This window comes from Arvicola amphibius, chromosome 4 (genome assembly GCF_903992535.2).
Source record: "Arvicola amphibius chromosome 4, mArvAmp1.2, whole genome shotgun sequence".
Lineage (NCBI taxonomy): Eukaryota > Metazoa > Chordata > Mammalia > Rodentia > Cricetidae > Arvicola > Arvicola amphibius.
Genome location: NC_052050.1, coordinates 47,157,041 through 47,301,219, shown reverse-complemented (window position 1 = coordinate 47,301,219; position 144,179 = coordinate 47,157,041). Strand labels below are relative to the sequence as shown.

Here is a 144,179-nt window from a genome sequence, read left to right as displayed (position 1 = left end):
ACAAAACACAACCCCCAAAACAAAACTAAAACCAAAAGGAGTTAGTTCTTGAGAGAATCAGCAATGAACTAATATAGTTTCCTAAATTATAGAATGCATATGCCAAAATCATACTTCATAATCAAAACCATAAATAATCCCAAAGTATAACTCATTCATCATTATTTCAGTAATAGTTCTATTTTTTGCAAAAATTCAAGTAATCTGGATATATTTTAATTCTTTTAAAGTATTCATATCCCCCCCTTTCCCTCACATCACGCAGACACAAAGACAAACTAAACAAATAAGCCATATGTCAAAACTGACGTCTCTAGTGTTCAATGGCTGGTTAAAGGAATAAATGTTTCCTGCTCTGGTTTAAAGACACACACACACACACACACACACATATCAAGAAGAGACTGATCTTCCATAAAAGTAAAGCCTGCAATGGAGAAGCAAAGACATAAATGAAAAACCTCATCTCACACTGAGAAAACCTGGGTACTTATTTCAATTCTTATGCTCAGATATTTGAGCACGAAGCTTTTGCTGTGCTGTATTTTTCCACATTTGTTGCAGCATGTTGAGGCTTACATGTCCTGCACAAGTTTTCTGAGGGATGTCTTTACACTGAGCACTGGTTGTACACTTGTCACTATACTAAGTGATTTGTTTGCTGTATTTCACCTGTTTCTCTCAATAGTGTCAAAATTTTAGATGCCTTTAAATTTGAATTTTAAAGAAAAGAAGACTTACCTAAAGTACCAGTGGTAAAATGTAAAGCCTGTATCCAAACACAGGATGTCTGTCTCTAGCTTTTTATCATTTACTCAGTGCCTGTGTCTCTAATGCATACCAGTTTACTTTGAGGACCAGCATTACCAGAGTTCAAATAATTGAGCTAGTGCCTTAAAGTCACCAGCTGTAGTCATAGGAAATCCTCCACAGTCCTCTGATAAGCTGCAAAAAAAAAAAAAAAAAGCCAGAGTGTAATGAGTTCAGGTCTGCAGCCTGCAAATCTGTAGAGTCGCTCTAAATAAGAATACCTAGTTAACTTGTGCTTTACATGCTTACATATTGTCAAGTTGAGGAGCCAAGGGCCATAGCATGTGAATTTCAATGACAGAGGACAAGAATATCCTAGGTATGCTAAATTCTAAAACTGATGTTTTCTGCCTCTGCAACTCACCTTTCTTAGGATGATACAATATAAATACATACAGGGAAGCAATAGCCCTAAAGGAGAGAGTTTAACTTCCACTTTGTACTTATCAATAACTGCCTTGATTCTTTAAAAAAGCTATATCACATCTTAAGAATATTAAATCCTGTAGTATAGCTAGGACTTTATTCACTGTATCAGAAACATGTCATCCTGGTTAGTTTCACATACAAAGACATTCTATAAGATCAAAATTAAAGGTGTCCTTGATCCTGAGTTTTAGTACAGATATCCATTCATGATTGAAAATATACCCTTCTCTTTCCAAGACAGAATTTTTAATGCATTAACCTTTGAATATTAGCTTCAGTGTTGAAAGTGTTCTTTTGAAAAGAGAGTTTAAAAGAATTCTTCCTCCCATTCTAACCTAGCTTCATGACTGTGAAGGCCATACATCTGTCACAGCTTTACTTTCAAATGAGCATTTTTAAATTCTTAGCTGTATCCAATGTCTATTTGTACTGATATAAGGTGAGATAGATTAATTTTTTGTTGACTCCCATCGTAGTCCTTCCCCTTTCTAAATGGAGATGGAGGAGGAATGGATGGGGGAGTGTAAAAGGGAAATGAGGGGGGGAACAGGAGGAAAGGAGGGAAGGGGAATTGTGGTTGGTATATAAAATAAATGGAAAATTTATTAAGAAAAAAAGAAAAGTACCATTAAAAAGAAAATATGTATGACAAATCACACAAACTTCCATGTACAGATCGCATGTCACATACAGGAAGAAATGTTTGGTGACCCACCCTACTGCTTCATTCTCTTTGTACCATATGTACACAACCTAGATTCCATAAATTGTATTTTCATATATATCTGTATCTATAGTTAGGAGATCAAATATTTGTGTATGATCTCCTGAAATATCTAAAGGTGTCCAAATGTAATGCTTCAGTTCTTTTAGTTGCAAACTCCTTCCAGGGAGAGAAGGAAAATAAGATAAACTAGCTTAAAAATCAGAATTCTAGGTAGCTTACCTTGGCTTCTGGTGCAGTTGAGAGTGTCCAGTGTGTTCAGAAACACAGAGAAATCATCGCATACAGCTGCTTAGACAGCATTTCAGGTAATGTATGCATCTCCAATTATTATTGATTAAATGATACTTTAGCAAGCAGACTGTCAAACAACACAAGCTTCTTCAGATGGATTTAACACATACTTTTGAAGCTCTGATGCCTTTGCAATTCTTTTAAAAATTAAAAGAAAAGATGAAAGAAGGACAAATTCTATGTTGAACTTGAAACTGAAAGTTCTGGAGAAAATATAGAGTATCTTTTGATTTTCTTTTACAAAAACAATTAAAGAACAAGAGACACAAATATTTCTAATCCCTAATTTTGTCAATGACATAAAAAAAACCCCAGCTTATTCTGGTATCATTGTGTATGGAAAGTCTACTGAGGACATTATTATTGAATGAATCTGTCTCACCTTTGCCCTCACAGGAATTAATTATGTATGATTTTTGAAGATTTTATTTTAGGGACAGATATCTTGATGTATTTATTTATAAACAAATCACTGATTAGTTCTTTTCCCTGAAGTTGAAACTAATTTATCAACAGTCTGTATGTCTGGTCCTGGCTAACAGGTGATGAAGTGTGCATCTTAACCCCTTGAGGACCATGAGCTAAGACATGAAGGACTCTCATTACTGTGTGTTTAAGAATCTGGGGTTTTGTTCAGGCTGTGTCCCTGGGGAAGTTTTCTCAGTCTGAGGTCATGTAGAAGAAAGAAATATTTGCTCTTTCAACTGTACTAGAATGTATCTTATTCTGTCCATAGGAATGAATTTTGGAAACTGACACACTTTCAATTGATATGGTTGCTCTCTAGAAAAAGATGCTAAACAAAAGGTAAGAAAGATACTAGTATCAACTTTCCTAGTGTAGAAACCAAAAATCTTTCCTGTTTCTTTGCCTCCCCACTGACACTTTGTTTAGAAGTTTATAGATCTAAGTGACTTTCTTTTCTTTTCTTTTTTTATTTTATTGAGCTATACATTTTTCTCTGTTTCCATCCGTTCCTCTCCCCTCCCCTTCAACCCTCTCTCATGGTTCCCATGCTCCCAGTTTAATCAGGAGATCTTGTCTTTTTCTACTTCCCATGTAGATTAGATCCATGTATGTCTCTCTTAGTGCCCCATTGTTATCTAGGTTCTCTGGGATTGTGATTTGTAGTCTGGTTTTCTTTGCTTTATGTTTAAAAACCACTTATGAGTGAGTATATATGATATTTGTCTTTCTGGTCTGGGTTACCTCACTCAATATGATGTTTTCTAGATCCATGCATTTGCCTGCAAATTTCAAGATGTCATATTTTTTCTGCTATGTAGTACTCCACTGTGTAAATGTACACACACACACACACACACACACAAACACATGATTCCAAATTTCTTCATATATTCTTCACATATTCACCAATTTCTTCCTCAGGACTGTGAAGATTTTCATGACCAAAATTCCCTAACACCTTGAAGACATTTAAGTTTGCAGTTATTCTGCATCCTCAATGACAGGTTCTTGTTTTAGTCATCTATCATAAAAATTTAAATAGCTGGGGCTGGAGAGATGGCTCAGCGGTTAAGAGCATTGTCTGCTCTTCCAAAGGTCCTGAGTTCAATTCCCAGTAACCACATGGTGGCTCACAACCATCTGTAATGAGGTCTGGTGCCCTCTTCTGGCCTTCAGGCATACATCAGAGAGAATATTGTATACATAATAAATAAAAAAATAAATATTTAAAAAAATTTAAATAGCTGTTGTCATTACACATATAGCTGTAGACCGAGAAATACTATTAAGAGCAAAACAAGAACTTTCATGTTTTTATTATAGTTACTAATTTCTGTGTCCTATATTCTTTTTTTTTTTTTTTTTTTTTTTTTTTTTTTTTTTTTTTTTTGGTTTTTCGAGACAGGGTTTCCCTGTAGTTTCTAGAGTCTATCCTGGAACTAGCTCTTGTAGACCAGGCTGGCCTCGAACTCAGAGATCCGCCTGCTTCTGCCTCCCCAGTGCTGGGATTAAAGGTGTGTGCCACCACCGCCGGCTTGTGTCCTTTATTCTATAAATAAGGATTTACATTGACTAATTTTTATATGTCAAAACAACCTTTATTGCTGGAATAAATTCTGCTTATTCATGGCACACAACTTTTATAAACTGCTGAATCTTTTATTATTTTGGGGGGGTCTATTTTCCTAGGCTATTGTAGTTTTCTTTTAGTATCTTTGTTTATTTTGTTCAGATTACTATACTAATCTCCAGAAATGTTCTTTTCATATATTTTTAGAAAGTTGAAGGATAAGAACTTCCTTAGTTATTTCAGTACCATTTCCATTACATTTAATCTGATGTATATCTCATTGCCCTAAGTCACTATTCGCTCCAGAGACAAGACAGAACCTGATATTTCTTGTTCACATCTCTAGCAGAACAGTGGATTTCATTATACTTTTGGCTGATTATTCAGGGTTAAATAGACAAGTGTGTTTTTGAGGAACAATGACCTTTATCATTTAAATTCTTGAACTTATTTAATAATCATAGTCCTTGTGTGCCTCTTTGTAAAGTCCATTTCTGGGGAGACCAAAGCCTTCAAACTTTACTTTCTACTAACCCAGGACTTTGGCAATGAACAGGCTGATCTCAGTATTAATAAATTTAGAGCCTTAGTAAGAGTGGGGTTTTTTAGAATAAACTGTGCCTTGGTTTTTTCTGTTTAGCCTCCTTTGGAATTGGTCTGTTCAATAACCATTTAGGGGCATGTACCCTTGGAGGGTTAAGAATGATCCACCTAGTATAGGCAACCATGTTGGCCTTCCAATATACATCGCTGATTTTTCTAATGGTACCAATAGTTACTTCTTTTCCAATGGTAGTTCCACCTCTAGTTCACCTCCAGAATCAAAAAGAAAGCAAAACTGTGTGGTTTGTTTTAAGAATGACATTATTGCTGCCCTAGTTCCATATGGCCACAACCTCTTCTGCATGGAATGTGCCAACAAGAGCTGTGAACAAAGAATACCATCATGTCCAGTTGCCAGACAGCTGTTGTTACTCAGACAATCCAAATTTTATATATATATATACATATATATATATGTATATATATATACATATATATATATACATATAGACTTGTAAAGGCATGGGTAACATGATACACCCAGTAAACTTATTGGTTTGTATTGGAGGTCCTTCTGTCTTTGTGTTGCTTTTCTTGGTTAATAAATAAAGAAACTACCTTGGCCTGTTGATAGGGCAGAACTTAGGTAGGCAGGGAAGATGGATCTGAATGCAAGGAGAAAGAAGGCAGAGTCAGAGAGATGCCATGTAGCTGCCAGAGTCAGACATGCTGAATCTTTGCCGGTAAGCCACTGCCATGTGACAATATACAGATTAATAGAAATGGGTTAAATTAATTGAGTTAGTCAATAAGAAGCTAGAGCTAATGGGCTAAGCAGTGTTTTAATTAAGACAATTTCTGTGTGATTATTTTAGTTCTGGGTGGCTGGGATGAACAAGTGGCCTCCTCCTACAACTGGGATTAGGCTAAAGTTGTTAGTACACTTATAAAAGGCTGCTATGTTAATACTAAACCTAAGTGGTCTCTTGTCTATTGGTTTGGTTTGAATTATTAATGCTATCTTGTAGACTCAAAGACATAGCTTGTGTAAGAGTTGTTAAAGCCATTTGACTGTGTAACTTATTAGCAAAATGGTGGATACCTGAGACTATAGCAGTGGGTCCAAAGCCTAGCCACATTAAGAGTTTATGGAGGGTGTCTGGCATTACAGATGACTGACACTTCCAGTGCTGCCTTCTTTACACTGCCAGTTTTCACAAAGCAGGTTTGTTTTTTTTTTATTTTACAACAACTTCTGCCTAATTCTGCAGGATTGCAAGTAAGTTCTTAAAGCCTTGTGATTACTTATTTGTAATAATAGGGCTGATAGCAGTTTACTAGGTCACTGGTTATAATTTGGGACAAAAACTGCTACATTGACTTTCATCTCATCCAGAGTACTCAAGGCTGGTGTGTTCAGTGAATCAGGAATACAATTGTCTTGGATTGTAAATTCTTACCCATTGCCTACCTTGGTGAATGTGGAAATAGTCACCTGCATTTTCCCATTTCAGAATGGGCTTTGGGATACACCCATATTGGCTGAAAAATTTGAGAATGAGAACATTGCATTCATTAGTCTGATCAAGCTATTAATATTTAGACTGCAGATCAAAATGTGCCTCATTCTTGGCTCTGTTATCAAACCATTTTTAAAGGATATAATATGAAGAAAAAAACGAGTCCCAACATCCAATAAATGGATGTATCACAGTAACCATATAAGCCTTGCAAAATACTATCCGTAGTATCAGCAAAAAGGTTACTAAAATTTTCCATGGTGATGTTGTCTGCCATATAACTTTCAAGTTTATTATTGTCTTATTAATTAATAAAATATTTACCAGTGTTATGAGGTCTGGTAAACTGTTTCAGGTGTAATAATCTTTATTGTCCAGCAGGTGTCATGGTTGTAGAGGCACAACCAGAGGTAACACAACCAGTTGCACCATGAATAGTCCTGTGCCACTTTGTTTTTCTGCCTTGTTATTAGTTAAATGTTGACAAATATGCTTTGCTTGACAAATTAAAAGCAATTAAATTAATTCTTTACATGGAACAAGGAGCCTGGAACTCAGGATCAGGGAGCACAAACCAGAAGCAGTGCAAGTCATTGTATAGCAAGGAACCAGGTAGTGGAGAATGGGCGCAAGCTTGGGAAATTTCCAAGTCGCCATGCGTACTTAGCTCTGCTGTGGTGGGGTTTTTCCCCCAAAAAAATGCTTAGTAGGTGAAAGCAAGCCAAGCAGGCAGGGATGGGAGATCTGGGCTGTGGATTGTTTGGGTCTTTTAGACTGATCCTCCTGGAAGATGTGAAGTTCAGATCCATGTGGGGTGCCAAATGAAGATGGATGCTAAAAGAAATCCCATACTAGATCAGAATTGAGTATAATAAAGGGTCATTTGTTTAGGGGTAGACTCACAGATCACAGTCCTCTTCTCGAACGGGGAAGCAACCGAATACCACAGCCAGAAGAGAGAGAGAATGTATGCTTTACATTGACATTTATAGTATAAGAGGCCATGCCCAAGTGGGCAGGTAACTTAAAGGCTACTGGCTGTAGGATTTCCTACATCAGACAGCAAAGTTTCTTTGCTGAAGACAATACCTATATTGAATATGGAGATACTGAGATAGTATCTACATAGAGCCTTTACCCCTATGTTTCCAAGAATTAGAACATAAAGTGCTATCTCTAAGAGACTCTTTACTTCCCAATTTTGCACATAATGATTCTTGGGCAGACTGTCTATCATACTCAGTGGAAACTATGAATTTTGAATGTATGGATGGGTACCTGAGCCAAGACTGATTCCTGTTCTGGCTTGTCCAAATCTTATTTTCTCTACTTAAATATTTCATGATGTGTAATTCAGAGTTTTCAAGAATTCTTTTCAAATTACAGGATTTTAAATTCAACTTGTGGTTAGCTACCCATTATTGGCATGATTCAAATCTACTACCTCTAGAGATTAGTGAAGGGAAGCAATATGTTCAAGAGACATTACTTCATTTGAATTTGTTCCAAGTATTATAACAAGCTTAGTTATTAAAATAGCAATGGTAAAAGTCATAGATATATGTCATAAATATAAATTGAAGAGTTAAATCCTGAAAGAGTCTGAAAACTAAATTCTACTCAATCTAGGTATGCCTTTATTTGGTATTTAGTTATTGAGGTACATATTTTTGTCACATTCATTTTTGCTTATAAACATTCATGCGAAGTCTCAGTTTTTGGAAACTTCAATGTACAGGGTTATATTTTGCTAGGAAGAAAAGGGCCTTAGGAAGATTCTACTCAAATTTTTTAAAAACTGAAGGCAACTTCTTCACTTGAGGAAATGTCTTTATCAGTTTCCAAGACCTGAAATCATAGCTTTTGCTTCTTGTTTACCTGACATGTTTATGAGGCACATCGATGCTCTTGTACCTTCTTAAATAGAAGTTCCTTTGAAGAGCTTTACTGATTGAAAAGAGAAAAGGGTTGATAAAATTTTATTAATATGTGTCATTATTAACAATGGGGCAAGGCATGTTAATTTCTACTTAATCAGCTTCTTACATATGCATAAAAATGTAGTATTGTTTTCAAATGAAGACATTTTCCCTGAAAGTAGGAATTTACAATGACACCCTTCACAATAACCACAAATAGCATAAAATATCTTGGAGTAACTCTAACCAAACAAGTGGAAGACTATTATGACAAGAACTTTAAATCTTTGAAGAAAGAAATTGAAGAAGACACAAGAAGGTGGAAAGATTTCCCATGCTCTTGGGTAGGCAGATTTAACATAGAAAAAAGGCAATCTTACCAAAAGCAATCTACAGATTCAATGCAATGCCCATTAAAATTCCAGCAAAATTCTTCACAGACCTTGAAAGAATGGTACTCAACTTCATATGGAAAAGCAAAACACCAACGATAGCCCAAAAAATCCTGTACAATAAAAGAATTTCTGGAAGCATCACAATCCCTGACTTCAAACTCTACTACAGAGCTACAGTACTGAAAATAGCCTGGTATTGGCATAACAACAGACAGGAGGACCAATGGTACTGAATAGAAGACCTGGATATTAATCCACACACCTTCGAATACCTGATTTTTGACAAAGAAGCAAAAAATATCAAATGGAAAAGTGACAGCATATTTAACAAATGGTTCTGGCATAACTGAATATCAACATGTAGAAGAGTGAAAATAGATATATATCTATCGCCATGCACAAAACTCAATTCTAAGTGGATCAAAGACCTCAACATAAAGCCAGCCACACTGAACCTCATAGAAGACAAAGTGGGAAGTACAGTTGAATCCATTGACATGGGAGACCACTTCCTAAATATAACCACAGTAGCACATACACTGAGAGAAGCAACTAATAAATAAGACCTCCTGAAGCCGAAAAGCTCTGTAAAGCAAAGGACACAGTCAACAATACAAAACAACAGCCTACAGCATGGGAAAAGACCTTCATCAACCCCACATCAGTCAGAGGTCTGATCTACAAAATGTACAAAGAACTCAAGAAATTTTGTCATCAAAAGAACAAATAATCCAGTAAAAAAATGAAATACAGATCTAAACAGAGAACTCTCAACATAAGGAATCTAAAATGGCTGATAGACACTTAAGGAAATGTTCAACATCCTTAGTCATCGGAGAAATGCAAATCAAAACAACTCTGAGATTACATCTTACACCTGTAAGAATGGCCAAGATCAAAAACACTGATGACAACTTATGCTGAAGAGGTTGTGAGGAAAAAGTAACACTTCTGCATTGCTGCTGGGAATTCAACCTGGTACAGCCCCTTTTGATGTCAGTGTTACGATTTCTCAGAAAATTAGGAAACAACCTTCCTCAAGATCCAGCAATGCCACTTTTGAGTCTATATCCAAAGGATGCTCAATCGTGCCACAAGAACATGTGCTCAGCTATGTTCATAGCAGTATTGTTTGTCATAGCCAGAACTTGGAAATAACCTAAGTGACACTCGACTGAAGAATGGATAAGATGGCCTTAGTACTGACAGAGCCCCACATTGGAGCACTGAACTGAGCTCCCAAGGTCCTGATGAGGAGCAGAAGGAGAGAGAACATGAGAAAGAAAGTCAGGACCGTGAGGGAACCTCCACCTGGCGATAGATGAAAAAAAATGACTGAGCCCAACATTGGAGCACTGGACTGAGCTCCCAAGGTCCTGATGAGGAGCAGAAGGAGAGAGAACATGAGAAAGAAAGTCAGGAACGTGAGGGGTGCGTTCACTCATGGAGACAGTGGGACAGAACTAATGGGAGATCACCAACTCCAGTTGGAATGGGACTGATGGATCATGCGACCAAACCCGTCTCTCTGAATGTGGCCAACAGTGGGGGCTGACTGAGAAGCAAAGGACAATGGCGCTGGGCTCTGACTCTTCTGCATGGACGGGCTCTGTGGGAGCCTTCTCAGCTTGGATGATCACCTTCCTAGACCTGGGGGGAGTTGGGAGGACCTTGGTCTTAACATAGAGTAGGGAACCCAGATGGCTCCTTGGCCTGGAGAGGGAGGGAGGGGAGGTATGGGTGGAGGGGAGGGGAGGGAAGGGGGAGGAGGAGGGGAGGAAAGGGGGAGAAGGAGGGGAGGAGATGGAAATTTTTAAATATAAAAAAATAAACCATGAAAAAAAAAGAATGGATAAGGAAAATGTGGTACATTTACACAACAGAGTACTACACAGAAGAAAAAAATAACGACATCTTTTTGGATCTGGGTTACCTCACTCAGAATAGTGTTTTCTATTTACATCCATTTGCATGCAAAATTCAAGATGTCATTTTTTTTTACCGCTGAGTAGTATTCTAGCATGTATATATTCCACAGTTTCTTCATCCATTCTTCCACTGAGGGGCATCTAGGTTGTTTCCAGGATCTGGCTATTACAAATAATGCTGCTATGAACATAGTTGAGCAAATGCTTTTGTAGTATGATTGGGCATCTCTTGGGTAGATTCCCAATAGTGGAATTGCTGGGTCCTGGGGTAGGTTGATCCCGAATTTCCTGAGAAACCGCCACACTGCTTTCCAAAGTGGTTGCACAAGTATGCATTCCCACCAGCAATGGATGAGTGTACCCCTTACCCCACAACCTCTCCAGCAAAGGTTATTATTGGTGTTTTGGATTTTAGCCAATCTGACAGGTGTAAGATGATATCTCAAAGTTGTTTTGATTTGCATTTCCCTGATAGCTAGGGAAGTTGAGCATGACCTTAAGTGTCTTTTGGCCGCTTGAACTTCTTCTGTTGAGAATTCTCTGTTCAGTTCAGCGCCCCATTTTTTAATTGGGTTAATTAGCATTTTAAAGTCTAGTCTCTTGAGTTCCTTATATATTTTAGAGATCAAACCTTTGTCAGTTGCAGGGTTGGTGAAGATCTTTTCCCAGTCAGTAGGCTGCCTTTGTGTCTTAGTGACAATGTCCTTTGCTTTACAGAAGCTGCTCAACTTCAGGAGGTCCCATTTATTCAATGTTGCCCTTAATGTCTGTGCAGCTGGGGTAACGCGTAGGAAACGGTCTCCTGTGCCCATTTGTTGTAGAGTACTTCCCACTTTCTCCTCCATCAAGCTCAGTGTGGTCAGATTAATATTGAGGTCTTTAATCCATTTGGACTTGAGTTTTGTGCATGGTGATAGATATGGATCTACTTTCATTCTTCTACAGGTTGACATCCAGTTATGCCAGCACCATTTGTTGAAAATGCCCTCCTTCTTCCACTGTATACTTTTGGCTCCTTTATCAAAAATCAGGTGTTCATAGGTTTGTGGTTTTAGATCTGGGTCTTCTATGCAATTCCATTGGTCAACTTCTCTGTTTTTATGCCAATACCAAGCTGTTTTCAATACTGTAGCTCTGTAATAGAGCCTGAAGTCAGGGATGGTAATGCCTCCAGAAGTACCTTTATTGTATAAGATTTTTTTGGCTATCCTGGGTTTCTTGTTCTTCCATATAAAGTTGATTATTGTCCTCTCAATATCTGTGAAGAACATAGGATGTACTCACTCATAATCGCTTTCTAGCCATAATTAAAGGACATCGAGCCTATAATTTGGATCCTTGAGAAGATAATAAGAAGGTGAACCCCCCCAAAAAGATATAGTAATCCTCCTGGATATTGGAAGTAGACACGATCACCAGGCAAAAATTGGGATCTTGAGGGTTGGGCGAGACGCGGCCAAGGGAAGATGGGGAGAGAAAAGCGTGAAGGGGAGAATGGGGGGAGCTCGGAGGAATGGGATGCTTGGGATACAGGAAGGATGGCTATGGGAGCAGGGAAGCATATATCTTAATTTAGGGAGCCATCTGAGGGTTGTCAAGAGACTTGACCCTAGAGGGGTTCCCAGGTTTCCAGGGAGACTCACCCAGTTAGTTCCTTGGGCAGCTGAGGAGAGGGAGCCTGAAAAGGCCAGTTCCTATAGCCATACTGATGAATTTCTTGCATATCACCATAGAACCTCCACCTGGCGATAGATGAAGAAAATGACTGAGCCCCACATTGGAGCACCGGACTGAGCTCCCAAGGTCCTGATGAGGAGCAGAAGGAGAGAGAACATGAGAAAGAAAGTCAGGACCGTGAGGGAAGCGTTCACCCATGGAGACAGTGGGACAGAACTAAGGGGAGATCACCAACTCCAGTTGGAATGGGAATGATGGAACATGCGACCTAACCGGACTCTCTGAATGTGGCCGATGGTGGAGGCTGACTGAGAAGCCAGGGACAATGGCGATGGGCTTGGATTCTACGGTGTGGATGGGCTCTGTGTGGGCCTTGTCAGCTGGGTTGATCACCTTCCTGGACCTGAGGGGAGTTGGGAGGACCTTGGACTTAACATAGAGTAAGGAACCCTGAAGGCTCCTTGGCCTGGAGAGGGAGGGAGGGGGGATATGGGAGGAGGGGAGGGGAGGGAAGGGGGAGGAGGAGGGGGAGAGATGGAAATTTTTAAATAAAAAAAATAAACCATGGGAAAAAAATCAAAAAAAAATAACAACATCTTGAAATCTGCAGAAAAATGGATAGAGCTAGAAAACATTATTTTGAGTGAGGTAATCCAGACACAGAAAGACAATTATCACATGAACTGACTCATAGATTCTTTTTAAACACAATTCAAAGAAAACCAGAGAGAAATGTAGAATTCAATAAAAATCAATAAAAAAGAATGGGAACTTAAAAAAAGAATTTTCAATTACTTTTTATATTAATATTTGAAATGATTTTAAGTGCTTTTTATATTCATTTGATTGCTCTTACATTTTCCTGAAAGACTGAGACAATGGGAACTCTTGTTAAAAATGTTTGCTACAAATATGGTGAGTTTGGCAACTTTTCTGTGTGCTAAACAACCACACATTATTAGACATTCTACAAAAATACAGCAGTAAATGAAATATTTGTCATAAAAATATTAAACATACTTTTTTCTTAAAGAAAATAAGATCCAGAGTGTGAATTTTGTGATCCTACCACCAAGATAAATTAGATAAATATCCATGGGGTGTACTGAAATACAGAGGATATTTTAATATATATATTCTGAACATTTCCAAACTCAAAAAATTAAGGGAGAAACTCTTAGTGATTAATCAGATTATCACCTTGTATTTAGTCTTTGTTGCAGATTGATTTGGTTAATTTTCCATCTTGCTAAAACAGAAGTGGAACATGTTTTATACATCAAAACCCACTATCCTATTACTATATTTTATGGAGTAATATATTTTATATGCTATAGTAACAAACATCATGATTTTACATATATATGTACACACATACACATAAGAAATTTTAAATTACAGATCCTCTTTCCTGCTTACAGTATAGTAGAACAGATATTTATTATGCTCTAATAGCTCCTTGTGGCCTTTTATATGTATATCTTAAAATAATTGCAGGAATTACAGCAGTGCTTTGTGTACTATCACCCAGAATTGCTATACAACGCAGTTAAAGTATTTTATTGTGCTATATTTTGTAAGACCATTTTTATGTGGTATATCATGTAATTGGAGTTGATTCTCCACACTTCCTCAACTTTCTCACTCATTTCTCTTCCCATAGCTCCTGTTGATTTTCTGTTTTTCACTTGAAGAGAAATTATTTATTTTGTTAAAGTCAAGCAAGAGGGTCTGTTGATAAGTGGTAAGCATCAAGCACAGATGTGCATTTTTTTCCAGGGCAGAGTTCAGGGTAAAGCCACAAAAAACTGACCACAAGCAAGGTCAGTGTGTATACAGAGAGTTCCACAAATGTACCCATGCCTATGCATGCCAAGGACAAACCATTAGCACCAGATTGTTTCTTATGCAATAGTATCAATAGTCACAGACATATGTACATGGACTCTCTGGAATTCTTGGATCCCTGCTAATCAGACATGGAACAGGCAATCAGGGAATGGACAATGTTTCAGTACAAGCATGCTAGAGCACTACATATTGTTTTCCATAACAGACAATCTTGGAACAACACGAAACTCAGATTTGCTTTTACATTTATATCATTAAGGGACATATAAATGAAAGAAATTATTATTTTGAGACTGATTTAATGAGCTTATCATGATTATCTCCAAACTATACAGTTTCTTTCGAATGGCATAACTTCACTCTTTTTATGGCTGGAAAATTCTATTATTTTAACAGATGCATATTTTCTATTCTCTAAAATATTATTAAAATCATAATATAATTGTATAACTACCCCTCTCTTTTCTCCCTCCAATCCTTCCCTTGTCCATCTCACTTACTCTCAAACTGAACAGTTATTTTTCTTTATTATTGTTACATATCTGTCTTAAAAATGTTCTTAACAACTATATTAAATTATTTTTGTTTTGAAACTATTAACAATAGTTTAAAACAAAACCATTCATATTATTTAAGTTTTTAATAGAATAATATATTTTGATAATTTCCAGTATAGTTTACATGTATTTAAATATGATATAGTTTAAATACCTGATTTTTATTCTCTTATGTAAATAATTACAGTAGTTACTAAATTTCCCCTGGTGGTTAAGTACAGTTAATGAAGACAATGTGGAAAATAAGATATTTTAAAAAAAGTTCTGACTTTGTGTAAACCCTTCTTCACCTAATGTAAATGTGAATGGAATTTGCTTGCTTTTTTTAAGTCAACATAATGTTCTTCTGTGTAATTGCCATTGGTACCTGTGCATTCTTGCAGTATCTTTGTGTACTTAGAGGATTTCTAACACATATTTTAAATCTATATCCTGAAGTGGTTCCTACATTATATTTTTTGTATCTTGGGATATGTCTACAATTCTTTTTGACCAAGAATAGTATGATTAGTAATAAGCTGATGCTTCCAGGGAAACAGTAAGAACATCAACAAGAGTTATCATCCATTTAGGTTATTCCAGAGCTACAGAAATTTTGCATGAAAAAAATTATAGCTTTTATCTGTGGGGTCCTGGGACTACCTCTGGTGTGGATACTAATGTTTCTATGCTTAAATGAATCATGGAAATAAAAGGATTATGAGGTTGCACAGTGTCATATAGTAAGTAAATCAATCTGACACTTCCACACACGTATGGCACCACAGTCCAGAGTGCTCTCTATTAGAATTCATTTCATCTCTGCAAGTGTGCCTTGGTTCCTAATTCACATGACTAAGAAATTTAAAGTCATCATTTGGTCACAGTAGCTGCCAAATTCCATTTTTCTTTATTAACATTATTCAGGAAAGAGTAATAAGCTTGCAAATCTTATTTGATTATATAAATATAAAAAACAATAAAAATTGCCAGAAGAATACATAAAGATAGATCTGAACTCAACCATGGTTAATTCAAGGCTGTGCTAGAGCCAAGTCCTTATGAACCAGAATGCACATCAAAGGGATTGAGGCCAATTGGTAAGAAGCAAAAAAATCAGTAAAGACAGAGTGTGGCTTCGGGAAGATCCCGTGTTCCATCCCCAGAAAATGTAGTCATTTATAGTGAAAAGTCTTTAAATATTTTCTAGTAGAGAAGTGTAACAATAATATTTCAGTTTTCTCTTCTTGCTGACCAGAGTAGGGTCCAGATAGTTCTGCATGGCATTCAATGAACAATAAAGCAAACCAAGTGATAAAAGGCAGGCAATGGAATTCTCTTCTCTCTTTTTGGTTTCTTATGTTCTTTGAGGCAGAATAATTGATGTATTTCTATTTTCATTTAAGAAATTAATGTTAAATATTTGCCCACAATTGCATGGAGGAACTGAAATGAGGCTACCTGTTGGGGCAGCTGGCCCAATCCCTGCGTTCAGGGGCGTGGCTGCTCCAGCGGGGTAGCATTCCCCCGTTTTTGATTCTTCCCTTCCTGCGTACCTTCTGCTCCACTGGACCCTTGGATCTGTAAGTTCCCTTATTCTCCCCTTGTATTAAAACTAATTGGTTATAAAAGGACTATCTTGGTTATTTCCTAACCCTTCCGACCGTTGGCAGCCGGTACAGCTACCTCCTCTAGATCTGTGACTAGATTTCCCACTACAGGATGTCAGTCAGCATTATTAATCAAATCAGGTACTGCCTTTAAATTATAGGATTCCTTTTGAGTCTCACACATAAATCACTTATATAAGCATCTTTGACTTATTGAAATGTGTATGCAATGTTAAAGGTATGTGAACATTTATAATGCAAACTTCTAACAAAATTCTATCATTAAAGAACAATATGGAACTTTTAGGAATGATGCAGTCTTTACAGATTAATAATGTATAGCTAGTTGACAGAATTAATACCATTGAAATCAAAAGTTACCTGAAAAAATTAATACTATTAAAAAGGATAAAATTAATTTTACAGGCAAAATTGAATCCATTTCTAAGGGCACAAAATGGAACATGAGACCAAACCAGACTCTCTGAATGTGGCCGACAGTGGAGGCTGACTGAGAAGCCAAGGACAAAGGCACTGAGCTTTGACTCTTCTGCATGGACAGGCTCTGTGGGAGCCTTCTCAGCTTGGTTGAATACCTTCCTGGACCTGGGGGGAGTTGGGAGGACCTTGGTCTTAACATAGAGTAGGGATGGCTCCTTGGCCTGAAGAGGGAGGGAGGGGGTATGGATAGAGGGGAGGGGAGGGAAGAGGGAGGAAGAGGGAAGGAGATGGAAATTTTTAAATATAAAAAAATAAACCAAAAAATAAAAATAAAAAATAAAAGCAACACATCTCTACATCATTAAACAAATGTTCCACAACATAAACAAAAGTAACACACTTTAAGGTAATATTTACCAACACTTATGTCTTCAGGAGTGTGTGTGTGTGTGTGTATGTGTGTGTGTGTGTGTGTATGTCAAAACAGCAGCCATGAATTCTAATTTAAAAGATTTCAAGGGGTGGTATAGGTGGAAAAAGGAAAGAGAAGGGGGGATATGATGTAATTATATTATAATCTCAAAATTAAAAATAAATAATTTCAGAAGAAGAAAAGGTGGTTCCAGGCCTCAGAGAACGGTAGTTACTAAAAGCACGAGCTGTCTGAACATGAGGCAAGGATAGGCAAACACACTTACAAAGAGTTGATCAAAGCTGGCAGAAGCAAGCTGTGGGAAAACTGACACCCATTTGCTTTGCTGGAACGACGCCCTCAGGGTCAAACAACTGAGAGCATCTTCACATCACTGCCACTCTTCTCCCGTCCCCTGATGTCACCGTACTGCTCATGCTTAGCACAGTGGGCAGGAATTCGTGGGTAGACTCTTTCTTTTGCCTGGCCCATCCATGCTGAAAACTAGGACCTAGTTTGCAAATTTAAGAACTATTTGCAAAGTCTTGGCCCTGCAAAGTCATGAAGGTGTAGAAAGGAACCTGAAAGTTTGAGGATTTGAAATCCAAGATAGACCCTCAAATTCACATACATTGTTATTTTCAGATTCGAGATTCTTGTCATGAGCACTTACTGCTGACTAGTCATTCAAGAAGCGGGCCTCCCATCAGCTACCACCTTAGAGTCTATCACAAAAATTATGACCAAGATGGACGGCTCCATCTGTCAGTGATGATCACAATGGGACAAGTGAATAAACAATCAATTATCAAAGAGTGTGACAGACACAATGGAGAAGCTCAAGTTGTGAGGAGTGCTCTCAGGCAGGATGTATGCTATCACCCAGAGCACCTAGGGGAGCTTTCTGGGAAGACAGATTTCCTTGTTGAGTTTTAAGTAGGCAGGAGATAGTGAGCCGCAGTGAGTCTGTAGTTGGGAAAAGGAAGTCTGGGGATCAGCAGTGGGAAGTGAGCCAGGGGCACTAGACTGCAGAAAACTGAGTCCTCTTCAGAGATAAGGCTGTGACATATATGGAAGGCAGGAAAGCCCAGGAAAACAGCTTCCTCCTACAAACACTTGTAGCCAGGCAGTGGTCTATGCAAAAAGGAGACAAGGCCAGGTGTGTACTTTCTTTTATTTTAGGCAAAAATTGGGATCTTGGGGGTGGGGAGGGGTGGCAGTAAGGGGTGATGGAGAGATGTGGATAGAAAAGTGAGGAGGGAAGGATGGGGAGACCCTGGGGGAATAGGATGGTTGGGATGGAGGAAGGGTGGATAGGGGTGCAGGGAAGAAGATACCTTAATTTAAAAAGCCATTTTAGGGTTAGCAAGAGACTTCACTCTAGAGGGGGTCCCAGGTATCCATGGATATGTCCACAGCTAGTTCCTTGGGCAGCTGAGGAGAGGGAGCCTGAAATGGCCCTTTCCTATAGCCATACTGATGAATATCTTGCATATCACCATAGAAGCTTCATCTGGCGATGGAGGGAGATAGAGACAGAAACCCACAATGGAGTGCAGGACTGAGCTCCCAAGGCCCAAATGAGGAGCTGAAGGAGGGAGAACATGAGCAAGGAAGACAGGACGCAAGGAGTGCGCCTACCCACTGAGACTGCAGGGCTGGTCTAATGGGAGCTCACCAAGGCCAGCTTGACCTGGACTGAAAAACATGGGATCAAACCGGATTCTCCGAATATGTTGGACAATGAAGACTGACTGAGAAGCCAAGAACAATGGCACTGGGTTTTGATCCTACCGCATGTACTGGCTTTTGGGGAGCCTAGTCTGTTTAGATGCGCACCTTCCTAGAACCAGATGGAGTGGGTTGGACCTTGGACTTCCCGCAGGGCAGGGAACCCTGACTGCTCCTTGGACTGGCAAGGGAGGGGGAGGGGAGTTAAGGGGGAGGAAGGAAATGGGAGGTGGGGAGGAGGTGGAAATTTTTAATAATAAAAATAAACAAAACCCAAAAAACTAAAAAAACTAAAAAAAGAATTTATACTGTTGAAATTGATATCAAAATTTGTTAAATATTTATGATAAGTGAGAAGATAGAGTATCTCTCCAGGATGGCAATCTACATGCTATTCAAGTAATGTTGAAGGATGAGATGTTAACCTTAAAGAGAAACTTAAGACCTTGTGATCACATTGTGCATAATGAGTACCAGAGACTAGGTGCCTAAATGAAATCACTAGAAATATATAGGCCAGGAGATTCAGGATTTACAACAGTAAAAAATAAAGACAATAGTAAAAATATTTGAAATAATTGAGGAAATTATTGGATCTGATGCACAGGGAAAGAAGACACAAGGACAGGATTCAGCATCGCTAGTAGCTGTCAGAGACGACTTACCCAGGGTTATAGCTTTCTACCTTGTAATCTACTCTGACAAAGCATCAAGTTCTAAAGACCCAAAAGGATCCAGAGAAGGTAGATGGATACCTATAGGAAAGCAAGCTGTTGTAACTTATGGATTGCATTTTGTATTTGATAGGGAGATGATAAAGACATGAACTCTAGCATCAAAGCAATGCCATAGGATTGGATTCAGTTAGTTTCATCAGTCCTGGATGATGGGCCTCAATTAATGTTTAGAATTTATTTCAGAAAAGAAGCAAAAATTTTGAAACAACAGGGAAAAGCAAAAGGCCTTGAAACTTCCTCCAACCCACTTGCCCTACCCACTCCTCATAAATGATAAGACTTCCCATGGGGAGTCAACAAAGTCTGGCACATCACTTTGAGGCAGGACCAAGGTCCTCCCCATTACATCTAGGTTGAGCAAGATATCTTTCCAAAGAGAATGTGCTCCAAGATGCCAGTTTAAGCAATAGGGATAAATCCTAGACCACTGCTAGTGACCCCAAAGATTACCCAAACCTCATAACTGTTCTGCACGTTCAGTGGGCCTAGTTTGATCTGATGTAGATTTCCCTGCTATCAGTCTAGAGTCAGTGAGTTCTCACTAGCTCAACTTAGTTGTTCCTGTGGGTATCACCATCATGGTCTTGACCCTTTTGCTCATATTATCACTCTTCCCTCACTTTGACTGGTCTCCAGAAGCTTGGCCCAGTGTTTATCGGTCAATCACTGTATCTGCTTCCTTCAGTTGCTGGATGAAGGTTCTATGATGATAATTAAGTAGTCATCAATCTTATTACAATGGATGGCCAGTTTAAGCATCCTCTCCACTGTTGCTTAGAATCTTAGCTGGGTCATCTTTGTGGATTCCTAGTGCCATGTTTCTTGCTAGCCCTTTAATGGCTTCCTCAATCAAGATATCTCTTTCATTTCTCTCCCTCTTTATCCTTCCCCCTTCTTGAGCATACTGTTCCCTCATCTCCTCCTCCTCCCTGGTGTGGGACAAATGTCTATATTCTGTCAATTATATTTTAAATAAATGCTGATTGACCAGTAACCAGGTAGGAAGTACAGGCAGGACACCCAGAGAGGAAGTAGAGGCAGGTCAATGAGAACAAGAGAATTCTGGGAGGCAGGAAGCCCATTCCTCTGCAGTCCCGGCCCAGCCAGATATAGAAGAAGCAAGATGTGACTACCCCGCTGAAAAAGTACTGAGCCATGCAGCTAACATATACTAGAATAAAGGGCTAATACAAGTTGTAAGAGTTAATAAGAAGCCTGAGCTAATGGGCCAATCAGTTTATAGTTAATGTAGACCTCTAGATGATCTCTTTGGGACTTAACAATTGCAGGAACACGGCCAGGACAGAAACCCCGACAACACCTCCCCTTCTCCCACTTCTCCCATTTCACCCTCTCTTCTCCACCCCCTCCCCAAACACTCCCAAGTTTCTTAGGAAATCTTGTTTGTTTCCCCTTCCCAGGGTGATCCATGTATGTCTCTCTTAAACTTTTCCTTGTTACCTAGCTCCTCTTGGATTATGTACTATGGGCTGTTTATCTTTTGCTTTACATTTAATATCCACTTATGAGTACATGCCATGTTTGTATATCTGGGTCTAGGTTATCTCACTTAGGATTTTTTTCTAGTTCCATCCATTTGCATGCAAATTTCAAGATGCCCTTGTTTTTTTCCAACCGACTAACATTCCATTTTGTAAATGTACCACAACATTAAATTAAATGGAGAGAAACGTAAAGATATTCCACTAAAATTGGGAATAAGACAAGGCTGTCCACAATCTCCTTATCTATTTAACATAGTACTTGAAGTACTAGCTAGAGCAATGAGACAACAAAAGAAGATCAAAAAGATACATTTGGAAGGAAGAAAGCAAAACTTTGGTGTTTGCAATGGTATGATGGTATATATAAGAAATTCCAGAAATTCTATGAGGAAACTCGTACAGCTGATAAACAGCTTCAGTAATGTGTCAGTATTTAAGATCAACTCAAAAAAATTAGTAGACCTCTCCTATATACAAACATTAAAGGGGCTGAGAAAGAAATCAGAAACATCACCATTTACAACAGCCATAAATAATGCAAATATCCTGGGATAACACTAACCAAAGAAGTGAAAGATCTGTACACCAAGAACTTTATGTTTTTGAAGAAAGAAATTGAGAATATATCCAAAAAATGAAGAGATCTTCTATATTCTTGGATAGGTAGAATCAGCACAGTAAAAATGGCAATCCTACCAAAAGCAATCTAGAGATTTAATGTAATCCCCATCGAAATCCAAGAACAATTCTTCACAGATATCGAAAGAACAATACTCAACTTCATATGGAAAAACAAACTACCCATAAAAGCCTAAATAATCCTTTACAATAAAGGAACTTCCAGGGGTATCACCATCCCTGACATCAGGCTGTATTATAGAACTTCAGTAATGAAAACAACTTGGTATTGGCACAAAAGCAGACAGGATGGGCAATGGAATTGAATTGAAGACCCTGATATTAAACCACACACTTACGGATGCCTGATGTCTGATAAAGAAGCTAAAATTATACAGTAGAAAAAAGAAAGCATCATCAGCAAAGGGTGCTGGCATAACAACTGGCTGTCATCATGTAGAAGAATGCAAATATCTATCCCCCATGCACAAAACTCAAGTCCAAATTAATCAAAAAACTCAATATAAATCTAGTCACACTGAACTTCATTGAAGAGAAAGTGGGAAGTAGCCTTCAACCCATAGACACAGGAGACTACTTCCTAAATATAACACCAGTAGCACAGACACTGAGAGCAACAATTAATAAATGGTTCCTCCTGAAGCTAAGCAGCTTTTGTAAAGCAAAGGACACAGTCACTAAGACAGTTCCTGGATTTCCAGGGAGACGCCCCCAGCTAGTTCCTTGGGCAGGTGAGGAGAGGGAGCCTGAAAAGGCCAGTTCCTATAGCCATACTGATGAATTTCTTGCATATCACCATAGAACCTCCACCTGGTGATAGATGAAGAAAATGAGCCCCACATTGGAGCACCGGACTGAGCTCCCAAGGTCCTGATTAGGAGCAGAAGGAAAGAGAACATGAGAAAGAAAGTCAGGACCGTGAGGGGTGCGTTCACCCATGGAGACTGTGGGACAGAACTAACGGGAGATCACCAACTCCAGTTGGAATGGGACTGATGGAACAGGCAATCAAACCGGACTCTCTGAATGTGACTGACTGTGGAGGAGGACTGAGAAACCAAGGACAACGGCAATAGGCTTGGACTCTACAGCATGGACGGGCTCACTGTGAGCCTTGTCAATTTGGTTGCTTACCTTCCTGGACTTAAGGGGAGTTGGGAGGACCTTGGATTTAACATAGTGAAGGAAACCCTGATGGCTCTTTGTCCTGGAGAGGGAGCGAATGGGAGGAAGGGTGGAAAGGAGAGGGTGGGAAGGGGGAGGAGGAGGGGAGAAGATGGAAATTTTTAATAAAAATGAGGAAAAAAAGAATGGTGTACAGATCTAAACAAAATTCTCAACTGAAGAATTACAAATGACCAACAGACACTTATGGAAGTGCTCAACATCCTAAGCCATCACGGAAATGCAATGAAAACAACTCTGAGATGCTATCTTAAGTCAGTCAGAATGGGTAAGATCAAAAACACTAATGATAGCTTATGCTGGAGAGGATGAGGAGTAAGGGGAATACTCCTTCATTGCTGGTAGAAGTGCACACCTGTACAGCCACTTTGGAAATCACTGACTGTTTCTCAGAAAATTGGGAATCAATCTACCACAAGACCCAATAATACCATTCTTGGTCATATAACCAAAGCATGCACACTCATATCATAAGGACATTTGCTCAACTGTGTTTATAGCAGTATTATTTGTAGTAGCCAGAATCTGGAAACAATCTAGGTGCTCCTCAAAATGAAAAGAATACAGATCATTATGGTTCCATCTCATACAGATCCAACCCTTAATCCAACACTTTGTTTCTCCAAAATCTCTGATTTTTAGCTCTAAGAGACGCAAAAGGCTCAGTTATCAGACGTGACAATTCAAGGCTTTCTAAACTTATTGAGACCATGCTTTGCAGTAGTGTTCTTATCTACAGGGACCAAGGCTGATAACATTTCATGCTGGTTTAATTGTTGCTTTATTATGTACATGCATCATATGTGTAACTTATAGTTCTTATACATTGCACTTTGGAAATTTTCTTCTCACATCGTAGGTTTTCCAAAGCTTTTTGAAAGTTAGCTACTCATTTTTGGCAAGATCTGAGGCCCTTACCTCTGGGGACTATGAAAGGGAATAAGCCTGTCCACGAGACATTACTTCTTTTGAATTTGTTCCAAATATTTTAATTAGCTTATCTACTAAAACAGAGATGCCCACACAGCTAATATAAATTAAAGAAATATTTTCTACTTAAATGATCTAGCAGCTTGTAAAAACTCAAAGACTGCCAACCTGGATCATGTTTTCATTTGATATGTAGTCCTTGAGATATTAAGTTTTTCTTGTAGTGATTATCTTTGATAATGAAAACTTGTGGAAAGTTTTGATTTTCCTGAACCTTCAATATATAAGGATATGTTTCTAAGCAAGAAAGAAGGAGCCTTAGTGAGATTCTACTTCAAGCTCTTTGAAGATAGAAGATTTCTTTTGCTCATCAAAATTCTTCATCAGTGTTTCAAAAATTTAAATTATTAACTTTGCATTATTAGGTACTAATATACTTGTGAGGTATGTCAATTCTATCATATCTTCTTAAAGCAAGAACGTTTTTGAGTGTTTCTCTTCAGTGGACTGAAAATAGAAAAAGACACATAATTAATTTAGAGATTTTTTGTGTCAGAAAATAATGAAGTTGGACAAATTAATTTTCATTTATTCTATTAACTTTTGCATACTTGTATAAATGCAGATTTTTTTCTGTAGATATTTTCTCAGAAGATGAAACTATCCAATTGTCTTTTACAGTAAGTATTGATTTCATATTTAAAGGTTTTTTATTTTAGTTATTCACTTGGATACACTTACACCTCTAAAAAAGACTGAGATAAAGGGAAGTATTAAGGAAATGTGCTGGGTTCTGTCACTTGATAATCTTTCTTTGTTTACTTAACAACTCTAAGTTAGCATGTGTTGTCAAAGGTACACAAGCACATAAAGAATTTGTAATCAGTACATTAAAAAAACCCTTTATTTTCCAGAACAAAAGTTAGGCCTAAGATGTATGTTTATGATGCCAATAAAAAAACACATAAATTAAGTATTCCTCTGCTAATGTCTTAAAGGTCATGCATTCCCATTAGAAATATATAAATTGGGGAATATTAAACAAAATTACACAAAACCACATGGACAAAAACAGGATATACAAAGTATTTTCATAGACTGATTTGATTTCTTTTCTGTTTTACAAAATAAGAAGTGAAATACATTTTATGTTTTATAAAACAGAAATGGATTTATTCCTTTATTTTATTCCATCAGTTATGTGGAATGTATTAACAAAGATGTGTAATTATTTTTAGATACATTTAAATTAAGATATTTAGATTAACATATTATTCCTTGTGGTTAGTATGTGGGGAAACAAATGTCAATCAAGTAGATATTCTCTAATCTTTCTCTTTTAAAACACATCAGTCATTTGGATGTGTGCTTCTGAATGTAACTAAAATTATTCAGTATGGTAGCATCTATGTAAAAAATGATCCATAGGAAAATACCTCATTCACTTAGATTTATTATGTTGGTTTTGTAAAGTATTTTACTTAAAAAATTAAAAATGTTAAATTTTATTGTGCTGACTTTCATAAGTTCATTTTCTCGTAAGTATATAATGCACGTTGAGCCTATTTCCTTCATAAACATCTACTTGTGTTACTTTCACCCCGCTGCCTCTCTATGCCTTAAGTGGCATAGAGTCATTCTTCTTTATGGTTGAAAAGAATAATAAAACTATCTTTCATAAAAGCAATTAATGCCTGGATTAATTTTTTCTGAAAGTAATTAAGAGGAATTTGAATTAAAAACATTCATAGTCTCCAATTTTTATGGAATCAGATATTTAGTAATCTGTAGTCTAGTTTACACGGTTTAAGTATGATATGGCTGAAGGATTCTGTTCTCACTTTGTTTTTGTAATAACTACATTGGTTTCTAGAAAATTTGTTCTGGTGGAGCCCAATGCTGGTTGAAGTTTTAAAGGTGCTAAAACACATAGAAAATAAGGTGTGAAAGTGGCAGAACAGGATGCTTTCCTACACTTGTGCTCGATTGCGTGTGCCTTCATCAGTCTGAAGCTTCATGACTGGCAGCTGTAGATCTTCTATATCAGGTAACAGCAGAAATGTGCTTGAATTACATAGAAGGTTCATCAAAGCTGACATCTGAAGGAAGTGAAGATACTGCATGTATCCTTAACCACTATTATACCATGTAGATGAACTTCCCCTTGCTTGTTTCCAGTTGAAACATAATTCTTTACAGGCAATGATTGTGAGCACTAAAATGTAATAGAATAAAAAATTCCTAAAATACTTTTTACCTATACACTAAAAGTGACACAAATGACAGCTCTACCAACAGCTGAAATTCATTTAGAGGTCACAAGTAGTGAGAAGAGCTTGAAGAAAGCTCAGAAGTAAACAAAGCACCCTAGGATAGAGACATGGCAGATCCCTGTAGTGAGATAATATGGATCATAAGTAGATGATCCTGACACTGTAACACAAGCACATGGCCCAGAATCCACGGAACGCTCCACTGTGTTACTCTCTTTTGAAGTATGTTTGAGATTATTTGATTATACACTATTAATAAAAGCCAGAATCATTATATAGGTTTGTGTTCACATCCTATTTATTCCTGATTATCATCGTTAAAGAAGTAAATATAAGCTTAAAGATTGATTATGCAATTAAACTTGGATAGCATCAGGTTAAACCATATTGTGAGCATAAGAGAGCGCAAACAAGGAATGCAAGCAAAAGATTCCTGTGATACACTGAAATGCAGCTGATATTTTAAGTCCTATGATCTCACAGGAAGTATCTAAACTGGAAAATTATAATGCTAATCAAACATTGATCATAAAATGCAAGCATATTTGCTATCTGTGTATCAGACTACTTTTTTGTAGGGATATTGTACCACTATTCTTCATCTGGTCAAATAACAAGTGAAATATGTACATACTATTAATGACAGTGCTTTATTATTTTTATTTATGGATGCTGTGTTTTGTGTGCTGTTTTTTAAAAGGATGCATAATCAGTTAAGATATATAAAACAAGAAATTAAAAATTCTGTATCCTCACAAGTGCTTAAGCTCTACAAGATCAAAATCTGTTATATTTCAGTTTGCTGATGTTGTATTTCATGTGTGCATCTTAAAATTGTCAAGGAATATGTTGCTATATAAATATATATATATATGTACATAGGAATGGCTCACATTTTAACACTGACTTTTGTTAGTTTTGAATTTATTAGGTATTCTGTACTACTGTACATAGTATTTAAAAACTGAATAGTTTCCCTGAATATTTACCTTCTGATTCTGATTTAAACAGTCTAATATTTTTTTCACTTGTATCTGTGTTTTGTCAAGTGATATATTTCACTCCTCTTTGTTGGTGATAAAATTTCAGTTCTATGCAAAGCATTTTTAAAATATAAGGCTGTATTTCAAAAAAGACATATTCTTAATAATGTATAATACTATTATTTTTCAAGACGTGTCTAAACAGCCAGGTGGTGGCAATGCACACCTTTAAACCCAGCACTCAGGAGTCAGAAGCAGACGGATCTCTGTGAGTTCAAGGCTGGCCTGGACTACAAGAGATTGTTCCAGGGCAGGCTCTAAAGCTACAGAGAAACCCTGTCTTGAACGACCTCCCCCTGGCGCCAAATAAAACAGAAAAACAAAATGAAAGCAGTCATACAATTCTCCAGGGTTTATAGAATCGACTCGCTGATAATGTACATTATGCGTAAGTCTAGCATTATGTAGCCTATGTACTCTGTTTTTCTCTATTACATAAAAATTATATATGACTAGAAGGTTTGGTTTGGTGAAAACCAATGCTAATCAATACTGAAACAACTGAATGTGTAGAAGTACAATGTAGAAGACAGAATTGTACATAAGTTATGTGATAACCCTGTGTTCTCTGACAGGCATGCCTATGGCAGTTGGGAAGTTCAAGATGGACAAGGACAGATGTTCAGATTCAGGTGGCAACATAAATGTGAAGGAGACATGTAGAAGTTGTATCACAACTGCTCTTACATCTGCTCTGGCTTTACACATGTCCTCTGGTACCAAGTCCTTGGACATGAAATTTTCTTGATTGCTATTAGTTCAATTATATTTCTTCACAGGTAAATATTGATAATATTAGTACATATAACAAAACAAATTATTCCTAAAATGTATGATTTTAATCCAAGTCCAGAAAATGGTTCATGAGACACACATATGCTGTTTTTTTTCTAACCCAGACTATGTCTACATTCCTGTAGAGCAGACAGAAATCCTCATGACTTACTCTCAGCTGATGCTAACAGTGAATCATCCAAGAATAGTGATCACAGCCACCACTGAGACTTCTGATATGCTGGGCAGTGTTTAGGCATTTCATAAGAACACGAACAGACACTCTAGGAGATGGATATTATGGAAGTCCCTGTGGTACAAATGTTGAAACAGAGGCAGAGGGAGGTTTACTAAGATGGTCAAGATCAGGATGATACAAGCTGAGTGAACCTCATGCTGTAACCAGGTGTGGCTTCAGGGTCCACGGCTTTCCTCACTGCTCTGTTTCTGTCCAAGTCTTTCTCAGATTCTTTCTTGATGGACAATGTATAATAAAAGGAAAGATATTATTCTGTCGTGGAAGTTATTAAATTTCATTCTCCACTTAATATCATTCAGGAAGCAGTGGTAAACTTGGAGATATTGTGCAAATGTAAAAGGGGGGAGAATGCCAGCAGCAGAGAAAAAGAAGAGGTCAGAAGCAACAGTGCATAGAGACTGGGAGATCTGACATGTTGTCCAAGCTCCTTGTTTCTCAGGATGCAAACAGAGACATGCTGGTAATTATGTTTAGAAAATGAACCCAACCAACACCTTTACATTCTGTCTTCACATTTTCTTTGAGTGTTCTGCTTTTGAAGATCCAGGCATTGATTTTCTATGTGAGGACCCTCAGTACCTAGGATGTATTAAGATAAACACTATGCTCCATTTAGTATTCACTCTCTCTTTTCTGTTTCTATTTCCCTCTATATTTCTGCCTAGTTTTCCTGAGAGTTCTGGAAAAAGTAAACGGTCTGCTGTTGCAGGACCTGGTAAGAGCAATGGTTAATTGAGGTAAAGTAAAAATACTTGTGAAAAACCTGATGATTGATGTAATTGTGTTACTGGTTATTAAAAAAATCATCACACGAACTGTAACTACTAAAATATGTCAGAGTCCAATGAATTAATTGCTACTCGTAATGATATGCTCAATAATATTTGAGGTGTTTGGTGTAGTTCAAAATCTACTTAATTTCTAGATTGAATGAGTTGTGTATGATGACCAAAATTGTCTTGTGAGGTGTAGATTCTATGCCTCCTGGCATGAATCTTTGAAGACCAATGTTACTGTGGGCATTACACAAATTCATATTTTAAAATATCCTCCACAGATATCACCAGCTCAACCTTGCTCTTTATTACTAGTAGATATGTTTTAGTTTAATGACACAATCATTTCTCAAGTTTCTTAAAGGAGAGAGCTTTACTGTTTGCTGCTATCAATGCCAAGATGTAATGTGCTTTAACTAACTACATTTAAAAGTATGGGGACAGAGATACCTCTGTATGCATTTGAGAACAGAGATTCACTAATATTGAGACAAACCTAGGACTTAGAGATTTATTGAGAGGAAGTGATGGAACTTGTTTCAAGGGGAAGCTCAATAGATATTTGATAAATCCTACTACCAGTTCACTACTGGATTATAACAATGCATTCATAGTCTTGTTCACAGTTTCTGGTAGACCCTGTTCTCATGAGCTCCTTCTCTGGAACAAACCCAATAAGAGGATAAATGGGCCAGAACAACAGTGTCACCGAATTCGTCCTGCTGGGCTTCACTCAGGATCCTGCAGGGCAAAAAGCATTATTTGTTATGTTTTTACTCATCTACATTGTGACGATGGTGGGAAACCTGCTCATTATGGTGACAGTGATTGTCAGTCCCTACTTGTACTCCCCAATGTACTTCTTCCTTGCCTCTCTGTCATTCATGGATGCTGTTTATTCCACTGCCATCACACCCAAGTTGATTGTAGACTTGCTCCGTGATAAGAAGACCATCTCCTTCACAGCATGCATAAGCCAGCTCTTTATAGAGCATTTATTTGGTGGTGTTGATATTGTCATTCTAGTGGCAATGGCTTATGATCGCTATGTGGCTATCTGTAAGCCCCTGCATTATTTGAATGACATGAATCGACGGGTATGTATCCTTTTCTTAGTGATGGCCTGGGCAGGAGGGTTTGTACATGCTCTGATTCAAGTACTCACTGTGTATAAACTTCCTTTCTGTGGTCCCAATATCATTGACCACTTTGGCTGTGATATATACCCACTATTGCTACTTGCATGTACTGACACCTACTTCATTGGCCTCTCTGTCATTGGCAATAATGGGGCTATGTGTATAGTGATTTTCATCCTCCTCCTACTCTCCTATGGAATCATCCTAAGATCTCTCAAGACTCACAGTCAGGAAGGGAGGCGTAAAGCCCTGTTCACCTGCAGCTCCCATATCACTGTGGTTTTCCTCTATTTTGTTCCCTGCATTTTCATGTATGTTAGACCTGTTTCCAGCTTTCCTGTTGACAAGGCCATCACTGTCTTTTGTACAGTTGTCACTCCCATGTTGAATCCTTTAATATATACTTTGAGAAACTCAGAGATGAAAAATTCTATGAAAAAACTCCTGCACAATTTATTAAGTCCCAATAGAATAAGACTTTCTTCTTGATGCTTGTATATCTAAACACTAGGCAGCAATCATGAATGAATTCTAGTAGTATGTGTTTACATCTTGAACATTCACACTAGCCCTTGGTATTGTGAAACTACTGGAATTGTGACTGTACTTTGTAAATACTGTTCATTGTTGTGATTTTAAAAAATAAATACTGTAGCTGCTTATTGTATCATTCATTTTCTAAGCTATCTATTTTAACATTTTTGATGAACTGATTATTGTAGCTTGTGTCAAATTTTCAATAAATAATTTGCTTTAAAATTTTCCTACAAAATATTTTAACCACTTTTTCTTCTCCCCTGTCTTTCCCAGAATCTTCTCCCTTCCTGTCTCAACCAACTTCATGTTTTCATATTCTCTTTCTCTTTCTCTGTACTTTTCCATCTCAAACCTCCCAAAAGTAAACATAAAAAATTAAAAACAAAAACAAAGAAACAAAAACCAACAAGATAAAAATGGCAAATGGAACAATATGAAAGAACCCACACACAAAAAACACATATTTGCTCAATTATGTTCATAGCAGAATTATTCATAATTATACAGAAACTGGAAACAACCTAGGTGCTCCTCAACTTATAAATGGGTAAAGAAAATATGGTATATTTGCACAATGGAGTATTACTCAGCTATAAAAAATGACATCTTGAAATTTGCATGCAAATGGATGGAACTAGAAAAAAACCATCCTGCGGGAGACAACCCAGAAAAAGAAAGATGAGCACAATATTTATTCACTAAGGTGATAGTAGATGTAAAGCAAATGATAATAAGCCTATAGTCCACAACCCCAGAGAAGCTAGGTAACAAGGAAAACCCTAAGAGAAACATATATGGATCCTCATGTGAACGTGAAATAGGCAAGATCTCCTGAGAAAATTTGGAGCATGGGTGTAGGGAAAGAAGGGAGAGGGGAAGGTGAGGAGGAAGAAAGAAGGGGATGGGGAAGGAGAACTTAAGGGAATAGGATAGTTGTATGGAGGAAGGACAGAAAGAGAGAGCAAGGAAAGAGATATCTTGATTGAGGGAGCTATTAAGGGGCTAGCAAGAAACCTGGCACTAAAGAAATTTCCAAAAGATGACACCAGCTAAAACCCTAAACAACAATGGAGAAGGAGCCTGAAATGGTCTTTCCCTGTAGACAGACTGATGACTGTCTTAAAGGTTACCACAGAACATTCCTCCAGCAGCTAATGAAAGCAGATGTAGACATCCACAACAGAGCACTGGACTAAGCTCCTGAAGTCCAGTCAAAGAGAAGAAGGGGTGATAATATAACCAAAGGAGTTAAGATCATGATGGGGATACCTACTAAAACAGCTTACCTGAGCTAATGGAAACTTACTGACTCTAGCATGATAGCAGGGAACCAGTATAGTACCAAACTAGGCCCTCTGAATGTGGGAAACAATGATATGACTGAAGGAGACTGTGGGGATACTAGTAATGAGATCAAGATTTATACCTACTAGTTGAACTGGCTTTTTGGAACCCATTACCTTTGGAGAGATACCTCACTCAGCCTAGATATAGTGAGGAAGTCCTTGGTCCTGTCTAGAAGCAATGTGTTGAATTTTGTTGACTCCCATGGAAAGCCTTAACCTCTCTGAAGAGCAAATGGGTGGTATTGTGGACTAGTGGAAGGAGGGAAGGGAGTGAGAACAGGGATTGGTATGTAAAATGAGCAAACATAGTTTTTATTAAAAACTAATTAAAATAAAGAAATTTAAGAGGATGATAGGAGAAGGGTATATCTCCCTTGCTCATGGATTGGTAGGATTAATGAAGTAAAAAATGGCAATGCTACCAAAAGTGACTTACAGATGCAATGCAATCCCCCATCAACATGCCAGTACAATTCTTTACAGGTCTCAAAATGACAATACTCAAGTTCATATATGGAAAACCAAAAACCTAGGATAGCTAAAAAAAATCTTGCACAGTAAAAGGTTATCTAGAGGTATTAGCATCCTTGATTTCAAGCTGTACTACTGAACTACAGTAATAAAAAGTGCATGGTACTTACATAAAATCAGACAGGTTGGGCAATACAATCCAATTGAGAACCCAAACATAAATCCACACACAAATGGACACCTGATTTTTGATGCAGAACCCAGAAATATACAATGGAAAACAGAAAGCATCTTTAACAAATGGTGCTGGTCTTTCTATATGTCAGGATATAGATGAATGCAAAGAGATTCATATCTATCACCCTGCACAAAACTCAAGTCCAAGTGGTTAAAAACCTCAACTTGAAACAAGATACACTGAGCCTAATAGAAGAGAAAGTGAGAAACAACCTTTCATGTTAACTAACATTACCACAAGAGACAGCTTTCTGGACAGAGCACCAATAGCACAGGCACTAAGAACCACAGTCAATAATGGGACCTCATATAACTGAAAAGTTTTTGCACAGCCTAAGATACCATCAAAAGGATAAAACAGTAACATACAGAAGGAAAAAAGATTTTTGCCAACTCTGCACCCAATGTGGGCTATTATCCAAAATATAAAGAACTCAAGAATTTAGATATTCACATAATCCAATATTGAAAGGGGTACAGATCTAAACAATAAATTCTCAACAGAGGATTCAGAAATGGATGAGAAACTCTTAGGGAAATGTTTAGCATCCTTAGCCATTGGGGAAATGCAGATTAAAACTACTTCAAGATTCCACCTTACACTTTTCAGAATGACTATGTCGTAAAACACAATTGACAACTCATGCTAGTGAGGATATGCAGCAAGGGAAACACTCCTCCACTGCTAGCAGCAGTGAAAGCTTTTTTTTAAAATTTATGTATTTATTTTTTAAAAAGCAATCTTTTCTCATTTTACATACGAATCCCAGTCCCCACTCCCTTCCCTCCTCCCACTCCCTTCACCTTGTCTACCACCCAATACCACATCCCTCCTCAGAAATGGTAAGGCTTCCCATATGGAGTAAACAAAGGCTAGCACATTACTTTGAGGCAGGACCAAGGCCCTTCACATTTTATCTAGGTTGAGCAAAGAGAATGAGCTCCAAAAAGCCAGTTCAAGAAGTAGGGATAAATCCTGGTTCCACTGCCAGTTGTCCCACAGTCTGCTCCAGTTATACAATTGTCATCCACATTCAGAGGGGCTTGTTTGGTCCTATGTGCATTCCTCTGCTGTCAAGCCAGAGTCAGTGACTTCCCATTAGCTCCAGTAAGCTTTGTCAGTGGGTATTTCCACCATGGTCTTGACCCCTTTGCTCATGTTATTGCTCCTCTTTCTCTTTGACTGGATTTTGTGAGCTTAGCCTGGTGCTCTGTTGTAGATCTCTGCATGTCTCTCCACCAGTTCCTGGATGAAGGTTCTATAATGATAAATAAGGTAGTCATCAATGAGATTACAAGAGCAAGCCAGTTCATGCACCCTCTCCACAATTGTTTAGGGTCTTATCTGAGGTCATCCTTGTGGATTCCTGAGAATTTCTCTAGAGCCAGTTTCTTGCTAGCCCCATAATGGTGCCCTCAATCAAGATATCTTTTTTCTTGCTCTCCATCTCTGTCCTTCCCCATCTTGACCATCAGTGAAAACTTTTAAAGCTTCTATGGACATCAGTATGGTGGTTCCTCATAAGCTTGGGAATCATTCTTCCTCAAGACCTAGCTATAACACTCTTGAGCCTCTTGGGCATATACACAAAGGATGTTCCATCCTACCATAAGGACAGTTGCTCAGCTATGTTAGTAGCAGATTTATTAACAATAGTGAGAAACTGTAAATAACCTAGATATCCCTTAACCAAAGAACGGAATGTGGTATATCTATCAATGGAGTATTACTCAGCTGTTAAAAAACATGATATCATGAAGTTTGCAGGCAAATAGAAGGAACTAGAAAAAGTCATGCTTAATAAGGCACTACAGATCCAGAAAGACAAACATGGTATGTACTCACTTATAATTGGATATTAGTTAAGTAAAGTATAATCATGTGAAATCTAAAGACCCAGAGAGGCTGAGTAACAAGGAGGTCTCATGGAAGTATCCATAGATCTCATTGGGAAGGGAAAATAGGATATTTTCAAGTGTACTTGGGGCCTATAGGGATGGAAACAGGAGGGATAAGACAGAATGTGGAAGGGCCAGAAGGAGACACACACTGGGAAAGATGACTGGAATTGGGGGCTTCTGGGGGATTATGTAGAAACCTGGTGCAGTGGAAATTCCTAGAATCACAAGAGTGATCCTAGTGAAGTCTCCTAGTAATGGGAGATAGAGAGCTCAAACTGGCCATCTTCTATAACCAAGCAAGGATCGTCAAACCTCCCAGAAAGGTCAATGAAATGACATCTAATGATATTCTGTTATAGTCATAGATTGGTGCCTACCCCAATTGTCATCAAAGACGGATCATCCAGCTAATGATGGAAGCAAATGCAGTGACACAGCCAAACACTAGACAGATCCAGTGGATCCCAGAAGAAGATTGAGAGAAAGGATTTAAATAGCCAGTGGTCTTGAGGACACTTCAAGAACATGATCCACTGAATCAACTAAGCAGGGCTCATAGGGACTCATAAAAACTGAAGCAGCAATCACAGATCCCAGACTGCTCTGAACTAGATCTTCTGTTTATACATTATGGTGTGCAGCTTGGTGTTCTTATGGGACTCCTAACAGTGGGAGAGTGGGTGTCTCTGATTCTTGCCTGTACTTGGAACCCTTTTCCTCTTATTGGGTTGTCTCATCTAACCTTGATGAGGATTTGGGACTAGTCTTACTGTAACTTATGCCATGTTCATATTCCTGGGGGACCTGCTCATTTTAGGGAAACAGAGGAGGAGTGGATCTGGAGGAGAGAGGAGTAGGGGAGGGTTTGAGGAGATGAGGGAGGGAAATTGTGGTTGGAATGTAATGTACAAAAGAATAAAAATAAATAAATAAAATGTACTTGCATGAGTAGTATAGTCATACCATTTGATGGAATCCCACAACTGTTATAGCTATGTGCTCAGGTGTACAATTTCCCTTTCATATTGTAACTCTATGTTCAACTCTTGAGGTGTTGTCCAATATCTTTTTACTAGAGCAGCTACAATAATTCAAAGGCCCATCACTGATATGTGGGAGTTCCATTTCCTCTCTGTGGTCTCATTTTGCAGCCAGGCTGACCTCCAGGGTCATACTGTTCAGCAAGGCTGACCCCACAGGTCCCACTGTGCAGCAAGGCTGATCTCACAGGGTCTCACTGTGTAGCATGTGCTGACCTCACAGGATTGCACTGTGCATGGGCTGACCTCACAGGGTCACACTGTGTAGCCCAAGCTGACCTCACAGGGTCTTACCATGCAGCTAACCTGACCTCACAATTTACATTAATGCTTTTTTTCTGAGCCTCAGAAGTACTGGGATCACTGGCATAATCCATCACACAAGTGTAGAAGGCAACTTCTTCGTTTTCCAGCTGCCCAAACTCCTAAAATAATCACACAGAAACTATATTATTTAAATCCTTGCTTATGCCATTAGCTCTAGTTTCTTACTGGATAACTCTTACATCTTAATTTAATCCCTCTCCATTAATCTGTGCATCACCATGCACAGATTTGGTGGTAGGTCATGGCCTACCACCAAAGTTTCAGCACATATATCTCCAGCAGCGGCTCCCTGGCTTCTCTCTTGACTCTGTCTTCTTTCAGTTTAGTTTTCCCCACCTAGTTCTACTCTGCCCTATCAGACCAGGTCAGTTTCTTTGTTCTTTAACCAATAAAAACAACACATAGACAGAAGGACTTCCCACACCACACAAGCATTGATTTCTATTTTGTGTGTGTGTGTGTGTGTGTGTGTGTGTGTGTGTGTGTGTTCTGTTATTCAGTTAACCTCTCTTGTTATGCAATGCTTCTCTTCTCTTTAGACCACTTGCACTCTGACACAAGCCATCTTCTGCATTAGATATGGTATTCAACACATAGTATTATGGTAAAACAATTATATAATTTTATGTAACATTAAAAAATTAAATACGTTTAACTAGATATGCATTCTAGGCTGTGTCTTTTATTCTTTTACATCACTCAGCAGAGCATTTGTTTCCTTCCTACAACTTTTACACCTAATGTAATTGCTATTGAATATAGAATCTACTTCCGTATTTTAAACTCTGTTTATCACATGTGGAGGAAATGGAGTTAATTTATATATTGTCTGTCTTTTCCTGGTTAACTTTGTGATGCAATAACAATGGGATTTCAGAGTTTAGCTACAACAGCTGGGTGATACCTTGATTATATGGAAAAACACTAATAAATATCTTTAATCAATATTCAAGAAAAAGGCACAATTCAAAATTTTATGAGCAATTATGTACTTTTGTAAATAAATGTTAATACAAAGAAGTGGTTATGGAGATCACTGGGTAGGAGATGACATCATAAGGCAAGGAACAAGCTAGAGGAGGAGAGAGAAGGGAGAAAGGAAAGATTGGAGAGAGGTTGGGGGAGTGAGAGGGTGGAGATGGAGGAAGGGCAGATATAGGAGCACGGAAGAAGATATCTACATTAAGGGAGCCATTTTAGGGTTGGCAAGAGACTTGGCTCTAGAGGGGATCCCAGGTGTCCACGGGGATGTCCACAGCTAGGGCAGCAGAACAGAGGGTACCTGAGTTGGCCTTGCCCCATTATCACACTGATATTTATCTCAAATATCACCATAGAATCTTTATCCAGTGACAGATGGAGATAGAGACAGAGACCCTCATCAGAGCAATGGACTGAGCTCCCAAGGTCCAGTTGAAGAGCAGAAGGAGGGAGAAGGACTGTGAGGGGTTGGTCCACCCACTGAGATAGTGTGCCTTTTCTAATGGGAGCTCACCAAATCCAGCTGGAACAGGACTGAACAAGCATGTGATCAAACTGGACTCTCTGAATGTGGCTGACAATGGGGGTCTGACTGAGAAGCCATTGATAAAGGCACTGGGACTTGTTTCTACTGCATGTACTGGCTTTTTGGAACCCTAGTCTATTTGGAAGCAAAGCTTCCTAGGTCTGGATGTAGAGGGGAGGGTCTTGGACTTCCCACAGGGCAGGGTTCCCTGTCCTCTCTTAAAGAGGGAGGGGGAAGAAGAAAGAGGAGTGGGAGAGCAGGATGGGGAATGGGAGGAGGGGAGGAAGTGTAAATTTTTGAATGGAAAAAAGAAAAACAATAAAAAAGAAGAAATAGAACACAAATAACTCAAATAATACTCAAATAACTATAGGCATAGCTAGAAAAGAAAAACCATCATTTATAGCTGTAAATATTTATTAAAAAGTCTTTGAGATTCAAAAAAAGAACAAAGAGAAGCCTATGTGGGAACAAAAGACTTCAAAGTGTGCATGTTCTTATTGAAGTTTATACAGAGGGTCAAGTGGAGATGTTCACCAGGCAGTGAGAAGCCCTAACAGCAGGATATGTTTCACCTGGAGTTGGATGTCAGGGAGGTCAGCAGAGTGTGAAGAACTGGGTTTGTATGTTATCACCTAACAAGGACAAATGAGGAAATAAATGAACCAAGGTTATTCCATGCCATAGTGTATAAAAAATAAAGTTCTTTCTAAAATAAATAAATGAGACAAAAGAGTTGAATTGGTCTGTGATTTAACACATGCTCAACCATTGCTCCTCCATGTGAGATGGGAAGTCACTGAGACTCATATACTTCAGTCTGTGAACAGAACTTTCTGTATCTCCTTGAGACTGTCACATGGGTAAAATATCCATCCAGTATAAACAGGAGATTGACAAAGTAAAATATGAAACATAGAAGAGACTCTACCAGCTTCTAGATTTCTTTCTTCTTTCTTTCATCTTTGAGAAGTAAATTTAAAGGTTCATGGTTATTAGTTTATTTTAAATTAAGGGAAAAATTACATAACTGACATGGTTGTACAAAATGGTTATCCCAAATTGCTTCAGAATCAAGAACAGACAGGAAACACAGGTATGAAAATAAAAGATGAAGTTAAGAGAAAAAGTATTTCAAAATCAGTGTGGTAGAACCTATAGGAAATGTTAAGAGGAACATGGGTGGTAGAGAGATTTCATTGTCATTGAGTGTCTTAAATCTATTACTTTCACTATTTTGACTGATGTATCAGTGAATGCAGAACCCAAGGTAAATGAACAGAGAACATATTAGACAGAACCTCCTCCACTACACATTTCTAGTAATATTTATGCAAAGTAGGGAGGCAAATGTAGCCAGCTCTGAAAGACAATCTTTCCAACTTTGACTATACCTTTTTAATTTTCATGTAGGTCCTGTGATGAGGGTCAACATCTGATATGAACTATTAATGTCAATACATTTATTACATAAAATTAGGTAAAAAAAAAAAACCTCAAGTGCTACCATTACAAGATTTTCTTATTGCAGATAACTCTTTTTAGGGCAATCTTCATATCTCTGTTCCTCAGGCTGTAGATAAAAGGATTTAGCATGGGAGTCACCACAGTGTACATCATTGCCATGGTGGTTTCTTTCACAGGAGAGTAATTAGTTGATGGACACAAATAGAGACCAAAAAGTGTCCCATAGAACAGAGACACCACAGACAGATGGGAACCACAGGTGGAGAAGACCTTGTAGATACCATGAGTAGATGAAATCTTGAATATGGAGGAGACAATCTTTGCATAGGATATCACAATGATTAGGAATGGTACAATAATGGTGAGACCTCCTGTGATAAATATCATCAACTCGTTAATATAGGTGTCTGAGCAGGCCAGCTTCAGAAGAGCAGATAGCTCACAGAAAAAGTGGAGAATCACATTGTTCTCACAAAAAAGCAATCTCGCTGTGAGCAGGGTGTGCATCATGGAATGAAATGTAGTCACCATCCACAGAGGCAGCAATAGACAAACACAGATCTTGGGGCTCATGATGCTGGTGTAATGAAGGGGGAAGCAGATGGCCACATAGCGGTCATAGGCCATGACCACAAGGAGGAAGATCTCCATGTCTCCAAAAAACATATAGAAGTACAGCTGTGTCAGGCAGCCTCCAAAGGTGATGGATGGTATTTGACTCTGCATGTTCTGCAACAATTTGGGAGTTGTGACAGAGGAAAAGCAGAGGTCAGTAAGGGACAAGTTGCTGAGAAACAAGTACATGGGTGTGTGAAGATGGGAGTCCAGTAGAACAAGGACAATGATTAGCAGGTTCCCCAGGACAGTGGTGAGGTACATGGCCAGGAACAGAGAATAGAACAGGTGCTGGTGCGCTGGGGGGATGGACAGGCCCAGTAGTAGGAACTCTGAGAAGAAAGTTTCGTTGTTTCTAGTCATGATAAGCCTACAATGACTTTAAGAAAAAAAATAAATACTTTCTCTTTATTATTATTTTATTACTTTAAAAAAATACCAACCCAAATTCCCACTCTCCTCTTCCCACTCCCTCCACACACCCTTGCAACACTCTGCCCTCCAATCCTAAGAGAGGACAAGGCACCCTGTACTGTGGCAAGTCCAAGGCCCTCCCTACTACATCTAGGCCAAGAAATTTAAACTCCCAATGGTTGATCCTGTATGAGAACATAGATCAATTGGACTATTTTGTCTCATTTGGTTACATTAGAAAAAAGAACTTTATTTTTCATATTCTTTAATTTTTATATTCTTTGACATGGGATAATCTCAGTCCATTTTTTCCCTCAGATGTCCTTGGTAAGTTACAGGATCCCAGCCCAGTCCCGTCACTCTGTCAACACCTATTCCCACACATCCATCTCCATGTCCCAATGTAAAACAGACATGGTTTGTGACACACATGGCATGTTGCATGCTCTACAGTAATTAATCAAACTCTAATCAAAGTAATTGTATTTCTACATTCAAATGTGTTCAGTTATTATAGTCAATGAATGAGTTTTCTTAATGTTGCTTTACCATGTACTAGGACTGCCTAATCACACTTAATTGCTTCTGGTATGCAAAATGTATCTCTTTCTGTCTGCCTACTTATTCTAGGCAACTGTAGTTCACCCCATTCTACAGTTTATATCTGTGAGCTCTAAGTATTTTTGCAACCAGATATTCATAATTGTTATATAAGCCCCAAGAAAAACATGTACACTTTGGTGTATTAGAACACCACTTAAAAGTCAGATGTAGGCCGGGACCGGGAATTGAGTGCACCCAGGCAGGTGCGAGGTCCTCTGTTTCAATAGCCTGCCTACAGCAAGGTAGGCCCTTTGTCAGCAAGCAGTTTGACCAGCAAGGAGACCTGACTGTCTACCAGAAGATCCAACATTCATTGGGTTGAATGAATGGTTGAGTGAGTGCCTGAACCGAAGCAGCCGCCCAGAGAGGGACCACGGACATTCCCCAACACCCCCACACACACATACACTTCCTGCTCTTCCTGCAGGGGTTATTCTCCCAGGATACTGCCTCTCTCTTCCTGTCCCTTCCCAGCTTGCACCCAGAACCCCCCCCCCCCTTCATCCTCCCGTCTTTGGGGCCACAAAATCCCACAGCTCAGCCTATTTAGGCGCCGGGACCCAGAATTGAGTGCACCCAGGCGGGTGCGAGGTCCTCTGTTTCAAAAGCCTGCCTACAGCAAGGTAGGCCCTTTGTCAGCGAGCAGTTTGGCCAGCAAGGAGACCTGACTGTCTACCAGAAGATCCATCATTCATTGGGGTGAGTGAATTGAATTCATTGGGGTGAATTGAACTTCTAAAAGAAGACCCATAGGGGATTATTCAGAGGAAGAAATGGGCAGCCGCCAATGCAAGAATTCCTCCAACAATTTGAAAAACAACATGAAAGCACCAGAACCCAGCAAACTTACAACATGAGGACTTGAACACACTAATCAAGAAGAAGTAGAAAAAACTGACTTTATGAAAGTAATAGAGTCCCTTAAACAGGAGGTGAAAAACTCACTTAAAGAAATGGATGAGAAGATCTTGTCTACTTCCAGTATCCAGGAGGATAACTATATGTTTTTCTTTGGGTTCACCTTCTTATATAGCTTCTCTAGGATTTTTTTATGAATTATAGGCTCGATGTCCTTTATTTATGGCTAGAAACCAATTATGAGTGAGTACATCCCATGTTCATCTTTTTGGGCCTGGGTTACCTCACTCAGGATGGTGTTTTCTATTTGCATCCATTTGCATGCAAAATTCAAGATGTCATTGTTTTTTACCGCTGAGTAGTACTCTAATATGTATATATTCCACACTTTCTTCATCCATTTTTCCACTGAAGGGCATCTAGGTTGTTTCCAGGTTCTGGCTATTACAAATAATGCTGCTATAAATATAGTTGAACAAATGCTTTTGTAATATGATTGGGCATCTCTTGGGTAGATTCCCAAGAGTGGGATTGCTGGGTCCTGGGGTAGGTGGATCCCGAATTTCCTGAGAAACCGCCACACTGCTTTCCAAAGCGGTTGCACAAGTTTGCATTCCCACCAGCAATGGATGAGTGTACCCCCTACTCCACATCCTCTCCAGCAAAGGCTATCATTGATGTTTTTGATTTTAGCCATTCTGACAGGTGTAAGATCATGAGCAAGGGAGTCAGGACCATGAGGAGTGCGTTTACTCATTGAGATGGTGGGATAGATCTAACGGGAGACCACCAAGTCCAGTTGGAATGGGACTGATGGAACAGGGGACCAAACCTGACTCTCTGAATGTGGCTGACGGTGGAGGAGGACTGAGAAACCAAGGACAACGGCAATGAGCATGACTTCTACAGCATGGACTGGCTCACTGTGACGCTTGTCAGTTTGGTTGCTCACCTTCCTGGACTTAGGAGGAGCTGGGAGGACCTTGGACTTTACATAGTGAAGGGAACCCTGATGGCTCTTTGTCTTGGAGAGGGGTGGAGTGGGGGTAGGGCTGGAAGGGAGGGGAGGGAAGGGGGAGGAGGAGGGGAGGAGATAGAAATTTTTAATAAAAATATGGAAAAAAAAGAAATGGATGAGAAGAATAACAAAAAGTTTGAAGAATTGAGTAAATCCATAAACGATATCCTAGGAAACCAAGAAAAAATGATCAAACAGATAATGGAAACAGTGCAAGACTTGAAAACTGAAATGGAGGCAAGGAAGAAAACACAACCCGAGGGCCAGCTGGATATGGAAAAATCTATGTAAATGAACAGAGACTACAGAAACAAGAATTACCAACAGAATATAAGAGATAGAAGAAAGAATCTCAGATTCTGAAGATACCATAGAGAAAATAAATGCACTGATCAAAGAAAACAGCAAATCCAACAAATTCTCATCACAAAACATTCAGGAAATCTGGGACACAATAAAAAGACCAAACCTAAGAATAATAGGCGTAGAAGAAGGAGAATTACAGCTCAATGATCCAGAAAATATATTTAATAAAATTATAGAAGAAAACTTCCCAAACCTAAAGAAAGATATTCCTATTAAGGTTCAAGAAGCTTACAGAACACCAAATAGACTGGATCAAAAAAATCCCCTCGCCATATTATAATCAAAACACAAAACATACAGAATAAAGAAAGAATATTAAGAGCTGGAAAGGAAAAAGGTCAAGTAACATATACAGGTAAACCTATCAGACTTACACCTGACTTCTCTATGGAAACCATGAAAGCCAGAAGGTCCTGGATAGATGTTTTGCAGAAACTAAGAGACCATGGATGCAAGCCCAGATTACTATACCCAGCCAAGCTTTTGTTCACTATAAATGGAGAAAACAAAATATTCCAAGATAAAAACAAATTTAAACAATATGTAGCCACAAATCCAGCCTTACAGAAAGTAATAGAAGGAAAATCACAAACCAAGGAGTCCAGCATTGCCGAAAATAACTCAGACATCTAGCGACTGTTCACCAGCACATCTCAAAGAAATAACCACACAGTCTCTACTACCAAAAAAAAAAAATGACAGCCGGAGTTAACAACCACTGGTCATTAATATCACTTAATATCAATGGTCTCAATTCACCTATAAAAAGGCACAGGCTAAGAGATTGGATACGAAAACAGGATCCAACATTCTGCTGTTTACAAGAAACACAGCTCAGCCACAAAGACAGACATATACTCAGAGGAAAGGGTTGGGAAAAGGTTTATCAAGCAAATGGACCTAAGAACCAAGCGGGTGTGGCCATACTAATTTCTAACAAAGTTGACTTCAAACTAAAATCAATCACAAGAGATGGAAAGGGACACTTTATACTCATTACAGGAAAAATCCATCAGAATGAAGTCTCAATCCTAAATATCTATGCCCCTAATATAAAAGCACCCACTTATGTAAAAGAAACATTACTAGAACTCAAGGCAGCAATCAAACCACACACACTGATAGTGGGAAACTTCAACACTCCTCTCTCATCAATCAGACAGAAACCTAACAGAGAATTAAGAGAATTAATGGAGGTAAAGAACCAAATGGACTTAACAGACATCTATAGAACATTCCACCCAAATAAGAAAGAATATACCTTCTTCTCTGTGGCTCATGGAACCTTTTCAAAAATTGACCACATACTCGGTAACAAAGCAAACTTCCACAGTTACAAAAACATATTAGTAACCACCTGCATGTTATCGGATCACCATGGATTAAAATTAGAATTCAACAACAATGCTACCCCCAGAAAGCTTACAAACTCATGGAAACTGAACAGTCAACTACTGAACCACACCTGGGTCAAGGAAGAAATAAAGAAAGAAATTAAAGTCTTCCTTGAATTTAATGAAAAAAAAGACACAACACACTCAAACCTATGGGACACAATGAAAGCAGTGCTAAGAGGAAAGTTCATAGCACTAAGTGCCCACTTAAAAATGGAGAAAGCACACATTGGAGACTTAACAGCACACCTGAAAGCTCTAGAAAAGAAAGAAGCAGACTCACCTAGGAGAAGTAGAAGACTGGAAATTATCAAACTGAGGGCAGAAATCAACAAAATAGAAACACAGAAAACAATCCAAAGAATTAATGAAACAAAAATCTGGTTCTTGGAGAAAATCAACAAGATTGACAAACCCCTAGCCAAACTAATCAAACGGCAGAGAGAGAACAAACAAATTAATAAGATTAGAAATGAAAAGTGGAACATAACCACAGACACAGAAGAAATTCAGAGAATCATTAGATCTTTCTACAAAAGCCTGTATGCAACAAAATTGGAAAATGTAAAAGAAATGGACACTTTTTTAGATAAGTACCATATACCAAAGTTAAACCAGGACCAGGTGAACAATCTAAATAGTCTGTTAGTCGTGAAGAATTAGAAACTGTTATCAGAAACCTGCCTATCAAAAAAAGCCCAGGACCAGATGGTTTCAATGCAGAATTCTACCAGAACTTCCAAGAAGACCTAATACCTATATTCCTTGATGTATTTCATAATATAGAAACAGAACAGTCATTGCCAAATTCCTTTTATGAAGCTACAATTACCCTGATACCTAAACCAAACAAAGACTCAACCAAGAAAGAGAAATACAGGCCAATCTCACTCATGAACATGATGCAAAAATTCTCAATAAAATACTGGCAAACTGAATCCAAGAACACATTAGAAAAATTATCCACTACGATCAAGTAGGCTCATCCCAGAGATGCAGGGCTGGTTCAACATACGAAAATCTATCAATGTAATCCATCATATAAATAAACTGAAGGATAAAAACCATATGATCATCTCATTAGATGCTGAAAAGCATTTGACAAAATTCAACACCCCTTTATGATAAAGGTCTTGGAAAGATTAGGGATACAGGAGTCATTCCTAAATATAATAAAGGCTATTTACAGCAAGCCAACAGCTAACATCAAATTAAACGGAGAGAAACTCAAGGCTATCCCACTAAATTCAGGAACACGACAAGGCTGTCCACTCTCTCCTTATCTCTTCAATATAGTGCTTGAAGTTCTAGCAATAGCAATAAGACAACACAAGAGGATCAAGGGGATTCGAATTGGAAAGAAAGAAGTTAAGCTTTCGTTATTTGCAGATGATATGATAGTGTACATAAGTGACCCAAAAAACTCCACCAAAGAACTCCTACAGCTGATAAACTCCTTTAGTAGCGTGGCCAGATACAAGATCACCTCCAAAAAAATCAGTTGCCCTCCTGTATTCAAAGGATAAGGAAGCAGAGAAAGAAATCAGAGAAGCGTCACCTTTCACGATAGCCACAAATAGCATAAAATATCTTGTGGTAACTCTAACCAAGGAAGTGAAGAATTTATTTGACAAGAACTTTAAGTCTTTGAAGAAAGAAATTGAAGAGGATACCAGAAAATGGAAAGATCTCCCTTGCTCTTGGATTGGGAGGATCAACATAGTAAAAATGGCAATTCTACCAAAGGCAATCTATAGATTTAATGCAATCTCCTTAAAGGTCCCATCAAAATTCTTCACAGATCTTGAGAGGACAATAATCAACTTTATATGGAAGAACAAGAAACCCAGGATAGTCAAAACAATCTTATACAATAAAGGAACTTCTGGAGGCATTACCATCCCTGACTTCAAACTCTATTACAGAGCTACAGTATTGAAAACAGCTTGGTACTGGCATAAAAACAGAGAAGTCAACCAATGGAATCGAATAGAAGACCCGGATCTTAACCCACAAACCTATGAACATCTGATTTTTGATAAAGGTGCTAAAAGTACACAATGGAAGAAAGAAAGCATCTTCAACAAATGGTGCTGGCATAACTGGACGTCAACCTGTAGAAGAATGAAAGTAGATCCATATTTATCACCATGCATAAAACTCAAGTCCAAATGGATTAAAGACCTCAATATCAATCTGAACACACTGAAGCTGTTAGAGGAGAAAGTGGAGAGTACTCTACAACATTTGGGCACAGGAGACCACTTCCTACATACAGCCCCAGTAGCACAGACATTAAGGGCAACATTGAATAAATGGGAACTCTTGAAGCTGAGCAGCTTCTGTAAAGCAAAGGACACTGTCACTAAGACAAAAGGGCAGCCTACTGACTGGGAAAAGATCTTCACCAACCCAGCAACAGACAAAGGTCTGATCTCCAAAATATATAAGGAACTCAAGAGACTAGGCTTTAAAATGCTAATTAACCCAATTAAAAAATGGGGCGCTGAACTGAACAGAGAATTCTCAACAGAAGAAGTTCGAATGGCCAAAAGACACTTAAGGGCATGCTCAACCTCCTTAGCAATCAGGGAAATGCAAATCAAAACAACTTTGAGATACCATCTTACACCTGTCAGATTGGCTAAAATCAAAAACACCAATGTAGCCTTTGCTGGAGAGGTTGTGGTGTAAGGGGTACACTCATCCATTGCTGGTGGGAATGCAAACTTGTGCAGCCGCTTTGGAAAGCAGTGTGGCGGTTTCTCAGGAAATTCGGGATCCACCTACCCCAGGACCCAGCAATCCCACTCTTGGGAATCTACCCAAGAGATGCCCAATCATATTACAAAAGCATTTATTCAACTATGTTTATAGCAGCATTATTTGTAATAGCCAGAACCTGGAAACAACCTAGATGCCCTTCAGTGGAAGAATGGATGAAGAAAGTGTGGAATATATACATATTAGAGTACTACTCAGCGGTAAAAAACAATGACATCTTGAATTTTGCATGCAAATGGATGCAAATAGAAAACACCATCCTGAGTGATGTAACCCTGGCCCAAAAAGATGAACATGGGATGTACTCACTCATAATTGGTTTCTAGCCATAAATAAAGGCCATCGAGCCTATAATTGGTGATCCTAGAGAAGCTAAATAAGAAGGTGAATCCAAAGAAAAACATATAGTTATCCTTCTGGATTTTGGAAGTAGACAAGATTGCCAGGCAAAAAATGGGAACTTGGGGGTGGGGTGGGATGGGAGGATGGGGGAATGGCTAGAGAAAAGTGTGAAGTGGAGGATGGGAAGAGCTTGGGGGAATAGGATGGTTGGGATATAAGAAGGGTGGATGTGGGAACAGGGAATTATATATCTTAATTAAGGGAACCATTCTAGGGTTGGCAGAGACTTGACTCTAGAGGGGTTCCCAGGTATCCAGGAAGATGCCCCCAGCTAGTTCCTTGGGTAGCTGAGGAGAGGGATCCAGAAATGTCCAGATTCTATTGCCATACTCATGAATATTGTATATCACCATAGAACCTTCACCTGGCGATAGACGGAAAAAATGACAGAGCCCCACATTGGAGCACCGGACTGAGCTCCCAAGGTCCTGATGAGGAGCAAAAGGAGGGAGATCATGAGCAAGGAAGTCAGGACCGTGAGGGGTGCATTCACCCATTGAGACGGTCGGACAGAACTAATGGGAGATCACCAAGTCCAGTTGGAATGGGACTGATGGAACAGGGGACCAAACTGGACTCTCTGAATGTGGCTGACGGTGGAGGAGGACTGAGAAACCAAGGACAACGGCGGTGGACTTGGACTCTACAGCATGGATGGGCTCACTGTGACCCTTGTCAGTTTGGTTGCTCACCTTCCTGGACTTAGGGGGAGTTGGGAGGACCTTGGACTTAACATAGTGAAGGGAATCCTGATGACTCTTTGGCCTGGAGAGGGAGGGAATGGGGGTATGGGTGAAAGGAAGGGGAGGGAAGGGGGAGGAGGAGGGGAGGAGATGGAAATTTTTAATAAAAAATGAGCAAAAAAAGTCAGATGTAGTTGTCTCTATTACCTAGAGTATTCAGTACTTCACTGCTATCTTCTTTATCCCCCGCACCCCTGCCTCTGCAGGCATAAGAGGCTCAATGGATCCCAAGAGAAATTCGGTTCTCTCTCCAAACTTCTTTTTTCTTAAATCTTTGCTTTCTCATAACATGAAAAATAGAATTTAAAACCCTATATATGAGTTTTATTGCATTTTTGCATTTCTTTTCTTCCCTTAAACTTGAACCAAGCACGTTATATAGAGTCCCATTTTCATCTTACTTTCTCCAGGCTTTAAAAACATGCAATCACGTTCTTGAAATGGATACCATCATTCCTTATCTGAAATACTAGTGAATATTCAATTCCAATCCATGTCTTATATCTCAATGCTATTTTCTTCAGTATCTTATGTTTAAGACACACTGGCATTCAGAGATGAAATTACAGTCCTCTCCTTCCTGATTCATTCTTCAGATGACCATCTAGTTCAAAAGAACAAAATTCCTAACGTGCACAATCAATACCTGCTTATCTGACATGCCAAATTTACAGTCCAATGTGGCCTCACATTGTGCCTATATTCTCTCTCAACATTTCTGTACTACAAATTGAGTTTGTGCCTCTATCATTTCTGAGTATCATTTGATACTCTCCTTGCCTGTCACATACTCTCCTCTGTGGTGTGGATTGCCCCACTTATTTTTCCACAATAAGGCATGCCATATACTAAGTTAAACCTTCCTTGTGTTCCTACATACATTAAGACCTTCTCCCATGATCACCCAGCACCCTGTACTCATCTCACAGCTAGCAATGGCCCTGATCACTGGTTTACAACTACTTTAGAAAGAATGTAACTTCATGCAAGAAAGGCCATGCCTTCATACATACTACAACTAGGTCAGCCTGCCTGGATGTAATCCAGTGTCCATGAAGATTTCCAGAATGTGCAGTAGCATGGGACAAAGATAAAATTCTTTCAAATTTAAGGCAAAAAGTCACACTAAATTAAAATAATTGCTCTTCTTCAATCCACCTTGTGTGAATATTAATGTATACTAAATGACTAAACTAGACATTTTACCATAAAAATTTGGTAGTCTGACATTAGCCTCAGGGGTGTGATTGTATTCATGGAAAGTATTAGGGTGGGGAATATGTTTGACTTTTCTAAATAATATTAATGACTCAAAACTTTAATTATTCAATATATATAATTCCACTGTTAGTGATGTAGGGAAACTATTATGATGAATATTTCATGAATCTCCAGAGAAACAAATAAAAAGCTGTAGGTATATTTAATCTTTCACATAAATTCAGCTTCAGATATCCATACCTAACATGATAATTATTGTAAGAAGTGGTATATATCTTGGTAGTAATTGTGGTCATAATATAGTTCTAGATATTTCTATGAAGGTGTTTTACAATTTTACTAACACTTAAATTAGTAACTAACATTATTAGAACAAAGTAATTATAACTTCATAATGTGATGAGCCTCACAAGAGCAGCTGGCAGAAGAAAGAGAAAAACTACAGGCTCTTGAGAAACTGCATCCAGACTGCCTTAGAGTTGAGACTGTAACCTCCACTCCTCCCAGGGACTCCAGTCTGCACCTATTGCCCTCATCAATTCTCAATTGTGTGGACTGTATCATAAAACACTTCTTTTTCCTGTTAGGTTTTTTCCAGATAACTCTGTCTAATGAACACTAGTCTATATCAATGCTGGCAAAAAAAAGTCCTGAGAAGCACAAAGACATGTGGAGACAGGGCCTGGGCATTTGTCCTAGTAGTACTGCTGCTATCTAGCATGACCATATCCTAGAGTTCCACCTGGAACTAAAAAGAAAAAATAATAAAAGAAAATGAAAGACACACAGAGAGGTATGAAATCCTCCCACTGACACTATCTGCTTGAGCACAGCTATTGGGATCTCCATCCTGCTAATGGTTATTGGTGCCACTGCACTAGCCATTTAAAACTTGGATATTGTTCGTTTACACATGGAAGAGTTATATAGGTGAAATCACGCACCTAGTTTCTCAGAATTACTCATAATCTGTTAATGAGTGGAGCCCATGTCTTATTGAGATTTACATGCAGAGACTGTGGAGCAGAGGTTACTTGTGAAGCTTGCTGATGATGACCTAATTAACTTCACTTCTTCAATTTTAAAACTCACAATTCCTGACCTGAATAACAGATAAGAATCTCCCAGGAAAATGGTTCAACCAATTAATATATATGCAACTCACGTGAAATTTTCTGAAAACACTGGTTCTTCTTTGGGATGTAAGTTGATATTAAGTTGATATTCAACTTAATAAATGGATGCTCAGATTATGTCAATTCTCTGGTATATGGGTTACAGTAAGGAGCAAGTTGTTTTGGGATAGAAGATATGGTCAACATGTATTAATGTTTAAAATCTAAAGATGTACAAAATAAGGCTTAAAAACACCAGCATTTCCCTTCATCTAAAGAGCTGCTATTAGGTTGAAATAAAAATAGACTTGCCTAGTATGCAATTATAATAAACCCCATCATTACCAAAATGATTATCAATGCAACTATGGGACAAGGTAATTCTACAGTATGGCAAAGTATGGAAATGACAAAGAATGTTATCATACCTGAAAACTGCCACAAATACTTTCATAAAACTGAAAATGCAAGATCCATAAGTTGGAAGAGAACAAGGCACCTCCTGACAATTTATCTAGGATGACTTAAAGTATATTAAGGGCTCTGTTTCAGAATCTGGTCACATTTATTCTGTAAAAGAACAGGAAAGAACAGTTTCTGTAATGAACACTTCTTACAGGTCCCCTTCTAACCATCTCTGGACCCAAGGGGCTCAGCATCCCAGAGGAGGTCAGATCCTGCTTCACTAATTAGTGATACAGTTAATTTCCCAGGATCAGTCTAGGACCAATTCTTTCAAAGCCCTGAGATGGGGGTTCATCATAGTCATTGATCACTCCTGAATACACTCAAGGGGAAGGTGGAAACGAAGAGAAAGTCTGAAGGATACCTGCCTTTTGCCTCTTTGTGGGATGTCCAGGATTTATATGTAACCCCAGCTTAGAATATTTTGAGTCAGCTGAGGGTGGACTATGAAAAAAAAATTGAAGTAATTGTAAATTATTTGTGTTTAAAGAAACTTGCTGCTTTGATCAAGACTATCAATGTGTGAGGATGGAGTTGTGCTTCTGTTACTCTCTAAATTTTATTGGAATATAAAGCATGTCTCTCTTTCATTTCTCATCCTTGTGATTTATGCTCCCTTTCTTCATTTTTGAGCTTGGATAATACCATTTTTAAAAAAAAAATCACTCTCTTAAAAAGACCAGTGTTGACTTCATTGACTCCTGTTGACATTTAGTTTTCAATTTCAATTGAGTGTGGTGTGTGTGAGTGTGGTGTGTGTGAGTGATTTCTTGTTCTCCATTTCCTTTGAGTTCCTAATACAATTAACAGTAGTTTTTTTCCTTTTCCAATGTTTGTGTTCTCTATCATAAATCTCCCACTAAATGTATGTTTACTGTTTTCCCAACAATTTTGATAGTTGTATTTTTTTCTGTACCAAGTTCAAAGTATACGTAAGTCTTGGAAATGTAACACTTTTATCATGATGTAACAAGGAAGAGCAAGAAAAAAACCTACACTACTTATCTATTGGGGAATACCATTCAACAACATAGTAGTTCATAAATAATTCCAGAGAACCTGAAAAGGGTTCTAGAACTATCAATTGCACATCATAGAATAGAAATCTGAAAGCACATATTAAAATATTGCCCAATTACTAAATAGTTTGTTACTAACTTTTAAAAGTTTTAAATCAGCTTCTTTGTCTCACAGGGGATTGAATACATTCCAATACCTCAAAAGATGACTGAAAACCACTAAAGTACAGAAATTCTATGCTGTGAGGTTTTCTTCCACAAATGTTTATGTATGGTAAAGTTTCACCTACACATCAGACACAAAAAGGCTAACAGTAACTATAAAAATAACTTAGTTACAATAAAAATCTGTGTGATGGTTCTATATTTCTCTCTCAAAAGTATTCCATGGTGGTACATACTACACTAACCTTCTCCTTTTGGTTATGAGAACTATTACAGTGCCTGTGTAACAGCGAGGAAGTTAAATGACACAGGCAATGAGATTTAGCTTTAGGCTGCTCTGTAAATCTCACTGGAAGATTTACCTGAACCCCCCTATATTAGGCAATATAGCATGAGAGCTGAATCAGTAATAAAGATGGCTGAAGAGCCCGTCACAAGGAGGGCAGCAGACACAATATGGAAATGCTAGATGAAGGGAATATTCAGATCTCTTACTGGATGGAAACTGAATGTATTCAGTTTTTATCATACTATATAGGGCAGCATATCTTTAAAACTGCAATTTGTTAATTTCTGGCATTTTCCATTTAACACAGTCAGACTGCTACTGAGTGGAAGGAGCTGAAACCATAAGTCATTATTAAGGAAGAATCAGATGTGGAACTCTGTTAAATGCACTAAATACATATCTGAAAATATCAAGGAAACAGTTTACTTTGGCATATGATTAGAGGGTGTAGGTTCACCAAGGCATAAAGGCATGACAGCAGGAATATCAGACAATGGTCACATTGCATCCACAGGGAAGAAACACAGTGGTGAATGTTGGTGTTCCATTATCTAGTACTGTATGTGTAAAAATCAATATTTTCAAAACTGTAAAATACAAATTAAAGACATAAAATACTTAAGACATATTTTGATATACCATTTTCCTGGGTTTAAAATCTGTCAAGACTTCATCTCTTCAAACACTAATTTCAATAGTCAATTAAATTAGCTTCATAAATGAAACAAGAATTATTGTGTACAAATTAATCCTGTGATTCTAAAATTCACACGTAAAGCAACTAAAAATGTAACTTTTCATGTTGTTGTTATTCTTTTATTGAAAATAGGGTCTTTCATACAATATATTCTTATTATGATTTCTTCTCCATCTCCTTTGGATCCTCCTCATATATTCAACTCCATGTTTCTTTCTCCATTTCTTTAGAAAACAAACAGGAAAGTTTTAAAAAGAAAACCAAAGAAAAAGTACAAGAATCATATACCCGAGCACATAACACCCAAACAGTAGCCATAATTTATAAATCAAAAGACAAATAAGGTTTTAAAAAAGTTGGGCAAAACATATGAGGCAAAAAAAATCTGCAATAACTATTAGAATTTGAGTTGACTGTCTACTGCTGGGAATGGGTACTGCTCTTAAGTGTGGTTTGTATACTCAGTAAGACTCTATTGAACAAAATGATTATTTTTTGTGAGTGGTCAAGGTCTAGGTTGTGAATGGGATTTTATGTCCACTTCCCCTACTCAGTGCTTGGAACCAAGTATGAACTTATATAGGGCCTGTGCAAGCAGCCACAGTATCTGGGAATTCATATGTGCATATATTCATAACAGCCCTGTTGTGTCTAGAACGCATTGCTTCCTTGGTGTCTTCCATCCTCACCGACTCTTACAATCTTTCCTCCCCTTCTTCCACAAATTTCCCTTAGCCATGAGAAGAAGGGTTTGATGAAATCATCCCATTTAGGACTGGGTGATTCACGATCTCTTGACCCCTGTACATTGCCCAGGTGTGGGCCTCTGTGTTTGTTTCCATTGACTGCAGGAGGAAGCTTCTATGATGATGGCTGAGAAAGACACTCATCTATGGATATAACATAATAGAATGAAGAGCCATTATATTGCTACATTTCACTAGCAAAACAATAATATCTGATTTTCCCATGGGCCTATGGCCTATCTATTCCCAGGTTCTTGGTCATCCAAAGAGTTTTGGGCATAGGAGCTATCCCACCAAGTGGACCTTAAAACCAATCAGATAACGGTTTCTTATTTTCAAATTTTTACACCTCTCTTGCACCAGAGTATCATGTAGGCAGGTCACCATTGTGGAAAAGGGGTTTAGAGTTGAGAGGATGTTTGCTCATATTAGACATTAATTAGGTACCAGCTCAATTCTTTGTATTCAATGAGATATGTGCATGTCAACTTTGGCAATATGGTCTTCCCAGTTTGTAGAGAAACTTCAGTGCCTGAAATGGGTTACATCTAACAGAGTATAGGCCAAAGGCACAAAATACAAGAAAACACACAAACAACCCAGGCCATTTTCAAGACAAGGCTATTGCTTTCTAAAAACATATTTTACAAATGCACAGTCTTCTATTAAAGTGTTCAAAAAATCTCCACATGTAGAAAAAGAACTGCAGTCCACCTAGCCCAAGTGAGATGATACCCATGATACCCATTAGGGTATTAATAGTTGTGATTTGTACAGATTAAAGGAAAAATGAAGTTTAAGGTACATAGGAATTAATAAATTGGGTATAGATAGAAATTGGGTGTTGCGAGACAGGAGAATGAGAGAAAAACAAAACCTTAAATTTTTGCTTTGATCATGGATTTCCTTTCTGATATGAGAGACCAAGGGAGATTGGAAAAGAAGAAAAGAGGCTGGAGGTGGGAGATTCGCTTGTTATCTTCTGTGCATGGAAGAACAGCAAGGGAATAGCTCATTCCGATAATTGGTCTTGGATGGGCAAGGGTGACTCCTAAATCCTGATAAGAGATCCTATTTTTCTTATTCACTATGGGCACTGGATGTCACCAGATCTGCAGTGCTCTCCAGTGTCTACACTACATTTCACACACCTCCCTTGCTATGCATCCATACATAAGAGACTCTGTGTCCCAGAGGAGTCCAGGTGCTGCAGTAACTCATTTCAGGAGGTAATTACCCAGGACCTCTGCAAAAAAGGTGACTGATAGTAGTCACTGATAACTTGTGACTACACTTTGGGGGTAGGTGAGTTAGAGGTAATCTCATGGGTGGGTACCTTGTTTGCTTCATGTTGCCTGTTCATTGTGGGGCAAAGAGAAGAGTTTGAACAGAAACCAGAAAATACATGCCAAAAAATAATATTTTTTAGAACATAAAATTTTTAGTAAGTAGTTTTTAAATGCACACCATTTGGAAAGAATGTCACCTGACAGTCTGTGGATACTTTGCAATTGCCTGTAAACAAGCCTGTGAGGAATGGGTGTGTTACTGGCATAGATCAGACTTCTATGACCCAACTTTCTACATCTACTAATATATGTTAAGGATAGGAATGTGTAAAAATCACACTTTTCCATGTCATGTTTAATTGTTAAGAAAGAAAATGAAGCACACATTTCCATTCATTAGATTACTTTTGGCTCATTAGCTTTAATAAAAATCTTAATGTCACCCATCACCACAATCTTTCCAGCCATTCTCCCTATTTGTTATATTACAGCCTAATGCCAGCATCTATGTCCCTGTTGTTTGAGGAAATAGCTGGGATCCATAATTACATTTTACATTTTTCACTAATGCTTTATTGTATATGGCAATCATTAGTTGGATGAAATTCATGATGTTGTATTTTAATAAATTTTTTTATTCTGTGAGAATCTACATCTCCATTATCTTTATGTTAAGTGGGCCAATATAGACAAAAATCACATTTACTTTTGGACATGAAAATGCTATTTCTTAAAGAATAGGAAAAAATACAATGTTATATGTTTGCATGGCAACCATGTCTTCCCTTGGCCATAAGCATCAAGAACCTTAGGCACAATGACACCTCTGTATACTTGTTTAGGGAAAAACCCTAAATGACTGGTAGTTGTTTCAACTTCCAATTTAGTAAAACATTGTATTATGTCTCATGATGAAACCACCCCGTGAGAATTCTATTATTCACTGCTATGAAATGTATAATTGCAGTTTTGTGTGTTCGGGTATACAGTTACCACAAAAAAATTTTCTTTGAACAAGTAGACAGAAGTTTCTGTCCCACCCAAGCTCACAGCCATTCAGTCCCAAATAAGCACACAGAGACTAATATTAATTATATACTGTTTAGCCTATTTTTTGTGCTTATTGCTAACTAGCTTTTACAACTTAATAATTCTTATCTATGCTTAGCCATATGACTTTTCTCATTAAGGACATTGAGCCTATAATTCATGATCCTAGAGAAGCTAAATAGGAAGTTGAACCCAAAGAAAAACGTGTAGTTATCCTCCTGGATATTGGAAGTAGACAAGATTGCCAGGCAAAAATTGAGAGCTTTGGGTGGGGGTAGGATGGGGGTAAAGGGAGATGGGGAGAGAGAAGTTAGAAGGGGAGGATGGGGAGAGTTTGGGGAAATGGGACAGTTGGGATGGGGGAAGAGTAGATATGGGAGCAGGGAAGTATATATCTTAATTAAGGAAGCCATTTGAGGGTTGGCAAGAGACTGGATTCTAGAGGGGTTCCCATGTGTCCAAGGAGATGTCCCCAGCTTGCTCCTTGAGCAGCTGAGGAGAGGGAACCTAAACTGCCCCTATACTATAGCCACACTGATGAATATCTTGTATATCACCATAGAACCTTCATCTGGTGTTGGATGGAGATAGAGACAGAGACCCACATTGGATCACTGGACTGAGTTCCCATGGTCCAAATGAGGAGCAGAAAGAGAGAGAACATGAACAAGGAATTCAGGGCCTTGAGGGGTACACCCACCCACTGTGATAGTGGGGCTGATCTAATGGGAACTCACCAAGGCCAGCTGGATGTGGACTGATGCATCATGTGATCAAACTGGACTTTCTCAATGTGGCTGACAAGGAGGACTGACCGAGAAGCTGAGGACAATGGCACTTGGTTTTGATTCTACTGCATGTACTGGCTTTGTGGGAATGTAGTCTGTTTGGATGTTCACCTTCCTAGACCTGGATGGAGGGAGAAGGACCTTGGACTTCCCACAGGGCAGGGAACCCTGACTGCTCTTTGGACTGGAGAGAGAGAGGGAGGGGAAATGGGGGGAGGGGGAAGTAAAAGGGAGGAGGTGAAAATTTGTAATAATAATAACAATAATAAATAATAATAATAACAATAATAAAAAAGAAAAAATAAAATAAAATTGCAAAAATAAAATTTCATCTTACTTCTTTTTTAATATTTATTCATTTATTATGTATACAATATTCTGTCTATGTACATGTCTGCAGGCCAGAAGAGGGCACCAGACCTCTTTACAGATGGTTGTGAGCCACCATGTGGTTGCCGGGAATTGAACTCAGGACCTTTGGAAGAACAGGCAATGCTCTTAACCACTGAGCCATCTCTCCAGCCCTCATCTTACTTCTTTTGCTTCTGGTGGGTAACTCTGCCTTTTCTCTTCCCAGAATTCTCCTAATCTGATTGCCCCATCTCTACTTCCTGCACAGTAGTAGAGAAGAAGGTATTCAAGAATTTGAGGTATTCCCAGTAAGAGAACAGCAGGATACTCAAGAAAATGTAGCCAGAGTTCATATAACTATGCCTTTTGAACAACTTAAAGAATTAAAATATGCCTATTCTCAATAAGAACCAATGGTTTGTCACTCAAGCAGTTTTAGAAACAATGGAAATTGACGCTTTACCTTCTGGAGATTGGAAATAACTGGCTAGAGCTTGTTTATCTGGGTGAGGTAATTTATTATGAAAAACAGAATTCCATGAGCAATGTAAAATTACAGCTAGTACTAATAGATCTCAACATATTCCTATTACTTTTGACATTATCAGAAGAGGGTGATTATAGAGATACAGAAAATCATTAAAATTTAATGTGGTAGTGTATACTTAACTTAGTTTTGCATCAAAGAAGACCTGGATTAAATTGCCTGTCCCTGGAAGGCAAATAGAAGAATTATACAAAATAAGACAGGAACCTGATAAGTTATTCCAAGATTTTGTTTTCCAGCTAATGACAACAGCAGGAAGGCATTAGGGAACTCTGAAGATGGACCTTTACTTGTACATCAGTTGGCGTATGAGAATGTTAACTCTGCTTGTCAAGCTGCAGTAAAGTCATTTAGGAAGAAGGGTAACATTTCTGATTATATTTGACTGTGTTCTGATACCAGTCCTTTTTATAATGAAGGGCTGGATATAGCTGCTTCTTTTCAGGGTAGAATGTCAGAAATAATTTGGCAAAGAACCCTGTACTATTAGTGTACCTTTTACTAACAAGCAAGTCAACAGCTTATTTCAAAAAGCTTATTTCTTGGGCAATTGCTTGCATGTAGTTTACAGGACTGATTAATCATCATTTTCCTACTGATATATACTATAATATGTACAAATGTATTTCTTTACTTTTCCTAAAATTATTATGAAAAATCCTGTAGAAAATGCTATGTTAGTTTTTATTGATAGTTTTTCTAATGGAAAAGCATCTTATGTTATTAATGATAAAGGATATGTAACTCAAACAACTACAGCTTTGGCTCAAATAGTTGAGTTACAAACTGTTGCTATAGTTTTTCAGCTTTTTGTAAATAATTCATTCAATTTGTATACTAATGGTCATTATATTTTTAGATTCCTTCAAGTTTTAGGAACTGTCCCCTTTGTTGGAACTAGCAATGATCAAGTTAGAATTTTGTTTCACAAAATTCAAGATGCAATTCTTTAAAGAAAATTGTCATGCTTTGTGGGTCACATTAGAGCACATTTAAATCTTCCTTGTCCATTGTTGAAGAGCAGTGCCTTAGCTGATAAACTTGCTCAGTTGTTTGCTTTATCTTAAGTTCAGCTTGATTAATAATCACATGCTTTACATCATCAAAACAGTAAAAGTTTAATCAAACGATTTGGATTAACAAGAGAAACTGCTCATCAAATTGTCAAACATTGTCCTATATGTCCACAATATTTGCCCATACCTCATTTTGGAATAAATCCCCAAGGCCTTTTTCCTAATAATTTACAACAAATGGTTGTTATTCATACTGTACAATTTGAAAAATTAAAGTATGTGCACATAACAACTGATACTTATTCAGCCTTCTTAATGGCTAGTGTGCAACCTGGAGAAGCTACCAAACATGTGGCTTCTCATTGCCAAACTCACTGCCTAAAATGTTTTTCCTATATGGGATACCATAGATATTAAAAAATAATAATAGCTCCATATATATTAAAATTCATTTCAACAATTTCTATTCAATGGAAGAATGAACATAAAACAGGTATTCCTTATAATCCTCAAGGACAAGGCATTATTGAATGAGTTCATGGCAGTCTAAGTTAAAAATTGGGAGCTTATACCTTCAGTCACCACATAATACCTTAAAGCAGTCCTTATTTGTTTTAAATTTTTTTAAAGTGTATGCTGATGAAAAATCTGCAACTTATCAATTTTGGCATGAAGGTACTTCTATGAAATTTGCTTAAGTTAAATGGAAAGATCCATCTACTGATATATGGTAGGATCCCTACCCTGATTTAGTATGGGGACAAGAGCATGTTTGTATTTTTCCACATGATGAAAATGAAGGTCTTTGGTTGCCTGAATAATTGGTACAATATGTGGAGCAGAAATATGCTGACCCTGATGTTGCTGATGATAATCCAAAAACGCCAGAGTGAGACCTATTGGGCCTATATTCCTGATCCACCAACTTAACATCCTACTGTTTGAGAAGGAAAAGAAATTGTGGTCTCAGTCAATGATACACAACTTTTAGATTTACCTGTCACTCAATGGTTCCTAATTGCTTGAAAATTTTCTTATATTGGGTATGGCAAAGCAATTCCTGTATGTTTTGCAAAGAACACTGGTTTGGAAGGATGTCTTAGAGTGTTTCCAAAACAAATACTGGGACTTGATAAACAGTGTACAACTCATACCAAGTTGTTGCTTCCTCAAGGTAATTGGGTAAATGATACTTCACCCCCTCAACGATTTCCTCCATGCATGAAAGAATTGTGAGAGTCTAACAGAATTTTGTTATGGAGATGATGTACTGGCATTGTCTCATTAAAGTACAACATCTTAGGGACATCACAGGGCATTCTTGACTGGTCTGAAGATCAAGATCATTTGTGACTCTTATCTTTTGTCTACTACAAAATCTTGGGACCAAGGACTGTCATCTGGAATTTGGTACTCCAGTATGAGATTTTGATAGACATGTTTGGAAATTTACTGCTGCCGTGGGAACATTGGCAGAACAATCCAGTTTTTCAAAACCTGTCTGCTCTCTAAAAGGAACTATCTTAACTTGTATAAAAGTGCCTTATGGTTTTTTTGGTGGGAAATATAAAAATTTCTATAAATGAATGTGGGATTCCTCTCTGTATGCTGTGAATACCATTGGTGAATAAAGAAACTGCCTTGGCCTGTTGATAGGGTAGAGGAGAGCTAGGTGGGGAAAACTAAACTGAATGCTGGGAGAAAGGAAGTGGAGTCAAAGTGAGAAGCCATGAAGCTCCCACTGGAGACAGACGTGCTGAAACTTTGTTGATAGACCAAGACCTTGTGGTAATGCACAGATTAATGGAGAGGTGACACACAGATTAATGGAGATGAATTAGATTAAGGTGTAAGAGCCAATAAGAAGCTAGAGCTAATGGGCCAAGCCGTGATATAAAATATGATTTCTGTGAGATTATTTCAGGGCTGAGCAGCCGGGAACCAACAAGTGGTCTCCTTACAACAATAAATGGTTTTGTTTTTAATGTATCATGTCCTAATTGCCTTATGACTATTTTATTACTCAAGTGGATGATCATACCATGTATTAAAACAACCTTCTTTTGTAATGTTTCTAGTACATGTAAATGACCCATGGTTTGATGGAAAAGGGTTGCAAGTAATTGAAGAAATTAGTAAAGCTTTAAGTATACAGAAATGTATTGTTGGATTAGTTATAGCAGAAATTTCAGCTCTTCTTTTTATGCTTACTACTACTGTGGTTGTTTCAGTAGCTTTGTCTCAATCTATTCAAAATATAGGGTTTGTTAATCAATTGTCTAAGAATGTTTCTATGTCATTAAAGACACAAGAAGATATATATGTAAAAATGAAACATAATTGAATGCCCTGTTTGATGTAGTACAATCTTTGGGAAATGAATTCCAGAACCTAAAAACAGAAGTACAATTGAAATGTCATGCTAACTCTAAATTGATTTGTGCAGTTACATCTTTTGTGTATAATGAAAGCAGTATTGGATGGAAAAAAGTTAAAGCACATATTAAAGGAATTTGGTATGATTCTAATAAAGCCTTAGATTTGGCTAAATTATATGAAGGAATTATGAAAATAAAAAAGCTAAATTCTATTTTAATGTAGCAAAAGCAGCTAAAGTTATTTCAAAACAATTTTAATAGGCTGTCCCATCATAGTAAGCATTTACTTCACTTCTTAGTAGCATTGCAGTTATTGAGCTTTTGTTCTATTGGCATAATTTGTTTACTTATAGTTTTCACATTGACTATGAAATTGCAGTAGAAAGTGAGCTTGGAACAACATGGAGCAAAACTTTGCACAGTTCCATAAACTTATAATACCAGAGACTGGTAGTCAAAGATGAGTAAGTTTTCTTTACCACCTTTCAATCTAAGAGAGAGCATGAATGATGCAATTCATGTTTCCATGACAGGTAAGTCTGGAGTGTGATAAAGAAGAACTTCAGTCAGGCACAGTCATCTGAGGGACTCTTTGAAGTCTTAAAAACCTAAAATGAAAAAAGGGAAATGTGGAAGCCCACAGGAAGACCTCTGTTTCTATCTGGAGTTCATTCTGACTTATAATCCATTTGAGTTCAACCTTGCTTGCTTCAGTCTCCTTGAGGGCTGTGAGAATGTTCTGATAAAGTTCATAGGAAAGAGCACTTTGCCCATGAGAAAGAACACATTACCTAGGAGACTACAAACTGCTGACACCAAGCCTAAGGCATATTAAGATGAAAATTGAAACTGCATGAGAGCAACAGGAACGTGATAGATAGAAAACTGCTAGATCAAGAACAGGAATAGCCTTGTAGTTTTAGATACTGTCTGACTGCCTATGTTCTGCTTTGTTCTACTTTTGTATATACGTAGTCTTTGAAATAAACTCTGGGTTGTTTGGCATTAACCAACAGACCTCCTGAATCTTTCCTGTGTCTCTGTCTCAGTTTCTTTCCTCTGAACTTTCCTCAGTTCTCAAGGCCCCCTCCAAGTACCCTAGTTGACTCAGAAGCAGCAGTAGAAAGAACAGAAGGAGATATTAAACAAAGGTTTTGTCTGAGATATTTGAATCCTATGGAGCATCTGCCTTGGATCATGATATATCATTTGTTCATATTTATATTTGTTCATATTATACTGCTGTCAATATCTAAATTCAATAAAATAATAAAATCTTGGGAAAGGGGGGAATCAATAAACCTCAAGACCCAGGTATACCACTCTGGGGCATATACCCAAAGAATGTTCCATTCTACCACAAGGACACTTGCTCAACTATGTTTATTATGGTTTTATTCAACAGGAAGTAGAAACAACATAGATGTCCCTAAACTAAAGAATGTAAAAAGAAAATAAGGTACCTTTACACAATAGAGTATTACTCAGCTGTTAAAAAAATTACATGAAATTTGCATGTAAATGGATGCAACTAGAAAATGTCATCCTAGGTGAGGTAATCCAGAACCAGAAAGACAAATATAGCATGTATTCACCTATAACTGGATATTAGCTGTTATGTAAGTGGTAATCAAGCTACAATACAAAAACCCAGATGAGGTAAAGAGTAGTGTTCTGAGGGTGGGGGCATAGATATCCCTGGGAAGAGGAAATAAAATAAATTCTGCAGGTATACTGTGTTGGGGGAGATGGGAGCAGGGGAGTGCAGGGAAGAATGGAGGAAAAGAGTACTGGAATAGACAGTTGTAAATTGGGTGCAGTGTAGGAACCTAGTAGAGTGGAGACATTCTGTAATCTATGAGGGTGACCCTAATGATGACTCCCAGTACTGCAGGATGCAGAGTCTTAACAGGTCATCATTTGTAGCCAGGTAAGGCTTTCAGTGGTGAAACTGGGTTATATTTGGTTGAGCATTTGGCCAAGAACATCTTGGCAATCCCTAAACAATACAGGCTGATACTGGGACAGAGTAAGCTCTCTGACAACTGACAGTGGGATACCATTGCTGAGGACAACATTCATACCTCTCATTGAAATTACAGAAGTCAAGCTGCCATATGCTTAGAACCTTCACCCCTGCATTCTGGGTTCTTTGGCATGGGAAGGTAGTCTGCCAGCTTGCAAACAGAGAAACCTGGACATCAACCCATTCACAAAAACTTCCACCTACCATCTGTCCTGCCTGCAAGATATGTTGGGGCAATGGTGGTGTAGAACTTGTGGGAGTAACCAATCATAATTTGGCTTAACTTGAGGCTCACTCCATGAAAGGGAGCCCATACCCTACACTGCCTGGGTGGCCATGAATGGGAGACAGCATATCCCAGAGACCTAGGGTAGAACCAAACATAACTGGTCAAAAAAATCAATGACTCCTGTTGATATTCTGCTATATTCATAGATGAGTGTCTTGTCTAGTTGACATCAGATAGGGTTACTCAAGCAGCTGATACAAACAGGTACAAAGGTTCTTGCCAGATATTATACAGAGAGAGAAAGAGAGAATCTAAATTGAAGGTCTCTATCGGGTCCCTTCTTTTGGAGATCTGGGAACCCTAAGGAAGAACAGGAGGGAAGATTATAAGCATCAGAGGGGATGGAGGACTCCCAGAAAACAAGGCCTACTGAATCAGCTAAGCAGGGCTCATATGGGATCATAGGGATTAAAATAGCAAGTACAGTGGCCTCTTTGGTCTGTACCAAGTCCTCTGATTATACATTAGGGTTGTTGGCTTGAGAACAAGCGTATCTCTAACCATTTATCCTGCTCTTGAGACTCCATTGCTCTTATTGGATTGTCTTGATATGAGAGGTTTTTACTTGTATTATTGTATCTTGTTTTGTAATGTTTCACTATTTTCTCTCAGAGGCCTGCTCTTTTCTGAAGAAGAATGGAGGGGGAATGGATCAGGGAAAGAGGGAGCTATAAGCTATGAGAAGTGGGGGGAGGGGAATGATGATTAGGATTTATTGTATGAGAGAAGAATCTATTTTCAATTTTAGAAATGAATGTAGGAGTGGAGATCTGACTTTTAAAAAGTGGCTTTTACCTAATGCTTTTCTACAATCACACATACAAGGCAGTGGATGGCAAACTGAGTCCATAAGTTCCTTTTCTGTAACTGAACTACTTTGCAAAACTGCACTTTGCAAAAGGAAATATCATGTAGTATGTTCATGAATGTGTGTTCAATTGTAGGGATGCATTTTTAATATTATTATCAATATATTTACCAGATAAATTTTAGTAAAAGTCCCAACGTTGCCTTATAAAGAGGTTTTCTTCTCACAAAGAACCCTCCTCAGAGCATCTTTCATGTCTCTGTTTCTCAGGCTGTAAATGAAGGGATTCAGCATGGGAGTCACCACTGTGTACATCATGGCCATGGCTGTCTCCTTCACAGTGGAGTTATTGCCTGATGGACATATGTATAGACCAATAATTGTCCCATAAAACAGTGAGACCACAGACAGGTGGGAGCCACAGGTAGAGAAGACCTTGTGGATAACCCGAGCAGATGAAATCTTGAGGATGGAACAGACAATTTGCACATAGGACACAATGATAAGTGAGAATGGAATGCCAATAATGAGCCCTCCCAAGATAATTATCAATAGTTCATTAATATAAGTGTCAGAGCAGGCCAACTTGAACAGGGCAGATATGTCACAGAAAAACTGAGGGATCATGTTATCCCCACAGAATGACAATCTAGCAAAGAGTACAGTGTGCAACATGGAATACAGCATAGTAAATACCCAGGACAGCACTACCAGATACACACAGAGCTTAGTGCTCATGATGCTGGTGTAATGAAGGGGGAAGCAGATGGCTACATAGCGGTCATAGGCCATGACCAGAAGAAGGAAGTTCTCCATGTCTGCAAAAACCATTAAAAAGTACATTTGTGCCAGACAACCTGCATAGGTGATGGATGGGTCCTGGCCCTGCATGTTTTGTAGCAATTTGGGCATTGTGACAGAGGAATAGCAGAGGTCAGAGAAGGACAAGTTGCTAAGAAAAAAGTACATGGGAGTGTGGAGATGGGAGTCCAGTAGAATGAGGATGATGATGAGGAGGTTCCCCAGGACGGTGGTGAGGTACATGGCCAGGAACAGGGCATAGAACAGATGCTGGTGCTCTGGGGGGATGGGCAGGCCCAGGAGGAAGAACTTGGAGACAACAGTTTGGTTGCTCGTTATCATTTTCTTCTCCAGTATCCTAGTGAGAAAATATAAGGATCCTGTAGAATTAAAGATACATATGACCTACCACAATGGATCTTACAGTCATCATGGTAGTTTTAATCTCAAACTCCAAGTGTCTGTAATCATTATAGAAACTTAGGATTTTTCTCAACTTCTCCTTAACTGCTTTCTCCCATCCTAACATGAACAGGTCTATGCATTTCTACAGAGAGTTTTTAATGCACTACTTCTCTCTCCTGCTGCCTGCTCAGCTGTTGTTTGTTCATTTGTGATTTTTCTCTTTGTTATTTTGTATATTGATATTCTTGAAGAGTTTGGATAAGCTTTCTCATCATAATTTTAGATAAATTTCAGGAAGACCTCACATAATCCAAAGCCTAGATTACCATTTCAAACACAGACATGAAAGTTTCTTTAACAAACATGTTTCTGCTCCACTATTCACTAAGCATCTTCCCTCCATTGCATGTGCAACAGGCATCAGAAACTCAAACATCCCCAAATGAAATCCATGTCTTCACTTTGTTTTCTTCCAAAGCATTCCTCAATCTCTTACTTCTCCAGTATCCCACAGTATATCAAATGAAATTCAGGTTTGAGTCAGATATCAGTGAATTTTGATATATTCACTTTTTCTTACCTTGAAATGCTGTCATAAATTATATAAAGTCTCCCCTTTATTGTCTTATTTCATCTATCCCTTTCTGTGAGAATATATCCATGTATCAGGATCACATCTTGTCTTTACTGGAACACAGAAGCAGATTCAGTTCATGTCCATGTTCTCATGTCTCCTGACGCTTCTCTTCTCCTCCAACATGCTTCATTTACAACAGAGGAATTCCATTATCTCTTGTCTAATTTATTCTTCATAATTGTTTCTGTGAAGATAAGGACACAGACCATATTAGGGACACAAAAGTTGTTTTGTTATCTCACGTGTGCCACTTGCATTCTCTCTTCACCAACGTTAGGGTTAAAACTCTTCACCTCCCACATTTTAGAGTTTCTGCTTCACTCTCCTATCAACTTCCTCCCTTCTGTTTCCTATTCATCTAGTTCATCCTTTATGTAAGGGATATTTCTTATCACATACACAGCTCAACTTACTCTACCTCTCTATATTAAGTCAGACATTCAGCCTTTTTCTCTAGCATCCTATACATATCCCAAACACTTACTTCTTTGATTACTGCTTTAAGCTATCTTCCATCAAGTGTAAATTACATGGAAAAATATCATATATGCTTTTGTTCTGTGTGGTTGTTTGCAATCTCTCTTAATATCCATGTAGGGAAACTATCTGTCATATGCATGAATTTGGTCAGAAAAAAAATTGTTACCTGCTGCTCAAATTGATACAGATTTCTTCAACTTTAATAGTACAAAAAAATCTCAAGATTGGCCTCAAACATGTGACACTCCTGTCTTTGCTTCCTGAGCACTGTGATTACAGGCATGTGCTACCATGATTCTCTTCTTCTGTAAATGAAATGAAAAATACCTTAGTGTTATATAAGCATGTGTACAAAGATCAAGATCCAGTGAAACCCCCATCAACTATTACCACTGATTAACCAATGAACTTCATACCTTCTTTAGATGTTAAGTTCACAGTTCTCAAACTAAATTGCTCATAGAAATACCAAGGATATTTTTCTAGCATTTGGTACACCTGCGTATCACATTGGATTCTGTAGAAGTAATAATTTTGATTGAGTCGCTTTTATTGCACATTTTACATGAATACCTATATGATATTAATGTTTTCCTTGATGGACTGAACTTAGAAGCAATCACAGATGTTACCACGAAAACACAGATTTGTGAATTTGTACAAATACAATTGATCATCATCTTGGGTAGAGAATTTTTCATAGTTTACTAAGACCCCACAGGGGAAAGTATAGAAAACAACTGTTCAACACTACAGCAGTGAACTCTATCTTACTGTGCTGTTCTTGTGTTGAAATGGTGTGAAACGGAGAGAAAATTATATAATGAGCAATTGTAATTAACCTATCAGAATAAAAGTATTTATTTTTTGATCATGAAGCAAATACTTGCACAGTGTGGTCATCTTGGGTAGAGAATTTTTCATAGTTTACTAAGACCCCACAGGGGAAAGTATAGAAAACAACTGTTCAACACTACAGCAGTGAACTCTATCTTACTGTGCTGTTCTTGTGTTGAAATGGTGTGAAACGGAGAGAAAATTATATAATGAGCAATTGTAATTAACCTATCAGAATAAAAGTATTTATTTTTTGATCATGAAGCAAATACTTGCACAGTGTGGTAAAGTCTTGTGAAAACTAGAAAAAAAAAGGTTATCATACCTTGAAAACTATCCTACATAACACTGGAAATTCATTTAAAATGACAACAAGAAATCAACTTATTTTTCTGAACATACCCAATTCTGCTAAGACTGAGTCGAAGTTTCTGGTCCAAGATCCTGCCCACTTTTATTTTATTTGCAGGCACAAGAACTATCAATTTAGCTCTCTACTCACCACCTACCTTCACCATCTGTACTCACATCCCTCTGCTACCATCCCTGAGCCTTAGGGGCTCAGTACCCCAGAGGAGTCCAGATCCTGTAGAACTCATTAAAGACATAATAATTACCTAGGACCTTTCTAAGACCAATTTACCTCAGGGATCTCTAGTGGAGACAAATTATAGTCATACTCTCTCCTACACATAGGGGAAGGTAGAATTTAAAGAACAACAAATAACACAAAGAAATAGCAAGGGTTGTCAAGAGACTTGACCCTAGAGGGGTTCCCAGGTTTCCAGGGAGACGCCCCCAGTTAGTTCCTTGGGCAGCTGAGGAGAGGGAGCCTGAAAAGGCCAGTTCCTATAGCCATACTGATGAATTTCTTGCATATCACCATAGAACCTCCACCTGACGATAGATGAAGAAAATGACAGAGCCCCACCTTGGAGCACCGGACTGAGCTCCCAAGGTCCTGATGAGGAGCAGAAGGAGAGAGAACATGAGAAAGAAAGTCAGGACCGTGAGGGAACCTCCAGCTGGCGACAGATGGGGAAGGTGACTGAGCCCCACATTGGAGCACTGGACTGAGCTCCCAAGGTCCCGATGAGGAGCAGAAGGAGCGAGAACATGAGGGAGAAAGTCAGGAACGAGAGGGGTGCGTTCACTCATGGAGACGGTGGGACAGAACTAATGGGAGATCACCAACTCCAGTTGGAATGGGACTGATGGATCATGCGACCAAACCCGTCTCTCTGAGTGTGGCCAACAGCGGGGGCTGACTGAGAAGCAAAGGACAATGGCTCTGGGCTCTGATTCTTCTTCATGGACGGGCTCTGTGGGAGCCTTCTCAGCTTGGTCCATCACCTTCCTGGACCTGGGGGGAGTTGGGAGGACCTTGGTCTTAGCATAGAGTGGGGAACCCCGATGGCTCCTTGGCCTTGAGAGGGAGGGAGGGGAGGTATGGGTGGAGGGGAGGGGAGGGAAGGGGGAGAAGGAGGGGAGAGAAAGGGGAGAAGGAGGGGAGGGAGGGGGGAGGAGGAGGGAAAGAGATGGAAATTTTTAAATATAAAAAAAAAACTCATATATAAAAAAAAAAAAAAAGAAATAGCAACAACAGAACAAAAGGCATGTAAAGATACATACTCATTGCCTTCTCAGGTAATATACAGGGGCTTCTACGTGATGGCAGCAAACTTTGCTAGTGGAGAAAGGGAAGAATGGTGATCTGAAAACCACTCCAAATTATCATGAAGTATTCTGATTGCTAATGACAAAGTGTCTCAAAAAATAAAAATTTACAGAAGAAGCTATCAATAGTTTTTTATGTTTTTGGTTATGTCCTAGTCTTTACTGGCCAAGCCATCTCTCCAACCCATTCAATAGTATATTTTAAGCAGAATAAAGCTATATAAAACCATGTATACTGGGAAGGCTTCAAGGACAGCACCACAATTCAACATGACTGAGTACTTTCAAAAGGACTTATAAACAAAACCTTCTAGATAAATTTAAATTTCATCAGTCAACTTTTATATGAGCCAATATGTGAAAGGTTAGGTTTAAGGCAAACAAATGGCATGCTTAATGCTTCCTTAAGCCTATAGAAAAGCAATCTACATTCATATGTATGTTCACTCATTTTAGATTTTGCCTCTCTATGAAAACCTTAATTGTGCATATTACCACCATTACCCCAATCCCTCTCCATATATGTGAGATCATTTTCCTAATGCCATGTTCTATAAGTTCACCACTGATCATGAGGACATAGATGGCATTCATAATTCCTTCCTTCAGGACAGTCTTAAACTTGGCAATCATTGGTTGAATGAAGTTCTGTACATAATAATGAAACACAAACTTTCTACCCCAGGGAATCTTGATCCTTATTGGTCTAACATTTGCTGGGTTCTTAGAGATTATAAACTTTTGTTTTGAATGTGAAAATAGTGCCTGAGATAGAAAGACATATCTAGGATTTTGGACACAATTTTACCTACTCAGGTAGCAATCACATTTTGCTTGCTAATCAGTTAGTTTCAGTTACTCCAAGAAGAATGAATGATGTGTCTACTCTCTGTATTTTGGTTGACCTGAGAATTCAAATTGGTTGAATGATGAGCTCAAGTTCTAATTTGATCATCCCTTAGGACTGTGGTGTTCACTTATATAAGTATAATTAAATAGCTTTAGTGTTTACAATTCATTTAAAGCAATCTACAATGTATTTTAGAACCCATAATCACCCAGAGAAGTGCTGTGCCCATTCACACATACTCTTCACCTCCAACCAGCCACATGCACTTCCACTCTACTTTATGTTCCTACAGATGGCCCTGTTTTTCATATTTCATGTGAATATAAGCTCTCCATGGTTGGGTTCTTCCTATTATCATGTTCTCAAGGTACATTTGTGTAGTTGTATGTGCCAATAATTAATTGATTTTAGTTGTCAAATAATACATCATTGTACAGATATGTATTGGTTATTTATTTAATCATTGGTTGACAGGTCTTTATGCTTTGGAACAATGACAGGTAACACTTATGTGAATGTTAGTGTACGCTCATTTGGTTGAATCAATCATGCATCTTATTATATAATAATTCTACATTAAAAGATTTTATGCCCTTTTAACTTTTAGCTTATTTTAAATTAACAGCTATCATTTGAATTAGCCCACAAAGTAGTTGGATTCCATGTGGCATTTTCATTGTATTTAGTTTTGTTAATTATCCACTCAGTGCTTTCTTTATCCCATATCTCTGCCCTCCATCTCTACTTTAAGTTTACTACAATTTATTATTCTCTCATGCATTTTCATATCACATGTATTCTGTTTTCCTTCTACATCTCTCTCTTAAGGCCTCCATTTCCCTCATCTCATGTTCTGTTCTCTATACACAATCCTATACAAATGTAAATGTATAAAAATTATTAATGGGACTGGAGAGATGGCTCAGTGGTTAAGAGCACTGGCTGCTCTTCCAAAGGTCCTGAGTTCAGTTCCCAACAACCACATGGTGGCTCATAACCACCTGTAATGAGATCTTGTAACTTCTTCTGGCCTATAGTCATACAAAGAGGCAGAACACTGTACACATAATAAATAAATAATGTTTTTAAAAAGTATTAATGGGACTGGAGAGATGGCTCAGTTGTTAAGTGGTGTAGGAGGTTCTTCTGTTTGTGTGTTGCTTTCATTGGTTGAATAAAGAAGCTGCCTTGGCCTTTTGATAGGGCAGCCCTTAGGTGGGTGGAGTAAACAGAACAGAATTCTGGGAGGAAGAAGGCAGGCAGAGAGAGCCACCATGAAGTCGCCAGAGTCAGACATGTTGAATCTTTCCTGGTAAGACACGACCTCGTGGTTCTATAAAGATTATTAGAAATGGGTTGAATCAAGATGTAAGAATTAGCCAAGAAGAGGCTAGATATAATGGGCCATGCAATAATCTAATTAATACAATTTCCGTGTGGTTATTTCTGGTTAAGCTAGCCCAGTGGCGGGACTCTGCCCTATAGCCTTGTACAACAATTAAGAGTACTTCCTGCTCCTGCAGAGGATATAGATCCCTTTCTCAGCACCAATGGGGCAGCTCACAACAATTTATAATTCCAATTCCAGAGATCCATACCTTCTTCTTACCTCTGTGTACACCAGGCATGTGTGTGCTGCACTATGTACATATGTTTAGATCAAACCACTTGTACCCATGAAATAAAAGTAAAATCTTTTTTGAACCAGTAATTTGAACTATGCCAGCTTAGTAAAATGGTGGTTACAGGTTCTTCTCCAAGATCTATGACTTCACATGCCATGGGTAGTTGGCACCACAAATACATCTATAATACAACTCTATACATGAATAAAATTTCACTTTATATTGGTCCATTTTTCACTTTTAATTCATCAGCTATACACATCTAAGATGATTCAATTTCTTTGCTATGAGAAACAGAGCATCAATAAACATGGGCATGCATGTATCTCTGAAGAGGATTCAATGTAGATAAATGGATGGAACTGGAAAATATTACAGTGTTGTTACCCAAGTCCCAGAAGGACAAGTGCTACCTATTTTCTCTTATTTGTAGATCATGGTTCTGAATATTTCAGTTTGAACACATAACCTTGAGAACCAATATAAGTGAGAAAAACAGAAAGAACTCATAATTTGAAGAACAAGTCTAAAAAGCAGCCTTGGTTAGGTTACTTTGAATGTATTATTTTTGGTGACAATTGTGAATTTGTATTATTACCGTCATTCTTCCTTAGTATGTTTGCTATTTGGCTATAGCAAGGCTTTTGTGGTGCTTATTTTGTATCCTGGCACTTTATATAAGATGTTTATCTGTTCTAAGACTTTTCTAGTGGTGTCTTTAAAGTCTTTTATGTATAGAATATCTTCAAATAAAGATACTTTAACTTCTTTTGTTGTTTGTATGTTTTATCTTGTTTTGTCAAAATGAGTTTCTCTGTATTACCTTGGTTGTCCTGGAAGTCCCTTTGTAGACAAGGCTGGCCTCAAACTCACAGAGATCTACCTGCCTCCCAAGTGCTGAGATTAAAGGTGTATAGCACCATCATCCATCTGGCTGACTTATTTATTGTATACATTTTTTCATTTTCTTCAATTCTCTAATTAAGTTGTTCTCAACCTTCCTAATGTTGTGAACATTTAATATAGTTCCTCATGTATTGATGACAATTTATATGTTAATATCTCCTTTATCAATTTATGTTAATATTATCCTTTATCTCTGATAATTCTGTTGTAATATGCCACTGATATTTTAGTTTATCTATGACAAGAACTGGTGTAACCTTTATAACCACATAGAGAATGATAATCCAGGAAGAATATTCTGTGGAAAAAGGCACAACCTAAAATTTATATTAATAATTGTCTACATTCTTAGATAGTTATACACATAGAGAAGTGGCTGCTTAGGTAAATGGGTAGAAGGTGGTATCATAAATCAAACATGAAATAACAAAGAGAAGATGTGATGAAGCTCACCACTTAAGTTTATGTGTGTTAAGACAGAAATGCTCACAGAGCCTTACATGAAGGCTGTGTTGGATAGACATACAAAATAGCAGAGAGGTCTGGAGGAGCTGGTCTTCGCATGAGGATGAGAAAGGAAACAGGCTAGAACACAGGAGGCTTATTTTGGAGCCAGACAAGACTTCCAGTGGTGGGACTGGGTTACATTCAGCTGAGCTGTTGTTCAAACTGGTTCCTTAAATCTCAAAACAATCCAGACTGATTCGAGAGCAGAAGTCAGTTGTCTGATAACTGACAGCAGGGCCCCCTATTGCCTAGGACAACATCCACACTGCTTGTTGAACATAGAGAGGTCCAGTTGGTGTGAGTTTAGAGCTTTCATCCCTATATTCTCGTCTCTTTTGCTTGTAGAAGAATCCTCAGGATACAGAAAGAAAAACCTGAACATCAACCCAGCCACCTTCATTTAAGATGTTCTGTGGCAATGGTGACCTAGAATTTGTAGGAGTGACCAACTAATGTTTTTATTAACTTTAGGCCCTCTTAATGTGAGAGACCCTATTACCCATAGTTCATGGATGGCCAGAAAACTAGAGACTGGATAGCCCAGAGACCTAGGATAAAACCAAACATGAATGGCAAAAAGTAAAATTATTCTTAAAGATATTCTGCTATTCTTGTAGATTGGTGCCTTGCCCAGTTGTTATCAGAGAGAGGATTCACCCAGCAGCAGATTGGAATAGGTTCAGAGGCCCACAGCTAAATGTCATGCAGAAAGAGAGTCTAAATTGAAGATCTATATTAGGTTCATCTTCTCAAGTCCCTCTTCTCAGAGATCAAGGAACCCCATGGAAGAAGGAGAGGGAAGATTGTAGGAGTCAGAAGGAATGGAGAACAGAAGATCATGCCCTACTGAAACAGCTAATAAGGGCTCACAAAGTCTGAAATGGCAAACCCAGGGACTGCAGGGGTCTCTACCCGGTCCTCATTGTATATTTTATGGCTATTGATGTTCTGTAGGAGGACTCTTAACAGTAGGATCAGGTTTCTCTCTGACTCATTTGCCTACTTTTGAGACTCATTTCCCCCTATTGGGTGGTGCCTTGTCCAGCATCGATACAAGAGTGTTCACCACGTCTTACTTTATCTTGATTTGTCATGTTTGTTTGCTGTCTCTTGAGGCCTACACTATTCTGAAGAGAAAATGTGAGGGAATGGGTCTGGGAGAGAGGTAAGGTGGGGAAGTTAGAGGAGTGGAGGGAGGGGAAATGGTGGTTAGGATGTATTATATGAGAGAAGACTCTAGTTTCAATAACAAAACGTAAAGATGAGGATCTGATAATTCAGTGGCTCTTACTTAAGGCTTTTCTAGAATCACACATACAAGGCAGAGGAGAGCATCAATAAGTCTCTGAGGTCCATTTCCCTAATCGAACTACTCTGCAAAAGGAAATATTATATAGTATGCTTTTGAGTGTGGATTTCATTGTACGAATACATTTTAATATTAATATAATGTGTTTCTAGATAAATTTAAGTAAATATCTCAGTGTTGGCATTATAAAGAGGTTTTCTTCTTGTAAAGGAGTCTTGTCAGGGCCTCTTTCGAATCTCTCTTCCTCAGGCTGTAGATGAAGGGGATCATCATGGGAATAACTACAGTGCACATCATGGCCATGGTACTCTCCTTCATGGTATTATTAGCTGATGAAAATATATAGACACCAATAATTGTCCCATAGAACAGCAAGACCACAGGTTGAGAAAATCTTTTGGGAATACCCAAACAGATGAAACCTTTACAACAGAGCAGACAATTCATACATAGTACATAATGATGAGTAAGATTGGGATGACCATAACAAGGCCTCCCGAGATAGATATCAATAGTTCATTAATATGAATGTCAGAGTAGGCCAACTTGAACCAGGCAGTTATGTCACAGAAAAACTAAGGGATCTTATTGTCTTTACAGAATGACAATCTAGCCAGAAGTAGAGTGTGCAACATGGAATATAGCATGGTAAGTAACCAGCAGAACACCATCACACTCTCTCTCTCTCTCTCTCTCTCTCTCTCTCTCTCTCTCTCTCACACACACACACACACACACACACACACACACACACACACACACACACACACACCACACACCACAAAGCTTGGAACTCATGATACTGGTGTAATGAAGGGGAAAACAGATGACCACATAGCAAGCAAAGGCCATGACCATAAAATGGAAACCCTCTGTGTCTCTAAAGGCTATTTAAAAGTACATTTGTGTCAGGCGATCCACATAGGGAATGTTTTGGTCCTGGCTCTGCATGTTCTGCAGCAATTTGGGCATTGTGACAGAGGAGAAGCAGAGGTCAGAGAAGGACAAGTTGCTGAGAAAGAAGTACATGGGTGTGTGGAGATGGGAGTCCAGTAGAATGAGGATGAGGAGGAGGAGGTTCCCCAGGACAGTAGTGAGGTACATGGCCAGGAACAGGACATAGAACAGGTGCTAGTACTCTGGGGGAATGGGCAGGCCCAGGAGGAGGAACTTGGAGATGACAGTTTGGTTGCTCATTATCATTTTTTGTCTCTCTTAGGATAAGGACTAAGCTCCTATTGGGGACACAAATGCTGTTTCATTATCTCACATGTGCCAGTGGAATAGCCCCATATCCCCACATGGTCTCACAGTGACACTTGCATCTCTCTTCATCAATGCTGGGGTTAAAACTCCTTACCTCCGACGTTTTAGAGTTGCTCCTCTAATTCCTTCTCACTTCTTCCTCTTCCCTCCTTCATCTGCTTTATCCTTACTCATATAAAGAATATTGCTTATCATCTACTCAGTTAAATTTACCCTTTCTCCCATACTAATTGAGAACTTCAGCCACATTCCCTAACATCCTATACTGCTATGCACTTAATGCTTTGGTCACTGCATTAAGCTATTTCCACCAACTGTAAGCTATGTTCAGGGAAAGTCACATATGTCCTTATTTGTTTGGTTGTTTACAGTCATTCTCAATCTCCGTCTGGGGACAGTATCTGTGATAGATTATGAATTTGGTCAGTGAAGACTCTATTCCTGCCTCACAAACTGATGCAGATTCTTTCAACTTCAAGAATAGAAAAATCCCCGTTTAAATTGAAAGGCTTGACTGGTGAGCACTAAATTATATACTCTATAATGAGCATCAGATTTCTAATGTATTTCTACAGTGCTACGGTTAGTCATATGTATCACTTCTCAGTAATGCTGATTAACTCCAAATCATATCCATATGCCTTAATCCCCAAAATGTTGTTATTGATGCAATAGACAGATGCAATGAAAATTTTTGCAAAGTATAAAAAAGAAGCAACAATATTAATTTGGAATTCTCCCTTGAGTTACTCCTCAGGGGTCTATAATGTGTATGATAGTTAATATATACATCAAGTGGTTTCAGCCCTAATGAAAATTTTGGACAAATACTACTTGCTATGCAGACATTTTATAAATGTTAAAATCTGCAGACTTTGAGTAAAACACTTCATATCATGATGAAATTCATGCAATCACATGAAAGACTTAGAGTGGAAAAAAGACAGTTCACAGTAGAAAATTTTGCATCTTCTGCCTTAGAAACAAGTCTGTACAACCTCGACCCTTTTTGGAATCCCATATTCGAGATAATTCCTCAAATGTTGGTTTTAATGCCTCCAACAGTATGCAGTCTGTATCCTAAGTCGCATGTATGGGACCACACACACACACACACACACACACACACACTTGTAATTCTGTGATTCTGTACAACACTTGCTAATAATTCTGTCTCATGTCACAAAGCTGAAAAGACAAAAAAAATCAAGAGATCTAAGCAACTTTCTGAAATGCTACAACAAAATCTATCTGCTAGCATATTCACAGACTGGCAGTGTTTAATGCAGCTGACTGAATTAAGAATTTTCAATCTTAGACTTGTGGAATAGTATTAGAGAAGGGGAAACCATGTATATCACATATCACGCACCAGAGTGGGGAACCCTGATGGCTCCTTGGCCTTGAGAGGGAGGGAGGGGAGGTATGGGTGGAGAAAAGGGGAGGGAAGGGGGAGAAGGAGGGGAGGGAAGGGGGAGGAGGAGCGGAGGGAGGGGGGAGGAGGAGGGAAGGAGATGGAAATTTTTAAATATAAAAAAAATAAACCATGAGGAAAAAAAATAAAATACTAAAGGTACAAAAAAAAAGATGCTCTTCTTATGTATCCAAGGTTGGTCTCAAACATGCAACACTCCTGTCTTTCCTCCTGAGCACTGGTATTACAGGTATGGGCCACCATGCCCAGTTTCTGCTTCTCATGCAAATGAGCAGTGCCTTTGTGTTATGTAGGCATATGTGCAAAGATCAAAAACAAAAAAAATCACTATCAACTGTTATCACTGATGGACCAATGGATTTCATCCTTCCTCAAGTGTTAAGCCCATAGTTCTCAACTTAAACAGCACATAAAAATCCCAAGAGATCTGTTTCTAACATTTAGTATGCCTGCATATCATCTTGGATACTGTAGAAATAATAATTTTGATTGAGTAGCTTTCATTACACATTTTACATGAACATCTAGATGATATTAGTATCTTCCTAGATGGACTGCACTTAGGAGCTATCACAGATATTGCCACTAAGACTCATACTTGTGAACTTGTGCGCATAGAATGGATCATCATCTTGGGTAGGACATTGTTCAGAGTTTGCTAGGACCCCACAGGGGAAAGTGTAGTAAACAATCGTCCAGCACTACAGCACTGACATCCATCTCACAGTGCTGCTCTGTGTTGAAACAGTGTGAATTTGAGAAAAAATTACATAACAAGTAATTATAATGAACACATCAATATGAAAGTGATTATATGATGACCATGAAACAAATATTTGTACAGTATGGTGAAGTCTTGGAAGTAATAGGAAAGGAAAATTTTATCATACATGAAAAACTGCCCTGCATAATACTGGAAATTCATGTGGATTGAAAGCAAGATACCATCTTATTTTCCTGACAATTTACTTAGCTCTGCTGAGGGTGAGGCAAAGTTTCTGGTTCAAAACCCTGCTTATCTTCCTTTTATTTGCAGTCACAGAAACTACTGGCCCCTGTACTCATCGCCTCTCAGTACCATTCCTACTCTCATGCCCCTGCTGCCATGTCTGGGCCTTAGGGGCGCTGTACCCCAGAGGAGTCCAGATTCTGTATAACTCACTAAAGACATGGCAATTATCCAGGACCTTTGGAGGACCAATTTACCTCAGGACTCTCTAGTGGAGACCAATTATAGTCATTGATCACTCCTTCCTACACATACAGAAAGGTAGAATTTAAAGAACAGCAACAAACAAAACAAATAGCAGCAGCAAAGCCAAAAGAGCATAGGAAGATGCATATTCCTTGTCGGTTCAGGTAATGAACATGGCTTTAATTTGACTGAACCCCACTTTCTTAGGGAGGAGGTAAAGGAAAGTAATTGGAAAACCTCATGAAATTATCAGAAGTTATTCTGATTATTAATAACTTAAAGTATCTCATACAACAAATATTTACACAAAAAAAATCATTAGTAGTTTTTATACTTTGGATTGAGAGCCTAGTCTTTGGTTGGAGGCCAAGCCATCTCTCCAGCCAATCCAACAATAGTTTTTATGTGGAGTGAGACAATAGAAAACCACAAATGCTTGGAAGGCTTCCAAGGACAGCATCTCAATTCAACATGAATACTTGCAAAAGGACTTATATACGCAACATTCTAGAAAAATTTAAAGCTCATTAGCTAACTTACTCTGTATGCAAATATGTAAGGAGAACAGAAACACAGCAAACAGATAGCATTTTTAATGTTTCCTCAAGCCAACAAAAAAGCAGTTCATTTTCCTATGTCTGTTCACACATTTTAACTTCATACCTCTCCATGAAAACCTTAATTATATCTACCATGATTGTGAATCAATTGGTTTCAGTTACTCCAAGAAAAGTGATGCATCTACTCTCAGTGTTCTAGTTCATATGAGATGCAAACGTGGTTGGATAATAGGCTCAAGTTCCAATTCAATCAGCCCTGAGTACTGTGATGTTCACTTACATAAATAGAATTAAATAGCCTTAGTATTTTCATGTTATTCAAAGCAATCTACATTGCATTTATAGAACCCTTAATTCCCCAAAGAATTCCTGTGCCAATTCACACATATGCTCACCTCCAACCATCTGCATGCAATTCCACTGTACTTTATGTTTGTACAGATTTTCTATTCTTCATATTTCATATGAATATAAGCTCTTCATGGCTGGTTTTTCTCTATTAGCATGGTTTCAAGGTATGTTTGTGTAGTTCTATGTGCCAATAATTGTTTTATTGCTCATTAATATGGCATTGTACAGATACGACTTGGTAATTTACTTAATCATTGGTTGGTGAGTCTTTCCACGTGGGGACAATGATAAGTATAGCATCTGTGAATGTTAATGTACAAGCATTTGTTCGAATCAATTCTTGTAGGTATGGACCTAGTCTTATAGTAAGTGCATATTAAATGGTCTCTTCCCTTTTTATTTTTAACTTATTTTAAAATAAAAACTATTCTTATTTATAACAGCCTATAAGGTGGTTGGATTCCATTTGGCATTTTCATTTAGTTTTGTTAATATCTCCTCAACCCTTTCTTTAACCCATTTCTCTGCCTTTCATTTCTGCTTTAAACTTGCTGCAATTCAGTATTAACTCTTGTATTTTTATAACACATGTATTGTATTCTGTTTTCCTTCTACATCTCTCTCTCTCTTAAGGTCTCTGTTTTCCCCCTCTTATGAGTCATTCTTTAGTGTTCTTTCCTCTATACACAAGCCCACATAAATATAAATATGTAACAATTATCAGTGTGGCAGGAGAGATGGCTCAGTGGTTAAGAGTATTTCCTGCTCCTGCAGAGGATACAGATTCCTTTCTCAGCACCAATGGGGCAGCTCATAACCATTTGCAATTCTAATTCAAGGAGATCCAATATCCTCTTCTGTCCTCTAAAGGTACCAGGCATGCATGTTAAAATAGTTTAACATATGTATGAGCAAAAATTCTTATATACATAAAATAAAGAAAATCCTTTTCAAATTACCGATCAGAATTATGTTGGTTTAGTAAAATGATAACTATTCATTTTTCTCCAAAATTCATGACTTCACAAACCCTGATTAGTTGTCCCCACAGATGCAGCTACAAGACAACTCACACTTAAATAAAATCCATTATACATGGGTCCATATTTTTACTTTTCATTCGTCACCAATAAACATCTAAGAAGATTCAATTTTCTTTTTTTTTAAAGAGGGGTGCAATGAACTTTATTGATGGTATTCAAGAGAGTAGGGCTCTCTAAGCCCCTCCTGCTATTCTGGGGGTCTGGGATGGAAACTGTGAGGGAGATGCTCAGTGTGAAGGGTTGAGTTTGGACAGGGACTGCTCAGCAGCCGAGGGCCTCTCTCTTGCTGTGTCCTTGCTGGGATGGGTGGTCAGGGTAGGCAGGCTTCCTACTCCTTGGAAGCCATGTAGGCCATGAGGTCCACCACTCTGTTGCTGTAGCCAAATTCATTGTCATACCAGGAAATGAGCTTCACAAAGTTGTCATTGAGAGCAATGCCAGCCCCAGCATCGAAGGTGGAGGAGTGGAAGTCACTGTTAAAGTCACAGGAGACAACCTGGTCCTCAGTGTGGCCCAGGATGCCCTTTAGTGGGCCCTCAGATGCCTGCTTCACCACCTTCTTGATGTTATCATATTGGAGGCTTTCTCCAGGCGGCATGTCAGATCCACGACAGACACATTGGGGGTAGGAACACGGAAGGCCATGCCCGTGAGCTTCCCGTTCAGCTCTGGGATGACTTTGCCCACAGCCTTGGCAGCGCCAGTGGATGCAGGGATGATGTTCTGGGCAGTGCCATGGCCGTCTCGCCACAGCTTCCCAGAGGGGCCATCCACAGTCTTCTGGGTGGCCTTGATGGCATGGACTGTGGTCATGAGCCCTTCCACGATGCCAAAGTTGTCATGGAAAAGCCAAGCAGTTGGTGGTGCAGGAAGCATTGCTGACAATCTTGAGGGAATTGTCATACTTGTCATGGTTCACACCCATCACAAACATGGGGGCATCCACAGAAGGGGCGGAGATGATGACCCTTTTGGCCCCACCCTTCAAGTGGGCCCCAGCCTTCTCCATGGTGGTGAAGACACCGGTCGACTCCACAACATACTCAGCGCAGGCATCACCCCATTTGATGTTGGCGGGATCTTGCTCCTGGAAGATGGTGATGGCCTTCCCGTTGATGACGAGCTTCCCGTTCTCAGCCTTGACTGTGCCTTTGAACTTGCCATGGGTGGAGTCATACTGGAACATGTAGACCATGTAGTTGAGGTCGATGAAAGGGTCATTGATGGCAACAACGTCCACTTTGCCAGAAGTGAAGGCAGCCCTGGTAACCAGGCGCCCAATACGGCCAAATCCGTTCACTCCGACCTTCACCATCGTGTCTCTGGAACGAGGCTGGCACTGCACGAAAAGAAGTGGCTGTCTCTAGAGCAGGGAGGAGCAGAGACTCAATTTTCTTGCTATGGGAAGCAGAGCATCAATGAAGACAGGCATGCAAGTATCCCTAGAGAGGATGTGAATACTTAGGATATACGATCATGGGTACTAGAGAATATGGTAATTCTATTATGGGTTATATTAAGAAACCCCCATAGTGATTTACATATTGGCTGCAACTGTATACACTGCTGTCAAGAGCAAGAGGGAATAAGGGTCCCTTGCCAATGTTTAGTGATATTTGTTTTCTTGATGATGGCCTTTCTTACTGGAGTGGAATTGAATCTCAAAGTAGTTTTCATTTTTATTGCCCTGGTCATGAGGGATGTTGAATACTTTAAAGGGTATATTTTGGCCATTTGCATAACTTTTCAGAACCCTCCATGTAGTTTCTTCTACCCATTTTTATTGGGTTTCTTGTTTTCTTGTTCTTTAGAATGTGAGATCTTTGTATATTCTGGATATTTATCTTCTGTCAGATGTGCACCTGCCAAAGATTTTCTCACATTTGAAGGCTATTTCTTCATGCAGATCATTCTTTCCTTTGTTGTGCTGAAGCTTTTTTTTTGTTTCATAGTATCACATTTATTGACTGTTGCTATTAGTTACTGAGCAATTGGAGAAAACTTCAGAGTGTCTGTACATAGTCTCATCTCTTGTACCATTTTCCTGCTCTGTCCTCTAAACGAACATTTTCAAAGTTTCAAGCCTAATATTCATCTTTGATCCATTTAGATTTATTTATTTATTTGGTTGTTTTTTATTTATTATTTTTTAAAAATTTCATTTTACATTCCAACATCAGTTGTCCCTCCCAACTTTACTCTCACAATCCCTTGCCTCCCCCAACTCATCCCCATCCACTTCTCCCAAAGGGTAAGGGCTCCCAAGGGGAGTCAACAAAGCCTGGCCCATTAAGTTGAGGCTGGACCAAGCCCCTCTCTGCTGCATTAAGACTGAGCATGACACCCCATCATAGAGAATGGGATCCAATAAGCAGCTCATGCATGAAGAATAGATCCTGGTCCTACTGCCAGGGGCCCCTTCGATAGACCAAGCTATGCAACACTCTCCCACATGCAGAGTGTTTAGGTTGGTCCCATTTAGGCTCCACAGCATGTTTTAAGGTTATATATTGCTGGGAACATTTGTAACAAAAGATAGAATGAGATGGGAACTCCTTCAGCCATTACCTTTAAAATACCAGGCCACTTGGGCATGGTCTCTTGTACTATAAATTGTAGTAAGGAGCCACAGGCTGCATTCCTGCCACATGGATCCCGGCCGCCTGGCTAGCTTATGCCCCAAAATAACAACACATAAACTGTATTCATTTAAACACTGCCTGGCCCATTAGTTTCAGCCTCTTATTAGCTAATTCTCACATTTTGCTTTAACCCATATTTAGTAATGTGTGTAGCACCACAAGGGGTGGCTCACCAGGACGATTCTAGCCTGCATCCATCTCGGAGAGGAGAGTCATGGCGACTGACTTCCCAGCATTCTGGGACCCTATTCTCTCTGGATGTATACCTTGCTCAGCCTAGATATAGTTGGGAGGGCCTTGAACCTTCCACAAAGCAGTGCCTTACCATCTCTGAGAATTAGATGGGGGTTGGGTGGGAGGGTGTGTGGAGGAATGGGAAAAGGGGAGGGATTGGAAACTTGGATTGGTATTTTTTAAATTAATGAAAATTATAAAAAGGAATTCAAGACCCATTGTATATATTTTATTGTACTTAATTTTTTCTTCCTTGAACTATATCTATCACATTATATAGATTCTCATCTTTATTTTCCTCTTATCCAGGAATTCAAAACCATCTAGTCATATTCTTAGAATTGGAGGTCACCATTTCTTTTCTGAAATATTAAGTCAGCATTCAATTACAACCCATGACCCATGTCTCAACACTATTATCTTCAGTATGTTTAACCAACACAGGCATTCTGAGGTGGAAATACAGTCCTCTCTTTCCTGAAGCATTCTTCAGACAATGATCTCGTTCTTGCGGACAAAATTCCTATAATGTGCACAATCAATACTTGCTTACCTTGTTTATACCAACTTCTTGTAGTCCAATATGGCCCCATCTGGTACCTGTATTCTTCTCTTCAGCAATACTGTACTTCAAGTTGAAGTGTGTGTCTCCATAATTTCTGATTTGATATTCTCCTTATCTGTCACTAGAGAAACATTCAGTGCCAAGAAAGTATTGCATCTAATAGAGTTATTGGCTGAAGAGGCACCTAATTGTGGTACATATGCAAAAAGGACCCCAGTCCACCTGCCTTATTGTTTAAAATAAGCCTTATTGTTTAAAATAATTTTTAAGGAGTACATCATAACAGTATTTGCAAAAGGAAATCTACTATGACATCTTTCTCTGTGATCCAGAGAGGTTTCAGTGCAAAAACTGAAAAGTGTCTTCAGAAAGATGGAGGTGAGGTGCTGTCAAGTTCACCTCGTTTAAGTTCTGCTGCTGTAGCTGAAATAAGGTTTGTGACAGAAAACATACAGTAGCATATAAAGTGTACATAGTTCCCAAAGGGTGTGTTCTTCTTCTGGGGAATACAGCAACAGTTTCACTGATATCGAAGTTGAGGATACTCTTCAACCATGTCTGTTCCTTTTGTCAGTTTTTCACTGTGTGTCTAAAAAGCTGAAATAAACGTCTTAAATGATGAAAGGGCTATTCTACTAATGACTTCAGATATTTCTGTCCATAGCCACTTGGATTAACATTTCTGATCTCACATTGAGGTGATACATCAATATAAGGATATAGGAGAAGAAAAGTATTTACCTGATGGTAACCAGGAAGCAAAGAGTTAGAGATGGTGCAATAAAAACAAATGTACCCTTCAAAAGTATGCCTCCAAATAAAAGTACCCTCCAAATAAATCCACATTATATTATCTTCAGTCTCTCCATAATGACTCCATCACTGGATGGATCCATTGACTATGCCAAGGACATAAAGATTCTATCACATCTGCAAAGTCTTTTAAACACTGATTTTGGAACTAGGCCTTCACACACATTTGGGAAATATTTCATAACTAAACCATAATACTTCTGTAAAATACTCTAAAAGAGCAGAGTTGTCATTCTCTGTGGGGTGAATGATAGTCATTATTAAGGAAGATCTTGATCTTTATACACACTAGAACAAAAAACTGAGCTTATAATACAGAAGATTTTATGGCTACCATATATTTCCATGTACAAAAATAAATGTTAATAAATCTATAACAAACTAATAATTATAAGACCAACTAACATATAGATTCCCTGGAAATGAAATTTTCAGCATATCACTATATACAACAACTCTACAACATCTGAACCAGAAGATGAGAGCCAAGTGCACGGAACAGGCACTGAAATCATAAATAACAAATGTCATCTATGGTTCTGTGGTGAATGGTAGGATTATGATAGTGGCATAGGATATTAAGTTTCACTTAGAGAGGTAAGGAGCCGAAGTCTTTTGAAAGATACTGACTTGACAAATAATTGAACATGATTTGAGGGAGTTATTTTTTCTTATTTATTGGTATAGATATAAAATTAGCCCATATACACCTAATCTTTGTTAGTAGTATGTGTATATCTCCCTAGAGCCTGTGTACAGCAAGTTGGGCTGAATTGAGAGTGGATCACGCAGGAATATTCTTGCTGTAGTATGTTGTCATAAAATTTGATGGATTCTAGTGTGAATTATTATAATATTTTAAATCATTCATATTATGGTGCTTAAGTGCTTTAGAAGTCTCCTGACTGTACCTTTTAACCCTCCATAAGGTGGGTTCTAGGCTGCCAATCCCCAATGGTATCAATGACTACATGTCCATCTGTGAGTTTCATGTCAATCCATCCTCCCCCTAAAATAACCAGATGTGATCAGGGCTGTATCAGTCCCTATTACAGGACTCTTAATTGGTTCTAGAAAGGTCCTGATTAATTAATTTTTATTTATTTGAGTTTTTTAAGGATCTGGACTCCTCTGGGAGTAGGTTCCCTTAGGCCCAGGAATGAGTAGAATGGATGGTACACAGATCATGAACACAGAGGCATTACTTCCTAGGCTGCAATTAATAAAGGGAATAAGCTCAGGATTGGGCCTTAGAATCACTTGAAGACATCCTAGGTGAGTTGGGAAGGGTGGTGACTAAGAGACTTTTAATGTCTTTCTAACCCAAAAGTCTAGTTTCCAAGGTTATATGATATTCTGCAGGGTGACAACTTCTATTCTCTGTACCTCTCTGTCTTTCACATCTTTCTAAGCTTCCACAAGCATTTTCACTAATATTTTCCAGATATATTTGTTAGTAATAATATTCGTTAATACCCATGAACACTATAATCTTATCAGACTCTATCACATCAGTGTAACACCAGTTCGGTAATCCATACAGGTTTGATGCAGTAGTTCTTAAACTTAGTTTTGTTGTAAAAGCAATTGTAGTGATTTCACAATTTTTGAATAGATTGCCTCTCAGGAATGGTACTTTAAATTTTCTGAATAATCTAATGATGAGTAAATTTAAAAGTATCTCTGTCCATTTACAACAGCAACTGAATTTCTATGGCTGTTACTTAAAAATAAAAGTCAGAACTGAAGGAAAACAAGCGATAATGGGAAAAAGATGTCCTGGTGTATTTCACTTATTCTAAATTTTAGAAGCACTATCTTAGATTAATTGTAGAGAGGGAACTTATAGTTTCATGGATCAGAAAACATGAAGCTGTTGTCTCTTGCACCCAGAATCTACATATGAACTACCTCATCTGTAATTCACTCTAGATATCAGAGATGGGATCTTATCAGGTACAAGAGAAGCAAGCTTCTAATTCTCTGTGTAAGTAAAGAGTATTTTCCCTCCCTTAACAGAAGCAGATAACTTACTTCCTTGGGTTGGAGTTTTCCTTCTAGTACTTTCTGTAGGGCTGGATTTGTGGCTAAGTATTCTTTAAATCTGGTTTTGTCATGGAATATCTTGTTTTCTCTGTCTATGGTGATTGAAAGCTTTGTTGAGTATTGTAGTCTGGGCTGGCAGCTGTGGTCTCTTAGTGTCTGTAGAACACTAAGAAGCCAGGACCTTCTGGCCTTCAAAGTTTCCATTGAGAAATCAGGTATTATTCTATAGATCTGCCTTGATATGTCACGTGGCCTTTGTCCTTTGCAGAATATTATTTTTTCTTTATTTTGATGACTTTTGATTTTTGTTCAATCTGTTTGGTATTCTGTAAGCTTCTTATACTTTCATAGCATGTTCTTCTTGAACATTTGACAAGAAGTCAAAATTATAGGTAAAGAGTTAAGGTTCATATATTTTGTCAAAGAAAAACTAACAGCAGTAGTTACTCTAGTTTGATAGACATTGGGGGTCTTTAAAAGTGCATGAGCGCATTTCAAAAAGCAACTGATAATATTAAAAGTATATTGGATAAATATAGTCAGCCTGCAAGAGGTTCCTGCTGCAGGATGAAGGGCAGACATGCCTTTCTTGAATTGAGTTTACAGCCTAGGGGGAATCAGTGATGAACAACTGACCCAGGCACCGAATGTTGTAGGATGAGTACCGTGAAAAAATGGTAATGGGTCTTATCTACCCTAGACAGACTTGGGAGACTTATCTTAGAAAGCCCACATACTGTACCTGAAGGAAAAATGGTAATTCAGGTTAGTGGGAGCAATGGGAAGGAACTGCTACACAGAAGGAACACCAGCTTAGAAAAGCAGAGGACTGGGAAGTTTACCCTCAAACTCTGCATTACTGGAGATAGAGTGCAAGAGTCACTGTGTGACCAAATGTGACTGTATGTGTAGGAAAGATTGGGCACTGTAATGTCAAGTGTGCATCCGAAAGAAATTTAGCTTTCATATTAAGAGCAGTGAAATCCACCAACAATTCATTCAGCAAGGAAGGATAATTGGATTTCCACTTTACATGTGAAGAGAAAAAGAAAGCCATTTGAAAAGAGTACTGAAGCTTTGAATGAGGGAGGCAAAACGAGAGTTGGTTTCAATAGTCCAAGTGAAATGATGTCCTTTTCATGGGTGGGAATATTTATAACAAAAGTGAATGAAATGAAAATAAAGTTTAGGGTTATAAGTTTTACTTGATGGGGGTATAGATAGTGAAAGAAAAGAACGAATGAAATAAAACTCTGATTTCTGCTTTGATCATGGATTTCTTTTACTGATATGAGAGGCCGAAGGAGGATGGGTAAGCAAAGGAACCGGGTGAATGTGGAAGCTTTATTTGGAATCTGCTGTATGTTCAATGCTTGTGACACATTCTGGGGAAAAAAATCATTCATCCTTAGAAATTAGAGTTCTGTAGGATAAGATAGAAATACAACCTGAGTTCTAAATGATAATTTAAACCATTTAAACGTATGGCATTTTCATTGAGATAAGTTTAGAATCATAAACTGAGACCATTCACACAAAGACCTGGGGAATATTACAATGCAAGAAACTGAAAGAGTTGAAGCAAATCATAATCACCGAGGACACATAACCAACTGACAATTAAGAGGAAAGTTAATACATTTTGTATCTCACATAAGAGCAGAATTTAGCACTTAGTCTTCCTACAACTTGTTTTGCCATGTTTTAGCAATATCCATTGGAAGACCGCATTTTTCTGATTAGAAACAGATGAGGGATGGATGGAGGAAAGAAGAAAGAGCAGGGATGAACTTTGGGAAGAAAAGGAAGGGAAAACTGCGGTGAGGTTGTAAATCAAATAAGTGAATAAATGAGCAAAAGAGTAGAATTTAAAGGATGTAATACTGAAACATGCAAAATTTACAAAAGAATTAAGACATTATGGTTATATAAATTTTTTGCAACTTGTGTATCGTAATAATATTTTGATGGCTGTGAGATTAATTATCCTAAAGGACATGTCTTAGAGGTATGTTCATTTTATTTGAAATTTTGACAGATCCTACCATTTTCCTTACAGATATTACAGAAAGATCATGCCTGAAAACAACCGAACAGGCATCTCCCAGTTCCTCCTGCTGGGTCTTCCCATCCCCCCAGAACACCAATATCTGTTCTATGTCCTGTTCCTGGCCATGTACCTCACTACTGTCCTGGGGAACCTCATCATCATCATCCTCATTCTATTGGACTCCCATCTCCACACACCCATGTACTTTTTTCTTAGCAACTTGTCCTTCTCTGACCTCTGCTTTTCCTCAGTCACAATGCCCAAGTTGCTGCAGAACATGCAGAGACAAGTCCCACTCATCTCCTATGCAGGCTGTCTGGCACAAATGTACTTCTTTTTGTTTTTTGGAGACCTTGAGAGCTTCCTCCTTGTTGCCATGGCCTATGACCGCTATGTGGCCATCTGCTTTCCCCTTCATTACACCAGCATCATGAGCCACAAGCTCTGTGTGGGTCTGGTGGTGCTATCCTGGGTGCTGACCACATCACATGCCATGTTGCACACTTTGCTCTTAACTAGATTGTCTTTCTGTGCAAACAATGTGATTCCCCATTTTTTCTGTGATCTATCTGCTCTACTGAAGCTGGCCTGCTCTGATATTCACATTAATGAGTTGGTGGTGTTGATCATAGGAGGGCTTGTTGTTGTACTTCCTTTTCTATTTATCATAACATCTTATGCACGAATTGTCTCCTCCATCCTCAAGGTCCCATCAATTCGAGGCATTCACAAGGTCTTCTCCACTTGTGGCTCCCACCTGTCTGTGGTCTCACTGTTCTTTGGGACAATTATTGGCCTCTACTTATGTCCATCAACTAATAACTCTACTGTGAAGGACACTGTCATGTCTATGATGTATACAGTGGTGACTCCAATGTTGAACCCCTTCATCTACAGCCTGAGGAACAGAGACATGAAAGGAGCCCTAAAAAGAGTGTTTCAAAAGAAAAATCTCTTCTGACTATGATAATCACCTTTTAGGTAGTTTTATAACAAATTCAGGTAGATATATTAATATTAATATCAGCATTTCTCAACTTATCCACACTTTGGGCTATTCTGTTAAGGGAACTTTCTATATACTTATTCCATAGGTAAAATGTGTATTTAACTAGGAACCCCACTGTGCCTTCATTCCCTTGTGAGTCTAGAAAACTATTGCATAAAAACTGTTAGGCTATAATTTTTTGAATAACATCATTATTCCACGTATCATTAAATTGTGTCCTGGGATCTTATCATCTTGTCCAGAAATCTGCTTTTTTTTCTATGATACCAGTTTTTAATTATACTTCATGATCTGAGATTCGTATTCAAGAACATCCAAAAATCTCAATTTCACAGGTTCTTATTGTCTTTCACATAAATGACTCCATAGAAAATTTCACACAATTTGGTATTTAACTGTTCTTCCCATCCTAATTTATTTCATCTCTATGCAATCTTTTCTGAGATAGCCTGGTATTAAATAGATTTTTCTAACACTGCCACTACAGTACTATATTTTGTATTTTTCTGGGAATTATCTTATAACCAAAGGATGTAATTTTTCTCCCACTGGAAGCAAGAAACTAGAGGCTGGTGGAAAGTTCAGTTGGTAAGGATGCTACTCATGTTTATTTGCACTTTTGGAATTTTGGATTTAAAACTCTATAGCTATGTTTATTTTCTTCTTCATAAAAAAGGGAAGTAGACAAGGTAAACTGATATTTTTTGCAGATGGAAAGTGGAGCTCAACAACCTCCCAAACCACACAGAATGAGATGAGTGAAGCTTGCTGATGACGGAAGACTATGTGATTCTGCAGTTTCATTTCTTTTCTCCCACTTCAGAAAGAAAAGAGCTGCTAGTCTCTTTAAAGCCTTTGTATTACTATGGCATAGAGCAGGCTTCCGGTTATGACAGATTCCTTTCCTCTGTTGAGTATTCACATAGAAACCAATCCTATCTCTTTCATCACCTTATATCCTTTGTTAACCCCTACATAACCATGAGAATCAAAGACCTTCCTCCAGAGGCCCTGTTTCCCTTTTCATATGCCGAGAAGACAGATCCAGTGGGGATCCTGGGGCAGTTAAATCTCAATGTAAAGAACTTTGAACTCTTCATGTTCTTTATAAGTCTGACCTTTGCCTTTTATTACTTATCTTGACTTATGATGCCACTTCCCGCACAGTTACCAGAGCAGCCACATCTGTACACATATAAACTTCTTAGGCAAGTTAGCCTTAGACATAGTATCTCATCACAACAACAGAAAAGTAATGATTATGTAAGTTAGTATCAGAGGGTGAGCCATTGCTCTGAAGAACAAGACCACGTTGTTTTCAATTGTTTGTTTGCATTTGTTACCTTTTTTAGAAATGTGAAGAATTTGTGACTTCAGACTAGAAAGTGGTTGAATGCTGTAAGCAGAGCTTAAAGGAACAGTCTAGTAAGAGCCATGAACATAGTCCTGCTGAGAGCAATGCAGACTATGGAGACCCAGCTCAAGAAGTTTCAGAAAGGAGTAATATTAACAACTGGGTTAGGGGCCAACTGAGTGATATTTTAGCAGAGAATCTAAATGAATTTTACCTTTTCTGAGAAATTGGTTGAGGAAAATTTTTAACTTAATGGACTAATATCTTTTATGGAGGAAAATTCAAGACTGAATAGTATTGAGTATGTGGAATAGTTCTTATTGTGGAATAGTTCTTATTATATAGATCTGCGTGAGAAAAAGCAATTTGAACAAAAAATATAAAATATCCTGTTTTCAGTGATAAATATCCCTAGGAAGCTTAATGTTACAGTCAAGGTATGTGCTAGCAGAGGCTGCAGTGACTAAAGAAGTTATTATTATAGTTAAGAAGAGGCCTTCTCTGTACCCAAACAATGGAAAGGGTGACCCCAGAGCAAAACCCAAACCAGCTAAGCTCCCAGCTTGTAGAAGAGAACACGAGGGTGATCCTAAGAGGCCAGGCTCCATTACAAGTTAGCAGTGCCATCTACACAATGTTGTCATTAGAGACACGAAAGCTTCCAGAGTGAAGTGCTCATTGGCTATTCCACCATGGTTTCCGAGCACCACCACGGACAGGCAGCAAGTGAATGAAGGCTGTGTGAGGACACTGGGTGAAGCTGTGAAACTCAACCCTAAGTTTTAGTGGCGCCACCTATATGTTGAAGATTTCAGAACTATGAGACATTGGCCAAGAGCACCTCCAAATAGTGAGTGTAAAGGACCCAAGAAAGGGGTTCTTTGCAGGCAACAAAGCTGGGGAGGCATAGCCATCTAAACCCTTTGAACATAAATTCCCAGGCAACAGACATGGAGCTACAGAATTTTGATTTTGCCCTTCTGGGTTTTGATCTTGCTTATTATATCCTTTGTTTCTTTACTATGTTCCCATCCCTCTCCTTTGAAATGCTAACAAATTTTCTGTTCCATTATATATTGGAGGTATACAATTTTTGTTTAAGAGGGGGTTATACTTATGAGACTCCTTTGAGTCCTGGAAATTACTTTCAGCTTTTAGTCACTGTTGAGACAACGAAAGCTGGATTTAGTACTTTGTGCATTAGAATATGCCCATGGGCCTTTGGTCACTGGGAATGGAATGCAGTGATTTGCAGGAAATTATGGGGTTTGTCAGTCTAACTGCCTTGAGGGGCATACATCATAGGTTTTTCAGATTTGAGTTTATTGCTCTTGGGGAACTGTGTGCCTTTCAGTTACTAATAAACTGAAGCACTCACTCAGACAGTGAAACATTCAAGCTACCTGTGTTTCTCTCTGTTCCTTAGAAGTCAGGATAGATAGTATGTAGAACTTGGCTAAACAATTGTTATTAAACATTAATCTTGTGTACCTCGTCTAGCTTGCAACCACCATTATATCATGGCATCCTCCATTACATTTTGTTTCTGAAAAATGTATAAAAGTGTGATTGCTGTAGTAAACATCTCGGCCTCAGTCTCACTGAGACCCCCACCAACCTAACCGGGTTTTCACTCCCACCAACCATATCCGGAGACCCTTGTTTGGTAAGCAAATGCTCTTGTTTACAGGTAGTGCTTCAAACAGGGACCTGAAATGTGGGAATAAGAAAATATGGAGACAGGAAAAAGAAAACAGTAAGGTGAAAATCTTCTGATTATGGTGTGTACACAGATATAATAAGATGAATCTACTGAATTAATTTACTGGTGGTTAAAAATTGGACAGGCAAGATTGAAGTAGCAACACTGTAAAAGTTCTAGGAACTATGTTGCTAGCAAAGAGAGCTAAATTGAGACACCATTGGTTGATGAAATTTCTGGATGCCATTAGTGAACCTCAGCCTTCTTTCCCTGAAGGGGAATCTCTTGATCCCAAAAATTGATCATGGTTAGGAAGAGCAATTCAGGAATAATTGCATGCAAGACAACCAGAAAAAAATCCTAGTAATGATTTCCAGCTTCGTAAAGAAATATAAACAGTCATTGGAAAAAGTAGCATGGTTAAATTAAAAAGTGAAAATGATCAGGAAAAAGCAGAACACTGGGAGTAGAAGAAAAATTAGAACCTGGAGCTATACTACATAGTATGAGGACGTTTACTGTTTACCTCTTCCTTGTGCTGATTGTGCCAATCCACCTGCTGCTCCACTTCTCTCCACTTCTCATTTCTATCCAATAAGTGCAGCTCTTGGAGTTTTGTTTTTGTTTGTTTTTGTTTTGTTTTGTTTTTTGCTTTTTACTTCATCTCTTTGCTGAGGTTATTAGGGAAGGTTTCCCCCCACCATAAGAAAATTATTCTCCACTAAGTCACAAAATAGGTCTCCAAGACAAGAGACTCTATAAGGATCCCAGGAGATGGGAGAGAACATGGAAGGATTCTCTCTTTTACCTCTGTGTGAAGCCCAAGAGATTAAAGAAGACACGGAAGGAATCTCTCTTTTCACAGTGAATGAGATACCTGATCCTAATAAACTGGGGCAGTGAGTTAGAAATTAAATATCTATTTTATCTAAGACATCTTAAGCAGGCTCATGTTCAATATGGGTCAACTATACCTTTCACATTATCTCTCCTTGATTCTATTTCTAGGGATGCTTTTGTTCCCTCTGTTTGTAAGATCTTAGCCAACTGGGGTAAATATTTACTGTGGAGGATTATGCAGAAAGATGTCAAGACCAAGCTACTAGAGATCAACAGAATAATGGCTGGAGAGATGACTCAGCAATTACAAGCACTGGCTGCTTTTCCAAAGGACCAGGGTTCAATTCCCAGCACCCACATGGCAGCCCACAACTATATATAACTACAATTCCAAGGGATCCAATGCTCTCACACAGACATATATGTAGGCAAAACACCAATGCACACAATACCAAAGAACGCACATCTTTTAAAAAAAAGAAATTAAAAATATCAACAGAATAATATACCTATACCTTTTTAAATGGAGAAGAAGACATGTACAGTGATATTCAATGACAGATTACATATTTTCCTGAGGCTTATGACAAAATAAATGCTTTGGCATTGCAAGCATAGTGTAAGTTACCAGATTCTGGAATAAATACAGAGAAACTTTCTAAAAGTAGAAAAGGGCCTGATAAAGCATATAGAGATTATGTTTCTCATCTTTGAAAGCTATCAGTCACCTAATGATTGATGAAGAGTCAGGGGTGATTATTGTCAAATAACTGGCATATGAGATTGCTAATGCTGCATGCCAGACTGCCATCCATCCCTTTTGAAACAAGGGAGATATTAATAATTTTATCTGCCTCTGTGCTGACATTGGGACTTCATATACTCAAGGGTTTTATCTCTTGATGTGGTCCTCCAAGGCCAAATGTTGCCTCAATTGTTGGCAGTCATCCAGCAAGAAAAATGAATATGAGTAATGGTCATGAATGTTTTAAATGTGATCTGTCTTGACACTTTAAAAGGAAGTATCCACAAGGGAGGTGGAGTGTCCCTCAAGTCATGGAGCCTAAAGCCCCAGGTTTATGTCCTCACTGTAAACTAGGAAATCAATGGGCAATGTAATTAATCAATGTAAATCTAAAAGGAATAGTGAAGAACAACCTTTGCCTCAGAGAAACTGGGTCAGGTATCAGTCCCAGGCTCTACCAAAATCTGTGGTCTAGTAACCACTTAGACTTATCCTCCTGGCTGGATAATAATACAATCAGCCCTTCATAGTGACCAGACCCTCATGTATCAAGATTTTCCAGGGCAACCACAAGCCACACAAGACATGACTTAGTACTGCCTTCATATTCATATTGACACCAGAAATATCTGCTGGTACAGTTGGACCTTTGCCACAACGAGTGGCTGGGTTGATAATAGGGAGAAGTAGGGTAAACATGGAAGATTTGCAGATTTTTCCAGTAGTTGTATATTGTGATTATATTGGTGAGATTAAAGCTATGATATCTGTTCATATTAGCATCCAAACTAGAGAAAAAGAACAACATAGTGCTCAACTGTTATTGGTTCCAGTGTCAGTGTTTAATAGGGTAAAATCTGCTCAGGAATGGGGACTATAATGCTTCAGGTTCTCAGATGTGTACTGGATAGGATCAGTTACTAAGGAGTGGACCACTGTGCTCCTATGTAGAGATGCTAAGAAATTTGATGGATTGTTAGATACAGGTGCCAACGTTTCAGTTCTGTTGTCTCAATCTTGGCCCTCCCACTGGCCTCTCCAAAGCACCTAAGCAGTGCTCGATCGCTCTGGCCTGCAGGATTCATGCAGTAAGATTTCAGTTGATAGAGCAGAAGGCTGACCCACCAGAGTGAATGTGTTCTGATGGAGATAAACTCAGTTCACAAGGTGCTGGGCCTACCACTATTTGTATGTCTGCTGATTCTTACAGTAGATCTCTTGTTAAGCCATAAGTACTGTCCCTTAGTGCAAGATTCAGCAGAGCATGCATTATTGGGCACAATTCTTTCCCAGGTACTGTTATATTGGGACACACACATGCACACACGCACACATGCGCACACACACACTCTGTGGGACCTCCGGTGGGAAATTCAGGCATACAGTCAATAACCTCAGTTTCCACAGTTTAATCTTCACTTCATTCCCTGAGATACATTAGAAGTCATCACCCTGCAACTATTTTCCATTTGGCAGAACATGAAGTCAGGAGAGGCATCTTTCATATAGAACACATTTGGGACCTTCAAAGATAAAGAGACATTAAAGCTCAGAGGATTCCCTTTGTTTTGCATGTGTATATAAACTGGAAACTTTACAGAATAGAAGGAGAAGAGCAGGAAAATAAAAAAGAAACTGATTCAGAAAAGTGCATAGTAGAGAGTTCATTTTACCCTCAGATCTAAGTTCTGGGCTTGCTGTTAGTCTTCTTCTAAGCCCTAAAGGGGACACCGAGGCTGGAACTCAGTGGTCTCAATATTCCATGAAGTGGGAGTTTCCTATGGACCTCAACAAAGTTCACAAATTGATGTGGGAGAGTCTTCTGTTTGTGTTGATTTCATTCATTAATAAAGAAACTGCCTTGGCCCATTTAATGGGCCAGCCCTTAGGTGGGTGGAGTAGACAGAACAGGAAGAAGGAAGTGAGGTAGATGGCTCAGTCAGATGCCATGCCTCTCCTAAGTGAGATAAATCGCCATGTCTCGCCTCTCTGGGGCAGACTGCCATGCCTCTCCTCAGGGAGACAGATGCCATGAAGCCAGCCACCAGGTCAGACATGCTGAATCTTTCCCGGTAAGACACCACTTTGTGGTGTTACACAGATTATTCGATATGGGTTAAGAGGCTGAAACTAATGGGCCAGGCTATGTTTAAAAGAATACAATTTGTGTGTTGTTATTTTGGGGCATAAGCTAGCCAGGCGACCAGGAGCCGGGTGGTGGGAATGCAGCCCACAGCTCCTCACTACAAGAAATGATGTGGAAGTCCCCTCTGTGTGCTGTGATTACCATTAATGAATAGAGAAACTGCCTTGGCTTGTTGATAGGGCAAAACTTAGGTAGGCGGGGGGGGGGGGGGGGGACTAAACCAAATTCTGGGAGAAGGAAGGCAGAGAGAGAGACACCATGGAGCTACCAGAGTCAGACATGCCAAATCTTTGCCTCCGGCAATATACAGATTAACAGAAATGGGCTAAATTAATGTGAGAGTTAGCCAATAAGAAGCTAGAGCTAATGTGCCAAGAAGTTGTAATTAATATAGCTTCTGTGTGGTTATTTTGGTTCTGGGTGGCTGGGACAAACAAGTGACCTCCTCCTACACATGAAACTTTTTTTGATTCTTCTTCTCATGCAATGCATCTGGACCACAGTTTCCCCCTCCCTCTGCTCCTCTAAGTTCCTCCACAACTTTCCTTTTCCCCCAGATTCATTCCTCCTTTGCCCTTCTGAAAAGAAATGGTCAGTCAGGTTCCGTCTAGCCTTATGTGCTGCAAGGGTTGGCAGTTAATTTGTGGGGAAGAGATGTCCTTTAATACCTAGGCATATATCCCTTTGTACATAATATCCCTGCTGAAAAGATGATGCTCTCGAAGAATGGATTCCTGGGAAGAGTTGCATGGAATAACTGAACCTTTAAATTCTATTTCAAAATAATAGATGAGATTGGGGGTATTTTTCTAATGGCTGCTGAGAAATATCATGCTGATCCTGTAACATGGTTTTCTGAGGATCCAATATGGGTGGATCAGTGAACACTTACTATAAAGAAGAGATACTAGCTGCCTAGAAACAATTTGGAAATGGACATTATGAAGAATCTAACAGTCCATGGGATTCTTCTACTTTTGTGATTAAGTAATGGTCAATAAAATGGCACTGAGTGCCTACATAAAGAACCTGGAGAAATCTCACACAGCGACTTTAACAGGACATGTAAAAGCTCTAGAACAAAAAGAAGCAAACTCACTCAGGAATAGTAGATGACAGGAAATAATCAAATTGAGGGCTGAAATTAATAAAATAGACACAAAGAAAGCAAAACAAAGAATCAATAAGACAAAGAATTGGTTCTTTGAGAAAATTAACAAGATAGACAAACCCTTATCCAAACTAACTAAAAGGCAAAGAGGAAATATGCAAATTAACAAAACCAGAAACGAAAAGGGAACACAAAAACAGACACAGAGGAAATCCAGATAATCATCAGGTCATATATCAAAATTCTGTACTCCAAAAAATTGGAAAATTTAAGGGGGAAAATAGACAATTTTCTGGATAGGTACCACAAACCAAAATTAAATCAAGAACAGATAAACAATTTAAATAGACCTATAATCCCTAATGAAATAAAAATAATCATCAAAAGTCTCCCAACCAAAGAAAGCCCATGGTCAGATGATTTCAGCAAAGAATTCTACTACAATTTCAAAGAAAAACTAATACCAATATTCCTCAAATTATTCCACACACTCCTAGACAACCATGAGGACCATAAGAGAGACATACATGGATCTAATCTACATGGGAAGTAGAAAAAGACAGGATCTCCTGTGTAAATTGGGAGCATGGGGACCGTGGGAAAGTGTAGAAATGGAGGAGAGCAGAAAAAAATGTATAGCTCAATAAAAATCAATCAATAAAATAGTAATAATAATAAGAAGAAGAATTCAAAAACAATCAAAACAGAAGGAACATTGTCAAACTCTTTTTATGAGGTGGCAGTTACCCTGGTACCCAAACCACACAAAGATGCAACTAAGAAAGAGAATTACCTGATTTTTGACAAAGAAACTATGATTACTCAATAGAAAAAAGAAAGCATTTTCAACAAATGGTGCTGGCATAACTGGATGTCAACATGTAAAAGAATGCAAATATGTCCCGTATCTAGTCCCATACACAGAACTTAAGTCCAAACAGATCAAAGACCTCAACATAAGTCCAGCTAAACTGAACCTCATTGAAGAGAAAGTGGGAAGTAGCCTTGAACGCATGGGCACAGGAGACCACTTCCTAAATATAATACCAGTAGCACAAACACTATGATCAACAATTAATAAATGGAACCTCCTGAAACTGAAAAGTTTCTGTAAGGCAAAGGACAGAGTCACTATAACAAAATAGCAGTCTACAGAATGGGAAAAGATCTTCACCATCCTCACATCAGACAGAGAACTGATCTCCAAAATATACAAAGAACTCAAGGAACTAGACATCAAATTACCAAATAATCCAATAAAAAAGGATGTACAGATCTAAACAGAGAATTCTCAACAGAAGAATTGCAAATGGCCGAAAAACACTTAAGAAATTGCTCAACATCCTTAATCATCAGAAAATGCAAAAAAAAATGACTCTGAGATACTATCTTACACCTGACAGAATGAGTAAGATCAAAAACATCAATGATAGCTTATACTGGAGAGGATATGGAGTAATGGAAATGCTCCTTCATTGCTGGTGGGAATGTAAACTTGTATGGCCACTTTGGAAAAATGTGCAGCAGTTCCTCAGAAAACTGGGAATTAGTCTACTTCAAGACCCAGCAATACCACTCTTGGGCATATACCCAAAGGATGCATACTCATACTATGAGGACATTTGCTCTACTGTGTTCATAGAAGCTTTATTCATAATAGCCAGAAACTGGAAACAACCTAGGTGCCCCTCAACTGAAGAATGGGCAAAGAAAATGTGGTACATTTATACAATGGAATACTACACAGCTGTAAAAAAAAATACATCTTGAAATTTACATGCAAATGGATAGATCTAGCAAAAAACACCCTGAGTGAGGTATCCCAGACTCAGATAGGCAAACATGGTATGTACTCACTCATAAGTAAATATTAGAATAAAACAAAGGATAACCAGCCTATAATCCATGATTCCAGAGAAGATAGGTAACAAGGAGAACCCTAAGAAAGACATACGTGGATCCCCTGGAAAAGAGAAACAAACAAGATCTCCTGAGAAAAATTGGGAGTTTTTGGGGGGGGGGAGAAGAGAATATGGAATGAGAGGGAAAGGGGAGAAAGGGAGGGAAGAGGGAACATGAGGGAATCGTATCTTCAAGAAAGGGGAAGTACGGAGAAGAAGAGAAAGGAAAGAGATATCTTGATTGAAAGAGCCATTCAAGGGCTAGCAAGAAACATCGTACTAAGGAAATTCCCAGGAATCTATAAGGATGGCCCCAATTAATACTCTCAGCAACAGTAAAGAGGACACCTAAATTGGCCTTCCCCTGTGATCAGATTGATGACTACCTTAACTGTCATCATAGAACCTTCATCCAGCAACTATTGGAAGCAGATACAGAGGTCTACAGTGAAGTACTGGGCCAACTACTGGAGACCAGTCCAAAAGAGGGTGGAGTGGTAACTTGAGCAAAGGGGACAAGACCAGGATAATGATACCCACAGAAACAACTGAGCTAAGCTAGTGAGAGTTCACTGACTCTGGAATGACAGTGGGGGAACCTGCATAGGACCAAACTAGGACCACTAAATGTGTGGAACAGTTGTAAGGCTTGGGCAGTCTGTGGGGCAACTGGCAGCAGGATCAGGATTTATTCCTAGTTCTTGAACTGTTGTCATCTAGATGCATATTCTGTTTGGAGGGATACTTTACTCAGCCTAGATATAGGGGCAAAGACTTTGGCCTTGCCTCAAAGTGAAATGTCAGTCTTTGCTGACTCCCCATGGGAAGCCTTACCCTTTCTAAGAAGTGGTTTGGGGGGCAGGAAGAGGGGAAGGAATGGGAATGGGGATAGCTATGTAAAATGAGAAAAGGAGGTATTTTTAAAATCTTAATTTAAAAAAAGAATAAATAAATAAATAGATAAATAAATAAATTCAAATTGAAATGACACTGGAAATGAACGTTCAATAAACTGAATCTCAGCTTAAAGCCTCACCAAGGGAACAGATAAGTATAAAATGAAGTGTCAGGACTAGAGCACAAGGCAGAGGAAATGGATCACTTTATAAAAGCCAGCCATTAATTTAAAATACATAAGTAGAATAGACCATAGGTCTGGGATACCAGGAAAAGAACTAACTTTTGAATTATGGGCATAGAAAAGTGAGAAGAATATGTGCCAAATGCATGGACTGTACTGAATAATAATATAATGCACATTTCTATACCCAGATATAGAAGCTCAACTCAGTATGTCTGTGGGGAAAATATCCCTAAAGGATCTGAGCCATCAGCTTGAACTCTTTGAATATATTGTTGGATTTAGTTTTATAGAATCTTTAGCTTTACAGAAAATTCTACTTCTGGAAGTGGGTAAAAAATGGTTATATACAAGACTTATTAAAGTACATTTCTTTCAATGAGGTTGAATATTACCGAGTTTGAACACAGAATGAATAAACTTGACTGAAGTATACATATACATGTAACAATAATTAATAAAAAAGGAGACCTTAAATTTGAAGAAGAGCAAATAAGATGATATGTGATGGTTTGCAGCAAGTAAAGGGAATGTAGAAAATGATAAAATATTATTATCCCAAAAATAATATAAAGAAAAAAGTTATCTTCCATGAATCAGTGGCTAAGGTTAAGTCTCATTAATAATATTGAGCCACATGTTTTTTTCTATTTTTTCATTATTAGTAAGTTACATTTTATAACAAAGTCTAGTCAAAAAAGATAGGTACACATATGTTTATATGTAAACGTATACATATATATATTAAATAACACAAGGCAGCGTATCAAGTTGTGTAGTGTTTGATTCTAATAACTTTTAACAAAGTTTTTATTGACAAATGATTCACATAGCACACAATTTGCTCATTTATACATTTCAGTAGTTTTTAATGTGATGCATTTATAAGATTTGAAAGTCATCATTGCTTTCAATATCTGTGTGTCCATGTACTGCAAGAATCTTAAAAAAAAAAAAGAGAGAATTATCAATAAAGACCATGATGTTTAAGTGAAGCTTTCATGAGAATATAAGGTTTGTAATGAGCCCAGAATCCTTGTTGTAAATGTAATTTATTCAGATATGTGGATTAGAGTGGTAAAGTGACTAAAGAAGTATAAGATATTGAGCATATAGATAAATGGGGGTCTTCTTTTGGGGTAGGAGACATAGATGCACAATGGCAAGAAGGTAGGTGATGGTATCAGGTTTTGCATGCTTCCTGTTCCAGGGCAAAGCTGGTGGAAAAGAAGTTCAGGAGAGCTGTCAAGGGGACAAGCCTTTGTGGCCCTTTGATTTGATTACAGTTCTCTGCTCCGCGGTCCATGGTAAGAGAGTGGAGAAATACTCGGTGTGTTAACTAATGAGTTTCTGTGGGATTCAGGGATCCCGGGAGTCTGGGCCCTGTAAAAGAGGAGAGAGAAGACAGTAGAAACTCCAGCTGAAAATGCACAGCACGGAAGTTGAAGACAAGGAACAGGGTCTGAATGGAGCTCAATTCGACCAGTTGGGTAAGCTGGCATGGGATTCAGAAGAGGTAGCCAATCCAAAATCCGCTTTCACAGACATCAGTGTCTTTCATTTGAAAGGACGGGACTATGGGATATTTAGAAGCCACCATCCTTATTTTCTACCATCGTCAGTACTATATTTTCTCCATGTGTAATTGGGTATCAGAGCTTTCAATAGAAAGCAATCTATGATATATTTTTAGTACTTCATACTTTGCAAATCAAGTATTCTAAACCCACATTTCTGAAAGATGATCTGTAAAAGTCACTGAAATTTAAGTATAAGGCTAGCAAACTCCCTCAATTTTCCAAGATCATAGGCCTATAGCTCATGGAGCTTGATTCCTAAGGATCTCAGAAAACTTAGATTGAAGTCCAGGAAGGCGGTATATAGAAGACCATAATGAGAGGCCCTTTACACAAAGCTAGTTTTTATTACTATCCATTAAACTCTCCTCGTTTCAGTATGTTTAGGAATTAACTTAGATTCTCACTTGAGATAATACCTGTCATTTGATTCTCACATCTTTTCTCTAACACCAAGGTTTGGCACTAATTCAGAGGGTATGGATGAGAACACAGTTAGAAAAGTACTGCATCCATGTTACAGAACCTAGGGGCAATGGCAGTGAGTCTTCCAAATGCAACAACATAGTGTCTCTCTAGAGAGGATGGCATTGTGAGGTAAGTTTTGGTGTTTTCCCATCAGAATGAGTTGATTGAAACAGAGTGAACTGAAAGAACCCACCACCAAAGTGATGTGTATATCATAACATGGTCCTTGATAACTTAGGATGTCTCTCCCCATTGTATTCCCTTATTCCTTACTCTTGCTCCTCTAATGTTCCCTTTTAATGAATTATTTTATATTTGTTTATGTTTTTAGAATTTATTTGTTTGTGGTGTGCCTGCTCATGTGTAGGCATGCATATTTTGTGGGGGTATATGCCTAAGCGTAAGCATGTAGGGGCTTGAAGTTGACATCAGATGTACTCCTCAATTGTTCTCCATGTTATTTTCTGATCCAGTCTCTTCACTAACACAGAAACACAGAAGCTCTCTGTTTCAGCTGGGCTAGCTGGCCACAAAGCTCTGAAATCCCTGGTTTCTACTCCAATGAGCTGATGTTACAGATATGTGGCCATGTACAGATTTTTATGCCTGTGCTTGGAATTCAAACTCATGTCCTCGTGCCTGTGTGGCAAATACTTTAACTAAAGCATCTCAGATCCTTCCTGGTGATACATTCTTAAGAGGCAAAGAAGTAAAGCAGCCATTTACTAGAAGTAAAGCAGTCTAGTAGTTTCACTGTCAAGAATTGGATCCAGGACTGAAGAGATGACTCGGCAGCTAAGAACACTGGATATTCTTCTAGAGGACCCGGGTTTGAGTCTCAGCACCTACACGGTAGCTCACAAACATCTGTAACTCCAGTTCCAGGGAAACTAATGCTCCCTTTTGACCTCCATAAGCACTAGTATGAATATGGTCAGGGATATAAATTCAGGCAAAACATCCACATACAAAATAAAAGCAAATCTATCTTAATAAAGAATCAGACACAAAGATTTGAAAAGTTCAGTGTTCATAAACAGCAAGAGAGATTCCCCTACCTAAATTTCCATAAGCTGAGTTCTTAATGCCCTTCTGCAGTCAAAGTAGCCCCTGTGTGTCTAAGTGGCACTTGGGCTGGTGTAGACTAGTCATTTCCTTTCTCACAGCTTCCTTGATAAGTGGTGTAGCTCTGCTAAGTGGCTAAAGAAGTGTGAGATATTGAGCATATAGATAAATGGGGATCTTCTTTTGGGGTAGGAGACATAGATGCACCCTGGCAAGAAGGTAGGTGGTGGTATCAGGTTTTGCATGCTACCTGTTCCAGGGCAAAGCTGGTAGAAAAGAAGTTCAGGAGAGCTGCCAAGGGGACAAGTCTCTGTAGCCCTTTGATCTGATTACAGTTAACTGCTCCATGGTCCACCACTATCTAACCTCCAGGGAGACATGAAATAACTGTAGCTTTTAAAAAGTGGAAGAAGTATTATCAAGGAATCTCATATTGTTTTGTCCACGGTGGCCTGGCCTTTGCCAAAGTTTTGTTTCCTTTGGTCTGACCCCAGTGGCTTCATTAGTTGCCTGACTCAGCCAAGTCTTCAGTTTGTCCAGCAGGTGGCACATGTCAAATGTCCATGTTTGGGCTACGATTTAATGTTTCATGTCTCCATATCTATAACCATGCTGTAGCCCTCAGATGCAGTTTGATATCCCTTCTATCTTCCAGTGGCCCATGACTCAATTTTTGTTTTATGAGGGCTTTCTAGTGGTTTTATGGAAAATAGGCTATTTGTTTTTTATCATAGGCCTCTCCTTTATGTGTGTTGTGTGTGAACCAGTTACTTTTACGATTGTATCGTTGAGAGTTTTGTACAGACCAAAAGTTCTCCAAGCATGTAGCATATCAAGGGCAACTTTTTGCTCCTCTAGCACTACTATGACTAAAATCACTTTATATGCCATGTTTGTTATATATAAATTTTTGATAGAGAAGCTATACCACAGATAATGTCCTAACAATTTAATAATAAAGTATATGCTTCTACTGATCACTTAAAAGAGACTAATTCAAAAGGAGAAGCGCCATAAATATACAATACATACTGGATTTTGAAAAGAAGAACTAGAAACCAATGTTAATATTGATTATAGTTCGAAATAGATGAGGTTATTTTAGCATATGGGCTTAAATAAAATGTTAATATAATTAATTTTATTGTTTTGCATTTTAAACATGCTGATTAAAATGAACTAAAAACAGTATGGCAAATGAAAATATTATAGAGTAGTTATACATCGAAAAATATATCACCAAGGAACTAAAAGTGTATCCAAAATGGATGAATTTCACAAGGATAATTATGAAGTCCAGAGAAAATATATTTGTATTTCTAAAAATAAATTGAAATTCTACATATGGTTCACACTTGTGGTTTGCTCATATTACTAGGGTCAGTTCATCTTTGTTTAATTAGTGTCTTCCATTGTAAGTGTTTCCAGTTTTTTCTGATGAATTTATTTCACTGCTATAAAATTAAGGGTTATAACTGTCCATAGTTATCATGGACAACATGGTGCTCTGGAGGCTATATACACTTCAGAATGGTCTACGGTAGCTAATGTCGTTATGATTTTGTAGTGAGAACATTTTAATACCCATTTTAAATAGTTTTAAAGAACACAATATATTGCTATCTGTAGTTGCTCTCTGTAGTAGATTTCTCCAACTCATTCCTCCTCAATGTAATCTTCCAGCATCTCTCCAATCCAAGTACACACAGAAATGTGTGATGATGGTGAGCAAATCCAGGTCTCACACACCCTAGACAAGTTTTCTTCCACTGAGCTACAACCCAGTCTCATTTTGACAGTTTAAAAACCTCACTAATGTATATTTTATTGACCATCGATAGGATAGATTGTTCTACTGTGTATTTGGAAAACTCCCATAAAATGCCATGGATGTTGTCTGAGATACCCAACATAAGGATGCTGTTTCTTATTAAATTAGCCAAGACTGGTCAGCTATCGGACTTAACCAAGGGCATCATTGTCTCTGAATGTCCCCTAAGAAATAATTCTTATATTTATGAGGGAGAGACCTTGTGACTATGAATTCCTTGTTCAAATTCCCATGGTTTTAACATACAGTGCTCACTTGCCAATTTATCACATTAGTGTTCACAACCAGGTAAAAGCAGAGCTGACTGGATGCTGGATTTCAAGAAATGCAGTTAACAAAGTGTCTTTAGTATTTCACATCTCACTATAAATAAAATAATAAATAGAATGTGCATTTATATATTATAATGCAATATATATTTAAAATTTTAAATGAATTTTTATGTCTATTGGGTGTTTTTGCCTCCATGTGATTCTGTGTACCATGTGGATACAGTGTTCACTGAAGCCAGAGGAGGACATTAGATCTCCTGGACGTCGAGGTACAGATGGTTGTGAGTCACCATAAGGGTGCTGGGAACTGAACTGTGGTTCTCTAGAAGAGCAGTCAGTGCTCTAACCACTTAACCATTCCTCCAGCCCCATATAAATAAAATTTTACTGGTATGTATGAAAGTGTTGTTTTAAATCCTTGTTAACACTGGCCATTTTTGATCTTTTTTTCTAGCTCGTCTGATGAGATATAGTAGTATCTTCCAGTGATTTCAATTTATATTTCCCTGATGAATAATAATATTGACGTTTTCACAAACTTACTGTTGACCTAGGAATTGTTATGGTTTGTTTGTTTGTTTGTTTGTGGTTTTGAGACTGGGTTTCTCTCAGTAACAGCCCTGACTCTCCTGAAACTTGCTTTGTACACCAGGCTAGCCTTGAATTCACAGAGGTAAGATTCACTTACCTCTGCCTCCCGAGTAGTAGGATTAAAGGCATGTGCCACCACTCCTAGAAACCAAAGGACTTTTATTAGCTATCAATTATTCCCTTCAATTAATTTCATGCCAGCTCTAATTGATTAGAAAGGAAAGTGAGTGGCAACCATTGGCTACTTGGGACATGACACAATGAGGGACATACATCCAACATTGATTGCCTTCTAGCTTCTTTAATACATATTAGTTACTTACGTTTATCCATTGACGAAAGTCAATTTGTCAAATCTGCCAGGTTTGTGACTTATTAAATATGGCAGTTTTGAAAGGTTTTATTCCCCATCTTAGTCAAGCTTGTATTTAATCTTCATGTCTTCTCTTGATATTACCAGCTCCGCCCACTAGGGGATCCACACACAAACCTTTGATTCACCCTCACTCTTCCCTCTTGTTTTAGGGACTCTTTCCCATTTCCTGGAAAGATGCTTCTTTTCACCTTCTACTTTTATCCAGAAATTTTTGTTGTTCTTTTGTTTTGTTTTATCTACCAGTAAATTTTTCACTTATTCTGGTTTTTGAGGTTTGGGAATCCAGAACTAAGAAAACTTTCAGATTCTGTTTTTTAGCCCTGTCTGTATCCTGAAGCAGTGAATACAGAGATGATTGCCTACCTCAGCAGTGGGAGGTGAAGAGAGAGAGGAAAGAATCATCCTCAAAGGGTTAATGTCTCATGGTTATTCTCTACATGTTCACACATTCAGACAATGCCAGGGATTGTGTTTGATTCATTGATCCTCAAATTGGCTTATTAGACTACATGGTGTCTAGTTCTTTTGGGCTCTTTTACCAAAGGGGCTCATTGTTTGCACTTGTTGTGTTCTCTGAACAAGTGGAATTGGCTGTGTTGCTGGGTTTTCCCTATGCAGCTTCCCTTACACATCCTAACCCTCCCCGACTCATTTTTCTCTATTGTAATGGGTAAGGTTTTTCTCTAGACAGCATATACCAACCTGCCATGTGTAATCATTCTCAGACATTGTCCTAGCTGAACACAAGGCTCTGAAGTAGGATTATCTGAACGTAACACCCAGGATTGTTGTTTAATATGTGTGAGGTCTTGGGTGAATTGCTAAATGATTATGTCTGCTTATTTATCTTAAAAACATTGAGTAGCAGAATCTATGTCATGAGATTGCTGTGAAGAGTAAAGAGGGCTAGTGCTTCACGTGCATACCCTGGCATTGGGAAGCAGCAAGCTTTGACAGTTGTTGCTCTAGACTTAAGAACGGTACCACAGGCAACATTTTTACCACCACCATCACCGTGAAATCACTCCAGAGCGATAAGAATGAGAAAATGTTTTCTGATTTGTGTATTATTTGTACCTATTTGCTCATCCAAATCCACTCATGGCACAATTATAAAACTTGTTTTTAAACCAGTGCCGAAGACTTAACAGTACATTGCACATGCTAAGCAAGTGTTCTACCGCTGCACTCCACTCACAGCCTGTACTGGCTACTTTAGGTCAACTTTACAGCAGTGAGAGCCACTTGGGAGGAAGGAACCTCAATCAAGAAAATGCCTCCACCAGACTGACCCCTAGGCAAGCCTGGGGGGCATTTTTTTTGATTGATGACTGATGTAGAAGTGCACAGCTCATTGTGAGTGGTGGTCTTTGCTACTCTAAGAAAGCCGATGGAACCATCCCGTAAGCAGCATTCTTCCGTGGCTTCTGCATCAGTTTTTCCTCCAGGTTCCCACCCTGCTCCAGGTTAAGCTCCTGCTCTGACCTCCTCTGTCGATGACCTGTGATGTGTAAGTGTAAACGAAACAAATCCTTTCCTCCCTGAGTTGCTTTTGGTCATGGTGTTTTATCACAGCACTGGAAATTCTAAGTTAGCCCCAGCCCCTTTTAATTTTAGATTGAGATGGGTCTCATTAAGTTGCGAGGCTGGCCCCAAGCTCATCATGTGATCCAAGCAGGCCTTGGATCCTCCTGCTTTGGATTTCCAGGTAGCTGGGGTAACAAATATACTTTCAGAAAAACATTCTTATAGAAGTCAGTATTATTGAATTTACAATTTATTAGGTACTTGGAATAAAAAGTAATGACTAATGGAGTAATCTTGTATAACACACATGTTAAATCTAGTTTTTGAAATGTCTTCCTAAAAGTTCTGCATTATTTACATGTTTGTATATTCATTCAAATAATTCTTAAGTTTGAAAAGGCTAAGAAATCGACATGGGAAGAAGAAATCAAACTGTTGTCTCAGAGTTCATCCTCCTGGGCTTGCCCATTGAACCACTCCAGCAAGACCTGTTCTATGCCCTGTTCCTGGCCATGTACCTTACCACCGTCCTGGGGAACCTCCTCATCATTATCCTTATTCAACTGGACTCAAGCCTCCACACGCCCATGTACTTGTTTCTCAGTAATTTGTCCTTCTCTGACCTCTGCTTTTCCTCTGTCACCATTCCCAAACTGCTGCAGAACATGCAGAGCCAGGACCCATCCATCCCTTATGCTGCCTGCTTGACACAAATGTACTTTTTCTTACTTTTTGCAGGCTTTGAGAGCTTCCTCCTTGTGGTCATGGCTTATGACCGTTATGTGGCCATCTGCTTTCCCCTGCACTATGCCAGCATCATGAGCACCAAGTTGTGTCTCCTCCTGGTGGCACTATCTTGGCTACTGACCACAGTCATCTCTTTGACACACACACTGCTCATGGCTCGGCTTTCTTTCTGTGCTGACCATGTGATCCCTCACTTTTTCTGTGACATGTCAGCTCTTCTGAAGTTAGCCTGCTCTGATGTTCAGGTCAATGAAACGATGATATTTATCATGGGAGGATTTGTCATTATCCTCCCATTCCTGTTGATATTTTTATCCTATGTACGAATAGTGTCCTCCACCCTCAAAGTCCCCTCTTCTAGAAGCGTACGAAAGGCCTTCTCCACCTGTGGTTCGCACCTCTCTATGGTGTCTCTCTTCTATGGGACAATCATTGGTCTCTACTTGTGTCCATCAACTGATAACTCAACTGTGAAGGAGACTGTCATGACTGTGATGTACACAGTGGTGACCCCTATGCTGAACCCCTTCATATATAGCTTCAGAAATCAGGATATAAAGGGAGCTTTAAGAAGGGTGTTTTCAAAGCAGATGACTAATTTTTCTCTGAAACAATGACTCTAATGATTAAAAATATGTTTTCAAATAGTAGGCACAATTTATTTCAAATAGTGACATATGAAGGGACTTCCTCAAGTTCCAGTAGCTAGAATCCATCATGAATCTTGAATTTACCACTATACTTCATGTGTGGCGTAACCTAAGACCTGACACACCCAGGGTGCTCCTTGATTACCATTTAAGTCTGTGTAAGCACTAACATTGGAGTATAGTGTTCAGAGAATATACAGTAGTTTCCAATTTCACGAAAACATCTCCAACTCCTCAGCCACCTTAGTACTTCGCTTCTGAGAAAACTATCTATTCAATGAGGACTATTTCCAGGTTAATATGCACTTGGTCTAAAACATATGTTCTGTGGAGTCATTTTTCTTCCTTAAATTTTCTTCATAGCTTCTTCTTTGTGTTGATTAAGAACTTATTTCATGGTCATTATAAAATTATCATTGTTTGGAAATCACAGCACCAATTATTTCTCAGTTAATGATGAACTACTTCTATTGATGTCTACATATTGTATGCTAATTCCTTATTTGAATTAAAGTTGTGCAATCTGGGATGAGTTATTCAGTCCTTTTATATGTTGGTTAATTTACACTCTTTTTTAAACCAGGTATAAACATCCTGAAGATAGGTGATTGCTAATTCCTAAAATGAACAAGGCTTTGTGGGTTTATTCAAGATGATTTCTTGCATTGAATGCATTTTTCATATTTCCTAAAATATGCCTAAAAGACTACCTTTGAAAGAAATCTTCCAATCATGCCAATGTTAACTTTATTTACTATTTTCAAAAACTCACTGACTACTAAAATAGTAGACAGCTACTTGAAGGCATCTAACTAACCAATGTGAAGGTCTCCTGTGCTTCTGGACCCTTCTCTATCAAAGCAGTTAAAAGTTGTTACTCTACATATTGTCTATGTATAGCCTAGCTGTGGATATAATAAATAAGTGACCTAAACAGTTGTTTAATTGTTTTCATTTAAAATGTATTGTGGACTCAACATTTTGCATAAGGACTTGTACTGCTTTTATATCTTCAATTTTATTTTGAGGCAGGATCTCTCCATGTTGCTTAGGCTGACCTTAAATTTGCAGTGATTCATCTGCCTCAACCTCCTGAGTAATGGGACTGGCAGTGTGCATGGCTACCACACCTGACAAGACTTGTAACACTTTTAGAATAATGTATTTCAATAACTTGCTTTTGATGTACATTGAATTATTTTACATTTGTTCTTGATTTAAATAATACTGCCTTAATTTTACATCTTAATCCAAATAATTTGCAATTATTTTCCTATGGATACATTCTCAGAAATAGCTATATTAGCTCAAATTATATCATCATTTTATAATTGAGTGGAAACTGCCAAATTGCTGGAGACATTCTTCTACTCCAATCTCCCCAAAGAAAATGGGAAGATTAATGCTTCTTTAGCATCCCCAATGTTAGAATTTTGCTTTCAGGTGTTTATTGCTCTCCTAGGTAAAATACAAGATTTTACTGTTTTTAAGTTGAATTACTGTTTCAGTAAAGGAAACCCTTTCTCTATATTTATCAGCTACTTTTCCTTTCATGTGTTCTTTGAACAACATCTTTGCCTTAAGTTGCTTTCCTTTCTTTTTCCTCCTAGGGATATTGTCATTTTATCTGGTTGACGGAATTTTCCTCCATTGGTTATTTGTCTACTTTTCTCTTATTAAAGATTTTAAATTTGGGGTAGAAAAAGAAGTTGCTCTTATTTTCCAATACATTTTTCTCTAGTAGTTCTTGAAAAGGAGTTTTCTATTAAAATATTGTATAGTGCCATTTTCACACGCTGTGTGAAGTCTTAGTTTCTTTAACTCTATTTCTGATCCACTTGAAATTTGGCTTAGGAGTAATTATCCTCTGCCTACTCTCTCCATCACTGGCAAACCAGCTGTCACTATCTTCAAGTACTTAAGGAAACTACCTTTGCATGTGCTAAGTGATCATCTCAAATTTATTTCTGTAGTCTATCATTTCCAGATGCCACTGTATTCCTCTCCTAATACAGAAGGTAAACTTTGACAGATACACATCTAAAATAGCTGTGTGGCTTAAGGGCAGGACTCATAACCAGCAGTAGATGGTCAACAGAAAATAAACTCAATGGATATTTTTTGAGGTTTTTCATTTTTTGTTTTGTTTTTTACCTCACAGACTTTGTGCCTATATATCATGGTTTCTGACTCTGTCTTTTTGTGGGGTTACTCTGTGCACAAATTTGCGTGTCTATGAGTCTCTGTATGTGGTTTTTGAGCCTTTTCTTTGGCTTTTTAACTTTGTTTTGTCCTGTTCTAGTTTTTATTTCATTTTACCTTGGTTTTAGATGCCTATTGTTTTTCTAATGATAGAGGAATAAAGGGTGTGGATTTGGGTGAGTAAGGAGGATCTGAGACAAGTTGGAGAAGGGAAACCATGATCAGAATACATTGTATAAAATATAATTTTAATAAAAATGAGTAAAATATCTGTGTGGAAAGCCATTAGTCTTCCCCAAGGAGATGTTTTCTAATTGGTCACTCAATAACAAGTAGCCATACCTCAAATTGTATACACACAACAACACTAAATGAACTCAGCAGGTTGTGTTTAAATATTTATGTACATATGTATGTAACATTAATAAATAAAAAGAGGCCATGAATTTGAGTGGGAGCATATAGGAGATATGGGGGAGTTGAAATAAGAGAGGAAGAAAGGAAATGATGTAATCATATTTTAATTAGAAAAAATGGCAAAAATAAAAATACTCTGGATAAGAAAAAAAAGGACATCCAAAAAAGTTTGGATATTGAAAGGGGATGGCAAGCTCCCTCTATATGTTCAGTGGTACCCTGGACATAGGAAGGTTTTTAGAAGAACAACATCATGGAAGCAATAGGTTAGGCACTAGTGTCTAAAGTACTCCATGCCCAAATGTGAATGTTCTTGACCACCCTAAGGCATGAAGATATAAAAGGTCCTTACATGAACTGGTGGAGCTCACACAGTAGTCAGAGTTTAGAGCCTGAATTTCCAGAAGCTTTCAAGACAAGAGACTCTGTTGTAACATCTAAGGCTGCAGTGCAATAGAACTATAGGACTCCTGAGATCTGAGGGGTCATCAACTCCATTCTCCAAGGACAACCACAGATTGTTAATGCTAACAGATGAGATGTCAAGTCACATCAACAATGATTATGATACGAGTCCCTCTTTCTGGAAGTCAAGATGATATATAAGATGATATATAAGCCTTTCAAAATTATTGAGAAAAGATGGAGAAATTAATAAATGTGAGTGTGAAGAGCATGAATAGAATTGAAAGACATGAAACAATAGAGTTGATATCAGTTAAACTAAATGTCCATTCTTTGGGATGATTAATACAGCAGATAAACTTTGTCAAGTAAGACAACTCAAAGCTGAATAAAAGCATAAAGAAATCTAAGTAAAAAAGAAGTCAGATGAACAGGAAAAGAGACAATGTGAAGTAGAACAGGACAAAGAGAAGCTGACTTCCACCAATGTGTGTGTTACAGATTCATTGAAGTAGCACACTACACTGAAAAATAACTAAATAACAAAATAGTAATAATAACTAAAGCAAGTAAATGTAGACAGAAACGTGACTCTAAGTGAGAGTCATGTGCATGGCACACTTAGGCCAGCATTTGCCACAAACAATTCACTGCTAAATGTCCATTCTATTCTGTGATGGTGAAATGGTGGGAAGACATATTTGTATGTGGGAAGTATTGCCAAAGCTGATTAAAATTCAGTGGAAGTAATATAGCTGGGTGTTCACATTACAGAATTAGGGGGTAATTTGTATTGATACGACAAGCTCTTCTAGATATATTATTTCAAGAAATAAAAGGAAATTGCGGACTAGTACACAGAGAAAAGCTGGGACGGTACTCGAGGTTTATTTGAGTGGGTGGAGGAAAATTTTGTCTCTTTGAATGTTCACAATGCAAATAGAGAAGAGAGCATCTATGAATTAAAAAAATAAGTGAAAATCACTTTTAAAATATCTAGAAGTACCCCCCAGAAGAGCCTGCATGGCTATGACTGACATTGCTGTGCAAGCAGCAAGACCCCCTTAAACCCACTGCCAGGTCCCCACCTTCCTCAGTTCCTCTGCATTTGCCATTGATGTCACCTGCACTCTGTGTTTACGGTGCTATATGACCCGATGAACTTATCTTTACTTTCCGTTCTCTTCTTAGTTTTCCAAATTTGAAACTAAACTCTATATTGAGCACCCAGACAACATACAAAGGCATCCAATTTACTGTCATTCACTTAACTTTGTGTTGCATACTGCTATACAAACATGTGGTCATATTTTGCTTGGGATCTAATTTTTATTTTACTAGGCATAAGTCTGTGTAGGAACAAAATTTATAGAACTTGAAGGAAAGGGGGAATAAATGAGAATATACTGATTTTGGAGAGAGACGGTAGGAGACTATATTGATTTGGGGGTAGTACTATTTTTGACATGACAGCCCAGACCATCCCTTACTTATCTTTGGGTGCAGCTCTCCATCTGAACCCCCTTTTTATAGCGCCCTTGACTTCCTTGTTACGAAGACTGTAGATAAAAGGGTTCAAGGTCGGCGTGACCACTGCATAGACCACACTGGCCAGGCGGTCATAGCGAGCTGAGTAGGCAGAAGATGGCCGGAAGTAGACAGAAAGGACTGAGCCAAAGAAAAGCGATACCACCACCAGGTGGGCCCCGCAGGTGGAGAAGGCACGGCGCCGACCTCCTGTGGTCCTCACTCCAAGAACTGCCAGGAGGATGCGGGTATAGGAGAGGGACACAAGGAGCAGTGGAGTCAGCACCACTGCCAGACCCTCTGAGAAAATGGCAGTCTCTGCCACTGACGTGTCTGAGGTCGCCAAGCTCAGCATCACTGTCATGTCACAAAAAAAGTGGCGCACTGGGGCAGAGCGGGGGTAGGAGAGCGCGGAGATGAGCAGTGTGTGCAACAGCGAATGCAGATGGGCCACAGCCCAGGAAGCAGCCACCAGCGCAAGGCAGCGCCAGGGCGTCATGACCGCACCATAGTGCAGTGGTCTGCACACAGCCACTGCACGGTCATACGACATGGCTGCCAGTAGGTAGCTCTCAGTGATGCCTAGCGCTACAAAGAAGTACATCTGGGCAAAGCAAGCCTGGAAGGACACGGCCTGGACAGAATGGAGTAGAGTGGTCAGCAGTCTGGGGACAGTGACTGTGGTAAAGCAGACATCCACTAGGCTCAGGTGACCCAGGAAGTAATACATGGGGGAGCACAGAGCCCCGTCTGACCTCACCAGTACCACCATGCTCAGGTTGCCCAGGGCATTGAGCAGGTAGATGCTAAGGAAAAGGAGAAACAGAAGTGGGTGGGCATCTGTGCCATCCATCAAGCCAAGGAGCTGGAACTGTGGTTGATATGTGAGGTTGGTCACAGCCATGGAGATCAGGTACCCGTGGGAATGCTGAAGGAAGAGATCAGACAGGAAGCTTAAGCTCTGGGAACCCCGAGTAGACTTTCTAGACCTTAAAAAATAATTTTTAAATTAAAAACAATATTTTAAATCCGTTTGCTGTTTAATCTGCATGTTTGTGTGTACCATGCACATGCTTGAAGAGCCAGAAGAGGGTATCTGATCCACTGGAATTGGAGTTAGAGATGATTGTAAGTTGCTATATGGGTGCTGGGAACTGAACCGTGGTCCTCTGGAAGAGCAGCCAGTGCTCTTAACTGCTGAACCATCTCCAGATGATTTTTAATGTTGTATATTTACACACGTTTCTGCTTAGTAAAATGGATTGAAAATCACATTCCTCATCCAATAATGCTAATTTTATGAGGAAACTTAATTTTGGAAGTGTGCTCTTGAGGAGAGAGAATTAGGATCCCAACCTACGGAGCTGGCCGGACCTGATTACCAGCCCTGGATGAGCCTCTCTGTGCCAGCAAAGGCAGTGTAACCTCTCTGAGCCTCAATCTCTTCTTCTTAATGAGAAAAATATAATTGTCCAATCCTGGGGTTGATTGGGAGAATCAAGAGGTGAGTTTAGAAGTCCTCGTAGGTGTCCAGTAGGTAATAAATGCTCAGAACTTCTGTGCTTTGGTCCAGCATCATCATCACCGTCCTTACACCCTTGATCAAGCAATTAGACAGAGGTAGAGTTAGGACTCGGGCCATCTGGACACCAGTCTAAATCTCATACTAAGACATCTTGCTGCATTTTCCGTTCATTTCATTACATATGTGCTAGCTCAGGAACTGGCTAGCACTGCCCAGAAAGGATCAGAAGGTGGATATTCTCCTCTTCTCAATGGTACAGTCTCTCATGCCACCCCTTAGCTCTGCAGCTGTGGGGTAAAACAGCCACCCACAGTGTGTAAATGGATACCTATTACTGTGTTCTAACAAAACTGTGTGTATAAAAAGTGAGTCTGGCTGTATTTGGCCCATGGGGTGTGGTTTGCTGACACAGACACCATGCTGGGTGCTATCGAAGATGGGGAGATGGATGAGCCTTAGCTTCTTGCCCTTCAACAGTTTTCCCAAGGTCAGAGAGATTGGCACTTTCCTAATAATGTGAACTGAGTAGGATGTAATTCTTCCTGGAGAGATTGGGAAGAGTTCACAGGAAAATGACCTGAGTTGGGTCTTTGGGGATGGGCAGGAGCTCATTAAGCAGAACTGTTGTGAGGAGAATTCCAGACAGTGGGAAGAGGGCATGTGGGCCATTGGTTTAGGAAGAAGAGGGCTGAACACCCACAGATGACACCGGCCAAAGCCTGCCCTTGCTCTGAACTTGCCTCATAAAATCAACTGGACAGAAAACTTAACATTTCTGTAGTCTCAGAAACAATGCCCTCACTTGTCCCCATTCAACATCTTCTCTAAAACATGCTTTCTTCACATTGCTCCAAAGATGCTAAAATTGTCCTGTGACTGAACTGACCTGCACACCATCTGCCAAGAGAAAAGATCAAGCTTTTGTGTGGTCCTAGAGGATAAGGGGACAAGGAACTGTCAGGAAAAAACCACATTGCACTGCTGTGTCCAGAGATTTGAGCACAGTTTACCCAATAAGGACATCTTGACTAAAGCTCTCTGCAGACCAGCAAGTGAACATAGAGGATGAACAGTGGAGGAGAAGGAATGATGACCAGTCCACTGGCAGGACAGTCTTTGGGCATTTCCTACCTTTTTGTTTTCCTTCCTCTGTCGTTGTTACTTATGAACCATCCTGGGGAACTTGCTTTCTAGGGTTACGAAACCAAGTCGGTACCTTGGCACTCCTCCACTCCATCCTTGGTACCAGTACCAGGCCTGTCTTCCCAACCTCTCCCTTAGGTGTGTATATGGTGCTGCAGAAAAGCATGCTTTGAAATCAGAGGTGCTTGGGTCTGTGCTGATTGGCTGTGTAATCACAGAGCCACTTTCATTTAGTCTCCATTCTTCTGATCTATAAAATGAGTATGTTGATTTCTCTCTTAGATGTTTGATGTCAATATTAAATGAGACAGTGCACTGTGAGGATTAAGCAGAAAGCAGATACTAACTGGTGGTAGCTCCCTTTCCCAAGTACCTGATGGCTTCTTCCTGTTCTCTGGTTGGTTCCTGGTGGCTTCTAGAGATAGATCAGTCTGATACTGGAGGGCTATAGATTTTTTTTTATTTATTTTAGTTTCCTTAAGTGAAATAAACCTAGCTTTCATGTAACTACTATAAATAGTTTCAATTTTAGCCTCTGGGGAGGTTGTGTGTCAAGCTGGCTTTCTCTACAGCTTTTTACCTGGCAGTTCAAACAATCTCTTCTATGTGTGATAAGTCATCCTTCTTCAATTCAAATGCCCACAGTGCCTGAGATCCAATCTTTTTTTTTCAGTTTGCTTTTTTTCTCATTTTTTTATTCAAGATTTCCATCTCCTCCCCTTCTCCTCCCCCTTCCCTCCCCTCCCTTCCACCCATACCCCCACTCCACCCCTCTCCAAAGACAAAGAGCCATCAGGGTTCCCTTCACTATGTTTAGTCCAAGGTCCTCCCAGCTCCCCCTAAGTCCAGGAAGGTGAGCAACCAAACTGACAAGGCTCACAGTGAGCCCGTCCATGCTGTAGAGTTCATGTTCACAATCTTAAAGAATTCTATTTCCATGTCCTTTTCAGTCTGATCATTCTTTGCTTTGGGCATTGCCTTAAGAGAAGCAGACAGAGTTCATGTTGGGGAGTTTTCTGGGGCAGTGTATTGGCTCTACCACATAGTTCCTGTCAACTTCTTAGTGCTTCTTCCAGTTCAAGCACTGAATTGAGCACAGGCACTACAGCTAGCTAGTGACCTTAACATCAAGCAAGGCAGAATGTAGTAAACACCACCCTAAATGTGTGTACCAAGCAGGGGTGTGTTCTTCTGCCTGGCTGATTTAAGGGAGATCCCAACAAAGATGTGAAGTTGGGACTTAGTTTGGAAGCATGAGTAGACCGCTAGAAATAGACTAACGGGAGCAGGAAGAGCATTGTCAATAAGGGAAGGAGAATGCGGGGGCACAGAAAGATGATTTGTGGGAGAACAGAAGCTCACATGTGCCCTTTCCCCCAACGCCATGCAGAGTGGGAGGAGATGAGGCAGAGAAGGAGGTAGGGAGGACACAAGGCAAGAAACAGCAGGGTTCTCTCACCTACAGGCTGTACGCCAGATCTCAACACTGTCTGAAGCGTCTGAAGTGTGGTCTTCCTCCTGCCCACAGCTCCCAAGTCCTGAGGGTACACATATTGCCATCCATCCTGAGACGAAGTCCCAGTGACCTCAGTGAGTTTTCTGTGCTCTAGAGAGAGGAACCAGAGCGGTAAGAGCCCTGGGCATTCCTCCCACTCAGCTTTCTTGCCTGACCAACTCTTGTGTCCCCTACTGAAGACAGCGTGGGTTACCTTACTCAGGAAAGTTTTGCAACACAGCTCCCAGAATTCTGATACAGTCTTGATGCCACTGCTCCCAGAACTTTCTCCTTCCCCAGATGCCAGCCTGACTGGCCTTTTCAGTGCTTCTTACATCTTCTCACAAGCCTATCCAGCATATTCTTTCCCCACCTAAAACACCATTCCTACCCTACTCCAACACTGAGATCTAGCTCCTACCACCCTTCAGAAGCCTCTCTGGAACTCCACAGCTCCCTCTTGCTGCCTCTCTCTCTCTCCCTTCTCTTCTAGTTCTTATTTATACTCGCACCTCAGTTGCTGATGATTTTTTTCTGTTGTGCTGTTTATTTTCCCCTAAATGATAAACCTTCTAAACATAAATATCAATTGTTTTTTCACATATGAACTTTCCAGGGCTTTGTTCAAGGGCTAATCCTCTTGGACATCTGGGAAGGCTCCACAGGGGAGGTGGCATTTGAGCAGGGTCAGCTTGAAACTATTTACCAAACAAACAAGGGTAGAGAGTTTTTAATAGGAAATTACAAGAGGAAGTTTAAGGAATTTACTTGATCTCTTTGAGCTGCTTTTTTTTCTCTCCTCTTAAAGTGGAATAATTAAGAGCTGGGAATGGTGGCCAATAATGAGTTAGGAGCATCACCTTACTCCAAGAGTTTGAAATAAGTCTGTACAACATAGTAAGGTACTTCATCTACAAATATATATATATTTCTTCCTCCTCGTAAAGATTTAGCAGATAGTAGGTGCCTAATAAATGTTATACCTCCAGCTTCTAACTATTTCTGATTATGTGAGATATTTTGGCAGCTCCTGAATAGCTTGCGCAGGATTGAGTTCTAGGATACTGGCCATACTTCAGTGCCCCAGGTAATGCAGGTACTGCTTTGAAATGGTTGGTGGGAAGGACTGATTTAAGAGAACAAAATGAAGCAGAGGTGCATAAGATGTAGAACTAGTAACCTTGTCACCCAGGCGCCCACTGCCCTAAACCTCAAGCAGAGTCAACTATGCACCAGCAGTTCAGATATAGGAAGACCCAGAACTTAATAAGCATGGCTACACAATGACACAGGTATGTCCTGACATATGCAGACATGCAGACATACATACCAGAGACATACTCACACAGAGACAGTCAAACACTTCACAAAGCATAGTCATGTGTGTCACATGCACCTGAACACAGGAACAAATGACATAAAAATGAAGATTTCAATGGACTCTCCACATACAGGGTGACCCAACACATGATTCGATGTACATGACCACCTGCCAACTCTGCCCTTGCTCTCTCTGGCTGTAGTTCTGTCTTGCATAACAGTGTTGGCAGGGGAAATTGTGCCTCCAGCACTCTTGGCCTGAGAGTTTCTGTTTACTTTCTTGAATCTCGCTTCCTCCCACACAGCCCCAATTTTTCTCTCAACACGGTCCACACAACTTTCACTTCAGTGGAAAAGTTAGCATTTCACCCAAGAAGAACCCTTTCTATTCCAAAGACAGCTATATCTCTTCTACTTTCCTGTCAACTCTACACTCATTTCTTCTCAACAGTTTGTTCAACAGTCTCAACTATTGTATCTACTCCATGCCAGGCAGACACATGGGCATGGGCAAGGAGGACATTCCCAGATGAAGAAGACAGAGCCTTATCCTTCCTGTTTTTTCACCAGGAAAAAGGCAATGAGTTTTAGGTGTCTTTCCCAAAACCATGCTCCAAACTTGGGATCAATGTCCAGAGAACAGTGCACCTGAAGTCATTCAGCAACCTAGGGACCAGAGAAAATTCCAGTCCCAGACTTTGAACCTAGCCAATCATTCAACCCACTCCCATGCTGTCTGCCATTCATTGGCGGGCACTTATGCATCCTTCTCCCCTGAACACTGAATTATCCACATTACCACTCTATCATTCTACCCTGTCCTCCTCCCTACCCCATCTCTCACCTGTGAGTGTGCCTGGGCTCAGCCCTGCGAAGCACAGACTGAGACTGCTCTGCTTGCAGCAGGGCAGTTACAGGAGATCCGCTCTGGAGAGACGGGATTGTTTCCACAGCCAACGGTAAAAGGACACGCTGGCTAGGGATAAAGGGGTCACCAACTGATTAATTATCTGGAAAACACTATGGGAGCACTATGTCCTCTGTAATCTTTTTTTTCCCATGAGGACTCTGGACTTCAGTCAGCCTAATGTCCCCTCTCCTATACCGCTTCAGAAATGGAGTGGGAGAAGAAATCAAAGTGTCTGAGAGTCCAGAATTGAAATAAATGTCCCTTGACAGGATGGCAGCTATGCTGGCCCCACGCTCAGTGTCTTGTGCTCTCAACTGCTTCCTTCATTAAAATATGGCTGGTAGAAGATCAACAGACAAAGAACACTGGCTTCTTCTTCCTAACTTTTCCAAACTAAATCTGCAGATTTGTTGTGCCCTTGCCTGGGGAGCAGACTCTCCTATTTCCTGCTGTGAGGAAATCAGGACAGTGCCCCTAAATGACCACCTAGATGCCAGTCTCTCAGTACAGAACTGGAAGTACTTCCCAGATGGTGGTACTTCCCTCCACCCTGGTGATCGGGTCTCACCTAGAAGTGGAGTATAGAAGGAGAGGCTGGAATTACTGGCAGAGTTCCCAAGGCAGCAGGATCTGAATCAGGGCAGTGGGTCCCTGCACCCTGTGTGAAGCTTTGCAGTCCTCTCACTCCATGGTAAGACTGGAGATGCTGGTATCACAATCCTGTCCTGCTAGAGCAAGATCAAGATAGTCTCTGCTCCTTGTTCCAAAGCCTTCTGAGTATCTCAAGCTCCTCACTGGCCTCACCAAAGTGCCCTTCTGGATCTGTAAGAGCCACTTGATTTCCCAATGGCTCAGTGCCTCCTGAGGACATTGTCTGCCTTATCTGTCTATCCGCCTAGCTATCTCTAGAACCGATAGTCACATCCCACCTGTAAACTTCCCTAGCATGCCTTCATTCATTTGACATCTCCAGTCTCTACGGGAGACATCCTGCTCTACTGATATCCCAGGGATGCCACAGAAGTATGGGAATAAGTGAGACATTTAATTCACAACTCCTTCAACCTTGAAAAAAATACCTTTCCCCTATGGGTCTCAGTGTCCTTGTTGGTATGATATTGTGATCATGTGCCCCTGACATTAACATTCAGTTTGGGGAGAGAAGACTTAGGCACAAGTGGCTACAAGGCTGGACAGCAAGCACCCCGGGGGCTTAGAACAGAAGCTGCATTTGTGTCTTGAGGCTCGGGGACCACTTCTGGGAGAAATTAGGCTTTAAACCAAGTAGAATAATTGGAAGATGGGACCCTAGTCTATATGGATGCACAGCTCCCTAGGCCTGGATGTAGGAGGGAGGGCCTTGGACTTTCCACAGGACAGAGTTCCCTGCCCTCTTTCGAGCAGGGTGGGAGAGGGAGGAGGGGGTGTGGGAAAGCAGGAGAGGATTGGGAGCAGGGAAGGAAGTGTAAATAATTGAATGGAAAAATAATACATAAATAAATAAATAAAAATTTAAATATACATCATTGGGTTTTAAAGGGGACTGGAATGATTTGCATCTACTGTCAAAAAGAAGCCTTTTTGATGAAGGGTGAGAGTTAGACTTGTCTGTACAAGGATAAATATTTGGAATACAGTTAGAAAGTAGGCTTAGGGAAATGGCAGTAGTAAGTTCCCATCTAGGGTTCACGACCTCATCAGCCATGAGTTGGGTTTAAAGTGCCCAGGCAAGAATTCCTTCCTATTGAGTGGACCTCAAGTCCAATTAGATGACTATGTTTACCTTAGGATACAAGTGCCACTACTGAGCAACACTAGATGAACTCAGAATGGTGTGTGTGTGTGTGTGTGTGTGTGTGTGTGCGCGCGCGCGCGCGCGCAACAATAATAATGAAAGAATAAGAGGCCATGTGAGAAGGGTTACGGGGATGGGAAAAGTTACAAAGAAGCAAGGGAAGGGGATAATATAAGCATAGTACTCATCTTGAAATTAACAAAAAAAATAAATTAAAAAATCATAGAGAGGGGATGGAGAGATTGTTAGTGGTTAAGAGCATCTGCAGCTCTTGCAGAGGATCTGAGTTCAGTTCCCAGCACCCATGCTGGGTCGCTTGTGAGCCACTTACAACTTCAGCTTTGGCCTCTGTGTGCACTGCACACTGCATACGTATCACACACACACACACACACACATGAACGCACACACATGTACACACTCACAAACACACTTACAAGCACAGTTTTTAAAAAAAAATGGAAGGTTTGGACACATGAGACATATCTAAAGACTCAGTCTGTGAAGGAGACATAGGAACCTATAAGGGAAGAAAGCTGTAGTGCACATTTCTAATCTGGAAGAAGGTTTTAGTCTATGACAGTCTGACATTATTCTTCCCTTAATTTTGGTGAGATCCTGAAGAATATATTGTATTTTCTGTAGTGTCTCACCTTCAGATAAGGCAGAAGAGTGGGTGGTGAGAGGCATTTCCACCAAAACCATCTAAGAAAATACCATCAGGAAACAATACTTTATATGCTAATTTAAACTTTACAAAGAAAAAAAACAGAGAAGGAAGGAGATATCTATATGATTTGGAGACTATATAGTTGAAAATGTTAAGAACACTAACTTATCTCCTATAGAGTGAAGAAACGTTAATATTTACAATTCAAAAGCCAAGAAAAATAGCATAAGCCCACTCCTTCAGAAACAGATATGAGCACCCAAAGGAATAACTCAAAGAATCAAGAGTAGTTACATAAGGACAGGCATAGGTGTTGGAGAAGTGTGGGCCAGGAGGCCACTCTTTGTTGCATTTTATTCCTTAAACAAAGTAATTGTGGTGTTTTTATTGAAATAAAATTTAACTCTAAAGCACTAAGTAAAATGAAAATTTGAAACACAGTTACTGAGTTTTAAGTCAACATATTATCTACCAAAATAAGTTATAGAAAATACCTGCATTCCTTTACTTCTCACATGCAGTCAAGAAATTTGAATAAACAGTTAAATGATGCAGAATAAATATAAAAATATTGAGTCAAAAGTATTTACTAAGGGAGGAAATAGGTGACTGTTTCTCCAAGTCACAACAGATGCAGACCAAAAAAAATCTATCAGTAAACAAAGATTCACTAATTACCACTGGCAATAGTGAATGTGCCTCCTCACTGCTGAGAAAGTATTCTTAAAACACTAATTATTCTTTTCTTGACTCGTTACACTTTGGAAAACAGAACTGTATTTTCATTTCATGTGATCATCAAGTGAATTTCTTTGAGTGAACGTGAGGTTGTATGTATGCCCACTTGGCTTCACCAACTGACTTCAGTCATGGTTGTCTGAACTTCAAGATATTCATCTTATTCACTTGTTTGAGAATTTTAACTATTCTAATTTTTAAAGACTTTTTATGCTCTAAGCAGTTTGCATATAGGTAATGAATATGATTGCCTACAGTTAGGACAAGACCTTGTAGTGAATAATTTCCTATGCTAGAAAAATTTTTAATAAAACTGGCATGAGTGTTGTGTTTACACTGTAATACATTACTAAATTAAGAACAATGCTTGTTATGAAAAATATAAAATTGCCTTGAGAAAGTAATAAAGATACATTATGATTTAAAGCATTGGAAACTCTGTAATTTGAAAATCACATCCTCTACTGAAGTTATCTTCACATTTTCTAGTCCAGATTAAATGAGTTAATGCCAACATTTTAAAGTATGTAAATCTGTTTCCTGAGATGCAATTTGTGTAAGAGACATCCAGGACTACACAGTGGGGAATGCATATTGAGATCTCTGAAACTCGTTTATGGTATTATGCACTGTTCGTGAGAGTGTAAATAAATATAATCACTAGAGAAATCAGTTTGGATGTTTCTCAAAAAAATCTAAAATAGAACTACCATTTGACCCACCTATTCCACTCATGGGCATGTACCCAGAGAACTCCATAGTCTTCAACAGAGATGTTTACACATTTATGTTTACCAATGCACTACTTACAATAGTAAGCAAATGGATCCAGTCCTTCAATAGATGAATAGATAATAAAAATGTGGTACATGATTTACATAGTGACTATATTGCACTCTCACCAATAGTGTATGAGTTCTTTTCCCCCATACTCTTTTCAACTTTTATTGTCAATTATCTTAAAAAATAGTCACTCTGATGATGTTGATTTTAATCTGCACTTAATATGGTAACTAAGGATGTTGAAAAAAAATTTTAAAGATTTATTTATTATGTATACAACATTCTGCCTCTGTGTATGACCACACGCCAGAGGAGGGCACCAGATCTCATTACAGATGGTTGTGAGCCACCATGTGGTTGCTGGGAATTGAACTCAGGACCTCCGGAAGAGCAGCCAGTGCTCTTAACCACAGAGCCATCTCTCCAGCCCGATGTTGAAAAATTTTAAAAATAGTTAATAGTCATTCTTCTTCTTTTCAAAATTAGCTTATTTGTTGACTGGAGGTTTAATGTCGTTGATCTTTAATTTCTGCAATTCTTCATATATTCTGGTTCTTATCCCCTTGTTGTAATAGGTGACAATTTTCTCCCATCCTGTGTCTTTCTTCTGCTGTTAGTTTCTCTTGCTGTACAGAAACTTTTTAATTTCATGTAGTCCTGTGTGTAGATACTAGGGTCTGGTTTTTGGTTGTTGAATTCTATTCAGAAAGTTCCACCCCAGTCCTGAAGAGCAATCAATCCCTGTGGTTTTTCCCAGAACTTTCCGTTTCTCCAGTTTTAAATTTAGATATTTGCTCTATTTTGAATAGATTTTTGTACAAGGTGAAAGTGAAGAGTTTAATTTCATTCTCCTGCAGGTGAATATCCAGTTTTGCCAGCACTATTCTTTGAATAAGATACCTTTCTCTGTAGCATGTTTATGCCTCACCTGTCAAAAATTAGGAGGCCATATAATTTGGGATCCTTGAGAAGATAATAAGAAGGTGAACCCCCCCAAAAAAAAGATATAGTAATCCTCCTGGATATTGGAAGTAGACACGATCACCAGGCAAAAATTGGGAACTTGAGGGTGGGGCGAGACGCGGCCAAGGGAAGATGCGGAGAGAAAAGCGTGAAGGGGAGAATGGGGGGGGGGATCTCGGAGGAATGGGATGCTTGGGATACAGGAAGGGTGGATATGGGAGCAGGGAAGCATATATCTTAATTTAGGGAGCCATCTGAGGGTTGTCAAGAGACTTGACCCTAGAGGGGTTCCCAGGTTTCTAGGGAGACGCCCCCAGTTAGTTCCTTGGGCAAATGAGTAGAGGGAGCCTGAAAAGGCCAGTTCCTATAGCCATACTGATGAATTTCTTGCATATCACCATAGAACCTCCACCTGTCAAGAGATGAAGAAAATGACTGAGCCCCACATTGGAGCACCGGACTGAGCTCCCAAGGTCCTGATGAGGAGCAGAAAGAGAGAGAACATGAGAAAGAAAGTCAGGACCGTGAGGGGTGCGTTCACCCATGGAGACGGTGGGACAGAACTAATGGGAGATCACCAGCTCCAGTTGGAATGGGACTGATGGAACATGCGACCAAACCGGACTCTCTGAATGTGGCCAACAGTGGGGGCTGACTGAGAAGCAAAGGACCATGGCGCTGGACTCTGATTCTTCTGCATGGACGGGCTCTGTGGGAGCCTTCTCAGCTTGGTCGATCACCTTCCTGGACCTGGGGGGAGTTGGGAGGACCTTGGTCTCAACATAGTGTAGAGAACCCTGATGGCTGTTTGGCCTCAAGAGGGAGGGAGTGGGGGTATGGGTGGAGGGGAGGGGAGGGAAGGGGGAGGAGGAGGGGAGGAGATGGAGATTTTTAAATATAAAAAAATAAACCATGAAAAAAAATTTGGAGGCCATAGCTGTGTTTGTTTGAGATCTTGTGTATTTTGAGGAAGAAATTTTAATGTTTGTTTTTCTGTGTTTGTTAACTCAGTACTTTTTTTTACTTTGACTCACATTCTCATGAAAATTGCATAACTTCATCTTTTTTACAGAAGATTAAAAATTCAATCATGTATGTGCATAACATTCTCATTATCCATTCAGCAATTGATGGACATCTAGATTGATTCTATTTCCTAGCCATTGTGTATAGAGCAGCAATAAATAGGGATGAGCAAGTGTCTAGAAAGAAGGACATAAAGTACTCTGCGTGTCCATCTGGGAATGGGACAGCTGAGTCATACAGCAGTTCTATTTCTAGCTCTTTCTGGATCCATGATAATGGTTTTCATAGGAGTTACACCAATTTGCACTCCCACCAGTAATGGACCCACATGCTTGCTAGTATTTGTTGCTATTTAATTGATGTGGGAGGTCCTTCTGTCTACAATTTGATTTTATTGGTTAATGAATAAAGAAACTGCTTGACCTATTGATAGGGCAGAACTTAGGTAGGCGGAGAAGATGGAAATGAATGCTGGGAGAAAGAAGGGCAGAGTAAGAGAGACACTGTGGAGCCACAAGAGATAGATACTGGTCAGAACTTTAGCTGGTAAGCCACAGCCATGCGGCGATACACAGATTAATAGAAATAGGTTAAATTAATATGTAAGAGCTAGCCAATAAAAAGCTAGAGCTAATGGGACAAGCAGTGATTTAATTAACACAGTTTCTGTGTGACTATTTCAGGTCCAAGCTAGCTGGGCAGTTGGGAACAAACAAGCAGCCCTTCCTTCCAACATTTAATTTCTTACTGATGGTCATTCTGAGCAGGGTGACATACAATCTCAAAGTAGTTTTAGTTTGCATTTCTATGGTAGCTAATGATGTTAAATACTTTTAAAGTATAGTAACAATTCATATTCTTTCTTTTTCCCATTTTTCTTTTTCTTTATTGTTTTTTTGCCCTATACATTTTTCTCTGCTCCTCTCCCTTCCTCCCCTGTCCATTTCTACCCTCTCCTCTGACTGCCATGCTCCAAATTTACTCAGGTAAAAAGATCTTATCTTTTTCTCCTTCCTATTTAGATCCAAGTATGTCTCTATTAGGGTCCTCTTTGTTGTCTAGGTTCTCTGGAGTTGTGAATTGTAGGCTGGATTTTCTTTGCTTTATGTCAAAAAGCCACTTATGAGTGAATACATATTACATTTGTCTTTCTGGGTCTGAGTTACCTCACTCAATTGATTTTTTTTCTAGATCCATCCATTTGTCTGTACATTTCAAGATGTCATTATTTTTCACCATTAAATGATACTCATTGTGTAAATGTACCCCATTTTCTTTATCCTTTCTTCAGATGAAGGGCAGCCAGATTGTTCACAGGTTCTGACTATTACAAATAATGCTTCTTTGAACATAGTTTAACCTGTGTCCTTGTGGTATGAATAAGCTTCCTTTGGGTATATATCCAAAAGTGGCATCGCTGGGTCTTGAGGTAGATTGTTTCCTAATTTCCTGAAAATTTGAAATATTGATTTCCAAAGTGGCTGTACAAGTTTGTACCCCCACCAGCAATGAAAGAATGTTCCACTTACCCCCAATACTCTTACCCAGCATAAGCTGTCATCAGAGTTTTTGACCTTGGCCATTCTTACAGGTATAAGATGGAATCTCAGAGTTGTTTCGATTTTCGTTTCTCTGATTGCAAAAGATGTTGAACATTTCCTTAAGTGTCTTTCAGCCATTTGATATTTATCTATTAAGAGTTCTCTCTTTAGATCTGTACCCCCCTTTTTATTGAATTATTTGTTGTTTTTGATGTCAAGTTTTTTGAGTTCTTTGTCCTCTGCCAAAGTGGGGTAAGTGAAGATTTTTTCCCATTCTAAAGGTTGCTGGGTCACAACTGCAGAATAGGACTTCCTTCTTCCCAGAATTCTCCTGTTCTCATTAATCCACCTCTACTTTCTATCTTGTTGTCCCATCTATACTTCGTGCCTAGCTACTGGCCAATCAGCATTTATTTAAAATATAATTGACAGGATACAGACCATTGTCCCATAGCACTTCCCCCTCTTTTTAAAAAAAATAAAAAAGCAAGTACTCTGAATCTAATATCCTTTGTTTAGCTTTTCTTCTGACCATTATCCATAACAACTTGTAACCAGCATTATAAACAAAGGAAAATACCCATAGTCCATTTTTGGGAGTGTGGGCCAAATTTTCCAGGCTACTTCCTGCAGGTTGGGGTGGGGGGGCTCTGATAATCTTATGGGGACCTAAAGAAAATTTAGAATTATGATTAAGTCATGACTGGAGTAACCTATGAGGGTTGATCATCTCAGGCAGCAGTCTTGAATCTGTTCTTGATATAGAACTCAAATATCTGGGCCATCTGTTCCTATTGGAGATTTCTCAGGTGGTCTTCCTTGATCAAATATCATTTTTCTTAACTCAGAATAAATCCATAGCCTCTCATTTTCTGTGGAAACAAAAGCAAAACCTCTTCTCCAAAGTAACATACCTTTTGACTTCAATTTTGAAGTCAAGGTATTTTCAAAATATCTATCTTGGATTAATTCAGCAGCATTTATAAACAAATATCTCTTGGCAGCTGTTGCTCCCTCCTCAGCATTCAAACAATTCAAAGACAACATAATAACATACAGTATCCAGACTTTCTGTGTACTTTTAATCTTTACATGGCTTTATTTTAACTTCTATTTTTTTATTTTTATTTTTAAATTATGGCTTTTTAAGACAGGGTTTTAGACAGCTGCAGCTTGCTTGCTGGCAGGGACCTTGAAATGCCATAAAGTTGTGGCAATAAACATGGCTACAGTTGGTACCTCTGTCATGAGGCTGGAATGTTACTTTGGAGAATATTTGGAGATATTCCAGTCATGACTTAATCATAATTCCAAATTTTCTTTAGGTCCCTATAAGATTATTAGTGCCCCCAACCAGCAGGAAGTATCCTAGAAAACAATGCCCACATTCCCAAAAAATGGACTATGGATATTTTCCTTTTTTTAGAATGTTGGTTGCAAGTTGTTATGGAGAATAGCCAGGAGAAAAGCTAAATAAGAGATATTAGATTCAGAGTTCTTACTTTTTTTAATAAATGGAGAAAATGCTGTGGAACAATGGTCTGTATCCTGTCAATTATATTTTAAATAAATGCTGATTGGCCAGTAGCCAGGCAAGAAGTATAGGCAAGGTGACCAGGCAGGAAGGAGAGGAAGGGCAATAAGGATTCTAGGAAGATGAAAGTTCTTTCTGCAGTCATGACCCAGCCTCAGAGGAAGCAAGATGTGACAGCCTTACCAAAAAAGGTAATGAGCTACATGACTAACACAGACAAGAATTATGGGGTAATATAAGTTATAACAGTTAATAAGAAGCCTGAGCTAATGGGCAAATCAGTTTATAACTAATGTAGACCTCTGTGTAATTCTTTGGGACTGAATGACTGCAGGACTGGGCAGGATAGAAAACCTCAGTCAACACATAGGGTTTACTCTAGGGTATTTATTTTTTGGCTATTCTAAACAAGATGAGTAGAAATGAGATTTCTTTTTCAGTGTATTTGTCATTGGCATATAGAAATCTATAGGCTTTTCATGTACATTAACTTTATATCCTTCCACTTAATGAACATTTGATAACACCTAAGAGTGTTCTGGTGGAATCTATAGGGGATCTATAGAATGAAGTTACATTTCATCCATAAACAAGTCTTCAATTCATATATTTATTCATTTTATTTCCTTCTCTTGACCCTTTGCTCTAGCTCACTTCAAGTGCTGTATTGAATAAGAGTGGAGATAATAGAGAAAACTCTCTTTTTTTATTTTAACCTGTCAAGTTGTCTTAACTGGCAAGTTCTTGCCTGAGTTCTTGGGTTTGAAATTTTTCACTGAGAAATCCATTGTTTTTCTGGTGAGACTGTCATTGTACATGACTAGGGCTTTCTCTCTTAAAACTTTCAAAACTTCTTCTTTATTCTGTGTATTTAGTATTTTAAGCATACTATGACAGAAGTGGATTATTTTATGATCCTGTCTATCTAGTGTCCTGTGTGTCTCTTTTACCTGAACGGGCATCTCTTTCCCTATGTTTGTAACCTTTTCCCTAATGAAATTATGCCAGCACCATTTGTTAAATATGCTTTTTTCCATTTGATATGTTTTTGCTTCTTTGTCAAAAATCAGGTGTTCAAATGTGTGGTGATTAATATTCAGGTCTTTGATTCAGTTCCTTTGGTTCTCCTGTCTGTTTTATGCCAGTACCAGTCTGTTGTCAGTACTGTAGCTCTGTAGTAAAGTTTGAAGTCAGAAATTGTGATTCCTTCAGAAGTTCTTGTGGCTACCTGCATTTTTTACTTTTCCACATGGAGTTGAGTACAGTTCTTTTGAGGTCTGTGAAGAATTTTGGTGGGATTTTGATGAGCATTGCATTGAATCTGTAGGTTACTTTTGGTAAGTAAAAATTGCCATTTTTACTATGTTAGTTCTACCTACCCAAGAGCATGGGAGATCTTTACATTTTCTAGTATCTTCTTCAATTTTTTTCTTCAAAGATTTAAAGTTCTTGACATACGTCTTCTACTTGTTTGGTTAGAGATACTCCAAGATATTTTATGCCATATATGGCTATTGCAAAGAGTGATGTTTCTGTGATTTCTTTCTCAGCCCATTTACCATCTGTGTACAGAAGGGATACTGATTTTTTTTAGTTAATCTTGTATCCTGCTACATTACTGAAAGTGTTTATGAGTTGTGAAGTTCCTTGGTAGAATTTTTGGGGTTGCTTATGTAAGCTATCATATAATAGTATGATAGCAAATAGTAAGAGTTTGAGTTCTTATGTTCTGATTTGTATCCCTCTGATCTCCTTCTGGTGTCTCATTGCTCTAGCTAGGACCTCAAGAACTCTATTGAATAGATATGGAGAGAGTGGACTGAAAAAAGATGCTTAAAAGAAATCCCACACTAGCTCAGAATTCAGAAATATGGTTATTTATTTAGGGGTAGACACACAATTCAGAATCCTCTGCTTGAACAGAGATAAGAAACAGAATCCTACAGCTGGAAAAGAGACTGGACACATGCTCTACATTGGCACATATAGTATAAAAAGTCACACCCCAAGGGTGGGTAACCAATGGCTATAAGACTTCCTACATCACCTCCCCCATTTGTTTAAATAAGAGAGTTCTAAGCCTAATACAAAATAAAACAATAAGAACAAATATATTCAATAATTATCCTATCCTAACTAGTTTAAGTCTTGAATAATAAATAACTTGACCAAGTCATGACAGTAAAGTAACTAGAACTATCTATTCTTCAACCCCATCAAAGATCTGAGAAGAAAAATATTACCTGAGTAAGTAGGAAGTGCAATCAAGCAACTTCCAAAATGTACAACAAATGACAGAGACAACTGGCTACCTGGGCAATCACCCTAAGTCTCATTTGCAACGTTGAGGCAACCAACTTTGGCTAAGGCCTAAAATAACTAACTGATAGACCATTTTCAGAGGCAGAAAAATTTTTCAAAATTTTTCAAAACAGTCTTACCTTGCCTTGGCAAGATTTGACAGTTTTGCTTGTCCATTTCTGGATACCATGTACCTTGTCAGTGGTTGAGGCATGGGCATTTCTTTGCCCAAAGGCCAGTTTTGCTAAGTAGAAAACAAGCTCCAAGTAGAGTGTTTTTGGTGCTCAACTTTCTTTCAGTAATAGATCAGTGTTGCCAGGAAAAATCGTGTCTCACTTCAGCAGAACCCTAAGTTATTTAAATGCCATATTCTACAGCTCTTTGAAGTGGTTGAAGATTACTTATCTATGTAGAATATAATCTCGATGTGTCTAAAGAACCTGATTAGTCTAACTATAAGTATGAACATAGATGACTATTGATCTACAATTCTTAATACCTATATAACTTAAAGACTAAGCTTTCATATTAGAATATTATACAATAAACAACTGTGCAACAAATGAGGACAATGATTTCAAAATATAAACTATGTATAAGTATATTGATTAGAGGTAGAAATGTACATTGCAATATGATAATCTATATCAATATATAAAAATCCTTTAAGCAGAGGAAGAAGCATGCATGCATACAATATTCAATGTGATTTAACTTTGTATCAATATACAAGAATCTATACCAATGTAATGGCCTATAAATAATATCTCACAAGCATTCACTCTATTAGTCACTATTATTATTAGTGTGAGTAAGCTCATACTAATCTATTATCCCATCTAATTTTCCCCTTTTTTTTCAAAGAGATCCCTGAGCCTATAAAACTCCCCCCAATTCCCTACCATATACCAATTATAATCAACCCCTAAATGATGTCTCTAACCCTGAGAACAAACCTTGTTGGGAGAGGGGACATCGTCTTCTAGAATTACTTCCAACTGTCATGGGGGCAATGTTCTTTCTATGGGTTCCTGTGAAAATAAAATGATAGTTTAGTTCCAAGATTACTGTCTGGTATAATTACAAATAGTCTCTGAGTATTTGGTAGGGTTTTTCTGAGCTTCCTATTTGCAGTTCTAGCCAGAATGTTAAAAAAAAATGAGTGCACCATTTCAGCTAATGGAACCATCTTGAGCAGCTAGTACCCAAAACAGGTCTTGTAGTAGTATTATTAGCATCATGACATCATATCAACCAGATGGAGTTGTTGTTGTGGGACCCCATCTTCTTCCTGAAAACTTCAAAGATTACTACAGGAAAATTCATAGTTCACTGTAGAAAACTTAAAAATTATTTATATAGACATATACAGACATATATATTCAATGAAAGGTATGATAGAGACAAAAATAGATATTAAGAAAAGTAAATTCCTAAATTATTTTTTCTTTCTGTCCCATATTATGGCTCCCGACATGAGATAGAAACTCTGAATTTTTATTTTAACAGCATGCTTGAATTTAGAGAGGGACAGAACCAGTATCCATCTCCAAAGCCAGCGCTATATATTCATAAATATACATATATGTATATGTTTTATCACCTGTACTTATGAGTCATAATCACTTTTCTTGATGGTCCTTATTGGATAGTTATTTTTCCATCTGCAGAATTCAAACATCTAGGGTTTCTTGAATTTTTGAAGATAAGAGTTTGACTTCTTCTTTTCCAATTTTTATCCCCGTGATCTCCTTTTGGTGTCTCCTTTGCTCTAGCTAGGACCTCAAGAAATATATTGAATAGATATGGAGAGAGTGGACAACCTTGTCTTGTTCCTGATTTCAGTGGAATTGCTAAGAGTTTCTATCCATTTAGTTTGATGTTTGCTGTTGACTTGCTGTATATTACCTTTATTGTGTTTAGGTATGTTTCTTGTATCTCTGCTCTCACGAAAACCTTTATCATGAAGGGATATTGTATTTTGTCGAAAGCTTTTTCGGCATCTAATGAGATGATCATGTGATTTTTATTTTTCAATTTGTTTATATGGTGAATTATGCTGACAGATTTCCATATGTTGAACCATCCCTGCATCTCTGGGATTAAGCCAGTTTAATCATGGTGGATGATGGTTCTGATATGTTCTTGGATTCAATTTATCAGTATTTTATTATGTATTTTTGCATCAATGTTCATGAGTGAGATTGGTCTGTAATTTTCTTTCTTAGTAATGTCTTTCTGTGGTTTGGGTATCAGGGTAATTGTAGTCTCATAAAAAGAGTTTGACAATGTTCCTTCTGTTTGTATCGTGTGGAATAATTTGAGGAATATTGGTATTAGTTCTTTGAAATCTTGTAGAATTCTGAGCTGAAACCATCTGGTCCTAAGATTTCCTGAGATTTTTTTGGTTGGGAGACTTTTGATGACTGTTTCTATTTCTTCAGCAGTTATAGGTCTGTTTAATTTGCTTATCTGGTCTTGATTTAATTTTGGTAAGTGATATTACCAAAGATATCCAGAAAGTTGTCCATTTCCTTTAGTTTTTACAATTTTGTGGAGTATAGGTTTTTGAAATACGACCTGATGATTTCTGTATTTCCTTTGTGTCTGTTGTTATGTCCCCTTTTCATTTCTGATTTTGTTAATTTGGATATTTTCTCTCTGGCTTTTGGTTAGTTTGAATAAAGGTTTGTCTATTTTGTTTATTTTCTCAAAGAACCAATTCTTTGTTTCATTGATTATTTGAATTGTTTTCTTTGTTTCTATTTTGTCAATTTCAGCTCTCAATTTGATTATTTCCTGCTGTATAGTTCTCTTGGGTGAGATTGCTTTTTTGTTCTAAAGTTTTCAAATGTTCTGTTAATTCACTAGTGTGGGATTTTTTCAGCTTCTTTATGTAAGCATTTAGTGCTATGAACTTTCCTCCTAACACTGCTTTCATTGTGTCCCATAAATTTGGGTATGTTGTATAGTCATTTTCATTGAATTTTATAAAGTCTTTAATTTCTCCTCTTATTTCTTCTTTGACCCATTGATGATTCAGGTGAGCACTGTTTAATTTTCATGTGTTTGGGGGCTTTCTGGAATTAGTATTGCTATTGAATTCCAGTTTTAAGCCATGGTGATCTGATAAAATACATGGGGTTATTCCACTTTTTTGTATTTGTTGAGGTTTGCTTTGTTACCTAATATGTGGTCAATTTTTTGAGAAGGTTCCATGAGGTGCTGAGAAGAAGGTATATTCTTTTTTGTTTTGATGGAATATTCTATAGATGTCTGTTAAGTCCATTTGAGTCATAACATCTGTTAGTTCCCTTATTTCTCTGATCAGTTTTTGTCTGACTGACCTGTCCAGTGGTGAGAGTGGACTGTTGAAGTCTCCCACTATTAGTGTGTGGGGTTTAATGTATGATTTAAGCTTTAGAGGTTTTTTAACATATGAGGGTGCCCTTGTATTGGGTGCCCATATATTATCCCTCCAACTTCTCCTATGCCTCCCATTCTCGTTATTAGCTCCTTTTATTTGATTATTATTGTTTTCTGATAGAGTCTTGAGGGTTTCTTGCATGGAGGATTATACAATCTGAAAACAGAGTCAATTCTTTTTTCTATTTGTAACTCTTTCATTTCTTTTTCTTGTCTTATTGTCTTATTGCTCCAGCTAGGACCCGCAAGGACTATATTGAATGCGAGTGGGAAAAGTGATGCTCTGATCTCATTCCTATTAGTGGAAAGGCTTTGAGTTTTTCCCCACTTAGTTTAATGTTATTAGAATGCTGATGCATATAGCCTTCATCACTTCAAGTTATTTGCCTTCTGCTTTTAGTTTTCTTCAATGCCTTAGCAATTATGGAAATGGCAGACTTTTCTGTTTTTTTTGTTTTTGTTTTTGTTTTTGTTTTTTCGAGACAGGGTTTCTCTGTGGCTTTGGAGCCTGTCCTGGAACTAGCTCTTGTAGACCAGGCTGGTCTCGAACTCACAGAGATCCGCCTGCCTCTGCCTCCCGAGTGCTGGGATTAAAGGCGTGCGCCACCACCGCCCGGCTAATGGCAGACTTTTCAAAGGCATTTTTACCTCTACTTAGATGGCCTAATCATGTGATTTCTACCTTTGAGTCTATTAATATGATGAATTATATTTACTGATTTGAATATGTTGAATCATTCTGCCATCTCTGGAATGAAACCCACTTAGTCATCTCTGATGAGCTGTTGAATTTAGCTTCCAAGTATTTTATTGAGAATTTCTATGTTCATCAAAGATATGTGTCTACAGTTTTGCTGTGGTAATGGCATTCTTATCCTCTTTTGCATCAGGGTGATACTAGTCTCATAAAATGTAGTTTGCCTCATTTCTTCCTTTTCTATCTTACAAAACAACTGTGGGTATCAGTGTTAGTTTGAGGTCTTGAAGAAGTCAACAGTGACTATCTTAGACTATGCTTTTTTTTTAGTTGGGAAACATTACATATTTAATTCCATTGCTTTTTCCAGCTATATAAGTTTTTGAGTGCCCCTTTTGTTTAATTTTTGTAGGTTAACATGTGTCTAGAAATTTATTCATTTCCCAGCCTACTGGAATAAATAGGTTTTTAAAGGATTCCCCAATTATCCTTTGGATTCTATGACTATTATAATGTCTTCCTTTTATCTCTAATTTTATTAAATTTGGCCTTCCTTCTAGTTAATTTGACTAAATGTTAGTCAATATTATTTGTCTTTTCAAAGGAACTAATTTTTTTATTTCACTGATTCTTCATGTTGTTCTCCCCCCCCCCCATCTAGTTAACCTCTGCCCTGACTTCATTATTATTTATTATTATTTCCACCTATTGATCTGGCCATAAATACAAGTGAAATTTTAGAATATGCAGAAAACAAGATAAAAGCTAAAAATAGTATACTAAGCAAAGTAGTCAAGACTCAAGAAGACAACCATCCTGTGTTCTCTACTACCTGTGAATCCTAACTTCCAATTCTTTATATATAGATATCTATCTGGGAGTGAGAGAGGGAAGCTAACATAAAATAAAAAGAGGCTCATAAGATGGGAAAGCTTATTTTTAGCAGAAAAAGTCATGATTGCTTGGCCTAGCATTTTACTGTATGAGAAATTTTTTTGGGTTTTTCGAGACAGGGTTTCCCTGTAGTTTCTAGAGCCTATCCTGGAACTAGCTCTTGTAGACCAGGCTGGCCTCGAACTCAGAGATCCGCCTGCCTCTGCTTCCCGAGTGCTGAGATTAAAGGCATGTGCCACCACCGCCCGGCCTTGTATGAGAAATTTTAAATTAAAAACACATAATTATGTTTTGTTAGACCTTGCTATTCAAATTTATTTCCAGTTATACTTCTTCTTGGTAATGCTACTGAAAATGTTTTGATATTCTGTTTTCCACACTTTGATTTGAGTATTCCTACTGTTTCATTTCTATGTTAATCGTGATATCTTTCATATTTCTTCAGTATTCATTATGTTAATTTAAAAATATGTCCCATATTTCTGTGTTTTAGGTCTCTGCTATTTGTTAGGTGGCAGCAAATCATGCAAAAAAATTAATGAAATAAGTAGATGAATATATGCAAAAAAGTCTAAAATATTCATATTTCATTCTGAAATTTCCATTTCACAACAGCAAAGTAATATTGATAAAGTATACTAAAAAGTGAAGACCTGCCTGCTGTAGTGGTGCATGCCTTTAGTCCCAGCACTCAGAAGACAGGGAAAAATAGAAATCCTTGTGTTAAGGCCAATCAGATCTATGTATCAAGTTTCAAGCCACTGAGGGTACATAATGAGAACATATATAAAAAGGGGAAACCTCTAATGTCAGGTTGGTGGCATACCTGTAATTCTACCACATAGTAGAAAGGAGTAAGAGAGTTGAGAGCTTAAGGCCAGCCTAGGCAGAATAAGAATCTTTCTTTAAAAATGGCATAATATGGATGTCTCCATCAAACCCCTCCCCTCAAGGCTCAGGGATTGAAAGAGGAAGCAAAAAGACTGTAGAAGCAAGAGATGATGGATGGCTATAACAGGAATGATGCACATGTGAACTCACAGAAACTATGGCAGCATGTGATAGAACCCATACAGGTTCAAACCTGATGAGGTTCCAGCCCTGATGGGGGGAGAGGACACAAAGTCCTACCCCAAGAAGCTCTTTGCAATTGATACTTGCTGTGAAGGGGGGAAAATCAATTTTCTCTGAAGGAGTGCAACTGAGTATAACAATCACACTCCAGGGCAGGTCCCATGCCCAGGAGTAGCTGCCAACACAAAAAATACTCGACAGTTTTGGGGGGAGGTTTTGGTGTGTGTGTGTGTGTGTGTGTGTGTGTGTGTGTGATATGTGTGTGCACTTTTGGTTTTGCTTTGGTATTCTAACTTTATTGATTTTCTTCTTTCTTCTCTTTTAGTTTGTCTGTTTTGATTTTCATATTTTGTTGTTGGTTTTATTGTTTTGGTTTTTTCTCTTTTTAGAGAGAGAGAGAGAGAGAACATGGAGTTGGGTGGGCAAGGATGTGGATAGGGGCTGGGAGGAGTTGATGACTATGATCAAAATATGTTGTATGAAAAAGGGGTTTAAATAAAAAAAATTAAAAGGCCATAATGCGTCTCTAAAAGTGACATGTAAATTTATAGATAGATTATTCCATGGCCCTCATTTGAAAAGATCGCTATTGCTACACTGTCACTGTTGGAGCCCACAAGACTATATAATAAATGGACAACTGACAGATCAAGGCCCCTGATATGTCACTCCCCCTAAAAGTCAACCTATAAATTTAGCATTGTTCTAAGTAAAGTTGCAATGGGAGGAAAATCCAATTGGCAAAATGAAACTGCAGTTAAGGTGGAGAAGAAAATTTGAGACCATCTGAGAGATGAGAGTCATGATGGAGCCTTTCCAGAATGAGATGTGGGAGCTAGTGTGAAGGGGTAGATGTCACAGAACACGAAGTTCAGAAGCAGATGTAAGTGCACATGCACAGTCAGTACTTGATAAAGGGCCATTTCAAATCACCAGGCATGCTCCCAGATCACAGAGTACATTAAAAGTCATGAAAGAAGGAATGAAAAGTGTTAATTATATTTCAAGTATACCAGCAAAGGCAGAAGTTATAACATAAATGTTTACATGATTAGATACATAAAAAATTCCTCACAAACAGCATCATTGGGCAGGTGAGATGGCTCAGAAGATAGAAGTGCTTCTTGTGTGAGCCTGCAGACCTGACTTTGAGCATAAGAACACAGTAAAGATGGAAGGAGAGAACGAACTCCACATGTTGCCCCCGACCTTCACATGTTTATGTACGTGCACACACACTCACTTATGTGCATGTGCACACATACACCATAATTTTTAAAGCACAGTTATCATTACAGAGAGGACAGGAAAATGTTTTCAGTGCCTGAGATGTAGTGCTGATATTTGTGCTAATGGAAGAAGAATCTCTTAGTCTTAACTCATAAGAAGCAGTAAGGGAAAAGTGGTTTTCACTCTGTTGTAAAGATTCCAACTGACTATCTCAAAGAGTTATCTAGTAATAGGAAAGCATTCTTATCACACCAGAATGTCAGACAAGCCAAGTGCCACACTCTGTCCAATTAAAAACTTGTCATAATTCAAAAATGAAATACTTTCAGAGGGCAATAGATGAACTGGAATATATCTATTGAGTGAGGTCATCTGAGTTCAGAAAGAGAAACACCACATATGATCTCTTCACCTGTATATCAGAGTCGTGCAAAGGCCTGTTAAATCACAGCTAGGGTTAAGGTGTGGCTGAGTAAGGAAATCATGATGCAGCTATCAGATAATCTACCCACTACAAACTGTGAAACAATACACACATTCATATGAAAAATAAAAAAAAAATGAGATAGCAAGAAGACACAGCAAACAGAAACATTTGCGTGTGTGAATTAAGGAGGAAGATGCCATGCCAGTAACCAAATAAAAGTGAAAGAAACCTGGTGGCTTATGTTTGCAAGGAGGTTGGTTGGCTTAAACCCAGATAGCTTCATTGCTTCAATTATTTTTTAATATGTATGATTAACACGTTAATACTAAATAAGTTTTGTTGTTACATTTTCACACATGCATAGAACAGACACCCCTCCCTTCCACCTAGAGCATGGCTAACGAGTCTTACTAATGACTACTATAACCGCCTGTGGCTAATTAGCCTCTCCAGTCTCTGAAGAACTGGTTTCCTGCAGCCTAAGGACTAAAAGAAAGTAAATCTTGTCTGGATAGCCCTTCCCTCTGGCCTTATTAGCAGAGATACAGAAGACATCACAATTCCCCAGTCTTCTTCTCTCAACCTTTGGGCCGTAGTATCCTGAACCCTCACTAGGGAGCTAATTAAAGGATTCTGCTTGTAAACTTTCAGAACTTCAGTCCCCAGTCCTGGCTGTCTGTCTCTGGGGGAACCATTGCTAGTTGGATGCCTTCCAAGTCCCTGCAGAGCTAAAGAAGTTAGTGAAGCCTTTCAATTAGTCTCTTCTTGTCTGACACATCACAATATGTTAGAGTTGGAGACTCAGGAGATTAGCCATTCTCCTTCCCATGTGTATGTTCGATGGCTGGAAAGTTTCTACAAACCTGTGCCTTCTACGAGTTCATTCAAAGAAATGAAGTTAAGTTTGGTACAAAGACCATAGCACCATCTGGGAGGGCTGGAGTGGGTATCTGGTTGAATGCTTCATGAGTAAGTCCCTGCCATGATTTTCATTAAAGAAAGAATCACAGACTCTAAAACATAGATACTCTCTCAATTCAAACCCAATGGAATCTTCACATCTACACTACTCCAAACATCAACTCAATAATTCTGCCACTCAAGTCATTGAATCCTATGAATGATCATTTGAAGGACTCATTATGAGTCCTACTTCATAGATGAGAAAACTAAATTGTCAGTAATGTCAGATGAGTAGTAAGGAGCAGTGTTCACCCAGTACCCACTTCTCCCAATTCCTCATCCAATGCTGAGGGACTCAGGAGCATCAGGGACCCGAGGCTTCAAGCTAACTCCCTGCCACATGGAAGATGCTACATTCACAATAGCCTTCCCTTCCTAAATATTTATATTCTAAAATGAATGATATGTATCAAATAAAGGTCTGAACTCTGTAGAATCCCAGAAGCATTATTTCCCCTAATTCTGTAAACATAAAGTCTAAGAACAAAGCTAGGCACCTTCAACTAACATTCCAATCCCTTCCTGCTCTTGCTTTTTTGTTATGGTTATGGCTGCCTCCCAGGCCTCCACATCTCTGCCTGGCTCACTGTAAGCACCTGCAATCTGAGCATCTGTCAGGGTGTTTATTCTCCCATAACCATCCTCTATCCATCAGAGATCCACTGTGTATGAACAGTTCCTGGGTTTACACACTGCTCTTAATATTGTTTCCTAAGTATTCAGTTTCCCATAGTTATATATTTCTTCTTTCCTTTAGCACTCTATGTGGGTCTAAGCACTTACCATGCAGTGGATAAAAATAAATAAAGATAGATAGATAGATGATAGATAGATAGATAGATAGATAGATAGATGATAGATAGATAGATAGATAGATAGATAGATAGATAGATAGATAGATAGATAGATAGATAGATAGACCTAAGGTCCTTGGGAGAGACTAAGGCTTAAAGAGGCTAAACTAGAACTGAGGTCTCCATGTGTCATGTTATGGCTTTCTTCGTTCGTATTTATTACCTTTTATATTTCTGAAGCTCGTTGTACCTCTTAAAGGTATAACATTTTTGCAGTTCTTTAGTGGTTTCCTCAATTCAGAGAAGGAGGCAGTCTTACTGAACTGGGAGGCATTCCTCCAGGATATTTTTTACTTGTTTGTGTGTTATATTTCTGTCACTTTCTGAACGTAGCAATATGCCTTATACTCTTCTCTTATTACTATACACCTATTATAATGACTCATTATTATCGCACCTTACTATAATAATCATTCATCATTAACCCTTCACTAATATGATCATTGTTATGCCATATGGGAATATGACCATTCACAATTACTATCCCATTAGTAAAATAAGATATGATCTCTACTATTAAATGTCACCAAACACTTTCTTATTGATTTAAGGCCTACTTGATAGAATGGAGCTCATATCTGGAACTATAAACCTAGCCTAAACTAGTGGTCAGATATGTCATCAGCTTGAGGGGAAATCTATTATTATTTTGAGACATGGTATCAAACTGCCTTCTCAGCCCTAATCTTTATACACATACATTAGTGCAGTTCTCAAAAGAAGAGGTGGAAAGATTGTAAGAGTCTAAGGCTGGGGAAGACTACTGGAAAGTAAGGTCTTCTGGGCATGACAGGGTAATTGCACTCACGAACACACAGCAGCTGTGGCTGCCTACACAAGGCTTACATAAAAAAAGAGAGTCAAAATTCCAGCATGGACTGGTGAGGAACTCATGAAGATCCATCCCTAGCTGAGGTAGGCAGAGTCAGTTTCTCCTGGGATGTGGCTCCTGGTAGATTGTCCCATCTGTCCGGGCATGGTCCTACACCCATGAGCATACAGGAGGCACTAATTTAACTCAGGCAGGGGTGTGTGTGTCTAGAAGGTAAGACCATCTGAATTTGGAAGGATAAGTGAATATCATCCAATGTACAATATGGCAGAGGAGGAGTTGAGGAGTGGTAAGTGAATATCATCAAGATACACATATACATCTATAAAATTCTCAAATAATATATTCAAATACATTTTTTAAAAATTGCCATTTATGCCAAAGTCAAGAATCTTGTCCCTATTATACCAAATCAATAGTTGCTTTTACAACTTCAGAAGAAATGTTCTTTCTAAAAATGTCCCTCTCAGAATCTTCAAGTTGACTTGGTTGGACCACAACCTCTGCTGTGAAATTATGTCTTCTAAATATAATGGGGAAGCTGTACCCATGAACTTACAACAATATGGTCATCTGAACAAGACCTGCATATTGATATCGCCAGTCAACATACCAACACAGGTGGAGGAAATCTTACAAGGGCCTACCCCTAGATGAGAAGCTACAGGCAATTAATGATTGCTCAGTCATGGCACATGTGGACACATGCATACACATATAAGTGAACAAGTGTAATATAAATTTTAATTCCTTTGCATCTTCATTTTCTCCTGATATTGGACCCAGTAAGGTACTTTGAAAACATCAAGTGGTTTGGGTTTCACTGGAGTCCTAGGTAAAAGGCAAATTTCTTTTCATAGGTCATGCTTTCCATTGTCAGTTCATCTACAAACTGCATGAATTTCAACTATCTTCCAGCATTCTTCTGTGTGTTTGGAAGACACATTATGATGTAGAATTTAGATCCTGACATTCAGGACCATACATCAGGTCGGAGAGAACAAAAATGTGCTACAATAAATATAGACATTATTGCCATCTTGCTGTGTAAGCCTGCTCCAAGAAAATGGGTCACAAAAGTCACTTCTGGGAGATTGCAGTTGATAGATAAAGACTGAGTGGAAAAGCGTTGAAAAAAAGAGACCTTGAACATCTTACAAAAATCTAGAATTTAAGTGATAGAAATAAATTGATGGCTTTTGGATGATAAAGTACAATGGGGCATATATGTGAGCAACAGCAGTGAGTCAGGATTGGGGAGCACAGGGTTCTGAGGATGTTGCAAAAGCCCTGAGAAGACATCTCAAGGCAGACTGGGAAGGCCCATGGAGGGTTTCAGACCCTCTGGAACTGGAATTCTCAATAGTTGTTGGCCACCATGTCGGGTGCTGGGAATAGAACCTGGGTCCTCTGCAGAATATCAAGTTCTCTTAACTACTGAGCCATCTCTCCAGCTCTTAATACTATGTCTGTTTAGCATAATAATAATAATATTAGGTTCTCCCCTAGGGCCTATGACCTATCTAAGCAGGTACATGGCCCAATTAACAATGGTAGAAATGTGTTGCATCTTTAGAAGGAGGCCTTATGTGACAGCATGAACAAGACTCGCATAAGCTCAAATTACACAAAATCTCAACCTGAATGTGGAAGCAGGGTAGGGAAGACACAAAATCTCACCACGAGCTGAGGAGCTATTGGCATTTGATAGCTGCTGGGAGAGGCAGAGTCGGCTTTCTGTTATCACCAGACCCTTGGTAGGTCAACCACACTCCAGGGTCACTCCCAAGACTGATTGAGCAACATAAACTGGACTTGATAAGGAGAAAATAAAAAAGAAACCTCAAAGTTG

General features: G+C 38.7%; 6 protein-coding genes and 2 pseudogenes across 7 annotated transcripts; 3 read left to right on the top strand and 5 right to left on the bottom strand.

Moving 5' to 3' along the window:
- The first annotated feature begins 29,665 nt into the window (after positions 1-29,665).
- On the top strand, positions 29,666-30,607 carry LOC119812639 (olfactory receptor 4A8-like). Its single transcript, XM_038327436.1, has one exon. It carries the CDS (start codon positions 29,666-29,668, stop codon positions 30,605-30,607), a length of 942 nt encoding a protein of 313 aa, XP_038183364.1.
- Positions 30,608-38,994: 8,387 nt separating this feature from the next.
- Positions 38,995-39,930, bottom strand: LOC119811237 (olfactory receptor 1496-like). Its single transcript, XM_038324943.1, has one exon. The coding sequence runs from the start codon at positions 39,928-39,930 to the stop codon at positions 38,995-38,997; it is 936 nt and encodes a 311-aa protein (XP_038180871.1).
- A 24,682-nt stretch (positions 39,931-64,612) lies between these two features.
- LOC119811235 (olfactory receptor 1468-like) lies at positions 64,613-120,585 on the bottom strand. 2 transcript variants are annotated; one of them, XM_038324940.1, is made up of 4 exons: positions 120,514-120,585; positions 118,314-118,460; positions 66,195-66,435; positions 64,613-65,567 (listed from the first exon to the last, which is right to left on the bottom strand). In XM_038324940.1, exon 4 carries the CDS (start codon positions 65,549-65,551, stop codon positions 64,613-64,615), a length of 939 nt encoding a protein of 312 aa, XP_038180868.1. In that variant the 5' UTR covers positions 65,552-65,567; positions 66,195-66,435; positions 118,314-118,460; positions 120,514-120,585. The 2 variants fall into 2 exon arrangements, with proteins under 2 accessions (XP_038180868.1, XP_038180869.1); XM_038324941.1 differs by lacking the exons at positions 118,314-118,460; positions 120,514-120,585 and adding exons at positions 66,898-67,036; positions 83,722-83,827.
- Positions 74,626-75,639, bottom strand: LOC119811238 (annotated as a pseudogene).
- On the bottom strand, positions 80,477-81,666 carry LOC119811233 (annotated as a pseudogene).
- Positions 88,668-89,603, top strand: LOC119811236 (olfactory receptor 1468-like). The gene has a single exon (XM_038324942.1). It carries the CDS (start codon positions 88,668-88,670, stop codon positions 89,601-89,603), a length of 936 nt encoding a protein of 311 aa, XP_038180870.1.
- Positions 108,652-109,602, top strand: LOC119811450 (olfactory receptor 1E5-like). The gene has a single exon (XM_038325387.1). It carries the CDS (start codon positions 108,652-108,654, stop codon positions 109,600-109,602), a length of 951 nt encoding a protein of 316 aa, XP_038181315.1.
- LOC119811234 (olfactory receptor 1L4-like) lies at positions 114,146-115,090 on the bottom strand. The gene has a single exon (XM_038324939.1). It carries the CDS (start codon positions 115,088-115,090, stop codon positions 114,146-114,148), a length of 945 nt encoding a protein of 314 aa, XP_038180867.1.
- Positions 120,586-144,179: the final 23,594 nt, after the last annotated feature.

Coding starts and splice junctions, on each gene's coding strand:
- LOC119812639 (XM_038327436.1), top strand. CDS start 29,666: ATGGGCCAGAACAACAGTGTCACCGAATTCGTCCTGCTGGGCTTCACT.
- LOC119811237 (XM_038324943.1), bottom strand. CDS start 39,930: ATGACTAGAAACAACGAAACTTTCTTCTCAGAGTTCCTACTACTGGGC.
- LOC119811235 (XM_038324940.1), bottom strand. CDS start 65,551: ATGATAACGAGCAACCAAACTGTTGTCTCCAAGTTCTTCCTCCTGGGC.
- LOC119811236 (XM_038324942.1), top strand. CDS start 88,668: ATGCCTGAAAACAACCGAACAGGCATCTCCCAGTTCCTCCTGCTGGGT.
- LOC119811450 (XM_038325387.1), top strand. CDS start 108,652: ATGGGAAGAAGAAATCAAACTGTTGTCTCAGAGTTCATCCTCCTGGGC.
- LOC119811234 (XM_038324939.1), bottom strand. CDS start 115,090: ATGGCTGTGACCAACCTCACATATCAACCACAGTTCCAGCTCCTTGGC.